The sequence below is a fragment of the Oncorhynchus clarkii genome, chromosome 26 (genome assembly GCF_045791955.1).
Source record: "Oncorhynchus clarkii lewisi isolate Uvic-CL-2024 chromosome 26, UVic_Ocla_1.0, whole genome shotgun sequence".
In the NCBI taxonomy this organism is placed as follows: domain Eukaryota; kingdom Metazoa; phylum Chordata; class Actinopteri; order Salmoniformes; family Salmonidae; genus Oncorhynchus; species Oncorhynchus clarkii.
Window position 1 is genome coordinate 34503223 of NC_092172.1, and position 144179 is coordinate 34647401.

General features: G+C 43.1%; 5 protein-coding genes across 10 annotated transcripts in view; 3 read left to right on the forward strand and 2 right to left on the reverse strand.

The window, feature by feature from the left end:
- The window catches only part of LOC139384888 (major histocompatibility complex class I-related gene protein-like), a 1761-nt gene extending 1069 nt beyond the window's left edge, over positions 1-692 (forward strand). The window contains exon 2 of the mRNA XM_071129788.1: positions 1-692. This exon is cut by the window's left edge and continues 769 nt beyond it. Coding sequence (XP_070985889.1) covers positions 1-217 — 217 coding nt within the window. The 3' untranslated portion in view covers positions 218-692.
- A 12234-nt stretch (positions 693-12926) lies between these two features.
- On the forward strand, positions 12927-14707 carry LOC139384535 (major histocompatibility complex class I-related gene protein-like). Its single transcript, XM_071129370.1, has 2 exons — positions 12927-13089; positions 13190-14707. The coding sequence occupies exons 1-2, from the start codon at positions 13032-13034 to the stop codon at positions 14209-14211; spliced, it is 1080 nt and encodes a 359-aa protein (XP_070985471.1). The 5' UTR covers positions 12927-13031; the 3' UTR covers positions 14212-14707.
- Positions 14708-14909: 202 nt separating this feature from the next.
- LOC139384534 (fumarylacetoacetase-like) lies at positions 14910-43229 on the reverse strand. The gene is made up of 14 exons (XM_071129369.1): positions 43038-43229; positions 42686-42796; positions 41570-41691; positions 40510-40559; positions 39924-40014; positions 35393-35490; positions 35175-35227; positions 34739-34838; positions 32670-32800; positions 29507-29582; positions 27576-27622; positions 22637-22738; positions 18877-18994; positions 14910-17376 (listed from the first exon to the last, which is right to left on the reverse strand). Exons 1-14 carry the CDS (start codon positions 43200-43202, stop codon positions 17306-17308), a joined length of 1335 nt encoding a protein of 444 aa, XP_070985470.1. The 5' UTR covers positions 43203-43229; the 3' UTR covers positions 14910-17305.
- Positions 43230-43319: 90 nt separating this feature from the next.
- LOC139384426 (AN1-type zinc finger protein 6-like) lies at positions 43320-58304 on the reverse strand. 6 transcript variants are annotated; one of them, XM_071129190.1, is made up of 6 exons: positions 58094-58302; positions 52096-52253; positions 50202-50316; positions 48835-48938; positions 44749-44880; positions 43320-44594 (listed from the first exon to the last, which is right to left on the reverse strand). In XM_071129190.1, exons 2-6 carry the CDS (start codon positions 52244-52246, stop codon positions 44446-44448), a joined length of 651 nt encoding a protein of 216 aa, XP_070985291.1. In that variant the 5' UTR covers positions 52247-52253; positions 58094-58302; the 3' UTR covers positions 43320-44445. The 6 variants fall into 6 exon arrangements, 4 of the variants coding, with proteins under 4 accessions (XP_070985291.1, XP_070985292.1, XP_070985290.1 ...); XM_071129191.1 differs by having other exon boundaries at positions 43332-44594; positions 57245-58300; XM_071129189.1 differs by having other exon boundaries at positions 43692-44594; positions 50193-50316; positions 58094-58285.
- Positions 58274-71337, forward strand: LOC139384427 (5-formyltetrahydrofolate cyclo-ligase-like). Its single transcript, XM_071129193.1, has 3 exons — positions 58274-58683; positions 62899-63169; positions 70837-71337. The coding sequence occupies exons 1-3, from the start codon at positions 58573-58575 to the stop codon at positions 71061-71063; spliced, it is 609 nt and encodes a 202-aa protein (XP_070985294.1). The 5' UTR covers positions 58274-58572; the 3' UTR covers positions 71064-71337.
- The last annotated feature ends 72842 nt before the right edge of the window (positions 71338-144179 follow it).

A 144179-nucleotide genomic window follows, 5' to 3' on the forward strand; every position in this document is an offset into this window, starting at 1 on the left:
ACACAACTACACCTGTACTGCCTTTCACCTCAGTCTGGACAACAAGCTGGATGTCAGTTGGGAGTCTGGGGCAGAGAGAGTTCACCTATCCACCCTCTCAGTTCTACTGGTGATGATGCTGATTCTTATTCTATTGGGCATTTTCATTTGTGTCAAAAGGAGGTGGAGGTGCACTGCCTCCCATCTGAAACTTGTCAACATTGATGCAAAAGCGTGAGAGGAAATGAACCTTTCTTCAGATTCTGAGACCTAATAAAATGTTGGGACACTGATGTAGCTTTGTCAGTTCAGCTCAATTCACAATCAAAATATGACTGCCAGTGCACCTATGAGGGCAAGTGTGAATTATTCTGCTATTGTCAGTCAGTCTTCCCTTCCCCTCAACAAAGGACTGTAAAGGATCAGTTTGGGGAGACTGTTGACAAAAACAAATATTGGGGCATTAATTTAATATGGTAGTTAATTCATTATGTCATTTGTCATTTCTAATCATGACTATTCATTAATTTCACAATGCACTCTATATAAGTTCTGTATTAGCTGATATCCAGTATCTTAACCAGAAGGAGAATCATGTGATCATGTGTATGAGGTCTGTTTATTATTGGAAAAACTTTACAGTGTCTCTTTGTGGTATTGTATGTAGTGTATGTTACCCCCAGGCTGTACAATAATACCTTTATTACAGACAATAACATGTTGAATCATTTATTACTGCATTGATTCATGTTAACTATGTCATTAATTCATGTTAATTATATACCTTAACTTCTCTCAGGAACTTGTTTATCACTCTGGAAGGAAGAAATCTGACCCTCTATTTCACTCCAGTTTAAGACTGGCATGAGGATTAATCTAAGGTGAATGTTGTATGCATCATAAACAATTAAACTGTTTTATGTTAGGGAGAGGTTACACCTATCCACCCTCTCAGCTCTACTGGTGATGGTGCTGATTGTTATGCTATTTGGCATTTTCCTTTGTGTCAAAAGGAGGTGGAGATGCACTGCCTCGTCACAATTTGCCAACTTTGAAGCAAAAGTGTCAGAAGAAATGAACAAGTCTTCAGATTCTCAGACCAATAAAATGACTGCCCACACTAATATTATTATTGTTATTGCAGTATTACAGATGAAGGATCTTAATTTGAGCCAGTTTGCTACAGCAGGAAAACAATGCTGCAGCAACAGCAAATGATACTTATTATGTGGATTACTTTTGAAGGGGTTGATACAGTTTTCGTCAAGGAAGTCTGAAATTTCAAAGTGGAAAATACAACTTTTAGAATACTTTTTAACCTCAATCCTTCACCTGAAACAGGGTGATCAAATGAAGATCCTACATCTGTATTGCTGACACAAAATGTGCAAAAGATTTTGTTATTGTCGGTCGATTTCCCTGCCCCTCAACAAATTACTATAAAGGTTCAGTTTGTGGAGACTGTTGACAACTATAAATATCTGGGCATTCGTCCAAATCTGCATTTATATAAATCAGCAAAAAAATAAACGTCCTCTCACTGTCAACTGCGTTTATTTTCAGCAAACTTAACATGCGTACATTATTGTATGAACATAAGATTCAACAACTGAAACATAAACTGAAAAAGTTCCACAGACATGTGACCAACATAAATGGAATAAAATGTCCCTGAACAAGGGGGGGGTCAAAATCAAAAGTAACAGTCAGTATCTGGTGTGGCCACCAGCTGCATTAAGTACTGCAGTGCATCTCCTCCTCATGGACTGCACCAGATTTGCCAGTTCTTGCTGTGAGATGTTACCCCACTCTTCCACCAAGGCACCTGCAAGTTCCAGGACATTTCTGAGGGGAATGGCCCTAGCCCTCACTCTCTGATCCAACAGGTCCCAGATGTGCTCAATGGGATTGAGATCCGGGCTCTTCGCTGGCCATGGCAGAACACTGACATTCCTGTCTTGCAGGATATCACGCACAGAATGAGCAGTATGGCTGGTGGCATTGTCATGCTGGAGGGTCATGTCAGGATGAGCCTACAGGAAGGGTACCACATGAGGGAGGAGGATGTCTTCCCTGTAACGCACAGCGTTGAGATTGCCTGCAATGACAACAAGCTCAGTCCGATGATGCTGTGATACACCGCCCCAGACCATGACGGACCCTCCACCTCCAAATCAATCCCGCTCCAGAGTACAGGCCTCGTCGTAACGCTCATTCTTTCGATGATAAACGCGAATCCGACCATCACCCCTGATGAGACAAAACCGCGACTAGTCAGTGAAGAGCACTTTCTGCCAGTCCTGTCTGGTCCAGCGACGGTGGGATTGTGCCCATAGGCAACGTTGTTGCCAGTGATGTCTGGTGAGGACCTGCCTTACAACAGGCCTACAAGCCTCCAGTCCAGCCTATCTCAGCCTATTGCGACAGTCTGAGCACTGATGGAGGGATTGTGCGTTCCTGGTGTAACTCGGGCAGTTGTTGTTGCCATCCTGTACCTGTCCCGCAGGTGTGATGTTCTGATGTACCGATCCTGTGCAGGTGTTGTTACACGTGTGCCACTGCGAGGACGATCAGCTGTCCATCCTGTCTCCATGTAGCGCTGTCTTTGGCATCTCACAGTACGGACATTGCAATTTATTGCCCTGTCTACATCTGCAGTCCTCATGCCTCCTTGCAACATGCCTAAGGCACGTTCCCTCAGAGGAGCAGGGATCCTGGGCATCTTTCTTTGGGTGGTTTTCAGAGTCAGTAGAAATGCCTCCTTAGCGTCCTAAGTTCATAACTGTGATCTTAATTGCCTACCGTCTGTAAGCTGTTAGTGTCTTAACGACCGTTCCACAGGTGCTTGTTCATTAATTGTTTATGGTACATTGAACAAGCATGGGAAACTGTTTAAACCCTTTACAATGAAGATCTGTGAAGTTATTTGGATTTTACGAATTATCTTTGAAAGACAGGGTCCTGAAAAAGGGACGTTTCTTTTTTTGCTAAGTTTATTATACATGCTGGTTTGGCATCCTGAGCATTAACAAAGGTAATCTGGTGCCTTACTCTAAATGGATTAAATACATTTTTTTCCTCATTCATCTACACACAATACTCGATAATGACAAAGCAAAAACAGGTTTTTAGACATTTGTGCAACTGGATAAAAAAATTAAAAAAACAGAAATACCTTATTTACATATGTATTCAGACCCTTTGCTATGAGACTCAAAATTGAGGCCAGGTGCATCCTGTTTCCATTGATCATCCTTGAGATGTTTCCACAACTTGGTTGGAGTCCACCTGTGGTAAATTCAATTGATTAGAGATGATTTGGAAAGGCACACACCTGTCTCTATAAGGTCCCTCAGTTGACAGTACATGTCAGAGCAAAAACCAAGCCATGAGGTCTGTCCCCCTCATCTGAAGTCGCTACAGCCGATCTGCCAACTTCTGTCTGTAGCGTCCAAACCGTTTGGACTACACACTAATATGTACATGTCTGTTGTTTGGCTCAAGGACGCCCACAGGCCTCACAAGATTTGTCTGTAGGTTCCCCGGTACCAGTTGAACAAATTAATGGAAGTATATAAGGAGAAGTCTCTCCCTTCTCTGGTGTATTTGGGTTTTACAAGATACCGTGTGAGAGCCTTCATGCCTAAACCTGTGCAGTGTAATAAATGCAAATGATTTGGCCATGTGTCAAGTGTATGTAGATGGGAGGAGTACCGTATGCCAGCTGAGTCTAAATGCTGCAATTGTGGTGGTGAACATGAGCCTGAATTCCTGAAGTGTCCTGATAGGATGAAGGAGACGGAGGTGGCAAGAATAAGGGCTGTCCAGCATGTCTCCTGTCCTGAGGTGGTGAGAATGAGGGCTGTCCAGCATGTCTCCTGTCCTGAGGTGGTGAGAATAAGGGCTGTCCAGCATGTCTCCTGTCCTGAGGTGGTGAGAATAAGGGCTGTCCAGCATGTCTCCTGTCCTGAGGTGGTGAGAATAAGGGCTGTCCAGCATGTCTCCTATCCTGAGGTGGTGAGAATGAGGGCTGTCCAGCATGTCTCCTGTCCTGAGGTGGGGAGAATAAGGGCTGTCCAGCATATCTCCTATCCTGAGGTGGTGAGAATAAGGGCTGTCCAGCATGTCTCCTATCCTGAGGTGGTGAGAATAAGGGCTGTCCAGCATGTCTCCTGTCCTGAGGTGGTGAGAATAAGGGCTGTCCAGCATGTCTCCTGTCCTGAGGTGGGGAGAATAAGGGCTGTCCAGCATGTCTCTTATCCTGAGGTGGTGAGAATAAGGGCTGTCCAGCATGTCTCCTGTCCTGAGGTGGTGAGAATAAGGGCTGTCCAGCATGTCTCCTATCCTGAGGTGGTGAAAATGAGGGCTGTCCAGCATGTCTCCTGTCCTGAGGTGGTGAGAATAAGGGCTGTCCAGCATGTCTCCTGTCCTGAGGTGGGGAGAATAAGGGCTGTCCAGCATGTCTCCTATCCTGAGGTGGTGAGAATAAGGGCTGTCCATCATGTCTCCTGTCCTGAGGTGGTGAGAATAAGGGCTGTCCAGCATGTCTCCTATCCTGAAGTGGTGAGAATAAGGGTTGTCCAGCATGTCTCCTATCCTGAGGTGGTGAGAATAAGGGCTGTCCAGCATGTCTCCTGTCCTGAGGTGGTGAGAATAAGGGCTGTCCAGCATGTCTCCTATACTGAGGTGGTGAGAAGAGTGGAAGAAAGGAGTGAAGTTGAAGAAGTAATGGTAGTAGGAGAAGAGACACCAGAGAATGTTTCTTGTCAACAGAGGGGTCCTGACCTGTTGCATGTAAAGAAGGTGGACATGGTAGTGTTTATTGCATTGGTTATCAACTGCACAGCGCAAACAGAGAGGGAATCTGAGAAAATAGGCACCGTTGTGTGCGGCTGAAAGTTTTTTGGGACTCATGGACTTTCCACAGAGGCACTACAAGGAATCCTGTCGATGAAGGCCCCCGAGCCGGTGTAGGGATGTGATTTGAATTGTGACTGAAGTGGGATGTTTTTATTTTTAATTTTATTTTGTATGATGTCTGTGTTTTCCCCTAACTTTCCCACAATGGAACATGTTTGTTTCCCCACCCCGTACAGTAGGTGTCGGCAATAGAGCAGTAGGTTGTAGTCTGCCATAAAACCTCAAAGAAGAAGATTCACTTCTAACGTTTGTTTGCAGACAGCCATAATACCATAGAAGAAGAAGAAAGTTTTCTCAGCACCAAATATGGTAGTGAGAGCAAGTCCAGCTGTGGGTCGGAGACCGGAAGGACGCGCTATGACAAGAAAGGGAAAGAATGGTACCGTTAAGATCAGAGATTCATCTCCTGCCTCTTGATTTACATACCTTCGTCTTTGTTACGGATACAAGTATCCTGTGTGTGTATCCTGTGTGTGTGTTTCTTTCCTCTCCTTCTCCCCTCACAGGTGAAAATCATCACTCCCCAATCAGTCACCAATACAATCATCTATCAGAAGATACACCTCCTCCTGTTTCCTACCCTATCACAGTTCCTTTCCCTTGGTTTAAAAACTCTGTCAGTTGTTTGCTCTAGAGCTCAATCTCTCTGTAAATGCCATGTCTGTAGGTCTCTCTGTTTCACTCTCTCTTTGTTTATTGACCTCTCTGTTGTTTGAGCACCTCCATAGCACTTTGTCATCACCTGTGAGTATTGTTTTTGGTTATGGTGTTTGTTTGTTTGCTGGTGGGAAAAGGGGGAACCAAGACAAGTCGCCCATGGGCATACACTACCCGTAGGTAGACTTTGTTAAATACACTAGTTAGAACTGGGCGGACCACCCACTGTATTTTTGGTTAGTTAGTTAGCTGTTGTTAAAGTAGGCTAGTCTAGCTTAGGGGTGTTTTTGAATACTTATTGTTTCTTTCCTTGGGTCCAGCTCAGCCCCTTTTCCTGCTCCCCCCATTACCGTGTGTTTATTAATAAACCCTGAGTTTGACGGTAGATTTCAGTTGTCCTGGTTATTTCGTTCACACTTTTACTTTGTCACAATTAGAATTTGCATGAGTTATGTTACCGGTCTCATTACCATCCCCCCTAGACTGTCGGGCCAAAAGGGATTCGTAACAGTCTTCCTAATACACACCAACAAATATGACTTATTGGTCTTCATGCTCTCCTTGAGCCAGCCCAGGATCAAGGGGACCTACCTGCGGCGGCAGGTGTATTGGAGAGTTCCAACGTTTGTCCTGAGAATTCTACCAGAGATGATTTTGGACCGGTAGGAGTAATACTTTTGGCCGACCCATACGTTGCGTCGCGCTGGTTAAAGGACAAACTGGGAATGGTCGATTCAGTGAAAGTTTTGAGAAGTGGGGCTGAGCTTTGACACAGCGTTTTTACCTTATAAGGTCAGGTTAGGTTATATTTTCTATTCTGTGAGGACCTATGTTTATAATCCACTGATGTTTTTCGTGTCAAGGACGTGTTGCAGCAGTGTGTAGAAGGGAGATCACCACGCTGTGAGAAATGTCCAGGAGGGCAGAGGCAGAGGGAGTGTACAGTTGCGAAAGAGAACAATCTGTGTGTCAACTGTGGGGGTGCTCATGCAGCTGAGGACCTGAAGTGAGAGAGACAGGTTGAGATTGCCAGAGTTTGAGTGGGACAGAATGTGTCCTATACTGAGGCAGTGAAGAGAGCAGAGGATAGACCAAGGGTGAGTGAGTTGACTGGGTGATTCCCTGTGAGTAGGCCTGAAGAGAGAGATTCTGAGAGAATGAGTTTCAGTAAGATTGGATTTCTTGAGTTTATAGCTATAGGGATCATCTGCACTGTAATGATGGAGTGGAAGTCACAGCAGATAGATGTGGTAGTTACAGCAGCAGAGAAGTATTTGGATGTGAGAGATATCAGTGCAGAGATCTACAGGAAGTTGAGAGAATGGGTTACATCATAACAGGCCGATGGCCTGGTGTAGGATCGTTTAGGGCCAAAGTTGTGGGATGGGGTGGTGTTTTGGGGACACTGTATAACTGCAGGTTAGATGGTGGTGCAATTCAATATTTTTCTATTTCCCTTTTCCTTGTATTTTTTATTTCTTTTTTGTGACCAAAATGTGCAATCCACACCAAAACCTGTGAAAGGCAGCAATATGCAACACAGCGTCTAGCCTGTCAGAAAGTTACATAAAAAATAAGAAAGTTGCAGGTAGTGAGAGAGGATGGAACTAGGTGAAACTGGGCTGACATTCTGCACATTTCCTCATCAATAAAACATCTGATCTCAATAAATTTGTATGTTCCCCAAACTAGAATATGTTACAAACACAGTGCATTAAATTTTATAGACTTGACGCTTTGACAAAGTTTCAGAAAAATGTGTTTAGGAGTGCAAGGTCGAATTGAGCTTGTGCACATGCGCACTTCACGGAGGAGACCTTCCCTCACGGAAATATGCAAACACATGCTACAACGTGCCAATAGGATCTCGCTAGCTCGTGCTTGGCTTTGCTTGTTCTGCCCAGTATGCTCCATTTGCTCCCACTGTAAACAACACAGATGAACGATCGGAGGAGGAAAGATGGGGGAAGTGGATGTAGAGTATGATTTAGGCAACGTGTGGAGTAAATTTGGTGAAGAGGAATGTTCTGAATGGACTACAGTAGTATCGAAAACTGGAGCAAAAAGAAAATGGTCTAAAATTGTAGTGGAGGATGTGTGTGTAAATTATAATGAATCGCTTGTTGGGATGCGTTTATTGAGCAAGGATTCATATGTGGGAAACCCATTAGAGGTGTCAAAAATGGTGAAGTATGCGCTTGGAAATGTGGAGTCTGTCAGAGTGACCAGGAGTGGTCTTATTTTGTTAAATTGTATTTCTGATGAGCAGAGGAAGATTGCAGTGGGTCTCAAAAGAATCCAGACAACAGAAGTTTTGTTTTGAACTTGGGAATAGAGCACCCGTCAAAGGAGTCATCTCAGCGGTGACGACGGATGTTCAGGTTGAATACATGAAGAGAATTCCTGGTGTGGTTGGTGCCCGGCGTCTGACCCGCTGGGTGAATGGAGAAGAAGAGAAAAGTCTATCGGTACTGTTGTTTGTTGATAAACAGCACATCCCTACCCATGTGAAGCTTGGTTATGTAAGATACACCGTAAGAGCTTTCCTCCCCAAACCACTGCAGTGTAAGGACTTTAAAGGATTTTGCCGTGTTTCAAGTGTGTGTAGATGAACAGAGTATATAGAAGAACGGTGTGTAGAAGGACGACGGTGTTGCTATTGTGGTGGGGATCATGATCCTGAGTTCCTGGAGTGCCCTGTAAAGGTGAAGGAGGTAGGGGTGGCAAAAGTTTGGTCAACCAAATCTCCTGTGTTGAGATTCACTGTCAGATGCTAGTGAAGATGTGGTATTGGATAGAATACAGCCTGTAGTAAATGTTTGCTGTCAGACAAAAGATACTCTTTGTGTTAAAAGGTGGACTTTGTGGCGTTCATTGCCACAGTTATATACTGTACAGCACAAGTCTCAAAGAAGTTGAAGAAAATTGACATTATTGTTGCTGAGGCAGAAAAGTTTTTGGCACTTACAAGGGGTACTGGAGCCGGAAGACCCGCCCTCCCAGGTACCCCTTGAGCCTGTGTAGGGATCAGATCTGTTTCATATAGTTATATTAACAGAAAAGTTGTTTAGTTTATTTATTTTTGGGTAGTTTTTTGGTAGTTCAGTTTTTTGGGGAATCCTGTTTTCATCCTGTATTGTAGGTGGCAGAATGCACATTCAATTGTGATCATCAATATACCATAGAAGAAGAAGACACAAATGAACAATCATGGGTTAGTTATAAATATCTTTGACAACAAGCATGCAAGCTCTATACAAAAAATATGCTACTCAGTTGGCTAAGTGAAAGGGAAAGTCTTTCAGACTCACTTCTTGCTATGCAGTTGGCAGTGGCGATTTTAGCATGTAAATCTTGATGGGGCAAAACTAATAATAAGTGGGATGCATGCCAGCAATGCCACTACACAACACAACACTTAACAATACATGAATTAATCTATAACGGTGACAAACGGTGCCCACAAACAGTTAGGGCCTCCATGAAGCTGTCTCAACATCTTACCATTGCTACACCTGGCCATCAGCGGAGCCTTATCCGGCAGCAAAGCAGTTCATTCAGCCTCATTTACTGGATTTTAAAAAACATGGCTGATACGGCTGACTTGTTTAAACAAATATGGTTTCTAATGACAATTGAGATGTACAAACTATGGCATAAGGGGACGACAAGCGGATAAGAGGCAATCCGTAATAGTGATTAAGACATTAATGAGCGAGCTATGACGAACGTAATCAATATAACTATTTGTTCAGCAATTTTGAAATGTACAGCGACAGAATTCAGAACATGGGCGGTTCTTACAGTGTTTTCCCTCTACACCAAGTCAGAACCGTATGATAAATAAGCAGACAATGAAAGCTTTTACAATATTCAATGATTACATTTCTCTAAAACAGGTTATAGGCTAGATGTGCACCACCAAGTCAGAACAGTAGCCAAAATTAAGAGGGATAAATAGACCAAATGATTAGGGTGAAGCACATGGCCTACTAACATCTTACTACACAACATACACTTAGTATTACTTTCTTAGCGACAGTATACATATATCCCTGCCATATTACATCATTTATGCAGCACCATAAAATGCATTTTTGGACTCCCCTTGTTTTGCTGTTCTCACTTGAACAGGAAGGTGGCGCGGCGGCCCTTCGTGGGCAAATGTTGTCATCAAAGTCCGACATTCTCTGGATTGATGATGCTTTCAAGACAACTGGGAACTCTGAAAAAAACTACGTTGAATCATGATGACGTCATTGATCTTCAGGTCGTAGCTCTAGAAAGAGGCCGGATTTACATTCCGAGTTGGATGACCGTTCAAAACGTATTTTCACAGTCTTAGCTCATTTATTCCTGACTTCCCAGTTGTCTTGAACTCACTGAAGTCAGGTTTTCGCTGTTCCAAGTTAACAGTTGTTTTGACAGCATGGCCAATGTTGAATGTTTATCATTTTAAAATTGGGAAAGAACTTAATCCCAGATTTGGGACCACACATCCACTGTCACTGATTTCTTCCAAACCACTCATGGTTGAATTAGCGATTTCAAACTTGTGTAATGTTTATGTGCAATGGCCGATGAGCACCGATACGCTTTATCTATAATTTCTCTTCATTAATTCTCTTCATATGACAAGGATTAAAAAGGATTTGCCAGTAGATTGTCGACTTGATTCATGATGATGACTACTAGCTAAGATTTTTAAAGTATAATGTTGACATGATCAGTCCAATCAAAGCTACTGTAGATATAACGTGATTTGACGTAATTTTATCTGTGGCCAATGACCTTGAGCCTTCTTGGATGGGCACATCTAATGTAACTCTATGGTAGCATCCAAGGGGCTAAAGTTTTCGAGGTCTACCCTTAAGACTTTTCGGTGACGTAGTATCCCCATGAGTGACAGAACACTGAGCCAATCACGGCGCGATGTACCCTAGTGGTTAGAACGTTGGACTAGTAACTGAAAGGTTGCAAGATCGAATTTACCTGACAAGGTAAAAATCTGTCGTTCTGCCACTGAACAAGGCAGTTAACCCACTGTTCCTAGGCCGTCATTGAAAATAATAATAATAATATTTTTATGTATATTTATACAGGCAAGCCTATATTTAAAATATATATATTTTTTACATTGTTTGCAAACTGATATGTGACACTGATATGGGACATTAATGCCAAAAGAACATGCAAAACAGGAAAGCCTATTGCTCTGCCCCACCTGCCCTGAATGACGGGTCGCCATTGGCAGTTGGCTAAGTGAAAGAGAAAGTCTGACAGACTCAATTCTTGCTACGCAATCGGCTAAGTGGAAAGGAAAATCTGACAGACTCACTTTTTGCTATGCGAGGCTACACTATCAAAATCATGGGCAAACTGTCTGTCTTTTTGTTTGTTTTTTCATTTTACACCATTGTCAACGCAGGTAAGGATTTAACTTTGTCGCTTACTCATTTAATGATTTATTATGTCAGACAATGTAAAATGTCCATAACTGTTTACAGGGTTGGGGAGTAGTGTGCCGACTATACTGATATCATTTATAATTGATATCTAGGCTAAATGGCACATTGATGATGCGAATCACACTGCTGCTCTCTATATCTTCTTGGCTGCATTCCAAACACTTGAAAGACACGGCCTATCCCCTGTGCCCTCAAATTAAGTGGACACTTCTGATGACGTATCATGACTTCTGACGGGTATACACTTGCAGGGCAAGGGGCAATCATCGCGGGATGAACGAGTGACGAATTTCGGGGCAAGTCCATTTAAAGATCATTCCCTCCCTTGCTCGGAAATTCGTCACTCGTTCATCCCACGTTGTGTTTTGAGCCACATGTAGCTTGTGGGTGCTTTATATGCACTACAGTCAATTATGATTTTAGTACTTAAATTTACTATATAATTATTAATTATATAATTATTATTATGCCTAATGTATGATCGCTATCAAATTAATTAGCTAACTAACGTTATTTCTCCAATTTCCAAAAGCTGACCGAACAAAAACATCATTACTTTTACGAGATGTTTGTGCCGTCATGTGCATTAGTAGCACAATTTCTGACTTATTTACATTTGTTTTTACTTACATTTGTATGTTGACTCCATATTGACATTGAGGTTTTATGTTTTTGCTGACTTTTCTTAGCAGATGTACAAACATTGTGAATTGAATTATGGGGTTTATAAAGGCTTCAAAGTGAACATAATTGTACACTCGCAAACTCCATTAAAAACGAGGGCTGAGGGGCTTATATGTTGCAAACGTCCCTTGCTTGGCTAATTGTTTGGACCGACAACAAATATGGCTGCGGGGATTCCCCCAAGGGCATAAGGCAAGTGGACGAGGGTGTCTTTTATGAGTTTGAAACGCTGCCCTAGTCAGTTGCACAACTGAATGCAGTCAACTGAAATGTGAGAATATGCCCCAGTAGACAGCCAGTGAAAATGCGCTCCAACAACAGCTGCGGATCCCAACCTTTGGAATGAACGTTTGAGTTCCTCCCTTCTAAACTCCCCTGTGGTATTATGCTCCAAACGTCATAAACTAGTTTAATTTAAGAAGACCACCAGTGGGGCTTTTATTTTCTTAATGGAAAATTACCATCTCGTTTTTCTTTCTCAACGAGAAGCAATGAGCCCAATCAGTCCTCCATGACAACAAAATAAAAAATAACAGATTAGGCTAATTAGTGGGTTATGCTCAGGTAAAACAATTTGGCCAATCTATGTTTCCATTTTCTTATAAAATGTCAAATGTCCACAATTGTGTATAATTTCACTTCTCTCCCAGGTTCAGGATCACATTCTCTGTGGGCACTTGCAACCTACATCACCGGAGAGACGCCTTTCCCTGAGTTTACGGTTGTGGTGATGTTGGACGATGTTCAAGTGGCTTACTATGACTCCAATGACAAACAGTCTGTCAACAGGGGACAACATATCACAGAAAAAAACAAGGACGATGAAGCTCAGGACGGAGCTCATGTATTTATATACCAGAGCATGAAAGACAGATCATTTGAACTAAAGCACTTTTTTCCTATAATCTCGCAAATCTCCATTTTGGACGAGACTGACTTTATGACCAAAGTTATCCTATTTACACTTTGTAGTCAATGTTGACACTAGAATAAATGTTTCTGTCTCATATCGATGCCACACAGGACATTTTCTAAACGAGAAGTGATATTTCAGGGGCTTTCAGGGGCTATTTCAGTAGTGCTTTAATAAAAGGGAGCATAGAAATATCAGAAATAGAACGGATATACCGCTTCTCAGACTTGCTTTCATTGAGAATGACATATCTATAACGTACATTTCTACGTGAATTTGGTATTGTCTCCCAAAAAGTTACATAACCAACTGTGTAGCACATTGTTATTCATAGCTAAAAGAAAGGGGAAGTCTGTCAGACACTCTTGAGAGCTTAGAAACTTGCTACGCGAGGCTACATTTTCTAAATCATGGGCAAACTGTCTGTCTTTTTGTTTGCTCTTTCCTTTTGCACCATTGTCAACTCAGGTAATATGGACTATTTACTTTATCTCAACTCATTAAATGATTTGTTATGTTATAAAATATAAAATGTTCATAACTCATTTTAATACAACTGCTCTCCCAGGTTCAGGATCACATTCTCTGTGGGCACTTGCAACATATATAAGTGGAGAGACGCCTTTCCCTGAGTTTACGGTTGTGGTGATGTTGGATGACATTCAAGTGACTTACTATGACTCCAACATGAAACACTTCATCTACAAGGGACATAACACCTCAGACAAAATACATGATGATGAAGCTAAGAACGGAGATTTTGTATTTGGAGTTATGTACCACCACATGAAGGAGAGATACTTTGACCTAAAGCACCACTTGAATCTCACGGAAGGTGTTCAAGTTCAGCAAAAATTAACTGGCTGTGAGATGTTTGACAATGGTGAACCAGCCTTGGTCATGTTTAAGGATGCGTTCAATGCCATTTATACAGATCGAACATTATATTACAACATGACACATTTTACGTACGATGCTGGGAAACTACTACTAGGATGGGATGGGATGAGGCAAGCATATGAAAGAACACTTTATGAGAATGTTTACCTTCCTATTTGTATAAAATCACTGAAAAAAATCCTGAAGAGAGAGAAGAACGTTGTGATGCGTAAAGTTCCTCCCAGACTCAGGTTGATAAAGAAAGAGGTTTCTGGAGGGTTCCAGGTGAGCTGCCTGGCGTTTGGTTTCTACCCTCGCCACATCAACCTGACCCTGCTGAGAGACGGCCAGCCAGTGGCAGAACAGGATCTGACAGGGGGGGAGGTTCTGCCTAGTGGAGACAGGACCTACCAGCTGAGGAAGAGTCTGGAGGTCAGTACTGAGGAGCTAAAGAAGAGACACAACTACACCTGTACTGCCTTTCACCTCAGTCTGGACAACAAGCTGGATGTCAGTTGGGAGTCTGGGGCAGAGAGAGTTCACCTATCCACCCTCTCAGCTCTACTGGTGATGCTGCTGGTTGTTATTCTATTCAGCATTTTCATTTGTGTCAAAAGGAGGTGGAGTAACACTGCCTCACAGTCTAAACTTGCCAACGTTGATGCAACAGTGTCAGAGGAAATTAACCTTTCTTCAGATTCTGAGACCTGATACATTTTTGGGACACTGATGCAGCTTTGTCAATTCAGCTCAATTCACAATGAAAATATGACTGCCAGAGCACATTTGAGGGCAGAAACAAAACGTGTGAATGATTATGGTCAGTCAATATTTCCTTCCCCTCAACAAAGGATCAGTTTGTGGAGACTGTTGACAAGAACAAATACCTGGCCATTATTAGTCTAGATCTGCATTTATACTTTTTATAGGCTGGTTTGGCATGCTGCTCATTAACAAACATAATCTGGTAGTTATATGTGTTATGTAATCTGTAATTTCTAATCATGACTATTCATTAATTTCAGAATGTTCTCTATATCTGTGCTGTATCAGCTGATATCCAGTATCTTAACCAGAAGGAGAATCATGTGATCATGTGTATGAGGTCTGTTTATTATTGGAATGTCTTTACAGTGTCTGTGTTTTGTATTGTATGTAGTGTTTGTTCATCATTACTGCACAATAATACCTTTATTACAGACAGTAACATGTAGCCTAATCAATTCATGGATTGATTCATGTTAACTACGACATTCATTTAAACAATGTCAAGTATACCGTAACTTCTCTCAGGAACTTGTTTATCAAGGTGGAAGGGAGAGATATCTGACACAATTTCTCTCCAGTTTAAGACTGGCATGAGTATTAAACTAAGGTGAATGTTGTATGCATTTTAAACAATGAAACAGTTTTTTGATAGAACAGCTTTATTGGGGAATGAATCTGTTTGATCATGTTCAGGGCCATGAAAAGTCTTCTTTTTTTTACAATATGCACACCGCTCGTTCTAAACATTTTTTTAGTGCTACTTTTCCCCAGTCAAATATACAAGCCTACATTTCCACTTCAAGCTTGGGCCACAACGTAAAACATAGCTTCTGAATATAAGATCAAGTTGAATTAACTGTTATTTTGTATTGAACACCCAATGATACATCAAAAGACTGCAAAGCCTATGTCTCCATTACACATTTTGAAATAAAATCCGGTCTTGCTATTTTACATATAAACAAACGTCAATATCGTATACCTACAAAGGGAAAGTGCACAAAGGTTGTGCTCCAAATAGCACCCTATTCCCTACATAGTGCACTACTTTTAACCAGAGTCCATAGCGCACTATGTAGGGAATAGGGTGCCAATTAAATTCCCCAGGTCTGCACACTCCAGTGTCTTATCAATTATTGTATGCTTTATTTAAAGAGTTAAGTCAGTAAAGAACAAATTCTTATTTACACTGACGGCCTACTCCGGCCAAACACAAACAACACTGGGCCAATTATGCACCGCCCTATAGGACTCCCAATCAGGGTTGAATGTGATAGAGCCTGGATTCTAACCAGGTACTATAGTGACACCTCTTGCACTGAGATGCAGTTCCTTAGACAGCTGCGCCACTCGGGAGCCAACCATTAAATATCCTAAAGGAAGAAAAAAGGCAGAATTGTATTTGTCTTGGAGACTAATGACTAATAAAAAGTAAATGCCATTTATCATTCTGAAATGATTCACAATTAGTGCTGCCTACCCTTTTCCAAATAAAGTATTGTTCATTGTGAAACTTGCCTGGTGTTGTAAAATGCACTGCGGCACAAAATATCCAGAAATGTCCATATCTGACACAAACAGGGACGGACAGACTTGGAGGTCGGGGGCCCCTAGTCTCTGCACCATGGCAAAATGTGTTGAAATGTAGGAAGTTAGCTGATTCCTCTCCCCTCTATCTTTTGCCAATTATTTGGATCTCAATCCTGAAACAATTCGGCTCCACATGTGACCTCAGTCTGGAAGCTCAAATATCAGATTTGTTTTGCTCTGAAGTATTTGTACATGACCTGCCATTACCATGACAACCACAGTCAAAATGTGAAGGAACAGTGACAGGAAATGAGCATTGCATCTGTGTGCTACTACAAAGGTTACATCCTGAACGTGCAAATCTGATATATTGGTCAGATGTAAAACGGAGTGTGAACAGTCAGAAAAAAAAGATTGGATATGGAGAGAACAGAAGTGGGTTCTTCAGGTGGTTGTGTAAACATAGCCATGGAGAATTCAATAAATCAGAGTTTTGTTAAATATAAAGGCTTGCTAAAGTGCTAACATTCAGCATTTTGACATGTCCCTCCGTCAACCATGTGTCACTTCTAGGAAGATTTCAACCCTTTAACCCCAAAATGTCTCCCAATTTTTATCATCATTGTAAAGCCCTAGCTATTTTTGAAAAGTCAAAGGAACAAAACAAGCTTCCATTCACCCCTGTCAACAAAACAAGCTTCCATTCCCCATGTCAACAAAAACAAGCTTCCATTCCTCCCGTCAACAAAACAAGCTTCCATTCCCCCCGTCAACAAAATAAGCTTTCATTCCAAATAAATTAATTCATAAACACATGACAGCTTTATTGATTAGATATGCCAACAACATAGTAAAATAATATTAATTACAGATATTACCTAAAAGAGAACACCAGGCCTGACTCGTGAGGTAAGGGGTACTAGACAGGGGGCAATATTTTCATGGTGCAACACTATTCAAATCTGTGCAAAAGAATCTGTGTTTTAAAATGCCACTTCAGCAAAGTGCAAAATAAAAAGACCACTATTTATGAATCGCTCTGTTTATTAAACTCTAGTTAAATCATCCCCTTTTCATAACGCACATTGTTCAAGAAAAGTGTCAAATTAAATGATACTTTCAGATTGTAATGCCTTTCATGGTAATTTTGTACAGATTTTACCTACAGTATTTTACACCATAAAGATTTCACTCAGTAAGTCAATAGGATGAAAACACAAAGTCACAGGAGGGTTTAAACATTTATAGTTTTTTAGATGTCAGGTCCCAAACCACATAGTTACAACATTATGGAATATAACACTGCTTCTGGCAACAATACGTTGGAATGATAAACAAGAATCCTCAATTAAAATGTAAATTTAAAGGGTCAATCCTGGATTGGTACGTACATTCATCCAACTGATTTGTTGTATTTAAATCCCGGATTTTCCCTTTTAAAGGACTTCAGTAACAACATTACTCCCCCCAGGATGGAAGAGACATTGAGGGTGGATGATTCTCAGGGTTAAAGGGCTGGTAGAATGGTCCCCGCACACGGTCCGAAACCCACCCTATACCCACTCCCCTCACAGTAACCTAGAGAGAGAGGGGGGGGGGGAGAGAGAGAGACGAGTGAGAGAGGGAAAAATAAATGAAGGACAACACAGACCAACAGGAGACCAACAGGAGCGTCGGAACGCGTGTGTGTGTCTGTGTGAACGGTGGCTAATAGAAGCTGTGGTCACTAACACATAGGTGACAGACCGAGGTTCAAATAGGAGTGAAGTTCCTGATGGGAGGGGTTTGCACTCCTGAGAATATCCCATTGGTTCCATTAAGACATGTCAGATCAATCAAGTTGAAGAATTGATTTAAAATACTAATATTAGAAGGAAGAAAAACTACCACCATATTCCACCTGCCTTCCCAAACACTTCCTCTTTTCTGACTAGGACTGATGTAGCTGATGGCTGCTTTATAGAGGGATGTTCTACTTACAGTGATATGTGATTGTCTAACCTAGCTAACGTAAGTTCATATAATAATGAATGCCATTTAGCAGACACTTTTATGCAAAGCCACTTACAGTCATGTGTGCATATACAGTATTTTATATATGGGTGGTCCCGGGAATCAAACCCTGAATCCTGGCAATAGAAGTGCCATGCTCTACCAACTGAGCAATACAGTTTAATCGTTGAATGCACTGACTGTCAGCTAAATGACCAAAATGTACATCTAAACAACAGAGTTGTATCATGGTTTCTGTAGTGGTTCTGTCTGTAACAGTGTAGTGAGCTCAGTAAGGTTGTATCATGGTTTCTGTAGTGGTTCTGTCTGTAACAGTGTTTGTAGAGAGCTCAGTAAGGTTGTATCATGGTTTCTGTAGAGGTTCTGTCTGTAACAGTGTTTGTAGTGAGCTCAGTAAGGTTGTATCATGGTTTCTGTAGAGGTTCTGTCTGTAACAGTGTTTGTAGAGAGCTCAGTAAGGTTGTATCATGGTTTATGTAGAGGTTCTGTCTGTTACAGTGTTTGTGGAGAGCTCAGTAATGTTGTCTCTTGATTTCTGTAGTAGTTCTGTCTGTAACAGTGTAGAGAGCTCAGTAAGGTTGTATCATGGTTTCTGTAGTGGTTCTGTCTGTATCAGTGTTTGTAGAGAGCTCAGTAAGGTTGTATCATGGTATCTGTAGTGGTTCTGTCTGTAACAGTGTTTATAGAGAGCTCAGTAAGGTTGTATCATGGTATCTGTAGTGGTTCTGTCTGTAACAGTGTTTATAGAGAGCTCAGTAAGGTTGTATCATGGTTTCTGTAGAGGTTCTGTCTGTATCAGTGTTTGTAGAGAGCTCAGTAAGGTTGTATCATGGTTTCTGTAGAGGTTATGTCTGTAACAGTGTTTGTAGTGAGCTCAGTAAGGTTGTATCATGGTTTCTGTAGTGGTTCTGTCTAACAGTGTTTGTAGAGAGCTCAGTAATGTTGTATCATGGTATCTGTAGTGGTTCTGTCTGTAACAGTGTTTGTAGTGAGCTCAGTAAGGTTGTATCATGGTGTCTGTAGAGGTTCTGTCTGTATCAGTGTGTATAATAGGGTTCCATCCACCTGTAAGAGTGACCTCGTCTCCATCCTTTAGGAAGGTTCTTGTCTCTCCTCCTCCCAGGTCCACGGTCTTAGAACCCTTCCACGACAACTCCAACATAGAACCAAAACTGTCTGGATCCTACACACAGAGACAGAGAGAGACAGGCAGAGAGAGAGAGAGACAGACAGGCAGACAGAGACAGGCAGGCAGAGACAGGTAGGCAAAGAGAGACAGACAGACAGAGCGAGAGAGAGACAGAGACAAAGAGAGAGAGAGTGAGTGGGTCAGGAGAGAGAGACAGTCAATACTGAATAAACTCATCAGAACATACACAGTAAAATGTGAACACATGTAAACACTAATTCAGATAGAAAATGCTCACAGACACACACAGAATAACACATACACTACCGTTCAATAGTTTGGGGTCACTTAGAAATGTCTTTGTTTTTGAAAAAAAATATATATAAAATGTCCATTAAAATAACATCACATTGATCAGAAATACAGTGTAGACATTGTGAATGTGGTAAATTACTATTGTAGCTGGAAACAGCAGTTTTTTTTATGGAATATCAAAATCAAATCAAAATCAAATCAAATTTTATTTGTCACATACACATGGTTAGCAGATGTTAATGCGAGTGTAGCGAAATGCTTGTGCTTCTAGTTCCGACAATGCAGTAATAACAAGTAATCTAACTAACAATTCCAAAACTACTGTCTTGTACACAGTGTAAGGGGATAAAGAATATGTACATAAGGATATATGAATGAGTGATGGTACAGAGCAGCATAGGCAAGATACAGTAGATGGTATCGAGTACAGTATGTACAAATGAGATGAGTATGTAAACAAAGTGGCATAGTTTAAAGTGGCTAGTGATACATGTATTACATAAGGATACAGTCGATGATATAGAGTACAGTATATACGTATGCATATGAGATGAATAATGTAGGGTAAGTAACATTATATAAGGTAGCATTGTTTAAAGTGGCTAGTGATATATTTACATCATTTCCCATCAATTTTCCATTATTAAAGTGGCTGGAGTTGAGTCAGTGTCAGTGTGTTGGCAGCAGCCACTCAGTGTTAGTGGTGGCTGTTTAACAGTCTGATGGCCTTGAGATAGAAGCTGTTTTTCAGTCTCTCGGTCCCAGCTTTGATGCACCTGTACTGACCTCGCCTTCTGGATGATAGCGGGGTGAACAGGCAGTGGCTCGGGTGGTTGATGTCCTTGATGATCTTTATGGCCTTCCTGTGACATCGGGTGGTGTAGGTGTCCTGGAGGGCAGGTAGTTTGCCCCCGGTGATGCGTTGTGCAGACCTCACTACCCTCTGGAGAGCCTTACGGTTGAGGGCGGTGCAGTTGCCATACCAGGCGGTGATACAGCCCGCCAGGATGCTCTCGATTGTGCATCTGTAGAAGTTTGTGAGTGCTTTTGGTGACAAGCCGAATTTCTTCAGCCTCCTGAGGTTGAAGAGGCGCTGCTGCGCCTTCTTCACAACGCTGTCTGTGTGGGTGGACCAATTCAGTTTGTCTGTGATGTGTACGCCGAGGAACTTAAAACTTGCTACCCTCTCCACTACTGTTCCATCGATGTGGATAGGGGGGTGTTCCCTCTGCTGTTTCCTGAAGTCCACAATCATCTCCTTAGTTTTGTTGACGTTGAGTGTGAGGTTATTTTCCTGACACCACACTCCGAGGGCCCTCACCTCCTCCCTGTAGGCCGTCTCGTCATTGTTGGTAATCAAGCCTACCACTGTTGTGTCGTCCGCAAACTTGATGATTGAGTTGGAGGCGTGCGTGGCCACGCAGTCGTGGGTGAACAGGGAGTACAGGAGAGGGCTCAGAACGCACCCTTGTGGGGCCCCAGTGTTGAGGATCAGCGGGGAGGAGATGTTGTTGCCTACCCTCACAACCTGGGGGCGGCCCGTCAGGAAGTCCAGTACCCAGTTGCACAGGGCGGGGTCGAGACCCAGGGTCTCGAGCTTGATGACGAGCTTGGAGGGTACTATGGTGTTGAATGCCGAGCTGTAGTCGATGAACAGCATTCTCACATAGGTATTCGTCTTGTCCAGATGGGTTAGGGCAGTGTGCAGTGTGGTTGAGATTGCATCGTCTGTGGACCTATTTGGGCGGTAAGCAAATTGGAGTGGGTCTAGGGTGTCAGGTAGGGTGGAGGTGATATGGTCCTTGACTAGTCTCTCAAAGCACTTCATGATGACGGATGTGAGTGCTACGGGGCGGTAGTCGTTTAGCTCAGTTACCTTAGCTTTCTTGGGAACAGGAACAATGGTGGCCCTCTTGAAGCATGTGGGAACAGCAGACTGGTATAGGGATTGATTGAATATGTCCGTAAACACACCGGCCAGCTGGTCTGCGCATGCTCTGAGGGCGCGGCTGGGGATGCCGTCTGGGCCTGCAGCCTTGCGAGGGTTAACACGTTTAAATGTCTTACTCACCTCGGCTGCAGTGAAGGAGAGACCGCATGTTTTCGTTGCAGGCCGTGTCAGTGGCACTGTATTGTCAACATATATTGTCAACAATATCAACATAGGCGTACAGAGGCCCATTATCAGCAACCATCACTCCTGTGTTCCAATGGCACGTTGTGTTAGCTAATCCAAGTTTATCATTTTAGAAGGTAATTGATCATTAGAAAACCCTTTTGCAGCATCAGCATTTGTGGGTTCGATTACAGGATCAAAATGGCCAGAAACAAAGACGTTTCTTCTGAAACTCGTCAGTCTATTCTTGTTCTGAGAAATGAAGGCTATTCCATGTGAGAAATTATCAAGAAACTGAAGATCTCGTACAACGCTGTGTACTACTCCCTTCACAGAACCAGTCTCAATGTCAACAGTGAAGAGGCGACTCCGGGATGCTGGCCTTCTAGGCAGTGTTGCAAATAAAAAGCCATATCTCAGACTGGCCAATAAAAAGAAAAGATTAAGATCGGCAACACAGACCCTGGACAGACGAATCTAAGTTTGAGGTGTTCAGATCACAAAGAAGAACATTCATGAGACGCAGAAACAATGAGAAGATGCTGGAGGAGTGCTTGATGCTATCTGTCAAGGATGGTGGAGGCAATGTGATGGTCTGGGGGGCTTTGGCGGTGGTAAAGTGGGAGATTTGTACAGGGTAAAAGGGATCTTGAAGGAGGAATGGTATCATTCCATTTTGCAACTCCATGCCATACCCTGTGGACGGCGCTTCATTGGAGCCAATTTTTATTTTTTTTAACCTTTATTTAACTAGGCAAGTCAGTTAAGAACACATTCTTATTTTCAATGGAACATGTGCCTGTTCAGGGGCAGAACAACAGATTTGTACCTTATCAGCTCGGGGATTCGAACTTGCAACCTTTCGGTTACTAGTCCAATGCTCTAACCACTAGGCTACCCTGCCGCCCCAATTACAACAGGACAATGACCCAAAGCACAGCTCCAAATGATGCAATAACTATTTAGGGAAGAAGCAGTCAGCTGGTATTGTGTCTATAATGGAGTGGCCAGCACAGTCACCAGATCTCAACCCTATTGAGCTGTTGTTGGAGCAGCTTGACTGTATGGTACGTAAGAAGTGACCATCAAGCCAATCCAATTTGTGGGAGGTGCTTCAGGAAGCATGGGGTGAAATCTCTTCAGATTACCTCAACAAATTGACAACTAGAATGCCAACTCATTTCATGTATGCTTTCATGGAAAACAAGGACAAGTGACCTCAAACTTTTGAACGGTAGTGTATATGCATGCACACACACACTCACCGGTCCACTGATGGTTCCTGAGGCCAGCAGGTCTCCAGGTCTGACGTTACAGCCGTTGACTGTGTGATGGGCTAACTGTTGCTTCATAGTCCAGTACATATACTGGAGAGACAAAGAGAGAGATGGAGAGAAGTGAGAGGGAAAGAGAGAAGTGAGTGACACACACCAACACACACACACCATGTGAATACAATGCTGCACAATTTAAACACTTGCTCCCCAATCCACCCTTGCCCAGAACACATGTCAATACTGGACTATAAATTGTGCCTTCCTGTATTATACTGATGTTAAAATGTTTATTCTATTCTACTGAGCCATTTACTTTATGTTTGTAGTCTTATATTTTATTATTGGTTATTGTTGTTGCATTGTCGAGAAGCAACCTGAAAGTAAGCATTTCATTGGACGGTGTATACCATGTGTATCCTGTACATACTACTAATACAACATAACTGTAACACACACAGAAAGACAGGTAAAAAAGAGACAGTGAGTCAGTCAGAAAGACATCCTGTACCTCATCAGTCAAAGCCATTGGACTAAGAGACGTTCTCATCAGAGAAGCTGATGGACTTCACTCACCTCACCAATATATTGGTTACATCCCAAATGGCACTCTATTCTCTTCATAGTGCACTACTGTTGAACAGGTCCCGTAGGGCTCCACCGATGGTCAAAAGTAGTGCACTATGTAGGGATTTGGGTGCCATTTGGGACATAACCATAGTCTATGTGTGAGTACTGAGTACTTGCCTACAACAGCAGATATGACAGCTGCCATAAGGAGGCTAGAGAGAGAGAGGGCTAATGAGATTTAAATCATACAGGATTTATTCCTATCATCTTCTGGTTAAAGTGGTAGTCCACCCAATTTTTTATAAATCATCATATTTAGTAGTATATGATCATAATATTACCGTTATGTTTTGTAATGTGTATCTTACCTTAGAAGTGGTCTAGAGACCAGTAGTGTGACAGTATCTACGCTAAGTCTTTCATTTCATGGGCATTTACATTGGAGGATGCTGCGTTGAAACATTGAAACTCAATAGTCAATGCTAACCGTTAGCCTGTGGAGCCTCTGGCAAAGACATGTAAGGGTCATCGTAGATGCTGTCTCTCCTGCACTCTTAACTGCCTCTGACATGACAAATATTAACAACTTAAGAAAATAGAGTGACCTATCCCTTTAATGCAGTAAACACTAATGTATCTCAATGAAGGAAGCAATCAATCATCTATTGCTGATTACAAATGATCTATAGGGATAGGTCACTATTTTCTTAAGTTGTAATTGTCATGTCAGAGGCATCACAGTATTGACCGTGATGTATCGCTCGCTAATGTATCTCATCTACAGCTCGTCAAAACCCCTGGGCCAGTCCTGCATTCCATAAGAGCTGCATTCCAATTCAGAAAGTAAACCATATTCCAAATGTTCCTCATTGAAAATAATTGGAATTTTCGTGTACTTACTGAATTGACTGGAATTGAAATGGAATTGCCCCAAGCAAGTCTGGAGTAGAACAGTTCATCTCTGCATTCTAAGTGCATGTTGAGTCAAGTTTGTTCAAGTCAAGTAAAATGTATATATGTATATGTATATATATATATACACACATACACACACACATTGACTTGTTCAACTACAATATTTTGTCTATTGATTGAGGCTACCAGACAGCCCTTTTCATTATTTTATCAAACTAAATATTTTTATTAAGTAAAAATTCATTTTAATATGGTTCAAAGCGTGCGACCCTCCCGCACGCTGCGCAAATGTAGCCTGTCATTACAGCCATAAACAGCGATTCATTTTTCAAAGTGCAAGACACCGAAATAAACTGCGTTTTACACCTGCATTTTTAGATGAAAGTCATTCATGTTAGCAGCCAATATCAACTTGGGATATCTTCTAACTCCTCTGGTGTCCAGAGACACCAGGATAATAGGCCTGTACGCAGCGGAGGCACCTTGCCTGTCACTCTGGAGGGCCGCCTGCCTGCACCTTGCCTGTCACTCTGAAGGGCCGCCTGTCTGCACCTTGCCTGTCACTCTGGAGGGCCGCCTGCCTGCACCTTGCCTGTCACTCTGGAGGGCCGCCTGCCTGCACCTTGCCTGTCACTCTGGAGGGCCGCCTGTCTGCACCTTGCCTGTCACTCTGGAGGGCCGCCTGCCTGCACCTTGCCTGTCACTCTGGAGGGCCGCCTGCCTGCACCTTGCCTGTCACTCTGAAGGGCCGCCTGTCTGCACCTTGCCTGTCACTCTGGAGGGCCGCCTGCCTGCACCTTGCCTGTCACTCTGGAGGGCCGCCTGCCTGCACCTTGCCTGTCACTCTGGAGGGCCGCCTGTCTGCACCTTGCCTGTCACTCTGGAGGGCCGCCTGTCTGCACCTTGCCTGTCACTCTGGAGGGCCGCCTGTCTGCACCTTGCCTGTCACTCTGGAGGGCCGCCTGTCTGCACCTTGCCTGTCACTCTGGAGGGCCGCCTGCCTGCACCTTGCCTGTCACTCTGGAGGGCCGCCTGTCTGCACCTTGTCTGTCACTCTGGAGGGCCGCCTGCCTGCACCTTGCCTGTCACTCTGGAGGGCCGCCTGTCTGCACCTTGCCTGTCACTCTGGAGGGCCGCCTGTCTGCACCTTGCCTGTCACTCGGGAGGGCCGCCTGTCTGCACCTTGCCTGTCACTCTGGAGGGCCGCCTTTCTGCACCTTGCCTGTCACTCTGGAGGGCCGCCTGTCTGCACCTTGCCTGTCACTCTGGAGGGCCGCCTGTCTGCACCTTGCCTGTCACTCGGGAGGGCCGCCTGTCTGCACCTTGCCTGTCACTCTGGAGGGCCGCCTTTCTGCACCTTGCCTGTCACTCGGGAGGGCCGCCTGCCTGCAGCTCATTGCCAACTGGGAAGACCCTTTCTTCCTCACACATATGCTAATAAATTCACCAGAATATGTTAGTTCTACTTCTCCATCCCATAATATTCAAGGCTGTGTGATGTTACAGCTATCTTCAGACATATAGCCAGTTACCACCCAAACTAGGATTATCTGAAATTTGAAAATGATTCATGAAATCGCCACGTAGCCTAGCGTTATTGTTCTGGAAAAGATGTGTCCGTAGTAGATGGCTAAACTGTAGATACGTGGTTCACTTTATATGGATAATATAAATGTAGTCTTACTCTGTTTTGACCAGGCAAAACCGGAGAAAATGAAACGCTTTCTGAAGACTAATCTGGATATGAGCCTTTGTGAGCTAATGCAGATCACTGTTCATTGGTCAACAGTCAAGACGTGCAACTTGATGGTTCTGAAGCACAGATGAGATGTTTTTTAGACAATCATTTGGTGTAATACCGTGGGCCTATGCCTGAAACCAGATCAAATAGACAACGGTATAAATATAAAATGTATGTAGCCAATTAAAATCAGTTTTAAAAATTCAGTTTCATACTCACAACAAACATTCCCTCTAAACTTTCGGGGGTGTGCAGTAGTGTGTGAATGCAGTGCAGCTCACAGAAGAAATATCAGACACGAGATTCCCTCCACTTTCTAGACTTTTCCCTGTTAGTTAACACTATCAACGTTTCCCTTTCCTGTGGCGATTGTGATGGAATCAACACATTAGCCACTGTCAATGCAACATACTGAAACAAAACTAACCATGCTAGAGATGATGTTGTAGGCAGAACGCATCACAGTAGGATTCTATAGCCCTACTCTACACAGACCGGCAGCATAACCAATCAGAGCTGCAGTAGGCCTGTATGCAAAATGACCATTGCCACATATGGATCAATGCCATTAACTTTGAACTGGACTGTGTTTACAGCTGTGGTCATGAGTAGATGTGGTTGTTTTGAGATCAAAGCAAGAGCTTCATGTAGTCACGTGTTCATATTCTTTGCTATTTAGTGAGCTATTAGCCCAGTTCTAGATCATCTGTCATCAGCAATAGATGATTGATTGCTTCCTACAAGAACACAAAACATGTACATTTCTAGACATCTTTGAAAAGCAAGACAGATTAACATATATATATTTTGTCGTAAAAGGGCAGTGTTGTATTTTGAGACAGGCTTAAATAAACTAAGTAACCAATAGGCAGAGGGTAGCATCATTTGCCTGATTCTCTGTAATAATGGTATGGGAATAATAATTAATTTGATTTTGTAAAGCGGTTTCTTGCATCAAACACAACAACATTTTCAGTCACGTCCTTGTCTGAAGGACAAGTGGATAAACACGTTAATGTCAAGCCCTGCATTTTTTTATGGACTACAATGAACCCCACACATTGGCTGTTACTGTAGGCTGAATGATAGAACAGCTACTTACATGTTAAAATGTTATGGGATGCATTTTCTCCACTCTGGTAGGCCTCCATTATGATCAAATAGCCAGTGTAGCCTACTTGGTCACTGTTAAAAATATCTTAAAGCAGATACAGCCTCAGTGTTCACAGTAAACATGCACTGGAAGTTGCACAGAATTTTCACAACGTTCAAGTTTGTGCTCATCAGAACTTAAATTATCTCAGTGCCAGAAAAATGTAGGGAACATTGCTCACGACCCCACAAATAAACACTGCTCTACCTCACCAGACCTGTATTATTTGACCGTTTTCTGGTCCAATCAGAGGGCCAAGTGTGTGTTTCACTAGCCAATCTGTTGCTCTCTGGCTACGTGGAGAGTAATGTGCCACAAAATGAGTGACAAATTATTTCAAGTCATCAATCTCAAGTCAAACTTGGGTCCCAAGTCTTGAGGCTCCAAGTCGAAGTCAAGCCTAAAGTTAATTTATTTTCTGTCGAATCTGAAGTCATCAAATATGTGACTCGAGTCAGACTCGAGACCAAGTCATGTGACTCGAGTCCACAACTCTGCACATTGATGCAACTGTAGTAAACTATCCAAAGTCTACTTCACCAACTGCTTACCTTGAAGTTGGACTTGCATATAGTGGCTGCTTCCTTCATTGCCTCTCCTGAAAAAAAACAACACACAACAGTTGATTGAGACAGGATATCAACACCTGATATACCCCCTCAATAATACCTCAGAATACATAGGAAGAGCAGTGGAGAGAGTCAGTGGAGAGTCATGAGAGGGAGTCAGGACGGAGATAGACAGGAGAGAGAGTCAGGACAGAGAGTCACTGGAGAGTCATGAGAGAGTAGGGACAGAGGTCACTGGAGAGAGAGTCAGGACAGAGAATCAGGACAGAGAGTCAGTGGAGAGTCAGAAGAGATAGTCAAGCCAGCGAGTCAGTGGAGAGTCAAGACAGAGAGTCAGGACAGAGTCAGTAGAGTGTCAAGACAGAGAGTCTGTGGAGAGTCAGGAGAGAGTCTGTGGAGAGTCAGGAGAGAGAGTCTGTGGAGAGTCATGAGAGAGAGTCTGTGAAGAGTCAGGAGAGAGAGTCTGTGGAGTCAGGAGAGAGAGTCTGTGGAGAGTCAGGAGAGAGAGTCTGTGGAGAGTCAGGAGAGAGAGTCTGTGGAGAGTCAGGAGAGAGAGTCTGTGGAGAGTCAGGAGAGAGAGTCTGTGGAGAGTCAGGAGAGAGAGTCTGTGGAGAGTCAGGAGAGAGAGTCTGTGGAGAGTCAGGAGAGAGAGTCTGTGGAGAGTCAGGAGAGAGAATCTGTGGAGAGTCAGGAGAGAGAGTCAGTGGAGAGTCGGGAGAGAGTCAGTGGAGAGTCGGGAGAGAGTCAGTGGAGAGTCGGGAGAGAGTCAGTGGAGAGTCAGGAGAGATAGTCAAGCCAGCGAGTCAGTGGAGAGTCAAGACAGAGAGTCAGGACAGAGTCAGTGGAGAGTCAGGAGAGATAGTCAAGCCAGCGAGTCAGTGGAGAGTCAAGACAGAGAGTCAGGACAGAGTCAGTGGACAGTCAGGACAGAGAGTCAGTGGAGAGAAAGTTAGTGGAGAGAGAGAGTAAGTGGAGAGAGCAAGTCAGAGAATCAGTGGAGAGAGCGAGTCAGTGAAGAGTCAGGAGAGAGAGTCTGTGGAGAGTCAGGAGAGAGAGTCTGTGGAGAGTCAGGAGAGAGAGTCAGTGGAGAGTCATGAGAGAGAGTCTGTGAAGAGTCAGGAGAGAGAGTCTGTGGAGAGTCAGGAGAGAGAGTCTGTGGAGAGTCAGGAGAGAGAGTCTGGAGAGTCAGGAGAGAGAGTCTGTGGAGAGTCAGGAGAGAGAGTCTGTGGAGAGTCAGGAGAGAGAGTCTGTGGAGAGTCAGGGGAAAGAGAGTCTGTGGAGAGTCAGGGGAAAGAGAGTCTGTGGAGAGTCAGGAGAGACAGACAGGACAGAGAGTCAGGACAGAGAACCAGGAGAGAGTCAGTGGAGAGTCGGGAGAGAGAGTCAGTGGAGAGTCAGGAGAGATAGTCAAGCCAGCGAGTCAGTGGAGAGTCAAGACAGAGAGTCAGGACAGAGTCAGTAGAGTGTCAGGAGAGTCAGGAGAGAGTCAGTGGACAGTCAGGACAGAGAGTCAGTGGAGATTCAGGAGAGATAGTAAGGACAGAGAGTCAGTGGAGAGAAAGTTAGTGGAGAGAAAGAGTAAGTGGAGCGAGTGAGTCAGTGGAGAGAGCAAGTTAGTGGAGTGAGCGAGTCAGTGGAGAGAGAGTCAAGAGAGAGAGAGTCAAGAGAGAGAGAGTCAAGAGAGAGAGGGTCAGGAGAGAGAAAGTCAGGAGAGAGAGAGAAAGTCAGAACAGAGAGAATGAACAGTCTTGGTCGTAAAGAATACAAAGCTCTTAATGGTAAATCATTACCTCCCTTGTGTGTGTGTGTGCTTAATAACCAAGGCAAGGCACTCATTCACTAACAATTCCTTTTTACTGTGTGTCTGTGCACGTACGTGTGTGTTGTGTGTGTTTGTGTAAAACCCAACATACCTTTCACTGACACAAATAAGTTAATGTTGAAGGTGAAGGCATCGTCATGGCATAGATAAGGGAGGGGCTTTGGATCCTGAAACAGAAAGTGGAAATAGAAGAGCATGAAGAGCCACAACACTCTTAGAAAAAAGGGTTATTCAGCTGTCCCCATAGGAGAACCCTTTTTGGTTCCATGTTGAACCTTTTTTGGTTTCAGGTTGAACCCTTTTGGGTTCCATGTAGAAAATTGAGCCCAAAAGGGTTCTACCTGGAACCAAACAGGTTCTTCAAAGGGTTCTCCTATGGGGACAGCTGAATAACCCTTTTAGATTCTAGATGGCACCTTTTTTTCTAACACAGTGTGGATACTGGCTCTCATTACTAAAAGCTTACCTGAATGGTGAAAATGTAAGTGTTAATGTAATGTAAAATACATCCTGACCATCCACAGTATAATGTAATGTAAAATACATCCTGACCACCCGCAGTATAATGTAAAATACATCCAGACCACCCGCAGTATAATGTAAAATACACCCAGACCACCCATAATGTAATGTAAAATACACCCAGACCACCCATAATGTAATGTAAAATACATCCTGACCATCCACAGTATAATGTAAAATACATCCAGACCACCCATAATGTAATGTAAAATACACCCAGACCACCCATAATGTAATGTAAAATACATCCAGACCACCCACAGTATAATGTAATGTAAAATACATCCAGACCACCCACAGTATAATGTAATGTAAAATACATCCAGACCACCCGCAGTATAATGTAATGTAAAATACATCCTGACCATCCACAGTATAATGTAAAATACATCCAGACCACCCACAGTATAATGTAAAATACATCCAGACCACCCGCAGTATAATGTAAAATACATCCAGACCACCCACAGTATAATGTAAAATACATCCAGACCATCCACAGTATAATGTAATGTAAAATACATCCTGACCATCCACAGTAGAATGTAAAATACATCCAGACCACCATAATGTAATGTAAAATACACCCAGACCACCCATAATGTAATGTAAAATACATCCAGACCACCCACAGTATAATGTAAAATACATCCAGACCACCATAATGTAATGTAAAATACACCCAGACCACCCATAATGTAATGTAAAATACATCCTGACCATCCACAGTATAATGTAATGTAAAATACATCCTGACCATCCACAGTATAATGTAATGTAAAATACATCCAGACCACCCACAGTATAATGTAATGTAAAATACATCCAGACCACCCACAGTATAATGTAATGTAAAATACATCCAGACCACCCGCAGTATAATGTAAAATACATCCAGACCACCCATAATGTAATGTAAAATACATCCAAACCACCCATAATGTAATGTAAAATACATCCAGACCACCCACAGTATAATGTAAAATACATCCAGACCATCCACAGTATAATGTAATGTAAAATACATCCTGACCATCCACAGTATAATGTAATGTAAAATACATCCAGACCACCCACAGTATAATGTAATGTAAAATACATCCAGACCACCCACAGTATAATGTAATGTAAAATACATCCAGACCACCCGCAGTATAATGTAAAATACATCCAGACCACCCATAATGTAATGTAAAATACATCCAAACCACCCATAATGTAATGTAAAATACATCCAGACCACCCACAGTATAATGTAAAATACATCCAGACCATCCACAGTATAATGTAATGTAAAATACATCCTGACCATCCACAGTATAATGTAATGTAAAATACATCCAGACCACCCACAGTATAATGTCAAATACATCCAGACCACCCATAATGTAATGTAAAATACATCCAGACCACCCATAATGTAATGTAAAATACATCCAGACCACCCACAGTATAATGTAATGTAAAATACATCCAGACCACCCGCAGTATAATGTAATGTAAAATACATCCTGACCATCCACAGTATAATGTAAAATACATCCAGACCACCCACAGTATAATGTAAAATACATCCAGACCACCCGCAGTATAATGTAAAATACATCCAGACCACCCACAGTATAATGTAAAATACATCCAGACCATCCACAGTATAATGTAATGTAAAATACATCCTGACCATCCACAGTAGAATGTAAAATACATCCAGACCACCATAATGTAATGTAAAATACACCCAGACCACCCATAATGTAATGTAAAATACATCCAGACCACCCACAGTATAATGTAAAATACATCCAGACCACCATAATGTAATGTAAAATACACCCAGACCACCCATAATGTAATGTAAAATACATCCTGACCATCCACAGTATAATGTAATGTAAAATACATCCTGACCATCCACAGTATAATGTAAAATACATCCTGACCATCCACAGTATAATGTAATGTAAAATACATCCAGACCACCCACAGTATAATGTAATGTAAAATACATCCAGACCACCCACAGTATAATGTAATGTAAAATACATCCAGACCACCCGCAGTATAATGTAAAATACATCCAGACCACCCATAATGTAATGTAAAATACATCCAAACCACCCATAATGTAATGTAAAATACATCCAGACCACCCACAGTATAATGTAAAATACATCCAGACCATCCACAGTATAATGTAATGTAAAATACATCCTGACCATCCACAGTATAATGTAATGTAAAATACATCCAGACCACCCACAGTATAATGTAATGTAAAATACATCCAGACCACCCACAGTATAATGTAATGTAAAATACATCCAGACCACCCGCAGTATAATGTAAAATACATCCAGACCACCCATAATGTAATGTAAAATACATCCAAACCACCCATAATGTAATGTAAAATACATCCAGACCACCCACAGTATAATGTAAAATACATCCAGACCATCCACAGTATAATGTAATGTAAAATACATCCTGACCATCCACAGTATAATGTAATGTAAAATACATCCAGACCACCCACAGTATAATGTCAAATACATCCAGACCACCCATAATGTAATGTAAAATACATCCAGACCACCCATAATGTAATGTAAAATACATCCAAACCACCCATAATGTAATGTAAAATACATCCAGACCACCCGCATACTATAGGGCAGCAGGACCACCAGGTCTATACTATATTACACTACTATACTGTTTGTGTTCTTCACCTGGACAGTGTTGGGCTCAGCGAAGGGCAGCAGGGCCTCCATAGGAACCACCCAGGGTGAGATGGTTGTCCCAAAGTTCTTCCCCAGAAACGGACCCAGAGGAACGTACTCCCACGCCTGGATATCCCTGGCTGGAACACACACAGGAAGAAGAGTGGTTACCCTTTATTTTACCCATAGATGTTGAACTGGTATTTACTGAATATTCCTCAGTGGACACACAGATCACAGGTAGGTTTAAATACTATGTAACCTGCCCAGTGATGAGTCCATCCTATGTTGATTGGATGATCGTAGACCAACACAGCTAAAGTACCTGTACTAACAGTACCTGTGCATAGCTTCAAAACCTTGGTATTGTGTAGGTGAAGTTGTGGGATGTTCAACTGAACTACTGGTCTTTTTGACTATTGACAATCCAGGAACTATTATATGAAATATTGTGTTGAGGGGTGTGATAAATGATCATGTACTGTAGTCAGCAGGAAAATCTATTTCAACTATCAATACCCCTCTACTCTACATATTAACCCAGGTGGAACCTGGCTCAGACTCCCTTACATCTGGGAGTCTGAGCCGCAGGGGTGGAAAATACACCCCAAATGGCACCCTATTCCCTATATAGTGCATTCCCTTTGACCAAAGCCCTTAGAGTTCTATACACTGAGTGGACAAAACATTAGGAACACCTGCCTTTTCCATGACAGACTGACCAGGTGAAAGATATGATCCCTTATTGATGTCACTTATTAAATCCACTTCAATCAGTGTAGATGAAGGTGGAGGATACAGGTTAAATAAGGATTGTTAAGTCTTGAGACATGGATTGTGTATGTGTGCCATTCAGAGGGTGAATGGGAAAGACAAAAGATTTAAGTGCATTTGAACAGGGTATGGTAGTAGGTGCCAGGTCGCACCGGTTTGTGACAAGAACTGCAACGCTGCTCGGTTTTTCACACTTAACAGTTTCCTGTGTGTATCAAGAATAGTTCACCACCCAAAGGACATCCAACCAACTTGACACGACTGTGGGAAGCATTGGAGTCGATATGGGATCTGGCAAACTAACAATAAGGTGAAGCCTAGTAGGCTGCGTTCCAAATAGCACTCTATTCCGTACAGTGGTGGTAAAAGTACCCAATTGCCATACTTAAGTAAAGATACCTTAATAGAAAATTAAAAGTGAAAGTCACCCAGCATTATACTACTTGAGTAAAAGACTAAAAGTATTTGGTTTTAAATATCCTTAAGTATAAAAAGTCAAAATAATTTCAAATTCCTTATATTTAGCAATAAGACGGCACACTTGTTTTTTAAATTTACGGATAGCCAGGGGCACACTCCACCACTCAGGCATCATTTACAAACAAAGCATTTGTGTTTATTGAGTCTGCCAGATCAGAGGCAGTAGGGATGACCAGGGATGTTCTCTTGAGAGAGAAAGAGAGATAGAGAGACAGATCGCGACAGAAAGAGAGAGATGGAGAGAAGATGATCTTGAAATCTCAAGGCTACAGTCAAAACCACTCCTCCTCCTGAGATCCTTCTGCCTCATCAATAATCAATAACCTGTCATGTTTTCCTGAGTAACTTACCCTGATCCCAGTGACTAAATATGAAATGTTTACATCAACATGTATAATGAGGAACTAAATTAAGGAACTTAAGTTAGTGTTATTATGGAAAGTGGATGTTTTTCAATTAGTGTTATTGACGCTAGGATTTTTCATTTACTGATATATCATTTTTGGCTAATGATTCTACTATTGGCTGTTATAGTCGATAGATACATTCTTTTGAAAATAAAGAAATACGGTATGGTGCTTATTAATTTATGTCTTAAAGTGAGGTGGGCTGTGTAGGTGTGTGTGCATGCACATATGAGTGTGTAAATAAGTGAGTAAGTGTGTGTGTGTTATCGTGACTTGTGAGTGTTCTCATGAGTGAGTAAGCGTGTGAGTGTGTGTGTGTGTGTGTAGTTGTTAGTGACTGTGTGTGTACTCATGTGTGTGTGTGCGTGTGCATGAGTCTGCGAGTGAGTGTGTGTATAAGTGTGTGTGAGGCCTTACCACTCCAGTCATTCATTAGCACCATGCCAAAGATGTGTTGGTGGGCTCTCTCTATGGGAATGGGCTCACCAAGACGATTACCTCCACCTACAAAGAATGCCTGAGAGAGAAAAAAAGAGCCAGCGAGAGAGAGAGACATAGAGAAAGAGAACCAGCGAGAGAGAGAGAGACATAGAGAGAGAAAGAGAGCCAGCGAGAGAGAGAGACAGAGAGCCAGTGAGAGAGAGACATAGAGAGAGAAAGAGAGCCAGCGAGAGAGAGACAGAGAAAGAGAGGCAGCGAGAGAGAGAGAGAGAGAGAGACAGCGAGAGAGAGAGAAATGAGATAAAAGGCAGAGAAAGAGAGTGAGAGAGACAGATCATTGTTTTGTGATACCATTGATATGAACCATCTCCTTGGTTGTAATAAAGTGTAGCTATATAAAGTGTATACTGACCATCTCCAGCTCAATGTCCAGCTGCTTGGACTGGCCAAACACAGGAGGCTTAGCTAAGAGAGAACACAATGGAAGAGGAAGACCGTTAGTGAGGGACACAAAAACAAAGTGACACTGGTCTGAGAGGTTTTGTGTGTGTGTGTGTGTGTGTGTGTGTGTATTTCCTTTTGAATTCAGAGTCTGCTTTGATTTTCAGACTAGGCGTTGTGTTTCATTACATTGGTCGGGTCTCATCTGTCCAGAGGGTCTGCGTATGGGGGTCCCAGACACCACTATGGAAGAAGCCCTGCCATGATACCCCACGGGCAGCCTCAACCTGAGGGACACAATCAGTCAGTCAAACAAACATAATAATCATTTGGGAGGAGGGGGGGGGGGGGGGGGGGGGTTATATTTGTCCTGTCTCACATAAGTGTTTCTTGCATATCCCAACTCCCCCTAAGACAGCCACAGGGAGTGTGATCACCATTGTCAAGAGCCCCTAGAGACATTGGGGTTAAGTGCCTTGCTCAAGGGCACAGGGACCATTTTTTTTCACATTATCAGCTCCGGGATTGGAACCAGCAACCTTTTGGTTACTGGACCAACACTCTAACCTTGAGGCTACCAATCAATTATTCAGCCAGCCAGCCCAATAAACAGGCAATTAGTCAGTCAGCCAGCCAGTCAGTCAGTTAGCCAGCCAGTCAATGCGTCAGTCAGCCAGCCAGTCAAACAAACAGCTAGTCAATCAGTCAGGCAATCGTTCAGTTAATCAACCAATCAATCAGTTTGTTTAAAACATTGTACAAATACAGAAATACGGATCCAGAGAGAGTAAGAAATGAAGAAAAATGGAAAGAGAGACAGAAAGAAGAGAGGTTCTACATAGAGGTTCCCAAACATGACAAAGACAACAGCCATATGAACAGCAGCTGTGGTGTCTGAAGGATGGTGCAGTGTTGGACTACAGACTCACTGACTGACTGGAAGGATGGTGAAGTGTTGGACTACAGACTCACTGACTGACTGGAAGGATGGTGCAGAGTTGGACTACAGACTCACTGACTGACTGGAAGGATGGTGCAGAGTTGGACTACAGACTCACTGACTGACTGGAAGGATGGTGGAGTGTTGGACTACAGACTCACTGACTGACTGGAAGGATGGTGCAAAGTTGGACTGCAGACTCACTGACTGACTGACTGGAAGGATGGTGCAGAGTTGTACTGCAGACTCACTGACTGGAAGGATGGTGCAGAGTTGGACTGCAGACTCACTGACTGGAAGGATGGTGCAGTGTTGGACTGCAGACTCACTGACTGACTGACTGGAAGGATGGTGCAGTGTTGGACTGCAGACTCACTGACTGACTGACTGGAAGGATGGTGCAGTGTTGGACTGCCGACTCAATGACTGACTGACTGGAAGGATGGTGCAGTGTTGGACTGCAGACTCACTGACTGACTGACTGGAAGGATGGTGCAGTGTTGGACTGCAGACTCACTGACTGGAAGGATGGTTCAGTGTTGGACTGCCGACTCACTGACTGACTGACTGGAAGGATGGTGCAGTGTTGGACTGCCGACTCACTGACTGACTGACTGGAAGGATGGTGCAGTGTTGGACTGCCGACTCACTGACTGACTGACTGGAAGGATGGTCCAGTGTTGTACTGCAGACTCACTGACTGACTGACTGGAAGGATGGTGCAGTGTTGTACTGCAGACTCACTGACTGACTGACTGGAAGGATGGTGCAGTGTTGGACTGCAGACTCACTGACTGACTGGAAGGATGGTGCAGTGTTGGACTGCCGACTCACTGACTGACTGACTGGAAGGATGGTGCAGTGTTGGACTGCAGACTCACTGACTGGAAGGATGGTGCAGTGTTGGACTGCAGACTCACTGACTGGAAGGATGGTGCAGTGTTGGACTGCCGACTCACTGACTGACTGACTGGAAGGATGGTGCAGTGTTGGACTGCAGACTCACTGACTGGAAGGATGGTGCAGTGTTGGACTGCAGACTCACTGACTGGAAGGATGGTGCAGTGTTGGACTGCCGACTCACTGACTGACTGACTGGAAGGATGGTGCAGTGTTGGACTGCAGACTCACTGACTGACTGGAAGGATGGTGCAGTTTGTGAAAGAACTGAAACCGCCCGAGCGCTCCAGTCAATTAGAGAAAACTAATTGTCATAGGTCACAGTACAGCACCAGGCCTTAGCACGTTTCTCTCTCTTTCTCCCTCTCTATCTTGTTCTCTCACTTTTAATTCTTATTTCATCCTTTCTCTTTTCTTATTTTTCCCTCTCCCTCGTATTCTCTCCTCTTCTATCTCTCTTTTTATTTATCATTTATTTTTCTCACCGTGTCTCTCTCCAAAAACTACCAGGAGAGATAAAAACAACTCAAACAAGAGTGGTTTTCAGAGAACTTGACCAATATGATTAGTTAGAGAGTTACTCTGTCTACATCTAATAATATGGTTAGTTAGTGAGTTACTCTGTCTACATCTAATAATATGGTTAGTTAGTGAGTTACTCTGTCTACATCTAATAATATGGTTAGTTAGTGAGTTACTCTGTCTACATCTAATAATATGGTTAGTTAGTGAGTTACTCTGTCTACATCTAATAATATGGTTAGTTAGTGAGTTACTCTGTCTACATCTAATAATATGGTTAGTTAGTTACTCTGTCTACATCTAATAATATGGTTAGTTAGTTACTCTGTCTACATCTAATAATATGGTTAGTTAGTGAGTTACTCTGTCTACATCTAATAATATGGTTAGTTAGTTACTCTGTCTACATCTAATAATATGGTTAGTTAGTGAGTTACTCTGTCTACATCTAATAATATGGTTAGTTAGTTACTCTGTCTACATCTAATAATATGGTTAGTTAGTTACTCTGTCTACATCTAATAATATGGTTAGTTAGTGAGTTACTCTGTCTACATCTAATAATATGGTTAGTTAGTGAGTTACTCTGTCTACATCTAATAATATGGTTAGTTAGTGAGTTACTCTGTCTACATCTAATAATATGGTTAGTGAGTTACTCTGTCTACATCTAATAATATGGTTAGTGAGTTACTCTGTCTACATCTAATAATATGGTTAGTTAGTGAGTTACTCTGTCTACATCTAATAATATGGTTAGTTAGTGAGTTACTCTGTCTACATCTAATAATATGGTTAGTTAGTGAGTTACTCTGTCTACATCTAATAATATGATTAGTTAGTGAGTTACTCTGTCTACATCTAATAATATGATTAGTTAGTGAGTTACTCTGTCTACATCTAATAATATGGTTAGTTAGTGAGTTACTCTGTCTACATCTAATAATATGATTAGTTAGTTACTCTGTCTACATCTAATAATATGGTTAGTTAGTGAGTTACTCTGTCTACATCTAATAATATGGTTAGTTAGTTACTCTGTCTACATCTAATAATATGATTAGTTAGTGAGTTACTCTGTCTACATCTAATAATATGATTAGTTAGTGAGTTACTCTGTCTACATCTAATAATATGGTTAGTTAGTGAGTTACTCTGTCTACATCTAATAATATGATTAGTTAGTGAGTTACTCTGTCTACATCTAATAATATGATTAGTTAGTGAGTTACTCTGTCTACATCTAATAATATGGTTAGTTAGTGAGTTACTCTGTCTACATCTAATAATATGGTTAGTGAGTTACTCTGTCTACATCTAATAATATGGTTAGTTAGTTACTCTGTCTACATCTAATAATATGGTTAGTGAGTTACTCTGTCTACATCTAATAATATGGTTAGTTAGTGAGTTACTCTGTCTACATCTAATAATATGGTTAGTTAGTATGTGGGGAATGAAAACAGAGATATACACTGAGTGAACAAAACATTAAGAACACCTTTCTAATACTGAGTTGCATCCCCCCTCCTCAATTCGTCGGAGCATGGACTACAAGATGTCAGAAGCGTTCCACAGGGATGCTGTCCCATGTTGACTCCAATGCTTCCCACAGTCGTGTCAAGTTGGCTGGATGTCCTTTGTGTGGTGGACCATTCTTGACACACACAGGAAACTGTTGAGTGTGTAAAACCCAGCAGCGTTGCAGTTCACGACAAAAACCGGTACGCCTGGAACCTACTACCATACCCCGTTCAAATGCACTTCAATCTTTTGTCTTGCCCATTCACCCTCTGCACACATACACTATCTATGTTTCAATTGTCTTAATGATTCAATTATTATTTAACCTGTCTCCTCCCCTTCATCTACACTGATTGAAGTGGATTTAACAAGTGACATCAATAAGGGATCATATCTTTCACCTGGATAGTCTATGTCACAGAAAGAGCAGATGTTCTTAATGTTTTGTCCACTCAGTGTAGTTGTGGAACAGGGAACCCTACAGGGAACCCTACAGGGAACCCTATTCCCTTTGTAGTTTACTACTTAGACAAGAGCTTTTTGGGCCGAGTGGCGCAGCAGTTTAAGGCACTGCATCTCAGTGCTAGAGGCATCACTACAGACCCTGGTTCGATTCCAGGCTGCTTCACAACCGGCCGTGATTGGGAGTCCCATAGGGCGGCGCACAATTGTCACAGCGTCGTTAGGGTTTGGTAGTACGTCATCGTAAATAACAATTTGTTCTTAACTGACTTGCCTAGTTAAGTAAAGGTTAAAAATAAAAATAATTGTGCACTATAAAGGGAATAGGAGGCCATTTGGGACACAGATGAAGTGTTGGTTGTCATATCATACCAGTTGGGCATCAGGGCATTCTCCTTCCCTCGGAACATAATGCCAACATTGGTGGCATGGTCCCTGGATGAGTAGAAGTCAGTGTAGTCACCTGTGTGTGGTTATATATAGATGCATGTTTGTGTGTGTGATGGAGAGAGAGAAAGAGGGCAATTAAGTGACACTGTTAAATATGTACAGTGAACCAATGATCAGCCTTCAGAACCTTTAGATAGCAAACATTTAGATAGCAAACAAATCTCACATTCACTAGTAAAGTTATATTGGTTAACAGCGCCCCCTCTTGTTCAATTATACAAACACCTCAATTGCATTGTCTAGACTCCTCATGTCCTATCTCCTTGCTTCCTTCTCAAACACATTGGATGATCCTCTCATCTGATACAGGGTCAGATTTTGTTTAATACCACAGAGTTAAAGTTAGCAATGGCAGAGCCATAAATCTGATCCTAGGTCTATGCTTAGGGACAACTGTAGGACACATCAAGCTCAGTGAAGAGACAGGAGGAGTGAAATATTGGGTGCATGTCAATAGTCTAAAGTGGCTTCCTCTCCTTGCCTCTTGTCCTACTGTTAAACAACTCACCTATCTCAGCAGGCAGATGCATCGTGGCTGAACTCTTATGGAAGAACGCTCTGAGACATAAACACACACACATTACAGAAAAGTAAACACACACACATTACAGAAAAGTAAACATGCTATAAACCATGATAGAAAATTAAAGGATAAGGGAATACAAGAACATAATATGATTTTGATTGCGGCCAAAAACCATATCATAAACAATTAATATAATAATTCAATATATTTGACATGAACTGTTGAAGTGTTATAGAAGTACTATAGAAGTGATATAGAAGTGTTATTGAATATAGAAGTGCTATAGAATATAGAAGTGTTATAGAATATAGAAGTGTTATAGAATATAGAAGTGTTATAGAATATAGAAGTGTTATAGAATATAGAAATGTTATAGAATATAGAAATGTTATAGAATATAGAAGTGTTATAGAATATAGAAGTGTTATAGAATATATAAGTGTTATAGAGTATAGAAGTGTTATAGAATATAGAAGTGTTATAGAATATAGAAGTGTTATAGAATATAGAAGTGTTATAGAATATAGAAATGTTATAGAATATAGAAATGTTATAGAATATAGAAATGTTATAGAATATAGAAATGTTATAGAATATAGAAGTGTTATAGAATATAGAAATGTTATAGAATATAGAAGTGTTATAGAATATAGAAGTGTTATAGAAAATAGAAGTGTTATAGAATATAGAAGTGTTATAGAATATAGAAGTGTTATAGAATATAGAAGTGTTATAGAGTTTAGCAGTGTTATAGAATATAGAAGTGTTATAGAATATAGAAGTGTTATAGAATATAGAAATGTTATAGAATATAGAAGTGTTATAGAATATAGAAGTGTTATAGAATATAGAAGTGTTATAGAATATAGAAATGTTATAGAATATAGAAGTGTTATAGAATATAGAAGTGTTATAGAATATAGAAGTGTTATAGAATATAGAAATGTTATAGAATATAGAAGTGCTATTGAAGTGCTTCTTACATATGGCAAAATCCAATAAATAATTGTAAAAAAGTGCTACAGAAGTGCTGGAGGCTGACCTGCTCCTGAGGCTGACGTCGTCTCTGAGCGTGGTCTCGTTGGCAGACAGCAGCTGCTGTAGACTCCTCCTGGCCTCCCTCCATGCCTCGTACCCCAGACCCATGAACGCATTCAGGGTCGGCTAGTCGAGAGGTTGGAACATATGATGGAGGAAACGCATTAAAATCTAAAGTTTTATTTGATTTTATACTGTACATAGCCCTCATAACAAGTAACCCAGGCTGGACCCCCAAGGAGCAAGTAACAGCACAGTGGCAAGGAAAAACAACCTAAAAGGAAGAAACTTCAAGAGAAAATAGGCATGTTTGCAAGTTGAATGCAAGTCCAATTTGTTTTGACGTTGGTGTGGGGGCGGCTCTCACTCATGCAAGCAGGTCTCTTCATTGACGCCCCCAGGGGTGGAAATGGGGGGAACCGGGTTCCAGGAGGGAAAATATCCTCGGGGGAAACTGTGCATTTAAGATTGAATTCAAGGAGTGAAATCATGATAGAAAATATTCTTCTTCTTTCATTTCCTGTTGATAGCCTCATCATGCTGTTGAAATCACATGAGGTTTCTCTCCTTGTCTCATTCCCCTATCAGCACTAATGTGACAGAACTGGACAGGCGAAAGACAATTCCCAGTAGGAATTCACCATTGTGCTTTAACGGATCCTGTTATGTCAGAGCAGCACCCAGCTGACGGGGGAGACAGTTGGGAGGCAGCAGCACACAAGGCCTGTAGACAATAGTGGTATTAGGGACCCATTCACAGGCAGAGGGCGAGAGGAGACACTCCAAACCAATTCACACTACTCGCTTGTAGATTTAATGTACTGTACAGTCCACAATATATGAAGCCTACATCCTAATTGATGACTCGGGTATGGATTTTCTCAAGGAAGAAAAGCAGTGCATCGTGGCCATTGGATAGACCTACCCTCCTAGCATACTGCACTATTGGCTACATAAGGTAGGCCCATGTAGCTGTAAGTAAACTAGTGGAGATACATAGTAAACGTGCCATGTTACATTACCAGGGAAATGCATAATGTATATTGCCATCAGTGCCGATAAGAAATATCAACCATCAATACGAGACATTGAGGAGCATTATACATGTTGATGGCCTTACCTGGTCAAACACATCCTGGTGATTGGAGAGCACAGGGCCTCTGAAGAGTGATTTTATAACACTCAAATCCAAAATCTGATCTCCAATCGCAACCCCAATCCGGTGCCTGGGCTAAGTGACACGAGACATTTGTGAAAACAGTAAACAGGAATGAAATACCAAAATGGAACGATATTGGAGAAGCTACTTTGTAAACTACAATGTTTCATCCAAGAGAACCTCACGTTTCCACAGTGGTTTGTAACATTTTATCCCAAGAAAATCAATTTACATGCCCTAGTTTTATGGCACAGGAGACTGTGTAGGAAAACCGATTCAACTAAAAGTACAACACATTTAGCGTCATACTCACATTTTCCGGTGTCGAGAACACGCCATATGGTAAATTGTGATAGGAGAAGTCGGACTTTTCGTCAATTTTTACAAAAGACATTTTGAAATTGCAGTTGTACTCCGGTATACTTTCCAAGGTAAGCAACAGCGTGAGTAACTTCTTCCAGATGTTGACCGCAGCCATAGAACAGCCCGCCTCCCACAGAATGAACCAACGACCAATAGGAAACGCTCTCTTATATCCACCCTTTTTCAAGAACTGTGATGAACCCAAAAAGGTTTGAAAATGACTCAGCAAAAATGATGCGGTCTAGAACCGATTACCCTTTATTGATTGGGGTGTGATAAATATTACCCTATTCAAAAAGTTAAAAGTTAAGAGTGACGTTATTTTGTGATATCAATGAAGTAGACTGTTAAACTGCGTTTACACAGGCAGCACAATCCTGATTTTTTCCCCCCACAAATTGGTATTTTGATCAATCACAAAATCTTTTCAGTCATATTTTTCCAGAGATGATCTGACTGGTCAAAATGCAAATGAGTAATACAAAATATCAGAATTGGTCTGCCTGTGTAAACAGAATTGGGCTGCATTACATGACAGTACTCATTAACATCCAAAACCACTTTTTGGACCTTACTTCATTTGTTTTCTGAGAAAATTGTACCAAATGCATAACGTTTCAAATTTTCAAAAATGTGTTAGAGCTTTATTCAGATCAAAGTTAAGACAGTGAATAAACTAACATAAATACAGAACAATAGATTCAGGTCATACTCCTGTGCACCCATAAATGAACTTTATAATCCTCAAACGCACAACCGGAAACATGCATACAGGCTATTCAGAATAATATGATAAACAAACTCTTTTACACAGCAGATCACACACAGTCTTTAAAATGACTCAATTATACAAAAAGGTCTGGGAGCAACGGCACAATCCTGGTTTCTGCTCTCTCGCTGATAATGTAAAACACAATCTGTTCTGTCGTCTTTGTCAGGCTACATACAGTTCAAAAGGAGGAAAGATCCTTCATGCTTTTTAACATGCTTGTTTTTTGGATTTTTTTTAACACCAGAAAAACACAGCCTTTCCAGTAGTAGCCAACAAAGTAATTAAAGCCCAATTAATCAATGTAAATATTGTAACGGTTTAAATCTTCAGATTTTTCATAAACCACAACATTTAAGGGGTAAAATAATTAAAACTACAAAAGGAAACAGGTTAAGTGACAATACATTTACAAAGACATCGTTTTTGCAGCTGACATGCATGATTTTAAAGTGTCCGATGGGAATGGAGCGTTGCTCACATAAACAACTTCAAATGAAAAGAGGAAACGGAGAAAGGAAGAGGTGGTTGATGGGTCATCTAAAAGCGCAGGCTTCCGGGTGGACATCGATTCACAGCAAACCTGTTTTCAGATCTTCTGTATCTTCTCCCCGACGCAGACAGGGTTGGCTTTCCTTATCTTCTCCGCTGCGTCGGCCTTGTAGTTGAAAGTGCAGTTGTGAACGTCTGAGTACCGGTGCATGCTGCAGAACACGTTGCCACATCGGCAGTCGAAGCCTGGGAACACAGACGGAAGAGTTTGAAGGTAAAAGAAAATGGCTGACCGCCAAATGTATCTCCAGGATATAAAGTACATACAGAGACAGAGCGAGAACATGGGAACTCTTAAGTCACTGCACTAAGCCAACAGGAGAATGTGTCAGAACCTTACCCGTGAGGCCAACTTTCTTGCGGCAGGAGAAGCAGCGATTCTTCTTGGCGGCTTTGGGTTGGTCTGAGTCCGAGGGTTTGTCCTGTCCGTCTACCGAGGCCTGGTCCGTGTCCTCGGACACCGATACAGACACTGGATGGATCACACAGAACAACAACTTTACAGTCTCACCTTCTCAGCAATACTGCTGCAGCTTTAAAGGGATTCCCAATACCCATGCTTTTCAGGAGATGGCACTACAATTCACTGTGCTACAGACTAACGCTTCCATCACACAGACAGCGTCATTGCATTTTGGTACACCAGAAGTACATTCATTTCCAATGAAAACGCTGCGTTTGCCTTGCAGCATTGCAGAGCGTTCAGTGTGGTGCATACGGTGGATTCATCGATGTGTCAAACTGTCTGCGTAGACGACATGACAGAAATGGTAGCAGAAGGTGAATGTTGAACATTCGGAACATACATATCCAGATGTTGCGTACTATTTTGCACAAGGACACGGTCAGTGTGATCGAAGCGGAAGCCTACTATGCTTGTTGCCACAACATATTTTCAGTAGGAAATAAAAAACAGCTGAAAAACAGACATTTGCTTTTCTTTGTTTAGATTCATTTTGAACATAATGGGTAGAAAAGCTCATCTTATCTGGCACAAAGCCAGCGCCCTTTCCCTGTCATGGAGAAGAGAAGTCACAACACAACAGAAGTGACGGGGTTATTGCATGGTGCCAGTACTTGCCTTTGGGTAAACGTATCACACAGTAAGCATTCAACTGTAAGAATGAAGTGTTAAAGTACTAACCAGTTCCTTTATTGTTTGTTTCTTGATATTTTTTCCTCCTATTAACAAAGTAAACATTTTTATATACACGTGTCCTTTTTAAGTTTATACAAAACCCATATTGTACAGTCTTGACCATATGGATATGAAGGGATGATTTTTAGAAGGGGCCTGAAGATTCCAGTCCTCTCAAAGAGCTTCCTTTCTTCATTACCTTTGAATAGTAGTGGATGTGGTTTCTACAATACCCTTTCACCCATGGTGACATGGAAGATCAGTGGTTGTGGGGGAAAGGAGATAAGGAAAGGTGGCCATTGGGATTAAGTAGAAACCAAACGGAAGGAAATGTACCGAATCAGGGAGTACCTGAACTTGTCCAATAAGAAACGCTTGTTTTCATTTTTCATTGCAAAACATTTTGCTACGGTGTGCACTTATGAATACGACCCAGGTTTTGGCCACCCTTGGTACAGGGGAAGCAGCTAGCAGCTGTTCTCAGACTCTCACTGCTCTCTAGAACTCACTCAATCCACTCTCTAAAAGCTTATAAGCCATTATAACAACCATTGACAGCCGTCTGTTCTGTCTACGCGCGTCCCAAAAGGCACCCTATTCCCTATATACACAGTAGTGCACAACTTTAGACCAGATCCCCATAGGCCATGGTCAGAAATAGTGCACTACACATTGGGAATAGGGTGCCATTTGTCGCGATTGTCCTCACTCACCCTTCTCTCCATGTGGCTCCTCTAGCTTCCTCTTGCGAGAGCTGTCCTCTGGGGCAGGCCTTCTGACTGACTTCCTGTCCTGGCTATCCTGGCTTCTCACTGGCTGACTGTCCTGTCTATCAGGGCAAGTCCCTGAGCTACCTGCTGTGCTGGGCTCCCGCTGTTCACTTTCTACAGCTGCTCTACATGGTGCTCGCTCTGCACACAGACACACACACACACACATACACGTATGTAGGCACACAGACAAACTTTAGCGACTAGTTTGTAATTCAAGACTAAAAGCTTAACACTTTGGGGTATTTTCTACCCTTCTAACACGGTTCCTCTTTAATAAAATGTTGAATTGGGTATATGTACTGTAACTGTTCTAGAAGACAGTTCTCTAGTGTTTCTATAGGTTATGACTGTAACCCCGGTTCTCTGATAGTATGAGTGAGGTTTTTCACTATGGGATACGCCCCCAGTGTATTCATCAGAAGCCTTACTACACTACGCCAGCCATGATTGGTTGGACGTCGAGACGTGCGAGTCGGGAAAGGGTGTCCCTCCTACCCTATAAAAGAGCCCAACGCAACATCTGAGTCATTCAAGAATAAGCCACACCTCTTCCCCACTCATGCAAGGAGGGTGTTCTAGTGAAATACCTCACTCATACTATCAGAGAACCGGGGTTACAGTTGTAATCTATAGTTCTCTTAAGTATTAGTTTCAGTATTTCACTATGGGATATACTGACTCTCGTATTGTCAGACAAGCTTATCCTGACGACCGACTGCCCTGTGCTATATATCAAACGCTGGGGGCGTATCCCATAGTGAAATACATAAACTAATACTTGAACTGTTCTAGAAGAGGGTAGACAGAAACACTAGAGAACCAGTGTAACAGGAAGCTCCCGCGCTCAGGTCTGTTCAACGCTGGTTCGACCAATCGGATTCCACGCTTCAAGATTGTGTCGATCACGTGGACTGGGATATGTTCCGCATTGCGGCGAACAACATTGATGTATATGCTGATTCGGTGAGCGGGTTCATCAGAAGGTACAACATCACCGATGCACTCACAGCGTCTGTTAAAACATTCCCAAACCAGAAACTGTGGATTGATGGCAGCATTCGAGCAAAACTGAAAGCGCGAACCACTGCTTTTAAATCAGGGCAAGGTGACCAGAAACATGACCGAATACAAACAGTGTAGCTATTCCCTCCGCAAGGCAATCAAACAAGCTAAGCGTCAGTATAGAGACAAAGTAGAGTCGCAATTCAACGGCTCAGACACGAGAGGTATGTGGCAGGGTCTACAGTCAATCACGGACTATAAGACTATAAGCAAGACATCCTGGTTCCCGTCTGCTGTTCCCACATGCTTCAAGAGGGCCAACATTGTTCCTGTTCCCAAGAAAGCTAAGGTAATCGAGACAGAAACACTAGAGAACCAGTGTAACCGTTCTAGAAGAGGGTAGACAGAAACACTAGAGAACCAGTGTAACCGTTCTAGAAGAGGGTAGACATAAACACTAGAGAACCAGTGTAACCGTTCTAGAAGAGGGTAGACAGAAATACTAGAGAACCAGTGTAACCGTTCTAGAAGAGGGTAGACAGAAACACTAGAGAACCAGTGTAACCGTTCTAGAAGAGGGTAGACAGAAACACTAGAGAACCAGTGTAACCATTCTAGAAGAGGGTAGACAGAAACACTAGAGAACCAGTGTAACCGTTCTAGAAGAGGGTAGACAGAAATACTAGAGAACCAGTGTAACCGTTCTAGAAGAGGGTAGACAGAAACACTAGAGAACCAGTGTAACCGTTCTAGAAGAGGGTAGACAGAAACACTAGAGAACCAGTGTAACCATTCTAGAAGAGGGTAGACAGAAACACTAGAGAACCAGTGTAACCGTTCTAGAAGAGGGTAGACAGAAACACTAGAGAACCAGTGTAACCGTTCTAGAAGAGGGTAGACAGAAACACTAGAGAACCAGTGTAACCGTTCTAGAAGAGGGTAGACAGAAACACTAGAGAACCAGTGTAACTGTTCTAGAAGAGGGTAGACAGAAACACTAGAGAACCAGTGCAACTGTTCTAGAAGAGGGTAGACAGAAACACTAGAGAACCAGTGTAACTGTAATCCAGCAGGAGAGGAGTGTTATTGAAATCCTTCCTGAAATCCTTAGGCTGAACTTTGGGCTTTCTCTACTACCGATCTCTAAGCAAATAGAGATGGGACAATGTGCGTCTGTGTGTAAAACCACACCACGGACTGAGATTGACTGCAAGAGGGTATGAGGTGAAGGGTTCCCATGGTAGTGAGCCCGCATTTGGTGTGTGAGACCTCAGGCTATTCACAGGAACATGAGAGGGTAGCAAAGCAACAGCACTATTGTCTGAATCCTAACTTGAGAGTCGCCTGCATAACTCAAGTCTTATGTACACCATGCATTGATGTCAATGAGAACATGTCAATTCATGTCAATGACATCTAGCACAGAAATGTGAGTTACACACGCAGATCTCAAATGAGGATTGACTCGTCCCTGTGAGAAAAGGTTTGTGTGAAACGCGCTGGTAATACACACCTTGTATCTCTTCTGTTTTCAGGTCTTCTTCAGACTTGGCTGTCCTCTCCTCTTCTGAATGAGTAGCTGGTGCTGTCGTTAAGAGTGACTGGTTAGATACAACCCTGGGGGGGAATATAAGTGTTCAATTAGCCTAAAACATGATCCATCAGTTGGTAGTCTAGATTAGAAGACTAGCTATATACAGTATTATGAAAATGGTACACTTGAAGACTTCAATTTAATCCTATTCAGGAGGTTTCTGAAAATGCACTGAAGGAAGAAGACTGACTAAAATCCAATGACATGCGACTCATTGTCATCAACTATGGCAATCATACTACAAAGCATTTCACCACTAATGCCCACCTCACTGTCAGACAGTCAGAATGATTGGCATTCACATGAGGCATTTAGCAGACGCTCTTATCCAGAAAGACTTAGTGGCAGCTGTCCACTCTGGCTTCATAATAGGGTCTCTGTGGTTCTATAGATAGAGCTACAAGCTTTCAATGTTGAAGCAATAAAAAGTGTATTAAAAATGGATAAAACCGTAACGACCGTAGAGAAATGAGCAGAACTCAATTCTATACAGTGATTTTTTTTACATTTCAAATAATTTTCTGTGGGTTTGAGAAAACAGTGTCCCTGTAGATTTGGGCAGGGCTAGGTACGGTACAGATTGACAAAGACAGAGCTCATTAGATAACCACAGAAGGTCTCGTGTCTTTAACACACACACACTGAGTGGGGAAACAGACATGGCAAGTGGAATCTGTCTCATAGAAGAGACAGAAGCATCCGGGGAGATGACATCACACTATTCAGACAGAACTATAGATGATTGCCTTCCTTGTACTGTACTGGGGTACAGGAAGACCATGGTGCAAAAATAACCTTCACTTCCGGTGAGAAACCACTTAATGATTGACACACTAATTTAAAATGACACAACATCTTTGAATTATGTAACAGGAAATAAATTATCCAGGTTTAAAATAATAATTAAAGCCTGGGAATCCACCGTCATACTAGCCTTGACCATACGTAGTAAGCAATGCAAGAACTACAAATAGCGACGCAAAATGATTCTACTTAGTTGCGCAGCAAAAATACTCAGACGTGGGCAGCCCCACAGCTATAAACTGGTGTGCAAGTCTGCAGGATTGCCATGCGTTTTTTTTGGCATCGCGTACGTACAGTAATAACTATGTATATCTAGTGTACCTACGTTTCACAGGCTACTTTATTACATTCATTTCCACATGGCCTGTGTATCCTATACTGTATGTTGCATGGCTGGCTTGGCAGCTACACCGTAGACATGGTGGAGGTGTGATCATGCTTATAGTGTGTTTCAGAGAAGAGTAGCTCTATACCTACTGTACCTGTTCATCCTGGTGTCTGTGTGGGTCGTGGCTGACGGCACGTCTACAGTACTGCTCTCTGAGCACTGGGCTAGGAGGGACTCCCCCAGGCTGCTAACCGCCGCTGAGGACGACACTGCAATGACAACACACGTTTCAATCAGAGCAGTCCCAAAACAGAGAGGAAGAGGCAAACGAGAGGGACGACTGGGCCCAAAATCTGTCTTCTCCAGCAGGTGCCGGTTTGATTTGATTTGTCACTCACCAAACAAGGAGGTTTTGTATGTCGGTCAATGAGTGTAGAATCTGATAGAATCTTACCCTGATGAAGACAGCTTGTCTGTCGAAACATTGGATATTAGGTTAAATTATTGGATCCTCCTAGAGTGTGGGCTCTCCTTTAAATGTTTCAAGTGTTCTATCCGCTAACCAGCACCTCGCCTAAATAGGTGTGTGTTTCAAGTGTTCTACTCCGCTAGCCAGCACCTCGCCTAAATAGGTGTGTTTCAAGTGTTCTACTCCGCTAGCCAGCACCTCGCCTAAATAGCTGTGTGTTTCAAGTGTTCTACTCCGCTAACCAGCACCTCGCCTAAATAGGTGTGTGTTTCAAGTGTTCTACTCCGCTAGCCAGCACCTCGCCTAAATAGCTGTGTGTTTCAAGTGTTCTACTCCGCTAACCAGCACCTCGCCTAAATAGCTGTGTGTTTCAAGTGTTCTACTCCGCTAGCCAGCACCTCGCCTAAATAGCTGTGTGTTTCAAGTGTTCTACTCCGCTAGCCAGCACCTCGCCTAAATAGGTGTGTGTTTCAAGTGTTCTACTCCGCTAACCAGCACCTCGCCTAAATAGGTGTGTGTTTCAAGTGTTCTACTCCGCTAGCCAGCACCTCGCCTAAATAGCTGTGTGTTTCAAGTGTTCTACTCCGCTAACCAGCACCTCGCCTAAATAGCTGTGTGTTTCAAGTGTTCTACTCCGCTAGCCAGCACCTCGCCTAAATAGGTGTGTGTTTCAAGTGTTCTACTCCGCTAGCCAGCACCTCGCCTAAATAGGTGTGTGTTTCAAGTGTTCTACTCCGCTAGCCAGCACCTCGCCTAAATAGGTGTGTGTTTCAAGTGTTCTACTCCGCTAGCCAGCACCTCGCCTAAATAGCTGTGTGTTTCAAGTGTTCTACTCCGCTAGCCAGCACCTCGCCTAAATAGGTGTGTGTTTCAAGTGTTCTACTCCGCTAGCCAGCACCTCGCCTAAATAGGTGTGTGTTTCAAGTGTTCTACTCCGCTAGCCAGCACCTCACCTAAATAGGTGTGTGTTTCAAGTGTTCTACTCCGCTAGCCAGCACCTCGCCTAAATAGGTGTGTGTTTCTTTCACCACTTGTAGCATTTGATTAACATAAAATGCAATGGCTTATTTGATAGAATATATATTTTATAATGCTTAGGTTGTTACGAGTGTACTGATATAAGTAGGATACATGACATCCTGGAAACTTAGAGAAAAAATACGTTATATTGGAGTTGTGCCTGTTGTTCATACAGGCATCTGCCCTCTCATTGGCTAGAATGGGCCAACTTGATCTTGCCTTCCATTTTTAAGACATTTCTTTTAATTGGGTATCTGCTCAATATAATGGATAATCTGTGGCAAATGTCACTCACTCAAACGAGACACTGTCTAAAGTTACAGTCACTGTCTGGTGTTACTGTCGCTATCATTAGACTTTCAAACAAACTTCAGTTGTTTTTTTGTAAACTGACTTCATTGTGAAATAGTAAGTCCCAAACACCAGCAATTGTGCTCACTCAGTCAAAAGTCAAAGAGTCCGTGTCAATATTTTGGTCTAACAGGTCTTTTTTGATTGATAAACTAAATGATCATCAATAAGATACTGGAAAGCTCTGTGGAATCTCTTTCCTACTCACCTGTTGGACTGACTCGTCCATTGTTGTTTTGTCTCTGGAGGAAGTCCTTGTAGCACATGGAACACATGCCATTGTTTCGCGGGTTGCTGTAGAAACCGCAGCCAGTGGTGCAGAGCAGCGGCCCTTGGTTCTGGTTGGTCTCCTGGGCCATGTCCCTCCTGTGGAGGTTAAGAGGGGAGAGATCAAAGCCATATTGACCTATCACGCCATTTCAGGATTGGCTGCTGCCTAGGTCTAAAACATGCTTAGGTATTGGTGAAAGCCAAAGGCTAGTTTCTTGAAAAGGGAGCGGAGATGGCCAGTGTGCTGTTGCAAAAGGCTATACCACTTAGCACACACTTTTATCCAAGGTGACTTTTAGAATAAGTACGTGATCCTTGTGGTAATTGAACACACACCTGTGGTGTTGCTAGTGCCATACTCTTACCAACTGAGACACACAGAACCGGAAGGAAGATTGTCTTCTAATCTCTAGCCAGCTGTAGCATTGAAAGTTGTGTAAACCAAAACAAGTTGGTCACAATTCCCTAGACTTGGACTCACAAGTTCTAGAAGTTGTTTGTTGCATCACGATGCCTGAGCCTTCTATGGCAACACAATGACCTAAGCACTGAAAACATATAATCACTGGTACTTAGGCGATCTGATATTAACACATAGGAGAGCTATGTAGGTTAATTGCTGAAAGTGGAAGATAACAGTAGCTACAACTAATCTGTGTCTTTGGTCACGCCCAATCGCTGACCGACCGACTGCTGAGTGTGTATGGTGTAACTCTCACTTCTGTTTCTCTGGGCCAGCCTGCCCTTGTAAGGCAGTCAAAACAACATATAGCCTAAGCACAGAGTTAAAATGTGCTGTATTAAAAATCAGAGGAGAAACCCAAGCCTCACACTCACTCTCCTGTATAACAAGTGACAGGCTGACACAGACTTGAGAGAAGAGGGTAAGAAGAGGGGCAGGGAATGAGGCTGCTTATGTCACCAGTACAACTGGATATGGGTGACCTAGAGACAGAGACTAGAGAGCAGAGAGACTAACTACAGGTCAAATACAGCCTAGAGACAGAGAGACTAGATACAGAGATTCTAACTACAGGTCAAATACAGCCTAGAGACAGAGACTAACTACAGGTCAAATACAGCCTAGAGACAGAGACTAACTACAGGTCAAATAGCCTGGAGACAGAGCGACTAGAGAGCAGAGAGACTAACTACAGGTCAAATACAGCCTAGAGACAGAGAGACTAACTACAGGTCAAATACAGCCTAGAGACAGAGACTAACTACAGGTCAAATAGCCTGGAGACAGAGCGACTAGAGAGCAGAGAGACTAACTACAGGTCAAATACAGCCTAGAGACAGAGAGACTAACTACAGGTCAAATACAGCCTAGAGAGCAGAGAGACTAGAGAGCAGAGAGACTAACTACAGGTCAAATACAGCCTTGGCGTAGGCTAACAACTTGATTTACAGCTCACCTTTTTTGTTATACACTAAGTCAGGGTTCCCCAACTGGCAGCCCGCAGTTCAATTTATTTGCCTGCCCCAAGTTTTCTGAGCAAGAAAAAGGGGCATAAGACTAGAAACACCAGCAAAATCAGCTCTAAATTAACTGATTATACACAAATGTAAGCAAGGTTTGAAATGACTATTTTAGTCAAATGATATCTGTTTGGGCTTCTTGCAGTCAATTTGCACATTTACAGTAATTATGTTCTGGCCCCCTGACCATCTGCCTGCTGCTGAATCTAGTTGATGATCCCTGCACTAGGCTATATAATTGGGCCTAATACATTCTGTGCGGCCTCATTTTCTGTGCGGGGAACAGCATTAGGCCTAATTCGATACAGGCTACTGCTCCATAGCCAAGTTGATAGCCTACACTCTTTGTAACACTTAGGCTACGATGTCAAAACATCAAAGAAGCCACAGAAATGAAAACTGCTAATGTGGCATAAGCTGCATAAGGATGCATCCCAAATGACATTATATTAGGCCCTGCTCAAAAGTAGTGCACTAAATGTTTATACATTTAACCTTTATTTAACTAGGCAAGTCAGTTAAAAATAAATTATTATTTACAATGACGGCCTACACCGACCAAACCGGGACAACGCTGGACCAATTGTGCGTCGCCCTATGGGACTCCCAATAACAGGCGGTTGTGATACAACCTGGAATCAAATCAGAGTGTCGGTAGTGACGCCTCTAGCACCGAGTTCAGTGCCTTGGACCGCTGCACCACTCGGGAGCCCAAATATAGGGAATAGGGTGCCATTTGGGACGTAGTCTAAACTAAGCCTGGATATGGTAACACTGATCTGGGTAGTAGTGATGTAATGGTGTATCTGCTGGGTTGGACATCTGGTGTATGGTTTAGTACACTGCCATTTCCTCCATGGGAGACAGGATAGGGAGGGCTGCTCCACTACCCTGAGAATGCAGAGGAAAATATACAGAACGCATAACAAGTTTAAGAGCGTGTGGACGTGTGACACCAAAGTGTCGTCAGCATCGTACTGGGCTCTTAAGGTAATACGGAGAGGACATCATTTGACTTCATCATCCTAATTCTATCTTTTATATAAACTGAGTGATTTGACAGAGAGAGAGGGAGAGAGAATAATCCAGTGGTAATCTCAGGGACTGTCTTTAATCAGGGTGGATAGCAACCACTCACAGAGGGGCTGAAATACCAAGATTACCATGGTGAAAAGAAAGCGAGCCATACAACAGCAGGTTAACTCAATGAAGATCATGCTAACAGTGAGCTGAGATTCACGCTCTTTCTATTGCTACAGCCTGAAACCATAGACCGCCTATAGGCTCAGGTCTTGTGCCACGTTCAGAATTTGTGCCGTGCCTGTGTGATTTTTCTCCTTTGATCTGAAACAGCCTACTGGTGGAAGAGACATGCAGAGGTCCTAAGTAAGCATTTCGTTGGACGGTGTATACCATGTGTATCCTGTACATACGACTAATACAAATTATCCAGAGCCCGTATTTATGAAGTGTATGATCTAGGATCAGATCCTGCCTGTCCATAATAATTTGATTCATTATGATCTGAAAGGCTAAACTGATCCTAGATCAACACTCCTACTTTGAGACACTTGATAAATACAGGCTCAGATCTCAGGTTCCGAAGATCAGCGACATTCCATTCTGTCCTTCTCAATATTACTGTAATTAAAGTCCCCCCTCGCTCCCCTTCCTTACACCAATCATTGCCCCAATTCTCTACCCCTGCCCCCCTGATGCCAATCTCCAGATGAATGAGTGAGATTTCATGATGGCCTCCTCTAGTCTAGATTATGTTATGCAATCTGCCATTTAAAATCTACAATAGTAACAATCCCACACAAACACACGTGAGAGAGAAACACACACACACACACACACACACACACACACACACACACACACACACACACACACACACACACACACACACACACACACACACACACACACACACACACACACACACACACACACACACACACACACACACACACACACACACACACACACACACACACACACACACACACACACACACACACACACACACACACACACACACACACACACACACACCATCAATGCATATAGACCGAAATCAGATCAAGCTTGAGTAGGCTACGTGGAAGCGATAAGTGGTGACTTCACACACAGCAGGCTACTTTCTCAGGTTGAACATAGAAACGATGTGGACTGTCTTTACAGCAGGCCAATGAGATGCTCCAGTCCAAAACAATGGCACCATAGTATTCCCTACATAGCCCTACGGGCCCTGGTCAAAAGTAGTGCACTATATAGTAAATAGGGTGCCATTTAGGACCCACACCTGGTGAGAGGTGAATCATTCAGAGAACACAACAACCATTAGGCCTACCTGGAGCTGAAACTATGTCTGGCATGCCATCGTTACGCAGTAATGTAACGGATCTTTAACGAACATGGTGAGGAATCCAATATGTAGACTAGCCTGAACATCTTCCCTAATCATACATCTTAGCTAACAGGTAAGAGACATAAGGCCCATCTAAATGCCAAAACATGTGTAGATCTACACATTCAGTTTAGCTGAAATCTGGAAAACAAACGTGTGAACTCCAGCTGAAGCCGTGTTGCACACATCACAGCAGAGGCTAAGGACAGTGTTATGTCATTGGCCTAGTTGTGCAACCACAGTGAACCAGTTCAACAAAGACTGACACACAGTCACTCATGACTATAGGCTACATGCTGACTCTCACACAGATAGGCCGATATATTCACCTTGGCTGTGGAAAGAACTCTCTCCTCTACTAGCAAGGATGTCATCTGAGGGTATCGGCCAGGGACTTGTCATCTGATTCCATTTATCTAAAGTGGCGTAATGTGGTTTGGGGGAACCTATATAACTAAATAACTGTTCTTATAGGCTGGGGTAATAGTCTACTAGTGTTGTTTGAATAGGCCAACACTGTCCAAGTCACAGGAACCCATAGCCATAGGCTAGTCTACATCCACATGACATCACAGGTGTTAGCCTACATTATGATTTGCCATTGGCTTTGTTTATTTAGCAAGTAAGCTATCATTTTAACTGAACAGCTGTCTTACAGCAACACTGGGCCTCTAGTAGTAGATGGACCTAGCAGCAACAGAGGAAGTATGGGTCCTCCATTGGGACTCAAAATAGTCCAATATAAGCTCTGAGATGCAACAAATCGAAGGGCATTGTACGATAACATAAAAGCTATTTGATTGTTCTAGTCCCAAGCACATTAGCTACAAAAACAAACTGGGGAAAGAAATGCTGCCATCAACTAGACAACATTATCCGAACATATAAATCAAACAATGAAAACTTGCAACAATGAACCTAGTCAGTAGCTCTTACAGTAGCTTGCAGTGAGCGCAGTAAATTGCGATTAAAATCACACGGAACTGTGTGAAAAATGTTGTTAGAAATCCCCAGCCTAGCCTGTATTATCGTTTCACTGCCTGTCTCAACAGTGCCCAGTATTGTTCGGATAAGTGCATCATTGTAACAGGCAACTTAGGCAGAGACAAATAACGTTGGTTGAGAATAAACCTGAAATGGGTGTCCATCACAATCATGTAACTTTGTATTGGACCAACCTCAAGAAACGTACCAATTTCCCCCTCTCTCCTACTCCTCTCTTTCTTCGTCTCTACACCAGCAGATTACATCCGACATCATACGCAGAATGATCCCACAACGTAATTTACTCAACTGACTACACATAATCCATTGTCATTGGCTGTTTGTTTAGAAAACCACGCCCATATATATTATCGTCTTGCACAAATTAAACGTCAATCATTTACAGCCTTTTAAAAACACAGCTGGTTGGACAGGGTATGTGAAAGTATACACCCCGAATACAACAGTGACAGAAAACAAGTATAATAACAAATTGTCACCAGCCATAACGTAAATGTAACGTTAGCGACCTCTTAATTAGCTGCCATTTATCATTGTAACGTTAAGCAAACGTTATCTACTGTACGTCCAAGAAGTTGTTGACATCAACATGATTATGATGAAGTTAACTGCCTATGCATCTCGTCTCTACTGACCTATTATAGTTAAAATCCAACTTTAAAACAGGGAATGTAACATTAAAAACAAAAAGTATCTAGCTAACGTTAGCTAACATCAAGTGTTAAAGTTTTGTGCAGGCTAGCCGTCCTTGGATAAGTGGACACTAACCTAGTTTTCAAGGACCGAGGTCATACACTGTATGATACAGTTACAGTAGCTAACTAGCTAACGTAGTAGCACTGGCAGGATAGTATATCGTGTATATATAGTCACACTAACGTTAGTTAGATAACTTAGCTGTACCAGAACATTAGATGCTGTAGCTAAAAAAAGATCCAAAGCATCGTTAAAAGTTAGCTAGCTGGCTAGCCAGTAGATCTCGCACTACACAGACCTATCAGTAGCTAGCTAGTTTGAACTGACGTTGCCTCCTTACCTTCTGTTTAACGTTATGTTTCTACTCGTAAGTAGCTAGCCCACGATAACTTTCTTGGACTTCGGAAAAGACTAGCTAGGTAAGAAAAACGAACGACCACGATTGTAGGCTTGCTAACTCTACGCGGTGTTGTTGGGTCTGTCTTTTCTCGCCTCTCCCCTACCCCCGACCAGACACTGTCTATTTGTTACTTTTTACACTTCAACTCCGACTGTTAAACTGGCGGTGACGTCACAGACAATCCGTCACACGTCACTGGGCTGTCAAATAATGCCAGTGGGGTAGTGTGATAGCCATACAGATAGATAGATGGTAATTATGTTATTGCAGTCTGTTTAATGATTGATTGGCGTGGCTAGCTGAGTCCAATCCAAATGTAGAATTTGTTCATTTCAAGGCCAGCCTAACTTGCTGCCTTCCCTGAACTCACACACATTGCAAAATTTTTATCTTTGGACACGAGTTTTACATTAGCCAGCATGGCCGCCTTGCGTGCAGCCAAACAAGCTATGAGGAGAGAAATAAAGAAACGAGTAGCTGCGTTGGACGATCAAGAGAAACTTCGCCAGTCTCGAGTCATTTCGCAAAAGGTAACTGCAATCATGTAACAAACAACTGGGTATCACATTTACAGTGTGCTAGTGTATTTTTTTTACAACGCTACAAACTCATTTTGTGTATGCATGTGTCCTGTCGTCATCGTCGCGTGGCCAATAGAGCTCACCAGTTTGTAGTCCTAAAAACCGGAAATCTGTTTCGTTCAGCCATTCCAATGGGAAATTGAATGCGGAAAAAATGGGGTTCTGGGATAAATGTCGAAAATTCGATCTGAGATTAACACAGGTTTATGGTGCTTTCAAAACAAATGGGAACTTGGAAAAAAGAGATCAAATCACGACGTCAGTGATCTTCATTTCGGAAATTCGGTGCTCTAGAAGTTTGGACTTGGAATTCCCAGTTGACCTTTCCAAAAAAAAAAAATCCAGTCAGAGTTCGTTTTTTTTCCACTCAGAAATCTGAGATTTCCGAGTTCCCAGTTCATTTGAATGTTGCATTAGGATATCTGGTATGTTTTGCTCTATGAGATAATATCACATGACCTTTATGAATTAGGAAGCCTTTTATGCGCCTTTTCAGATAATTTATTTGAAAATCACAAAATAATGTTAGTTGATGGAGATGATCTCATAGAACAAACATTTAAGATCTCCTAAGCCTGTGTTTACCGCATACCTACTTTTCGGGCGTTTATCCCAAAATAAACGACCAGTGGCGTCCCCTTGTGGTGGATCCCAGGTGGGGGGTGATGGCCCCCCTAGGGCACATATGTCAGAGTCAAGGCCCGCGGGCCACATCCGGCCCGCAAGAAGGTTTTTTACGGCCCCTGGGATGATCTTGATTTATTATTAGAACCGGCCCGCAGCAAGCCGGCAGCCCGCAGATCTTTTACACGCACCAATACTACATTTCCCACAATGCAAAGGTGACGCACCGAGCAGTAGGCTGCTTCATTTCAATATTTATTGGCACAGCAGTCGTCAGCATCACAGTAAAATTAACTTTCAGATACCCATCAAAAATGGCAAAACGGAAGGTGGATACTGAGAACCGGGGGTTTCAAACAAGGTGGGAGTCGGAGTATATGTTCACGAAGGTAGCTGGAAAACCTGTGTGTCTTCTGTGTGGAGAAAGTGTGGCGGTACTGAAAGAGTATAATCTGAGACGACATTATGAAACGAAACACGCGGACAAAAACAAGAATATGGACATGGAACAAAGGCTACAAAAGGCAGAGGAATTAAAACGAGGCCTCAAATCTCGACAGGCTCTGTTCAAAAAAGCCAAATCACAAGGCCAGGCTGCTGTCAAGGCCAGTTTTATTTTGGCAGAAGAGATCGCTAAATCAGCCCGGCCATTTACGGAGGGGGATTTCATCAAAAACTGCATGATTAAAGTTTGTGACGAAGTTTGCCCAGAAAAAAGGCAACTCTTTTTAAATGTGAGTCTGAGCAGAAACACCATTGCCGAGAGAGTAGACCAGTTGTCCATCAATCTAAAAGAGCAGCTTGTGAAAAAGGGAAAAGATTTTATTGCATATTCCTTGGCTGTGGATGAGAGCACCGACATTTCTGACATTGCCCAGTTGTCAATTTTCATCCGCGGAGTGGACTCCAACCTAAGCGTGACAGAGGAGTTTTTGGCTTTACGTCCTATGCATGGCACAACTACGGGGCATGATTTGTATGAAGAGGTGTCAAGATGTGTAAATGAGATGGAGCTGCCTTGGGAAAAACTCGTGGGTTTGACAACCGACGGAGCACCTGCGATGTGTGGACACAGGAGCGGACTGGTGGCGAAGATACGGGAAAAGATGCAAGAGGAAAACGCGACAGGTGAGCTGACAGCTTATCATTGTATCATACACCAGGAAGCGTTGTGCGGTAAAGCCTTGAAAATGGAGCATGTAATGAGCATCATCACGCGCACAGTTAACTTTATCAGAGCCAAAGGTTTGAATCACCGCCAGTTCAAGGCATTTCTGACGGAGTTAGAAACGGAGCATGGTGATTTGCCTTATCACACAGAGGTGCGATGGCTAAGCCAGGGAAAGGTGCTTCAAAGATGTTTCGAGCTTCGTGAGGAGATTTGTCTGTTCTTGGACAGCAAAGGGAAAGACACAACACAACTCCGAGACGAAATGTTTCTGTGTGAAATGGCTTTTCTGTGTGACATTACGAGTCATCTGAATGCAATAAACTTGCAGCTGCAGGGTCGGGATCGTGTCATCTCTGATATGTACAGTACAGTGAAGGCATTTAAAACCAAACTGACTCTGTGGGAGACGCAGATGCGGAAAGAAAATTTGAGCCACTTTCCCAGCTGCCAGACCATGAAAGAGAAGCTCTCTACCAGTGCGTTCCCGAGCACACAGTTGGCTGATAAAATAGGTATGCTTGCCGCTGACTTTCGACGCCGATTTGCTGACTTTGAAGCACAAAAAAGCAGGTTGGAACTGCTCGGTAACCCATTTGCTGTTGACGTGGAAAGCTCACCACCAAACCTCCAAATGGAGTTGATTGACCTCCAATGCAATGATGCACTGAGGGCAAAATATGCGGCAGTGGGTGCTGCGGAGTTCGCCCGTTTCCTCCCCGGCACAATGCCCCAGCTGCGCATCCAGGCTGCTCAAACGTTGTCTATGTTTGGCAGCACATACCTGTGTGAACAACTGTTTTCTTTGATGAACCTGAACAAAACATCACACAGAAGTCGACTTACTGCTGAACACCTCCACTCAATTCTGAGGATTTCTTCAGCTCAGAGCCTTACCCCGAACATTGATGAACTTGTGGAAAAGATGGGACACCACCAAGTATCACCCTCAACCTCAAACAAGTGAACATTACTGTGCAATCACATATTTAGAGTTTTTACTCAGTTCAAGTTTAAAAGTTAAAATTTAATATTTGTTTTCACTGCATGTTACTTCTCCTTAAACAAAGTGTTGTTTTTGATTAATAGATTTTTGCACTTTATTTTTTTGTATTTCAATCCAATTATATTTTAAAAATATTTCAGTTGAGTGGATGATAGAAAATTGCTATTATTGTTTTTTCTTTGAAGTAAATTTAGCCCACTTTTGCTAAAATAGAAAATATAGTCTACTGATGGTGCCTTGAATACCGGTTTCTTTCATTTAATGTTCATGTTATGGGGATATTTATATAAAGGAAATTTGTCTTTTGTGTCTGTTGAAAATTAAAGATTACTGACAGAGCCATAAGAAAATATTGCTTTATTTATCTGATCATATTGTAATATATTTGTTAGGTTTTCAGTAGGTTCAATTAGGTTCACTAGACTATATGCGTCATTTAAAATTTTTTCAATGAACATTCGAACAGTCCGGCCCTCGTCTTGTAGCTGATTTTTTTATTTGGCCCTCCGTCCATTTGACTTTGACACCCCTGCCCTAGGGGGTCTTACCCAACCCGGCCATGGATCCCCAGCCCACTATCGAGGACCTGTGCGTGGCTAGACAGCCTGTGGAGCCAAAGCCTGATTTAGTGTGAACCAGGGTAGAGTTGGTGCCTCCAAAAACATGCCATTACTATTGTTCTCTATAGCTCTACTTTTGTGTTTAGTATTGTAAAGAAGACAGAAGACACCTAGCCATGAATGCTTTCAATTATATGTAACTTCTCTTTTACTAACAGATAGACGATATTGCTTTTAAAATAATCAAATAACTCAAACAATTTGTTTGTCAGATGTCTCCAGTTGGTGACCTCCTAGAGTGTTAAACTCAAATCAAATCAAATTTTATTTGTCACATACACATGGTTAGCAGATGTTAATGCGAGTGTAGCGAAATGCTTGTGCTTCTAGTTCCGACAATGCAGTAATAACCAACGAGTAATCTAGCTAACAATTCCCAAAACTACAACCTTATACACACAAGTGTAAAGGGATAAAGAATAGGTATATAAAAATATATGAATGAGTGATGGTACAGAACGGCATAGGCAAGATGCAGTAGATGGTATCGAGTACAGTAAATACATATGAGATGAGTAATGTAAACAGAGTGGCATAGTTTAAAGTGGCTAAACTGGCAGTACCTTAATGCTGTAATCATATAATTACCAGTCTAACACCTCATACCTAATTACTTTCATAAAACCTAACGGCACATTTTGAATGGTTAATTTACATGCATTATTTGATGTAATTTGCTCCGTAAATAACAGGGAAGTAGAAAAACTATGCCTACACTAACCCGTTTATACTCTCCTCTCAACCAGCTCTTCAAGCACCCCAAGTATGCCAGGTGTGAGCGCATCGCTGTGTTCCTCAGCATGCACGACGAGGTGAGAACAGAGGAGATCATTCAGGACTTGTTTAAGCACGGTAAGACCTGCTTTATGCCCAAGTACTTGACCCAGGACACCAGTAACCACATGGACATGGTGAAGCTCACCAGCATGGAGGATATGATGTCACTGCCTCTGACTTCTTGGAACATCAGACAGCCTTCCGCCGACGACAACACCAGAGAGGAGGCCTTGGAGACAGGTTAGTGTTAGTCTACACGCACACGCACACACACACACACACACACACACACACACACACACACACACACACACACACACAAGCTTTTTGCCCTGCTGCTGCAAGAAAGAAAAAAAGAAAAAATCACAAAGAAGAAGATATTGGAGTCCGTCCACTTTGTGTGAGAACCTATTCTGTTTTTCTGTGATCTCTTTCTTGGTTTTACACAACAACCAAATATCCTTTATATCCTACCGAGTCAGGTAAGCGTGATGGCACCTTCTTTCAGTACGCACATAGGGCCACACGCATGCACAGCGCTTAGTTTTCCTGATTCATTTTTTACTTTTTGGGGAGTAAAAATGTATTCTCAATCAAAATCCTATTTTCCTTAACCCATAACCTTTAACCTAACTCAAACCCAAATGCCTAACTCCTAAACCTAACTCCTAAACCTAACTCCTAAACCTAACTCCTAAACCTAACTCCTAAACCTAACTCCTAAACCTAACTCCTAAACCTAACTCCTAAACCTAACTCCTAAACCTAACTCTTAAGCGTAAAATAAAATGTTAACAAATTCAGGACTTCTGTTTTCCTGACTGTTTTCCTACCTTGTCAGGACATTCCGGTGACTTGTCAGGACATTATGGACCTGATAAGGTTGAAAACACACACACACACACACACACACACACACACACACACACACACACACACAGGGTCTTTCTTCCCTTATACACAGTTAATCTTTGTTCCCCTATGGGCCCTGTTCAGAAGTAGTGCACTATTTAGGGGAAAGGGTGCTATTTGGGATGCGTGCACAGTCTCCAACGAGGAACACCATATCAGCGTCAGATCAAAGTTCCTGTTTTGGTTTCCTCCACAAGATGGTGGTATAGCATCATCATCAAGACTGATCAAAATGGTCGTCTCCTGCAATAACAATCTTACGTCTGGACACACACCTGTCATGTGACACTTAATCAAAATACTATGCAAGGGGATGGATGGAATTGCCCCACCACTGATCCAAGGTCATTTACCCCCTAAAGGTTAATCATTGGGTAGGGGGAGGATAAACTGATCCTAGATCTGGTAACATCTACCCTGAGCACCAAATAAGCACTGTGAATCATTGGGGAAGTTGCATAATTCTATTGTAATCAACTCTGCTGCTGCTGTGAAAGATCATATTGATAACAGTTATTAGCATTGTAATCTCTTGGATGGTGAATACCTATTTTTTCCTCTGTCAACCTCAGCTATTTTAATCCAGACCGTCACAGCTTTAATCATTATATAGGATATGAAATACCGATGCCTGGGGAGGAAATGTGTTTGTTGTGCATTCTCTGAGTCTATTTGAGCTGTGCAAATAATGTCATCATTGCTTCTGGAACCAAACTGGTCATAACCCCGCTCCTTCATTGTGTCTGTGTAACAATATTGCTTCCGTCCCTCTCCTCACCCCTACCTGGGCTCGAACCAGGGACCCTCTGCACACATCGACAACAGCCTCCCTCAAAGCATCGTTACCCATCGCTACACAAAAGCTGCTTGCAGAGCAAGGGGAACAACTACTTCAAGGTCTCGGAGAGAGTGACATCAGCAATTGAAACGCTATTAGCGCGCACCCCGCTATAACTAGCTAGCCATTTCACACCGGTTACATATGTATGAATTCACTCCTGTCTGGCAATAACCTGTGTCAATTCTAATTATCGCTCTCACTCACCTCACCAGCTCAAGTAACCCGGTTCACTTTTAACCAGGTTCACTTTTAACCAGGTTCACTTGTAACCAGGTTCACTTTTAACCAGGTTCACTTGTAACCAGGTTCACTTGTAACCAGGTTCACTTGTAACCCGGTTCACTTGTAACCCGGTTGACTTGTAACCCGGTTCACTTGTAACCCGGTTGACTTGTAACCCGTTCACTTGTAACCCGGTTGACTTGTAACCAGGTTGACTTGTAACCAGGTTGACTTGTAACCAGGTTGACTTGTAACCAGGTTCACTTGTAACCAGGTTCACTTGTAACCAGGTTTACTTGTAACCAGGTTCACTTGTAACCAGGTTTACTTGTAACCAGGTTTACTTGTAACCAGGTTCACTTGTAACCAGGTTCACTTGTAACCAGGTTGACTTGTAACCAGGTTCACTTGTAACCAGGTTCACTTGTAACCAGGTTCACTTGTAACCAGGTTCACTTGTAACCAGGTTCACTTGTAACCAGGTTCACTCTTGGTGTTGGTGACTATAGAAAGTCTACACTCCCTTTAACTTTTTCCACATTTTGTTGCCTTCCAAAGTGGGATAAAAATTAATTTCATTTTTATTTTTTGTCAACGATCTTCACAAAATACTCATGTCGAAGTGGAAGAAAAAATTCAATAAAAAAAAAGAATGAAAAATAAAACCCTAATATACCTTGATTAGATAAGTATTCACCCCTCTGTGTCAATACATGTCAGAAACACATTTGGCAGCGGTCAGTCTTCTGGGGTAAGTCTCTAAGAGCTTTGCACACCTGTATTGTGTGCAATATTAGCCCATTATTCTTTAGAAAATTCTTCAAGATCTGTCAAGGTGTTGGGGATCATGGCTAGACAGCAATTTTCACATCTTGCCATATATTTTCAAGCAGATTTCAGTCAAAATTGTAACTTGGCCACAGGAACATTCACTGTGTTCTTGGTAAGCAACTCCAGTAGATTTGGCTTTGTGTTGTAGGTTATTGTCCTAATGAAAGGTGAATTCCTCTCCCAGTGTCTGGTGAAAAGCAGACTGAAGCAGATTTTCCTCTAGGATTTTACCTGCGCATAGCTCCATCCCGTTTCTATTCATCCTGAAAAACTCCCCAGTCTTTGCCGATGTCAAGCATACCCATACCATGATGCAGCCACCACCATGCTTGAAAATAAGGAGGCAGTTACTCAGTGATGTGTTGTGTTGGATTTGGCATAAGGCTTTGCATTTCTTTGCCTTGTTTTTATTGCAGTATTACTTTAGTGCCTTGTTGCATAGATATACATGTATTCTGTACATTTGTATTCTTCTTTTCACTCTGTCATTTAGGTCATTATTGTGGAGTCACTACAATGTTGTTGATCCATCCTCAGTTTACTCCCATCACAGCCATTGAACTCTAGCTGTTTTAAAGTCCCCAATGGCCTCATGGTGACGTCCCTAAGCAGTTTCCTTCCTGTCCTGCAGCTCAGTTCAGAAACACGACTGCATCTTTGATGTGTCTGGTTGGTTTAATACATCATCCACAGCATCATTATTACCTTGACCATGCTTAAAGATATATTCAATGTCTAATTTGTTATTGTTACCCATCTACCAATCACTGCCCTCCTTTATGCGGCTTTCGATAAAGCTCCCTGGTCTTTGTAGTTGAATCTGTGCTAAAAATGTCATATTTGACAGAGGGACCTTACATATGTTGTATGTATGGGGGACAGAGGAAAGTATAGTCATTAAAAAATCATGTCAACCCTTGTTATTTCACACAGAGGGAGTCCTTATTTGATTTGTTAAGCCAAATAACTCATTTAGGTTTGCCTAAACAAAGAGGGTGAATACTTTTGCAATGACTATTTTAGTTGTTTATTTTTTATTCATTTGTAAAAATATATATTTATATTGACTTAAAAAAACAACAGTTAAATCTATTTCAATCCCACTTAAAAATGCAAGAAAACCCACTTAAAAATGAAAAAAGTTAAAGGGGGTGGAGCCTTTCTATAGTCTCTGTATACCAACCAATCACGTCTTCAGTTTAGGGCTCCCTCTGACAGTGAACAGCTGGTTTGATTAATTTCCCTCTACTCTGACTCAGTCCTGCAGCCTTGAATACCTCTCATGAACCTATCATGGCTGTTGTCAAGGAAACTACAGATAGACCATAATGCAAAGCAAATTTAAATACATGAGAAGAGATGGAGGAAAAAAAGGTCTGTCTTGCCGTGCCACCAAATTTGCTTTGATTATTGTCATGGTTTTCACATAGCAACAAGAAGGGCACCTTATTCCAAGTACCTTGAATATTCCCAGCAGCTGACAGAAGGTTTTAGACCATATTATTTCCCCCTCTTTTCATAACAGAAGTTCCATCCTCATAACGAATGTCTCTTTGTCCTGGGGTGCATAGAAAGCAAAGGTCTGGAGGTGTGGTGTGTGTGTGTGTGTGTGTGTGTGTGTGTGTGTGTGTGTGTGTGGACAACACAACACAAATTGCTACCTGCCAGGATTGACATCCTGCTGAGCATCTGAAACTTGTTTCAAAGCATTTTCCTCTTGTTCAGATACTTACTTACATGTGGAGAGAGAGCGAGAACACGACAGAGAGAGAGAGAGAACACGACAGAGAGAGAGAGAACACGACAGAGAGAGACCACGGCAGAGAGAGACCACGGCAGAGAGGGAGAGAGAGAACACGGCAGAGAGAGAGAGAGAACACAGCAGAGAGCGAGAGAGAGAACAAGGCAGAGAGAAAGAGAACACGGCAGAGAGAAAGAGAACACGACAGAGAGAGAGAGAACATGACAGAGAGAGAGACCACGGCAGAGAGAGACCACGGCAGAGAGGGAGAGAGAGAACACGGCAGAGAGAGAGAGAGAACACAGCAGAGAGCGAGAGAGAGAACAAGGCAGAGAGAGAAACACAGCATAGAGAGAGAACACAGCAGAGAGAAAGAACACACAGCAGAGAGAGAGAGAGAACACACAGCAGAGAGAGAGAGAGAACACACAGCAGAGAGAGAGAGAGAACACAGCAGAGAGAGAGAGAGAACACACAGCAGAGAGAGAGAGAGAACACACAGCAGAGAGAGAGAGAGAACACACAGCAGAGAGAGAGAGAGAACACACAGCAGAGAGAGAGAGCGAACACAGCAGAGAGAGAGAGCGAACACAGCAGAGCGAGAGAGCGAACACAGCAGAGCGAGAGAGCGAACACAGCAGAGCGAGAGAGCGAACACAGCAGAGCGAGAGAGCGAACACAGCAGAGCGAGAGAGAGAACACAACAGAGCGAGAGAGCGAACACAGCAGAGCGAGAGAGCGAACACAACAGAGCGAGAGAGCGAACACAGCAGAGCGAGAGAGCGAACACAGCAGAGCGAGAGAGCGAACACAGCAGAGCGAGAGAGCGAACACAGCAGAGCGAGAGAGCGAACACAGCAGAGCGAGAGAGCGAACACAGCAGAGCGAGAGAGCGAACACTGCAGAGCGAGAGAGCGAACACAGCAGAGCGAGAGAGCGAACACTGCAGAGAGAGCGAGAGAGCGAACACTGCAGAGAGAGCGAGAGAGCGAACACTGCAGAGAGAGCGAGAGAGCGAACACAGCAGAGAGAGCGAGAGAGAGAACACAGCAGAAGGAGCGAGAGAGAGAACACAGCAGAGAGAGCGAGAGAGAGAACACAGCAGAGAGCGAGAGAGAGAACACAGCAGAGAGAGAGAGAGTGAGCAGAGCGAGAGAGCGAGCGAACACAGCAGAGCGAGAGAGCGAACACAGCAGAGAGAGAGGGAACACAGCAGAGAGAGCGAGCGAACACAGCAGAGCGAGAGAGAGAGAGAACACAGCAGAGATAGAGAGAGTGAACACAGCAGATAGAGAGAGTGAACACAGCAGAGAGAGAGTGAACACAGCAGAGCGAGAGAGAGAACACAGCAGAGAGAGAGAGAGCGAACACAGCAGAGCGAGAACACAGCAGAGAGAGAGAGCGAGAGAACACAGCAGAGAGAGAGAGAGAGAGAACACAGCAGAGAGAGAGAGAGAATACAGCAGAGAGAGAGAGAGAATACAGCAGAGATAACACAGCAGAGAGAGGGAGAGAACACAGCAGAGAGAGGGAGAGAACACAGCAGAGCGATAAAAGGGGCAATGGCATTTTGGCACAGCAGGAGTAGATGTCCTTCAGAAAGTGAATGATTTAACATTCATCTGAGATCTTTGTTATTGGCTAGGAATAGAAGAGACTGGAGTCGATAAAAACAGCCTTTGATTGGGCTCTGTGTTATTTACACATTGGGAGGGTGTGTGTGTGTGTGAGCGTGTCAATAACTATCAGGGTTCGATTGTTAGCATTACATCCTTACTGCCATTTAAAGTGGATGATGTGATGCCAGATGAGTCATGTGAACAACAGTAGGCTATATGCATCAATAATAGATGGATGTTACCCTGCAGTCTGGAGGGCCGGAGAAGAGACCACAGCAGTATGGCATCCCCAACCTGCTGCTGTTGTGAGGAACGTGAATGCATAATGTCCCTGCTTAATCTGCATAAATGATTCATGAACGTCATGGTTGCGTGACAACAGGAAGAGATTTTGATATTGGAGTCTCAGGCTACACCGAGCAGAATGGAGTGAGAGGTTCACATCATCACCAGAAGCCTGGTGCCTCATTCATAAAGTCTAGGATCAGGTCCACTCTTTCCATGTAATCTTGTTCATTTTAACCGTAAAAGCAAAACTGATTCTAGATCAGCACTCCTACCCTGAGATGATTGATACATACGGGCCCTGATATCAGATGTTTTAAGAAACATTCTGTGAATCATCTCCTCTGTTATTTCTTTGGGTTGTCAGCGAGCACTTGATGCTATGGTTACACCAGGATGTTGTGAAATATTGATCCAACACCATCCATCTTTTGACCCACAGAGAATCTGTAGCTTGTTGGGTCTGATGGAATTATAAAGATATTTTATTTTTTTAATTTTTTTTAAATTTTTGTTGAACTTTACCCCTTTTTCTTCCCAATTTCGTTGTATCCAATTGTTGTAGTAGCTACTATCTTGTCTCATCGCTACAACTCCCGTACGGGCTCGGGAGAGACGAAGGCTGAATGTCATGCGTCCTCCGATACACAACCCAACCAGCCGTACTGCTTCTTAACACAGCGCGCATCCAACCCGGAAGCCAGCCGCACCAATGCGCCGGAGGAAACACCGTGCACCTGGCAACCTTGGCTAGCGCGCACTGCGCCCGGCCCGCCACAGGAGTCGCTGGTGCGCGATGAGACAAGGAGATCCCTACCGACCAATCCCTCCCTAACCCAGACGACGCTAGGCCAATTGTGCGTCGCCCCACGGACCTCCCGGTCGCGGCCGGTTACGACAGAGCCTGGGCGCGAACCCAGGGACTCTGATGGCACAGCTGGCGCTGCAGTACAGCGCCAAATTAAAAATAATTGATCATGCTGGAGACTGTAGAACTGGCAGTGCATGTTTTAGTTCTGGCATTTATTGAGGCAGGCCTGCAGTTCACTGCTACGAAGCAACAATAGCATTTTTAGCCACATTTATTTTGTAGGGTGAAGTGTATTTCTGTGTTAAATAGGATGAACAGCGTTGTTTTATAGCTTTGAGAAACTCCTTTTCATGTTCTTGAACCAACCAATCCTTTCATAGTGTTGAACTTGGATCACCATACAGGGAGGGGTAAGGCAACGGTTTAACAAGATGTATTGTAACTGAGGTTGAAGATCAGACATACTATTTTAAAGATGCATAGAGATGGCTAACTATAGACCTATATCACCTCTGCTGTAAAACCTCTGACCCAGATAACAGGTTTACATTGTGAGATGGCATCAGCTCTCTGAAAAATGGTTCATACGGTATTCTAGTAAGCCTCCTCCTCATTCATGTATTTCCATGTGTTCCTCCCATGCAGGAGGTCTTGACCTGATCTTGATGCCAGGCCTGGGATTTGACAGGAAGGGGAATCGGCTGGGCCGAGGGAAGGGCTTCTATGACTCATACCTGGAACGCTGTATGAAGCACCCCAAGGGGAAGCCGTACACCATCGCTCTGGCCTTCAGGGAGCAGCTGTGTCAGGACATACCTGTGGGCGACAACGACGTGCTGATAGACGAGGTCCTGTGTGATGTCCTGGACTAGTTAAAAGGCACATTTTCATATTTCTGAAGTAAATCTCTTTGTGATGTAAATGAAATGTCCTAGAAGGGTTCAGACACCTTTTTTGTGCTTTGTCTTGTTTTTGAGAAACTTACCCCAGCCGTGACACACTTCGTTGCTCGTTGTGCAGTAATCGGGCAACGCAAATGACATGAACAAAACCCACCCAAATATGTTGTTTTAGAAACAGACTTTCAGTATAGTGATGTTGGTCTTTAGATGTTGTACACATTAAATTGTGTCATTCCAAACTTGATCCACAACGTTATGTTCCATTTTGTGCGACTGGAGCCGTTTGTTCTAGCAGCTGTGCAGCGCGGGCTGTGTCCCTGTACTAAAGGGGCTCAACCTGCACGGCTGTGCTGCGCGGGCTGTGTCCCTGTACTAAAGGGGCTCAACCTGCACGGTTGTGTCCCTGTACTAAAGGGGCTCAACCTGCACGGCTGTCCTGCGCGGGCTGTGTCCCTGTACTAAAGGGGCTCAACCTGCACGGCTGTGCTGCGCGGGCTGTGTCCCTGTACTAAAGGGGCTCAACCTGCACGGCTGTGTCCCTGTACTAAAGGGGCTCAACCTGCACGGCTGTGTCCGTGTACTAAAGGGGCTCAACCTGCACGGCTGTGTCCGTGTACTAAAGGGGCTCAACCTGCACGGCTGTGCTGCGCGGGCTGTGTCCCTGTACTAAAGGGGCTCAACCTGCATGGCTGTGCTGCGCGGGCTGTGTCCCTGTACTAAAGGGGCTCAACCTGCACGGCTGTGCTGCGCGGGCTGTGTCCCTGTACTAAAGGGGCTCAACCTGCACGGCTGTGCTGCGCGGGCTGTGTCCCTGTACTAAAGGGGCTCAACCTGCACGGCTGTGCTGCGCGGGCTGTGTCCCTGTACTAAAGGGGCTCAACCTGCACGGCTGTGCTGCGCGGGCTGTGTCCCTGTACTAAAGGGGCTCAACCTGTACGGCTGTGCTGCGCGGGCTGTGTCCCTGTACTAAAGGGGCTCAACCTGCACGGCTGTGCTGCGCGGGCTGTGTGGATTTAAATGTGATCCCAGCTAACAGATATTGGTTCCCAGAACACTGTGGAAGTTATTTCAAACAACCAAAAGAGAACCTTTAGGGAACGTTCTGTGCTAGCCGTGATGATATTGTTTGGTATGATGATATGACATTCTCATAAGACATGAAGCTGTGAACTAGTCAACAAGACAGTGGTGGAGCTGAGTCTGGTGGCCCCATTCCAAACAGATCATTAGCCCTTACTCCAAGGTTTTTGTTTAAATACTGATCCAATCCATTTAAATATTCTAGTGGGAGCATCAACAAGGGCCTAAGTAAGGGGCCAGGGTTCAGTTTGGACTTGGGACCTCTTAAGTGCTTGCTAAAGACCCCTAGTAATCATAATTGTCAAACGAGTTGTCTTAGAATGTGCCTGAATTGGTGAGGAATAAACTGTTCTCTACAGATGACACTTCTACCAGATGACACTACCTTGTTTCCATTTCAAGATTCCTGTGATTTCAGTTATTAGATTTTTTTAGACTGTCAAACGTCCTGGTCTTCTGTAATGAGATGATTATGCTGCCATTAGGGGACAAAGGAAGTTCAGTTAGGAATAAAGACGGCTGAATGAACACACGCTTGTTTATTGCTCACCAAAGCTAGCTAGCATAGTTTGGTGTCAGAAGTGGGATCCAAAACCCTCGGTTGTCTTAACAAAATAATAAGAGTATTATTACTAGAGACTGAGAGCATGCTGAGAATGAGTGTTTGACTGGCAGAATGTTAATGAACTGCCTAGTGACTGCCTCGCTAGTTTGCCTAATTGCTGTGATGCCCTTGGGAATGAATCCATCATTTTCTTTTTATGTTTTGCTTATCAAAGTGTTGCCTGTTTTAAACTGAGACTGAATGACATGACATTGCTAAGTGCAGTGGACCGGCTCACCGTAGATCCAAGAGGAAAACACTAAGATTCTCTCTCTTCTTGTGTGACCGCACTTCAACATACATTGCTGGTCCTCCGTTTCTTGTATTTATTGAAGACCATGATTATTTAGATCAGGAAATGTTTGTTCCTGGGCTTTAACAAAAGGCTGTACACACCTACAGTAGACCTTCAGAACCACAGTCATCCATCCATGATCTTAACAAGACCTTCAGAACCACAGTCATCCATCCATGATCTAAACAAGACCTTCAGAACCACAGTTATCCATCCATGATCTAAACAAGACCTTCAGAACCACAGTTATCCATCCATGATCTAAACAAGACCTTCAGAACCACAGTTATCCATCCATGATCTAAACAAGACCTTCAGAACCACAGTTATCCATCCATGATCTAAACAAGACCTTCAGAACCACAGTCGTCCATCCATGATCTAAACAAGACCTTCAGAACCACAGTCATCCATCCACGATATAAACAAGACCTTCAGAACCACAGTTATCCATCCATGATCTAAACAAGACCTTCAGAACCACAGTCATCCATCCATGATCTTAACAAGACCGTCAGAACCACAGTCATCCATCCATGATCTTAACAAGACCTTCAGAACCACAGTTATCCATCCATGATCTAAACAAGACCTTCAGAACCACAGTTATCCATCCATGATCTTAACAAGACCTTCAGAACCACAGTCATCCATCCATGATCTAAACAAGACCTTCAGAACCACAGTCATCCATCCATGATCTAAACAAGACCTTCAGAACCACAGTTATCCATCCATGATCTTAACAAGACCTTCAGAACCACAGTCATCCATCCATGATCTTAACAAGACCTTCAGAACCATAGTCATTCATCCATGATCTAAACTTGACAGAAAAAGGCACCTGTCAGAAAGAATACGTGACCTGTGTGATCCAGTGATTATAGTGCCACTGACCCACGTCTACCAGAGTCAACATGGGTTCAAATCCAATCCTCCGAATCTCCTCCAGTCTCTCCTGACTTCTCTCTACTGTCCTCTGTTCAATGCAAACCATTAAAACATATGAAAGGAGGGAGGGGGGGGCAAAAGAGAGATTACAAAAGACCTTGTCTCAATCTTAATATTTTAGACTGTGGCTGTACTTCCACCACGACCTGCCCACTCATTAAATCCCCATGGTGATTTATAGTTTGTTCATCTGCTGAAATCACAAAAGTGGTTTTACATAAACGTTATTCTGTTCCTTTATGTGTTTAAGATTGGTTTCAGTTGTAAAGCCCCGGTTACCTAACAGTCCCATCTTTCAAAGGCTGTGTCTGTCTGTCTGTCTGCTCAGCAGTTGATTTATTACCATAGCGGGAAGGAAGTCTTACACACACACACACACACACAGACTTTTTCACCTACCACTGCCTTCTCTCCATTCTCTCTTTCTCTGCTTGCTCAATCTCTCCCAGAGAGTTACAGCTGCCTGCTTCATCAGAACCAGTGTGATGATGGTTTATTAAAGAAATGAGACCTACGTGTGTGTGTGTGTGTGTGTGTGTGTGTGCGCGTGCGCTCAGCATAGCTGCTCATTACAGAGAGGTAACACGACTAGATAGGACAGGCACATTTTTAAATTAATTTTTATTTAACTAGGCAAGTTGATTAAGAACAAATACTTATTTACAATTACGGCCTACCACATATAGGACTGTCAGTGTCAGGTGACACAGCCACCAGGTGACAGGTCTGGCTATGATGACGCAGGTAGCTCTGATGTCACAGCCATTCTGCATGATCAGGGACCAAGCATCTCAGAGCAGGAGTGCTGATTTAGGATCAGTTTATCCTTTTAGATCACAATGAATAAAAGACATGGACGGGGGGGACCTGATCCTAGATCAGCACTCCTACGTTAAGACGCTTGATACTGTACTGTACGGCCCCTGGGGTGCGTCTCATACGGCCCCTGGTGTGCGTCTCATACGGCCCCTGGTGTGCGTCTCATACGGCCCCTGGTGTGCGTCTCATACGGCCCCTGGGGTGTGTCTCATACGGCCCCTGGGGTGCGTCTCATACGGCCCCTGGGGTGCGTCTCATACGGCCCCTGGGGTGCGTCTCATACGGCCCCTGGGGTGCGTCTCATACGGCCCCTGGGGTGCGTCTCATACGGCCCCTGGGGTGCGTCTCATACGGCCCCTGGGGTGCGTCTCATACGGCCCCTGGGGTGCGTCTCATACGGCCCCTGGGGTGCGTCTCATACGGCCCCTGGGGTGCGTCTCATACGGCCCCTGGGGTGCGTCTCATACGGCCCCTGGGGTGCGTCTCATACGGCCCCTGGGGTGCGTCTCATACGGCCCCTGGGGTGCGTCTCATAAGGCCCCTGGGGTGCGTCTCATACGGCCCCTGGGGTGCGTCTCATACGGCCCCTGGGGTGCGTCTCATACGGCCCCTGGGGTGCGTCTCAACAGTCTAGAAAACTCAGGAAATCATTACAACAAATTACATATCTATTTTTATTCATAAATATAAGTAAGCCTCCCCATAAATACTGTTATATTTATGAACAGTATAAAACATTTAGTCTGAATGTCATCATATATAAATCATGAACAACAGGCCTTATACATGTTCTAACAAACTGGAAACATGTTAAATAAAAGCAGATCCATAAATAAAGTGTTAGGATCTGCTCCAAATAGCACCCTATTCCCTTTATAGTGCACTATTTTGGACTGGGACTCATAGGACTCTGGTTAAAAGTAGTGTACTATATAGAGAATAGGGTTGCTCTCTGCCACAGTCATTTGGCCGCCTCCTTGTGTTTAACCTGTTTGTAAATCGCCTGTGTGTGTTTTCTCTCTCCCCTATCCATGTGTGTGTGTGTGTGTTTTCTCTCTCCTCTATCCGTGTGTGTGTGTGTGTGTTTTCTCTCTCCCCTATCCGTGTGTGTGGGTGTGTGTTTTCTCTCTCCCCTATCCATGTGTGTGTGTGTGTTTTCTCTTTCCCCTATCCATGTGTGTGTGTGTGTGTGTGTGTTTGTGTGTGTGTGTGTGTGTGTGTTTTCTCTCTCCCCTATCCATGTGTGTGTGTGGATTTCTTCCCCAATGAACCACAAGAATGAGGACTCTTCAATATTTCATGAGAACGGGAAGAGTGTTTATGCTCTAGGGACTGCACCGAAAATGAGCATGAGTTCAGATTTCACACCCCAAGTACACCCCAGGTGAACACACACACACACACACACACCCCCCTGTAGGTCTCATTTCTTTGATTAACCATCTTCAGAATGACACTGGTTCTGATGAGATTATCTCAGAGAGCCAACACATGTCTGCAGGTTACTCATCACAGTTCACTAACTCAACTTGCTTAGGTAAATCCATTGAATAAATGATATGGTAGATATTAAACCAGATATGTTTTCCACAGTTACTTGCAGTTGAATAATCAACTGAATGAGGCTTGATTAGAAATAGAAACATCATGAACTAGATTCTCAGTTTACAGAGATTGGCCTACTAAAGTATTTTTAATGTTTGATTCTGTTTTGGGGTGATTCCCGAGGCAATTACTTTATGGCATCTATGCTGGAGCCTTATGCTGTGTTCCTAACCAAGAGGGAAGTGGGAATTTACCACACACCGGGAGAAATCCACTTGAACAGCCCTCTAACTGGTAATTACTAGCAGGAAATCTTCCCTGATCTCCGACTTCTACCATATGCTGATCTCTGACATCACCTACTAGGAAAAGGACATCGATAACAGCATTTTCAACAGTTAAAAAAACATTAATTATAAGAAGTAATCGATTAATATAATTGTTTTACTCTATAATTTGTTTACAAGCATGATAGTTGTACTTTTAGTGTATGTTTGACACAGCTTTTGGTCATTAGCCAATAAGCTACCCAGGTAAGGGCTGAAAATAGCCCATATTAATATATGTAGCCTTAGAAATAAGGTTCATGAAATCAATAACTTGCTAACATTAGATAACATTCATATATTAGTCATTTCTGAGACTTACTTAGTTCATTTGATGATACAGCAGTAGCAATACAAGGCTATAACATATATAGAAGAGACAGGAATGCTTATGGGGGAGGTGTGACTGTATATATTCAGAGCCATATCCCTGCAATGCTTAGAGAAGATCTTATGTCAAGTGTTATTGAAGTGTTGTGGTTGCAGGCACATCTAAAGCCTTTTCTTTTGGGGTGTTGCTATGGGTCACCAAGTGCTGACAGTCAGTATCTAAATAATATGTGTAAAATACTTGATAGTGTATTTTATGTAAACAGAGAGGTCTACTTTCTCAGGGACCTGAATATTGACTGGTTTTCATCAAGCTGTCCGCTCAAGACGAAGCTTCTCACTGTAACCAGTGCCTGTTATCTGGTTCAGGTTATTAGTCAACCTACCAGGGTGTTTACAAACACTACAAGAAAAGATCATCCACAAGTATTGATCAGATGTTTGTATCCATACCCATTGGATCCAGTGATCACAATATAGTGGCTATATCCAGGAAAGCCAAAGTTCCAACAGCTGGGCCTAAAATAGTGTAGAAGAGATCATACAAAATATTTATCTGTGACTCTTATGTGGATGATGTTCAAAAATATGTTGGTCTGATGTGATTAATGAGGAGCATCCAGACGCTGCATTTGATGAGTTTATTGATAAACCTATTAAGAAACGGACTGTTAGAACTGTTTAGGCTCCATGGATTGATAAGGAGTTGAAAACCTATATGGCTGAAAGAGAGGGGGCAAAAGGAGTGGCTAATGAGTCTGGCTACACAGTTTTACTGGCTGACTTTTCAAATGGAGAAATGATGTGACTAAACTCAACAAGAAGAAGAAGAAACTGTATTATGATGCCAAGATCAATGATATAAAGAACGATGGGCAGAAAGACATTCAACTCCATCTTTCATCGAATCAGATGGCTTCATCACAAAACCATTTTAAGTTGGTAATTATTTTGATTACTTAATTGATAAAGTGGACAAACTTAGGCAGGAAATGCCAACAATGAACAGTGAGCCATCGTAATCATGTATAAAAAAAAACTAATGAAAGAAAAGCATTGCAACTTGGAATTTTGTAAAGTTAGTGTGGGAGAGGTGGTGAAATGACCTGGGGCGGCAGGTAGCCTAGTGGTTAGAGCGTTGGGCCAGTAACCAAAAGGTTGCTAGATCAAATTCCTGAGAATCGGTCGTTCTGCCCTGAACAAGTCAGTTAACCCACTGTCCCTAGGCCGTCATTGTAAATAAGAATTTGTTCTTAACTGACTTGCCTAGTTAAATAAAGGTCAAATAAATACACAAATGGTAATGACAAACCTCCTGGCCTTGACAACTTATGTAGATGGAAAGCTACTGAGGATGGTAGCTGACTATAGCCACGCATATCTGTCATATCTTTCATCTGAGCATAGAGGAAAGTCTTTGTCCTCAGGCCAGAGGGGAAGCCAAAGTCATTCCACTACCCAGAGTGGCAAATCGGCCTTTACAGGTTCTAACAGCAGACCTTTCAGCTTGCTGCCAGATCTTAGCAAACTTTTGGAAAAAATGGTGTTTGACCAAATAAAATGCTATTTCTCTGTAAAACAAATGAACAGCAGACTTTCAGCATGCTTATAGAGAAGGGCACTCAACATGTACTGCACTGACACAAATGATGATTGGTTGAAATAAATTGATAAGAAGATTGTGGGAGCTGTACTGTTATATTTCAGTGCAGCCTTTGATATTATTGACCTGTTGTTGAGAAAACGTGTGTTATGGCTTTTCAACTTCTTACATATTGTGGATTCAGAGCTATCAATCAAATCTAACTCAGAGGGTATTCTTTAATAGAAGCTTCTCGAATGTCAAACATGTAAAGTGTGGTGTACCGCAGGGCACAGCTCTCTAGGCCCTCTACTCTTCTCTATTTTTACCAATGACCTGCCACTGGCATTAAACACAGCATGTGTCCATGTACAGTGCCTTGCGAAAGTATTCGGCCCCCTTGAACTTTGCGACCTTTTGCCGCATTTCAGGCTTCAAACATAAAGATATAAAACTGTATTTTTTTGTGAAGAATCAACAACAAGTGGGACACAATCATGAAGTGGAACGACATTTATTGGATATTTCAAACTTTTTTAACAAATCAAAAACTGAAAAATTGGGCGTGCAAAATTATTCAGCCCCTTTACTTTCAGTGCAGCAAACTCTCTCCAGAAGTTCAGTGAGGATCTCTGAATGATCCAATGTTGACCTAAATGACTAATGATGATAAATACAATCCACCTGTGTGTAATCAAGTCTCCGCATAAATGCACCTGCACTGTGATAGTCTCAGAGGTCCGTTAAAAGCGCAGAGAGCATCATGAAGAACAAGGAACACACCAGGCAGGTCCGAGATACTGTTGTGAAGAAGTTTAAAGCCGGATTTGGATACAAAAAGATTTCCCAAGCTTTAAACATCCCAAGGAGCACTGTGCAAGCAATAATATTGAAATGGAAGGAGTATCAGACCACTGCAAATCTACCAAGACCTGGCCGTCCCTCTAAACTTTCAGCTCATACAAGGAGAAGACTGATCAGAGATGCAGCCAAGAGGCCCATGATCACTCTGGATGAACTGCAGAGATCTACAGCTGAGGTGGGAGACTCTGTCCATAGGACAACAATCAGTCGTATATTGCACAAATCTGGCCTTTATGGAAGAGTGGCAAGAAGAAAGCCATTTCTTAAAGATATCCATAAAAAGTGTTGTTTAAAGTTTGCCACAAGCCACCTTGGAGACACACCAAACATGTGGAAGAAGGTGCTCTGGTCAGATGAAACCAAAATTGAACTTTTTGGCAACAATGCAAGACGTTATGTTTGGCGTAAAAGCAACACAGCTCATCACCCTGAACACACCATCCCCACTGTCAAACATGGTGGTGGCAGCATCATGGTTTGGGCCTGCTTTTCTTCAGCAGGGACAGGGAAGATGGTTAAAATTGATGGGAAGATGGATGGAGCCAAATACAGGACCATTCTGGAAGAAAACCTGATGGAGTCTGCAAAAGACCTGAGACTGGGACGGATATTTGTCTTCCAACAAGACAATGATCCAAAACATAAAGCAAAATCTACAATGGAATGGTTCAAAAATAAACATATCCAGGTGTTAGAATGGCCAAGTCAAAGTCCAGACCTGAATCCAATCGAGAATCTGTGGAAAGAACTGAAAACTGCTGTTCACAAATGCTCTCCATCCAACCTCACTGAGCTCGAGCTGTTTTGCAAGGAGGAATGGGACAAAATTTCAGTCTCTCGATGTGCAAAACTGATAGAGACATACCCCAAGTGACTTACAGCTGTAATCGCAGCAAAAGGTGGCGCTACAAAGTATTAACTTAAGGGGGCTGAATAATTTTGCACGCCCAATTTTTCAGTTTTTGATTTGTTAAAAAAGTTTGAAATTTCCAATAAATGTCGTTCCACTTCATGATTGTGTCCCACTTGTTGTTGATTCTTCACAAAAAAATACAGTTTTATATCTTTATGTTTGAAGCCTGAAATGTGGCAAAAGGTCGCAAAGTTCAAGGGGGCCGAATACTTTCGCAAGGCACTGTATGCTGATGATTCAACCAAATACATCAGCTACCACAGCTAATGATGTCACTGAAACCCTTAACAAAGACTTGCAGTCTGTTTTGGAATGGGTGGCCAGGTAGTCTTGAACATCTCTAAAACTAAGAGCATTGTATTTGGTACAAATCATTCCCTAAGTTCTAGACCTCAGCTGAATCTAGTAATTTAATGGTGTGGTTGTTGAACAGGTTGAGGAGACTAAATTACTTGGCGTTACCTTAGATTGTAAACTGTCATGGTCAAGAAGGACCTAGTTAAGCTGCAGCTGGTCCAGAACAGAGCGTCACGTCTTGCTCTTCATTGTAATCAGAGGGCTAATATTAATACTGTGTTTGACAGTCTGTCTTGGCTAAGAGTTGAGGAAAGACTGAATGCATCACTTCTTGTTTTTATAAGAAACATTAATTTGGAAATTCCAAATTGTTTGCATAGTCAACTTACACACAGCATGGACACACACAGCGCGGACACACACAGCACGGACACACACAGCACAGACACACACAGCACAGACACATACAGCACGGACACACACAGCACGGACACACACAGCACGGACACACACAGCACGGACACACACAGCACGGACACACACAGCACGGACACATACAGCACGGACACACACAGCACGGACACACACAGCACGGACACACACAGCACGGACACACACAGCACGGACACACACAGCACGGACACACACAGCACGGACACACACAGCACGGACACACAGCACGGACACACACAGCACGGACACACAGCACGGACACACACAGCACGGACACACACAGCACGGACACACACAGCACGGACACACACAGCACGGACACATACAGCATGGACACACACAGCATGGACACACACATTTGCCCCACCAGACATGCCACCAGGGGTATTTTCGCAGCACCCAGGTCCAGAACAAATTTAAGTAAACGTACAGTATTATACAGAGCCATGAGTGAATGGAACTCCAATCTTATATAGCACAAGTGAACAGCAAACCTGTTTTTTTTATAAAATTAAGAAAGCAACACCTCACAGCACAACGCCTCACCCCCATGTGACCTACTTGTTGTGTTTATGTACTGACATGTATGTGGAACTGATAGATGCAAACACACACACACTAAATGTTCATGTTTTTAAATGTATTTTAATTGTAAAGTATTTTGTCTGTAATGTCTTTTTAGGTGCATGTCGGACCCCAGTAAGACTAGCTGTCACCATTGGCGTAGGCTAATGGGGATCCTAATATCTCAAATCAAATTCTCAACAAGTTCAAAGCATGTGAATGCATCCAACTAGTATTTACGACTTCACAAATGGTAAATTCCCACCTCCCACATGGTTACGAACGCAGCATTAAACACAGGCTCCAGCATAGAAATGGAAAGATAGCACACATTCTATCCTTGCAAATGAGGTCTTCTGTGACAGCATGGGCAGCTATCTCCCCTATAACAGCTATCTCCCCTTTAACAGCTATCTCCCCTTTAACAGCTATCTCCCCTTTAACAGCTATCTCCCCTTTAACAGCTATATCCCCTTTAACAGCTATCTCCCCTTTAAAAGCTATCTCCCCTTTAACAGATATATCCCCTTTAACAGCTATCTCCCCTTTAACAGCTATCTCCCCTTTAACAGCTATCTCCCCTTTAACAGCTATCTCCCCTTTAACAGCTATCTCCCCTTTAACAGCTATCTCCCCTTTAACAGATATATCCCCTTTAAAGTAATACATTTCCTCTACTTCTATGAGTCTTTTGGTCATTTGTAAATAAACTGAACAGGTGTGTACCACCACGGACTGTGCTGGACTGTGTATAGTCTGAAAGGTATACAGCCACGTTGGTGATTTACTGCTACCTGCAGTTCTGGAATGTTTTTGTCCAATAATAATCCAATAACCAGGTTTCCAAGTTGTGTTGTGCTTGTAGAGCTGACTAATGATAATGGACTGATGGTGACACACACACACACACACACACACACACACACACACACACACAGAGTGTCTGTAGAGCTGAGTAATGACAAGCGGCTGATGTAGCACACACAGACCTACAGAACTGCAGAACTTTCAGAGGCGTTCCACACACAGACCTACAGAACTGCAGAGCTTTCAGAGGCGTTCCACACACAGACCTACAGAACTGCAGAGCTTTCAGAGGCGTTCCACACACAGACCTACAGAACTGTAGAGCTTTCAGAGGCGTTCCACACACAGACCTACAGAACTGTAGAGCTTTCAGAGGCGTTCCACACACAGACCTACAGAACTGCAGAGTTTTCAGAGGCGTTTCACACACAGACCTACAGAACTGCAGAGCTTTCAGAGGCGTTCCACACACAGACCTACAGAACTGTAGAGCTTTCAGAGGCGTTCCACACACAGACCTACAGAACTGTAGAGCTTTCAGAGGCGTTCCACACACAGACCTACAGAACTGTAGAGCTTTCAGAGGCGTTCCACACACAGACCTACAGAACCGTAGAGCTTTCAGAGGCGTTCCACACAGACCTACAGAACTGTAGAGTTTTCAGAGGCGTTCCACACACAGACCTACAGAACTGCAGAGCTTTCAGAGGCGTTCCACACACAGACCTACAGAACTGTAGAGCTTTCAGAGGCGTTCCACACACAGACCTACAGAACTGTAGAGCTTTCAGAGGCGTTCCACACACAGACCTACAGAACTGTAGAGCTTTCAGAGGCGTTCCACACACAGACCTACAGACAGACCTACAGACAGACACATTTGTTCTGAGGGCTTACATATGAGCAGACTACCATTCTCTCTGGTTGCTTCCCAAATGACATTGACCATGGCCATTGTGAATAGGGTAGCATTTGGGAAACACCCTCTGCCATGAGCAGCAGAGAAACATGGCTGAAGAGATTTAACGGTCTGAGCAGCAGTTCTAATATTCTGTAATCCATCATCGGTACAGGCCTGCACCCACCTGGAATCTGAGGCAGAGGACAGGACAGTGAATGGATTAATGAATGAATGGGCATATGTATGTCTGTATGGATGGATGGATGGATGGATGGATGGATGGCATGTAGGTATGAATGTGTATGAGAAAGTGAATGAATGAAGGAATGAATGAACAAATGAATGAATATTTAACACGAGGTGATAGCCACTTTCCTCCCGTGTTAAATGTGTTATTTTAATATGCGATTGCACCCTGGACTCAAGGCGGGTGTTCCCACATCCAGTCAACCTGTCAGTGATGACTGTACTGACTTCATCAGTTTCTAACTGTGGACACTAATGTTGTAGTGTACAGTACATACCAGTGGCTTGACAGTGTAAGCACCCTCAAGTCCCAATGAACAGCTGATAGGGAATATTCTGGAATAAGTTACCCTCTGATTTGAGGTTTGTGTGTGTGTGGACCTTCAACTCTGTACAATGTAACTGTAAGGCAGATAGATGTGCACTGAACATGAAATCTGTCAGTGCACTTCTGCCTCTATTGTTTAATTGTCATGCTCTTACTAACAATAATAAGAAACTATGGAAATAATTATACCCTTAGCTGAAAAGCAAAAGCAATTGTATTTAAAAATGTATACCATTACAACGACACAACACGCTTACAGAACTAAGAGGGAAACAAAGGACAGGGTGCGTGGGGGAGGGGGGCTGAGGGCCATGTTATGGAAGGCCCTCCTACATCCCTCACCAGTGATTGGCCTTCTGATGTTATGGAAGGCCCTCCTTCTTCCCGCCCCAGTGATTGGCCTTCTGCGTTTGAACAGCATTTCTTTCTCTTCTTTCCCAATGCTCTCCTCCCCTCCTATCTGGGCCCAGCTAATCTCCAGAACAGGGAGGAATCCAACTTGATTGAACTTCCGCACAAAGATTATTATTATTACTCCAATGCAATTATTTGCACTAAAGGGTGAGTTACTCTGTTATGCCTGAAGTTGATTGGCTCTCATGGGTAGGTCATTTATTGTAGAGCACGTTGACTGTGACGGTTGTCCTGATTAGTAAGTGGTTGGCTTGCCTTTTAGCCTGACAAATATTGCTGCAGGTATTGGGACAATTCAGCTAGCATTCAATTCAACTTTTTTCTCATACTTGTGGTCAAAAATCACTGCTTTTGCTGTGGCAATTCTGACATTTATTTGACTGGTTTATGTGGAAATAGTGCCGTGATTGGTCAATTAGCAAGCCCTCGTATAATATGGAGGGTATTGTTGATTCAATCGCAGAATCCTGGAGGGACTGCTTTATCCTTATTCTTTAACTCACTCTCTTTCTCTCTCTCCCTCTCACACACACACACATATGCAACCATACACACACACACTCACACACACTCCCTGTGTGCCCATACATGTAATCAGAGCCTGGCAGTGGCCCATGGAAATCTCATCAGCAGGTGGGATGCGACAGTGTGTGTGAGACTTTTGATGGTGGTGAAGGCCTGTGAGGCGTGAAGGGGGCGGATGTGTTTGGGGCAGAGGGTCAAGGACAGGTTGGGGTGGTGGAGGTGGCTCTTTGAGCCATGTGGATGGAGGAGGGATGACTTACAAGCAATCTGGGGTGCGGGTGGCATTTACACACAAAAACACAGACACACACCCTCTGTCTGAGACAGAACGTGCCTCGACTCCGGATGACAGGATGAAAGCCAGGTCAGACAAGGTTTAGATAGGGAAAGAGGTAAAGATGTGTGATTAAAAAAGACAGTGTTCTCTCAACCATTGTGTCAGTATACAACCTGAATCTCTGAGATGAATATACCAGCGATGCACAGCCTGTCAGTACAGAAAATAATACCATTTTAAATTACAGTCAGAGCCTTTTAAAGGTGAGATCCAAGCACAATAGCACTGCATACAAAACAGGTTCTCTCTTGTGCTGTTAGCAAAAGACACCGACTTCCATTGAAATTCAGAAGCAGCTCTGAGTCTATACATTTTGACATGTACCTGTACTGCTACTGTCTTGAATGCTTGTGTGTGGGTGGGCAGGGCCGGATCCAGGGATAAGGGGCCTGAGTTGTTGGTTAGGGTCCCCGGCTGCTAGTTTTCTTTTTAGGAACTCAGTCTGGGTCTCAACTTACTACTGAGAGTAAGAATAGTAGAATACACCAGGTGCAATTTGAAATTTGGTTGTGTCAGCAATGTTTTCTCTTGTTATGTCTGTCACTGACAGTCGCTCAATTAGCCATGTCAGCAAATTTTTGATTGGTAGTTAGTCTAGCCAGATATCTAAACTTGTAGTAATCATGGCTGAATACTGGCCGGGCACGCAGGGCATATGCCCAGGGGCCCTGACCTCCAGGGGGCCTCTTTGATTTTGTTAATCATTCTCATTCAGATATTCTATTTACATGGAATAAGTCATTACAAAATGTGTAGAATTGCTGGAAATTAACTTTCAAACTGCAGAAATTTCTCTCCACCCCATGGGAAAATGAGTAGAATTGCATGACGATTTTATAAAATTGCAAAGTTTTCTTGCTTTAATACTGTAACATTTTCCAAATAGCTCTCACAGTTTCACGTCAGAATGAGACGTTCATCCATGTTTCTCAAACGTCAAATTTCTAAGTTGTTGCAAATGTTACATTTGGAAATGTTGAAGATGAAGGTTAGACATAAACCTTAAGGTTAGGGATTAACTGAATGGTTAAGGTCAGGTTTGGGATAGGCTTAAAACAAAGATCTCAAAAACAACTCTATCGCTGGATTCAAACTGGCAACCTTTGGAATCAGAGGCAGATGTGTAGGCACTCTCTCTCCCCCCTCCCTCTCTTTCCCACTCACTCTCTCCCTCCCTCTCTCTCCTCTCTCTCCCTCCCGTCTCCTTCCATCTCTACTTCTCCCCATCCCTTCCTCCCTCTGTATCTACCTCTCTCCTCCCCGTCCCTACCTCTCTCCTCCCCGTCCCTACCTCTCTCCTCCCCGTCCCTACCTCTCTCCTCCCCATCCCTTCCTCTCTCCTCCCCATCCCTTCCTCTCTCCTCCCCATCCCTTCCTCTCTCCTCCCCATCCCTTCCTCTCTCCTCCCCATCCCTACCTCTCCTCCCCATCCCTTCCTATCTCCTTCCATCCCTGCCTCTCTCCTTCCATCTCTACCTCTCCCCATCGTAACTCCCTCCGTCTCTCCCTCTCTTCATCTATCCCTCCCTTCTTCCCTCCCACCGTCTATCTTTTTCAATCCCTCCCTCCCTCCGTATCTACCTCTTTCTCTCTCCCTTCCTTCGTCCATCCCCATCCCTCCTACCTCCTTCCATCTCAACCACTCTCCATGTCTCCCCATCCCTCCCTCCTTCCTTTCATCTCTCCTTCTCCTCATCCCTCCCTACCCCCTTTCCTCCCTCCATCCTTCCATCTCTACATATTTCCATCTCTCCCTCCTACCTGTGTGGTAAAATCCTGCTGTTGCAGAGGCTGTCCTTCCCACCTTCCTTCCTCCCTCCTTCCCTCCCTCCCTCCCTCTGCCTCATACCCCGTCATCCATACTTCTCCTTCCTTCCTCCTCTTCCCAGCTCACCAGTAGCTCCAGCTCTGCAGATGGTCCCTCTGTTGGCAGTCCGGTATCACAGCAGCTCAGTCACCTCTCTCGCGCACACACGCACACACACACACGCACGCACACGCACGCACACACACGCACACACACACACACACACACACACACACACACACACACACACACACACACACACACACACACACACACACACACACACACACACACACACACACACACACACACACACACACACACACACACACACACACACACACACACACACACACACACACACACACACACACACACACACACACACACACCACACTAGCAGCCAGCCTCTTGGCAGTGCAGTATTCATGCAGGGAGGTTTGATGGCTGTGTCCATATGTGTCCATAAAGCCACTGATAGGGATACAGAGGCCACAACATGGCTGTGTGTGTGTGGCGTGCATACACACATGTGTATGTGTGTATGTGTGTGTGCCAGAGAAAGAGAGATGGTCATAAAAGTGTTATTGTCCTAAATCACCCGGCTGTGTTCACAGCACTACCATAGAGTCTAGTTCACATCAAATCAAAATCAAATCAAATTTTAAAAATGTACATGCGCCTAACAGTGAAATGCTTACTTAGAAGCCCTTAACCAACAATGCAGTTGTAAGAAAAATAAGTGTTAAAGTATTTACAAAAATAAACTGAAGTAATAAAAAATAATAATCTCTGTTATTGTCCTAAATCACCAGTCTGTGTTCACAGCATTAACATAGATGTTCACACCAAGTGTCAATTATTTCATCTCAACAGATGTGAAGGTGATTCACAGCAATTGGGTTCACTACCGAAGCAATCTCACTAAGAGGCGCTCTTTCTTGCAGTGCTGAGAGTACTGATATCAAGTGGAATACGTGTGTGTGTGTGTGTGTGTGTGTGTGTGTGTGTGTGTGTGTGTGTGTGTGTGTGTAGGCATGAACACACACACACACAGTTTTCTATCCAGCAGAGTACCAGCCAGGGAGGGCTGCTGGGGGAAGAATAGAACAGCCTAGTTTCTCGAATCCTTTTGATAACACATCTCATCTGTACCAGATGACACATACTTTAACACACAGTCAGACAGGAAATCTGAGGAAACATGATCAACATCTCAAATGGTTGTGTCAGATTTCCTCTCTGACTGGTGTTACAGTATGTGTCATTCCAATATAGTGCACTACGACCAGGTCAGATCCCTATAGAACGGGTTGGCTGACAACGTCACCAGAACGATGCTCAGGCTTCAATGGGGCAGAAGGCCGTGTGGTCTTGTGATTCTGGGTGGCCAGATAGATAGCAACAATGACATAGAAGCTGCCATGTGAGGAATCGTAGGTAATATGGCAAAACTTTGCTAGTTAGCTAACCAACAAATGTAACACTGTATTTGAGAGACAACAAGTGCTCATTGTGCAAATATATTTATATTTTCAATAAATATTGGAGACTAAATATAGTTTCTATGTTGTCAACAATCTAAACCAACCCAGTCTGTTTTGCCCTATAGTTGACATGTTGCCAACAATGATCCCTTATTGATGTCACTTGTTAAATCCACTTCAATCAGTGTAGATGAAGGGGAGGAGACAGGTTAAAGAAGGATTTTTAAGCCTTTAGACAGTTGAGACATGGATAGTGTATGTGTGTTATTCAGAGGGTGACTGGACAAGACAAAAGATTGAAGTGCCTTTGAACAGGGTATGGTAGTAGGTGCCTGGCACACTGGTTTATGTCAATAATTGCTTTTTCACGCTCAACACTTTCCTGTGTGTATCAGGAATGGTCCACCACCCAAAGGACATCCAGCCAACTTGACACAACTGTGGACCAGCATCCCTGTGGAACGACAACTTGTAGAGTTCATGTCCTAAACAAATTGAGGCTGTTCTGAGGGCAAAATGAGGGGGTGCAATTCAATATTAGGAAGGTGTTCCTAATGTTTGGTATACTCAAGGTATGTTGATCCCTAATCCCTATCTAGTGCACTACCTTTGGCCAGATACATATGGAGCCACATGAGGCTCTGGACAAAAATAGTGCACTAATGACTAGGGTGTCATTAGATTTGACCAACGGCCATCATCTCATCTGTCACCAACTTCATCACAGAAACCTAGAAGTCAGAAGAAGCCAGAAGCCTGGCAAACTGTGCTGTGTCCCAAATGGAACCCTATTCCTTATGCTATGCACTACTCTTGACCATTAGGCTGTGGTGAAAGGCAGTGGACTATATAGATGATAGGGGTACCATTTAGGACACAAGCCTGTGCCTCATTGAAACATGTATGCATATCCCATCAGATGCTGGACATGTAATCTGTGCATATTTTACACCAATATCTCCTCTAAACCCACAGGGAGAGAGATGAGGCGGCCCTATTGAATTATTCAGAGCTTCTCCATTTCAATATCTGGAATGCTGTTTATTTCTATTCCTCAGGCTGAACAGGATTCGCCGGCAGAGGTTGGCGACTTTCCACGAGGTGAATCTTTTTAAAACTGTCCTCATCAGGGTTAAAACCTAGCTGAGGTGAAATGTCACACACACACCCACACACACACACAAAAGCAGAGCCTCAGCATGTTCTCTGTCTATCTGTCTGATGTACTGAAGAGAGCAGAGACATCAAATGTTCTCCGTCTCAGAGATATGCTCTCTCTTTTTGAAAGAACTCTGTTCTGATCTAGATGTGAAGTTCATATGGGCCCAGACAGTGTTAAATAGTGCAGAATACTGCATAAATAGTGCAGAATACTGCATAAATAGTGCAGACTGTATAAGGCCTCACAGCTCAGCTCACTCTCTTCCACTTTCTATCTTCTGCCCCTCTCTCTCCTACCTATCTCCTACCTATCTCTGTCTATCTCCTACCTATCTCTGTCTATCTCCTACCCATCTCTGTCTATCATCTCTTTCTTCCTCTCTTGTTCTATCTTTTCTGCCCTTCTCTCTTCCAGTCTACACCCTGCTACTCTTTCTCTTCCCCCTATATCTTCTCTCTTTCTCTCTCTCTCTAATGAGCTCATCCACGCTAACTTCATTATGGCCTCATCTTATCGTAATCTCACTTCAGGCATCAGAGTCAATTAATTTCCCCATCCACATGAATGGCATATGTAGCCTAGTAAAGCCATGGATAAGATGGAAGATGTTTTGTCAGTATTTCTCCCACCTGATATTATGTTGTGTGTTGAGGTGTTAATGATGCTCCATCACACAGACAAATCAAATCAAATCAAATGTATTTATATAGCCCTTCGTACATCAGCTGATATCTCAAAGTGCTGTACAGAAACCCAGCCTAAAACCCCAAACAGCAAGCAATGCAGGTGTAGAAGCACGGTGGCTAGGAAAAACTCCCTAGAAAGGCCAAAACCTAGGAAGAAACCTAGAGAGGAACCAGGCTATGTGGGGTGGCCAGTCCTCTTCTGGCTGTGCCGGGTGGAGATTATAACAAAACATGGTCAAGATGTTCAAATGTTCATAAATGACCAGCATGGTCGAATTATAATAAGGCAGAATAGTTGAAACTGGAGCAGCAGCACAGTCAGGTGGACTGGGGACAGCAAGGAGTCATCATGTCAGGTATTCCTGGGGCATGGTCCTATGGCTCAGGTCAGTTGAAACTGGAGCAGCAGCACAGCCAGGTGGACTGGGGACAGCAAGGAGTCATCATGTCAGGTAGTCCTGGGGCATGGTCCTAGGGCTCAGGTCCTCCGAGAGAGAGAAAGAGAGAAGGAGAGAATTAGAGAACGCACACTTAGATTCACACAGGACACCGAATAGGACAGGAGAAGTACTCCAGATATAACAAACTGACCCTAGCCCCCCGACACATAAACTACTGCAGCATAAATACTGGAGGCTGAGACAGGAGGGGTCAGGAGACACTGTGGACCCATCCGAGGACACCCCCGGACAGGGCCAAACAGGAAGGATATAACCCCACCCACTTTGCCAAAGCACAGCCCCCACAACACTAGAGGGATATCTTCAACCACCAACTTACCATCCTGAGACAAGGCTGAGTATAGCCCACAAAGACCTCCGCCACGGCACAACCCAAGGGGGGGGGGGGGCGCCAACCCAGACAGGATGACCACATCAGTGACTCAACCCACTCAGGTGACGCACCCCCTCCAGGGACGGCATGAGAGAGCCCCAGTAAAGCCAGTGACTCAGCCCCTGTAATGGGGTTAGAGGCAGAGAATCCCAGTGGAAAGAGGGGAACCGGCCAGGCAGAGACAGCAAGGGCAGTTCGTTGCTCCAGAGCCTTTCCGTTCACCCTCCCACTCCTGGGCCAGACTACACTCAATCATATGACCCACTGAAGAGATGAGTCTTCAGTAGAGACTTAAAGGTTGAGACCGAGTTTGCGTCTCTGACATGGGTAGGCAGACCGTTCCATAAAAATGGAGCTCTATAGGAGAAAGCCCTGCCTCCAGCTGTTTGCTTAAAAATTCTAGGGACAATTAGGAGGCCTGCGTCTTGTGACCGTAGCGTACGTGTAGGTATGTACGGCAGGACCAAATCAGAGAGATAGGTAGGAGCAAGCCCATGTAATGCTTTGTAGGTTAGCAGTAAAACCTTGAAATCAGCCCTTGCTTTGACAGGAAGCCAGTGTAGAGAGGCTAGCACTGGAGTAATATGATCAATTTTTTTGGTTCTAGTCAGGATTCTAGCAGCCGTATTTAGCACTAACTGAAGTTTATTTAGTGCTTTATCCGGGTAGCCGGAAAGTAGAGCATTGCAGTAGTCTAACCTGGAAGTGACAAAAGCATGGATTAATTTTTCTGCATCATTTTTGGACAGAAAGTTTCTGATTTTTGCAATGTTACGTAGATGGAAAAAAGCTGTCCTTGAAATGGTCTTGATATGTTCTTCAAAAGAGAGATCAGGGTCCAGAGTAACGCCGAGGTCCTTCACAGTTTTATTTGAGACGACTGTACAACCATTAAGATTAATTGTCAGATTCAACAGAAGATCTCTTTGTTTCTTGGGACCTAGAACAAGCATCTCTGTTTTGTCCGAGTTTAAAAGTAGAAAGTTTGCAGCCATCCACTTCCTTATGTCTGAAACACATTCTTCTAGCAAGGGCAATTTTGGGGCTTCACCATGTTTAATTGAAATGTACAGCTGTGTGTCATCCGCATAGCAGTGAAAGTTAACATTATGTTTTCGAATGACATCCCCAAGAGGTAAAATATATAGTGAAAACAATAGTGGTCCTAAAACGGAACCTTGAGGAACACCGAAATTTACAGTTGATTTGTCAGAGGACAAACCATTCACAGAGACAAACTGATATCTTTCCGACAGATAAGATCTAAACCAGGCCAGAACTTGTCCGTGTAGACCAATTTGGGTTTCCAATCTCTCCAAAAGAATGTGGTGATCGATGGTATCAAAAGCAGCACTAAGGTCTAGGAGCACGAGGACAGATGCAGAGCCTCGGTCCGATGCCATTAAAATGTAATTTACCACCTTCACAAGTGCCGTCTCAGTGCTATGATGGGGTCTAAAACCAGACTGAAGCATTTTGTATACATTGTTTGTCTTCAGGAAGGCAGTGAGTTGTTGCGCAACAGCCTTTTCTAAAATTTTTGAGAGGAATGGAAGATTCGATATAGGCCGATAGTTTTTTATATTTTCTGGGTCAAGGTTTGGCTTTATTACTGCCACTTTTAGTGAGTTTGGTACACATCCGGTGGATAGAGAGCCGTTTATTATGTTCAACATAGGAGGGCCAAGCACAGGAAGCAGCTCTTTCAGTAGTTTAGTTGGAATAGGGTCCAGTATGCAGCTTGAAGGTTTAGAGGCCATGATTATTTTCATCATTGTGTCAAGAGATATAGTACTAAAACACTTGAGCGTCTCTCTTGATCCTAGGTCCTGGCAGAGTTGTGCAGACTCAGGACAACTGAGCTTTGAAGGAATACGCAGATTTAAGGAGGAGTCCGTAATTTGCTTTCTAATAATCAAAATCTTTTCCTCAAAGAAGTTCATGAATTTATCACTGCTAAAGTGAAAGTCATCCTCTCTTGGGGAATGCTGTTTTTTAGTTAGCTTTGCGACAGTATCAAAAAGGAATTTCGGATTGTTCTTATTTTCCTCAATTAAGTTAGAAAAATAGGATGATCGAGCAGCAGTAAGGGCTCTTCGGTACTGCACAGTACTGTCTTTCCAAGCTAGTCGGAAGACTTCCAGTTTGGTGTGGCGCCATTTCCGTTCCAATTTTCTGGAAGCTTGCTTCAGAGCTCGGGTATTTTCTGTGTACCAGGGAGCTAGTTTCTTATGAGAAATGTTTTTAGTTTTTAGGGGTGCAACTGCATCAAGGGTATTGCGCAAGGTTAAGTTGAGTTCCTCAGTTAGGTGGTTAACTGATTTTTGTCCTCTGGCGTCCTTGGGTAGACAGAGGGAATCTGGAAGGACATCAAGGAATCTTTGTGTTGTCTGTGAATTTATAGCACGACTTTTGATGATCCTTGGTTGGGGTCTGAGCAGATTATTTGTTGCAATTGCAAACGTAATAAAATGGTGGTCCGATAGTCCAGGATTATGAGGAAAAACATTAAGATCCACAACATTTATTCCATGGGACAAAACTAGGTCCAGCGTATGACTGTGACAGTGAGTGGGTCCAGAGACATGTTGGACAAAACCCACTGAGTCGATGATGGCTCCGAAAGCCTTTTGGAGTGGGTCTGTGGACTTTTCCATGTGAATATTAAAGTCACCAAAGATTAGAATATTATCCGCTATGACTACAAGGTCCGATAGGAATTCAGGGAACTCAGTGAGGAACGCTGTATATGGCCCAGGAGGCCTGTAAACAGTAGCTATAAAAAGTGATTGAGTAGGCTGCATAGATTTCATGACTAGAAGCTCAAAAGACGAAAACGTCATTTTTTTTTTGTAAATTGAAATTTGCTATCGTAAATGTTAGCAACACCTCCGCCTTTGCGGGATGCACGGGGGATATGGTCACTAGTGTAGCCAGGAGGTGAGGCCTCATTTAACACAGTAAATTCATCAGGCTTAAGCCATGTTTCAGTCAGGCCAATCACATCAAGATTATGATCAGTGATTAGTTCATTGACTATAATTGCCTTTGAAGTAAGGGATCTAACATTAAGTAGCCCTATTTTGAGATGTGAGGTATCATGATCTCTTTCAATAATGACAGGAATGGAGGTGGTCTTTATCCTAGTGAGATTGCTAAGGCGAACACCGCCATGTTTAGTTTTGCCCAACCCAGGTCGAGGCACAGACACGGTCTCAATGGTGATAGCTGAGCTGACTACACTGACTGTGCTAGTGGCAGACTCCACTATGCTGGCAGGCTGGCTAACAGCCTGCTGCCTGGCCTGCACCCTATTTCATTGTGGAGCTAGAGGAGTTAGAGCCCTGTCTATGTTGGTAGATAAAATGAGAGCACCCCTCCAGCTAGGATGGAGTCCGTCACTCCTCAGCAGGTCAGGCTTGGTCCTGTTTGTGGGTGAGTCCCAGAAAGAGGGCCAATTATCTACAAATTCTATCTTTTGGGAGGGGCAGAAAACAGTTTTCAACCAGACATCACACACACACCTCAAACACCGGAGTTGGTCCTAAAGCTCACCCTCAATTCTTACCTAAAATAAATCCACGAGTGTTGACACTTTCTGGGGCGGTTTCCCAAACACAGATGGCATTTTAGTCATTTAGCAGACGCTCTTATCCAAAGTAACTAGGGTTAAGTGCCTTGTTCAAGGGCACATCGACAGATTTTTCAACAAGTCAATTCGGTGATTCAAAATAGCGACCTCTGGGTTACCGGCCCAAAACTCTTAACTGCTAGGCTATCTGCAGCCTAGAATGATCCTAGACAAAATGCATTTTCTATTGAGATTGCTTTTTAGGCCAGCGCCTAATTTGTGTCCGGGAAATCTTTGTCAAAGGAGAGAGACGTTTTCTCATTTTAATGGATGTTTGAAGCATAGCTACCCAACATGTCATTGTATCACTCTCTATGTATAGCTCTCTATCACAGCAACCTGTTGGACAAAACATGACTCTCCTCACCTCACAGTACCATCCTAGGGCCCAATGATCACTATATTCCTATAGGGGCCCTTGGGAGTAAAGACCCCTAGACCTCTTGGGAGTATAAACCAGCACACAAGGGATTATGGGTTCTAGCATTGAGACACACAATCTCTCTCTCTCTCTCTCTCTCTCATATTCAATGTTCTTTATTGGCATGACGTAACATGACATTTTGCCAAAGCTTACTATGGAGATGAAGTGATATATTTACAATATTAACATACACTACCGTTCACTTTCCTTGTTTTTGAAAGAAAATACATTTTTTTCCCCATAAAAATAACTTCAAATTGATCAGAAATACAGTGTAGACATTGTTAATGTTGTAAATGACTTTTGTAGCTGGAAACTGCTGATTTTTTTTATTTTAATGTTTTTATCTACATAGGTGTACAGAGGCCCATTATCAGCAACCATCACTCCTGTGTTCCAATGGCTCTTTGTGTTAGCTAATCCAAGTTTATAATTTTAAAAGGCTAATTGATCATTAGAAAACCCTTTTGCAATTATGTTAGCACAGTTGAAAACTGTTGTCCTGATTTAAGAAGCAATAAAACGGGCCTTCTTTAGACTAGTTGAGTATCTGGAGCATCAACATTTGTGGGTTCGATTACAGGCTCAAAATGGCCCGAAACAAATAACTTTTTTCTGAAACGTGTCAGTCTATTCTTGTTCTGAGAAATTAAGGCTATTCCATGCGAGAAATTGCCAAGAAACTGAAGATTTTGTACCACGCAGTGTACTACTCCCTTCACAGAACAGCGCAAACTGTCTCTAACCAGAATAGAAAGAGGAGTGGGAGTCCCCGGTGCACAACTGAGCAAGAGGACAAGTACATTAGAGTGTCTAGTTTGAGATACAGATGCCTCACAAGTCCTCAACTGGCAGCTTCATTAAATATTTCCCGCAAAACGCCAGTCTCAACGTCAACAGTGAAGAGGTGACTCCGTGACGCTGGCCTTCTAGGCAGAGTTGCAAAGAAAAAGCCATATCTCAGACTGGCCAATAAAAATAAAAGATTAAGATGGGCAAAATAACACAGACACTAGACAGAAATTTGACCAACTGGGGACCTTTTGTTAGTCCCCACGAGGCCAAATGGTATTTCTAGGTGGTTTAGGGTTAAGGTTAGGATTAGTGTTAGTGTTAGAATTATGTTAAGGTTTATTTTTGTTATTTAATCTTTATTTAACTAGGCAAGTCTAGGCAAGTCTGTTAATGAAGGTCTACCGAAAGGCAAAAGGCCTCATGTGGGGATGGAGGATTAAAAATTAAAAATAAATAATATAGGACAAAACACACATCACAACAAGAGAGACAACACAACGCTACATAAAGAGAGACCTAAGACAACAACATAGCAAGGCAGCAACACATGACAATATAGCATGGCAGCAACACATGACAACATAGCAAGGCAGCAACACATGACAGCATGGCAGCAACACATGACAACATAGCAAGGCAGCAACATATGACAACATAGCAAGGCAGCAACACATGACAACATAGCAAGGCAGCAACACATGACAACATAGCAAGGCAGCAACACATGACAACATAGCAAGGTAGCAACACATGACAACATAGCAAGGCAGCAACACATGACAACATAGCAAGGCAGCAACACATGACAACATAGCATGGCAGCAACACATGACAACATAGCATGGTAGCAACACATGACAGCATGGCAGCAACACATGACAACATAGCAAGGCAGCAACACATGACAACATAGCAAGGCAGCAACACATAACAACATAGCATGGCAGCAACACATGACAACATAGCATGGTAGCAACACATGACAACATAGCATGGTAGCAACACATGACAACATAGCATGGTAGAAACACAGCATAACCACAACATGGTAGCAACACAAAGCATGGTACAAACATTCGGCACAGACAACAGCACAAAGGGCAAGAAGGTAGAGACAACAATACATCACACAAAGCAGCCACAACTGTCAGTAAAAGTGTCCATGATTGTATCTTTGAATGAAGAGATGGAGATAAAACTGTCCAGTTTAAGTGTTTGTTGCAGTCGCTAGCTGCAGCAAAGTGAAAAGAGGAGCGACCCAGGGATGTGTGTGGTTTGGGGACCTTGAACAGAATGTGACTGGCAGAATGGGTGTTGTATGTGGAGGTTGAGGGCTGCAGTAGATATCTCAGATAGGGGGGAGTGAGGCCTAAGAGGGTTTTATAATTAAGCATCAACCAGTGGGTCTTGCGACGAATTTACAGAGATTACCAGTTTACAGAGGAGTATTGAGTGCAGTGATGTGTCCTATAAGGAGCATTGGTGGCAAATCTGATGGCCGAATGGTAAAGAACATCTAGCCGCTCGAGAGCACCTTTACCTGCCAATCTCCGTAATTTAGCATGGATAGGATGGTCATCTGAATCAGGGTTAGTTTGGCAGCTGGGGTGAAAGAGGAGCGATTACGATAGAGGAAACCAAGTCTAGATTTAACCTTATCCTGCAGCTTTGATATGTGCTGAGAGAAGGACAGTGTACTGTCTAGCCATACTCCCAAGTACGTGTATGAGGTGACTACCTCAAGCTCTAAACCCTCAGAGGTAGCAATCACACCAGTGGGGAGAGGGGCATTCTTCTTACCAAACCACATGACCTTTGTTTTGGAGGTGTTCAGAACAAGGTTAAGGGCAGAGAAAGCTTGTTGGACACTAAGAAAGCTTTGTTGTAGAGCATTTTACACAAAATCCGGGGAGGGGCCAGCTGAGTATAAGACTGTATCATCTGCATATAAATGGATGAGAGAGCTTCTTACTGCCTGAGCTATGTTGTTGATCCAGAACTTCTTTTTTTATTTTTTACCTTCATTTAACTAGGCAAGTCAGTTAAGAACAAATTCTTATTTTTAATGATGGCCTAGGCGGTTAACTGCCTTGTTCATGGGCAGAACGACAAATGTTTACCATGTCAGCTCGGGGATTCGATCTTGTGGTTAGAGCGTTACTAGTCCAACGCTCTAACCACTAGGCTACTGCCTAGTGGTTAGACCCACAGAGAGAGAACTGCTCCTTAAAGTAACTAACTTTGGCCTTCTGGATAGCCTGAGTGCACTTATTTCTCATTTGCCTGAACTATAGCCAGTCAGTCTGAGTATGTGTGTGCCGAGCCTTTCACCAAATTCAATTCTTCAGGTGGAGTAACTCTGCAAGATCACGGTCGAACCAGGGGCTGAACCTGTTTTTAATTCTCTTTATGGGGGGCGTGTTTGTTAACAATACCTCTAAAAATATCAAAAAAGAAGGTCCAAACGTCTTCGACAGAGGGGATCAAGCTGATTCTATACCATTTCACAGAGACCAGGAAGGCTTGCTCATTAAAGTTTTTTTGCAAACATCTATGACAGGTCGTTTCACTGAGCAGCCATTACGAACACAGGCTGTAAAACAGGGATCACTAAGGTCATTACAGAAAACACTGATACCTATCAGGATTATTTGTGAGGATAACATGGAGTCATACCTTGTGGGATTGGTAATAATCTGAAAAAGATTTAAAGAGTCATTGTTTTAGGACTTGGTCAGCTGGTTTAAGCATGTCCCAGTTTAGGTCACCTAGCAGGACAAATTCAGACTTAGTGTAAGGGGCCAGGAGAGAGTTTAGGGCAGGTAGGGTACAGGCCGGTGCTGATGGAGGACGATAGCTCTTTGGTGACTTTTGCTGGGTGCTATTTGAAAGATTCATGTTTAAAACCAGCAAATCAAATTGTTTGGGGACAGACTTGGTGGAGACAACCCAGCAGTGAAGGTGATCCTTGGTAAAGATTTCCACTCCCCCACTTTTGGAAGATCTGTCTTGACAAAAAAATTATATAACCAGAAAGGTTAACATCAGTATTCAAAACACTCTTCCTTAACTACGTCTCAGTAATGACCAACACATCTGGATTGGAGCTGTGAACCCACACTTTCAATTGATCCATTTTAGGTACTGTAATAAGCTTCTAGTGTTAACATGCAGAAAACCCAGGCTTTTACAAGAGCAGAAATCAGTGAAGCAGATATCAGAGCACGAGTCAGAATTGGGGCTGGCAACAGTAGATGGGCCAGGGTGTACATGCATCAACAGTAATACAATCAAGGCACGGCATAGGACAGGGAGAGCTCTGCAGTGCTGATTTATGACATCTGAATGTGCATCAGATGGCAACAAGATCATATTGTACAGCAATTTCATCAGGTAACATGAATACAAAGCCAGCGAGAGGTGGTTAGAATGGGATGGGAGGCCAACAGTCTGTGTAACCAATAGAGAGAGTCCAGAGTCTGGGAACAAACAGTCTGTCCCATGGTTGGGTAAAGAACGTTTATAGACAACAAAGTATGCAGGAGTCATGAGGCAAATAGCAAAATGCACAAGAAAAAATGTATACATATAATGACTTGAGGCTAGCCATTGTAAGTGGTGTATCTGTACCAGACAGGGGGAGACAGGCCAGGGCAGACGGAGAACAGAGAGGGGTGAGTGTGGTGGAGGTACCTGTACCACACAGGGGGAGACAGGCCAGGGCAGACGGAGAACAGAGAGGGGTGAGTGTGGTGGAGGTACCTGTACCACACAGGGGGAGACAGACCAGGGCAGACGGTGAACAGAGAGGGGTGAGTGTGGTGGAGGTACCTGTACCAGACAGGGGGAGACAGACCAGGGCAGACGGTGAACGGAGAGGGGTGAGTGTGGTGGTGTACCTGTACCAGACAGGGGGAGACAGACCAGGGCAGACGGTGAACAGAGAGGGGTGAGTGTGGTGGTGTACCTGTACCAGACAGGGGGAGACAGACCAGGGCAGACGGTGAACAGAGAGGGGTGAGTGTGGTGGAGGTACCTGTACCAGAAAGGGGGAGACAGACCAGGGCAGACGGTGAACAGAGAGTGGGGAGTGTGGTGGAGGTACCTGTACCAGACAGGGGGAGACAGACCAGGGCAGACGGTGAACAGAGAGGGGTGAGTGTGGTGGTGTACCTGTACCAGACAGGGGGAGACAGACCAGGGCAGACGGTGAACAGATCGCCAGGTGGAATCCAAGCAGCAGTGCAGCAGGCAACAGGAGCAGGTGTCACACCCACTGGGGAGATGCTTTTGTTTCTGGAGGCAGATTTCTTGTAGAAAATACCAGTGAATGGTCTTTGAACAGGAGGAGGGGGCTTCAGAGGATGCTTCAAAGACTCCTGACACTTGATGGGCCCAAAGGCCTCGACACCTTTTACTTCACACCTTAGTGCTGATTGAATTTGTATCTGGTCTGTCCTTGCAAGCCTGGGAGCCTTAACTCAGCATTCAGTCCCCATAAAGTCAAATATATCACTGTGATGTACTTTCTTTTTTTATTTTTCTTCTTGGCTTTCAAAACAGCATCAGACCAAACACTACTCACTCAGTTCCAGGTTGGATGGTGTCCTCAGGTCTCTGCTGTTTGTTTGCTAGAGCACCCTCTGTATAGCTTGGACAAATAAAACCTTGGAAGCAGTAATCTCTCTGGTTAATTTTGATAAAAATTAGGTTGTAGGTTTGGAGTTTTGATCTGGAGTGAAGGCCATGCTGTGGAGGGTAGCATCCTGTATATGTACCTGCTGAAAAATCAAAGTTTATCTAATTCCAAATCTATCCTTTTGTAAAAAAAATATGTTGAAAAATGTGAGATGCCACATGCAGCTGTGTCTCTCTTAGTAGCTAGGAGCTAGGAGCTAGGAGCTAAGAGCTAAGAGCTAAGAGCTAGGAGCTAAGAGCTAAGAGCTAAGAGCTAAGAGCTAAGAGCTAGTTTTAGGGTTAGGAGCTAGGGTTAGGAGCTAGGGTTAGTTTTAGGGTTAGTTTTAGGGTTAGGAGCTAGGGTTAGTTTTAGGGTTAGTTTTAGGGTTAGGAGCTAGGGTTAGTTTTAGGGTTAGTTTTAGGGTTAGGAGCTAGGGTTAGTTTTAGAGTTAGGAGCTAGGGTTAGTTTTAGGGTTAGGAGCTAGGGCCAGGTTTAGGGTAAGGGTTAAGGTTAGGTTTTTGGGTAAAGGTTATGGTTAGGGTAAGAGTAGTTCCGACTGCATTGTCGGAACTAGAAGCACAAGCATTTCGCTACACTCGCATTAACATCTGCTAACCATGTGTATGTGACAAATAAATTCGATTTTGATTTGGTTAGAGTTATGTTTAGCATTAGGGATTAGGGAAAATAGGATTTGGAATGTGACTGAATGTTGTGTCCCCTCAAGGTTGTGTGTGTGTGTGTGTGTGTGTGTGCACATGTGAGTGCCTATATTCTCCTGAGCGCATAAACTAGATCATTGACAAGCTGAATACCGTAGGTATAACCTGAAATAGGTATCAACTAAAATAGGCTTATGTTAATCTGATTCAGATCAAATGTCCTTCATCACGTCTATTTAGAGGTGGCTTTACTTTAGTACTGACCAGCCAACCTCTTTTCCAACCTGAAACTGTGCCACTATATACAGTACTTTACAACTCATCAGAGCTTCTCCCTCCAAAATACATCTTACACCCAAAGTCCCCAAACCAACTCTGAGAGTTGGGCGTTTGAGACCAAACTGGGTCAAGAATCCTCCAGAAAACAGAAAGAGGTAATTTGGGTCTTAGAAATTTCTGTGCTCACACAAGCATAAGCACATTTTCAATTATGCACAGACACACAGACACACACAGACACACACAGACACACACAGACACACACAGACACACACAGGTCCCCTGTAGGGCTAGATTAATAGTATATGATTACATCAAAGGAGTTGCAGCGTTTCCTGTTCTGTGTTCAAGTGGGGCTTCACACATCCAGATAAAGAGAGGAGAGAGAGGGGGGAGAGAGAGAGAGAGAGAGAGAGAGGGAGAGAGAGAGAGAGTGAGGGAGAGAGAGAGAGAGAGAGTGAGGGAGAGAGAGAGTGAGAGAGAGAGAGAGAGAGAGAGGGAGAGAGAGAGAGAGTGAGGGAGAGAGAGAGAGAGAGAGTGAGGGAGAGAGAGAGTGAGAGAGAGAGGGTGAGAAAGAGAGAAGAGGAAGAGAGAGGAGAGAAGAGAGGAGAGAGAGGGAGAGAGAGAGAGAGAGAGAGAGAGCGAGAGAGAAAGAGAGTGAGAAAGAGAGAAGAGAGAGAAAGAGAGAAGAGAGGGAGAGAGAGAGAGTGAGAAAGAGAGAAGAGAGAGAAAGAGAGAAGAGAGAGGGAGAGAGTGAGAAAGTGGAGAGAGGAGAGAGAGAAGAGAAGAGAAGAGAGAGAGGAGAGAAGAGAGAGAGAGGAGAGAAGAGAGAGTGAGAAAGAGAGGAGAAAGAGAGTGAGAAAGAGAGGAGGAAGAGAGAGAGAGAGAGAAGAGAGGGTGAGAAAGAGAGAATAGAGGGAGAGAGAGAGGGGAGAGAGAAGAGAGGAAGAGAGAGAGAGGAAAGGAGAGGAGAGAGAGAGAGAGAGAAAGAGAGGAAGAGAGAGAAGAGAGGAAGAGAGGGAAGAGAGAGGGAAGAGAGAGGGAAGAGAGAGGGAAGAGAGAGGGAAGAGAGAGGGAAGAGAGAGAGAAAGAGAGAGAGAGTGAGAGAGGAGAGAGAGAGAGAGATGTTTGCCAGGACGTGACACTTGGTAGACAAACACCCCATGCCTCACTTGACATAGGACAGATGACCACCCACTGCAACACCAAGGAGACCCAGTCCCAGACCCAGCGCACCCCACTGGTCCCACCCACCACCAGAGCATCACTACCTTCATTGGCGCAGCCAGACTGGACAGGGCTAGCCTACTACCCCACAGCCCCCCGGCCCAGACCTGACCCCCCTCCCCTCCACTGCAGGACCAGTGCAGCTACGCAGAGGCCCTCAGAGGATAGGACAACTCTGTAGGATTGAGTGAGATTAAACAGCTCCTCCAATACAACTGCACTAAATGCGCACACACACACACTTCCTTCCTCCTAACTTCCTGTGTGTGTGTGTGTGTAAGAGAGGTGAAGTTAGGTGTGTGTGTCCACAGGGAGTCATTCAGACTGTTTCAGGAGGCTAAGGGTAATCAATAACATTTTACTAAGCCCTGACAGGAGTCGTGCCATGTTGCAATGGTGATGATTGAACAGTATGGGAGGCCATGACTCAAAAATATTTTTTTGTGTTCCAGAATGGTCTTTTTACAGTGCACTATATGCAAGATTCTTTCAGACACTATCACGTATACTGTAGACACAGCACAGGAACCTGCTGCCTTGCCTTGGGTGTGATCACATCTTATCTAGCCTACGGGCGCGCGTGTGTGTGTGCGTGTGCGAGCAAGTGAAAAAATGTATGATTTTCACATAAAAATGCAGGTTTCTAGTTTCACATCAATATTTGAATATCTTATTACATTTGTGTTCAAAAAGCAGTACATTAGGAAATGTACATAATGTAATATACTACAAAATCTGAACGATTATTTGCGTGTAAAAAATAACTACAAGGGAAACTCTGTTTAATTGAACCCCTTTTGTTATTCACCCAATGTTTGGGGGTCTGATGGACCCACAACATTATTGGGTTTTTAAAACAATACAGCCATAACAGTTGACATAAAAATACTTAATACTTAGATGTTGACTCATATCAATTGCAAGCAATATAGACACCATTCATGGTTAATATTTGCCATTTACCTTATCACATTGGCAGCCATGCTCATTCCTTGGGCAAGAAGACCATTCAATTTCACTATTATCTGACATCCATATTTCTCCTCCTACAGGCTGCTGACTCGCTGGTCCTGGGGCTGGCTGAGGGCCAATCTCATCCTCTTCTACCAACTCACTGTCAGACTCTGAATTAACAGAGGCATGATCCTTATATTCGGGAAAATTCTTCATCTTCCAAAGTGGAAGACGTTCCTTCCACACCAGCCTCTGAGCAGAGATGATTTTTGCCATGCTGACTGATTGTGGTAAGGAGCCACACATACAAAGCTATTTATTTGTTGTGTCCCTCCCCCAATTTGCACCTGGCTGGGGTAGAGTGAGGGAAAATATTTTTTTTACAATGTATCTAAATAATGTATTGTAATAACATTGTGCAGGTTCCCGCAAGACATTGTGTAGTTTCACACACTACAAAGGGTAAAGAGTGAGAGAAAAGCGGGAGACAGGCAGGGAGACAGACAGGATATTGGTGGTATGTTGAAACAGCAGGCCCAGGGAGGAGGAAGACAGACAGGCAGGGAGACAGACAGGATATTGGTGCTGTGTTGAAACAGCAGGCCCAGGGAGGAGGAAGACAGACAGGCAGGGAGACAGACAGGATATTGGTGGTATGTTGAAACAGCAGGCCCAGGGAGGAGGAAGACAGACAGGCAGGGAGACAGACAGGATATTGGTGGTATGTTGAAACAGCAGGCCCAGGGAGGAGGAAGACAGACAGGCAGGGAGACAGACAGGATATTGGTGGTATGTTGAAACAGCAGGCCCAGGGAGGAGGAAGACAGACAGGCAGGGAGACAGACAGGATATTGGTGGTATGTTGAAACAGCAGGCCCAGGGAGGAGGAAGACAGACAGGCAGGGAGACAGACAGGATATTGGTGGTATGTTGAAACAGCAGGCCCAGGGAGGAGGAAGACAGACAGGCAGGGAGACAGACAGGATATTGGTGGTATGTTGAAACAGCAGGCCCAGGGAGGAGGAAGACAGACAGACAGGGAGACAGACAGAATATTGGTGGTATGTTGAAACAGCAGGCCCAGGGAGGAGGAAGACAAAGTGAAGGCACACAGCAAACCTTTTTGCTCAATTTGGACTTGTTTTCACGTACACACACACTTTTCCACACGTTTATTACCCTCGGGGCCTGTGGACCCGAACACCACATATGTAATATAAATATGTAGGGAGGTGTACAGTGGACCTGAACACCACATATGTAATATAAATATGTAGGGAGGTGCACAGTGGACCTGAACACCACATATGTGATATAAATATGTAGGGAGGTGCACAGTGGACCTGAACACCACATATGTAATATAAATATGTAGGGAGGTGCACAGTGGACCTGAACACCACATATGTAATATAAATATGTAGGGAGGTGCACAGTGGACCTGAACACCACATATGTAATATAAATATGTAGGGAGGTGCACAGTGGACCTGAACACCACATATGTAATATAAATATGTAGGGAGGTGCACAGTGGACCTGAACACCACATATGTAATATAAATATGTAGGGAGGTGCACAGTGTGCCTGAACACCACATATGTAATATAAATATGTAGGGAGGTGCACAGTGGACCTGAACACCACATATGTAATATAAATATGTAGGGAGGTGCACAGTGTGCCTGAACACCACATATGTAATATAAATATGTAGGGAGGTGCACAGTGTGCCTGAACACCACATATGTAATATAAATATGTAGGGAGGTGCACAGTGGACCTGAACACCACATATGTAATATAAATATGTAGGGAGGTGCACAGTGTGCCTGAACACCACATATGTAATATAAATATGTAGGGAGGTGCACAGTGGACCTGAACACCACATATGTGATATAAATATGTAGGGAGGTGCACAGTGGACCTGAACACCACATATGTAATATAAATATGTAGGGAGGTGCACAGTGGACCTGAACACCACATATGTAATATAAATATGTAGGGAGGTGCACAGTGGACCTGAACACCACATATGTAATATAAATATGTAGGGAGGTGCACAGTGGACCTGAACACCACATATGTAATATAAATATGTAGGGAGGTGCACAGTGGACCTGAACACCACATATGTAATATAAATATGTAGGGAGGTGCACAGTGTGCCTGAACACCACATATGTAATATAAATATGTAGGGAGGTGCACAGTGGACCTGAACACCACATATGTAATATAAATATGTAGGGAGGTGCACAGTGTGCCTGAACACCACATATGTAATATAAATATGTAGGGAGGTGCACAGTGTGCCTGAACACCACATATGTAATATAAATATGTAGGGAGGTGCACAGTGGACCTGAACACCACATATGTAATATAAATATGTAGGGAGGTGCACAGTGTGCCTGAACACCACATATGTAATATAAATATGTAGGGAGGTGCACAGTGGACCCCAACACCACAAATGTAATATAAATATGTAGGGAGGTGCACAGTGGACCCCAACACCACATATGTAATATAAATATGTAGGGAGGTGCACAGTGGACCCCAACACCACATATGTAATATAAATATGTAGGGAGGTGCACAGTGGACCTGAACACCACATATGTAATATAAATATGTAGGGAGGTGCACAGTGGACCTGAACACCACATATGTAATATAAATATGTAGGGAGGTGCACAGTGTGCCTGAACACCACATATGTAATATAAATATGTAGGGAGGTGCACAGTGTGCCTGAACACCACATATGTAATATAAATATGTAGGGAGGTGCACAGTGGACCTGAACACCACATATGTAATATAAATATGTAGGGAGGTGCACAGTGGACCTGAACACCACATATGTAATATAAATATGTAGGGAGGTGCACAGTGGACCCGAACACCACATATGTAATATAAATATGTAGGGAGGTGCACAGTGTGCCTGAACACCACATATGTAATATAAATATGTAGGGAGGTGCACAGTGTGCCTGAACACCACATATGTAATATAAATATGTAGGGAGGTGCACAGTGTGCCTGAACACCACATATGTAATATAAATATGTAGGGAGGTGCACAGTGGACCCCAACACCACATATGTAATATAAATATGTAGGGAGGTGCACAGTGTGCCTGAACACCACATATGTAATATAAATATGTAGGGAAGTGCACAGTGGACCTGAACACCACATATGTAATATAAATATGTAGGGAGGTGCACAGTGTGCCTGAACACCACATATGTAATATAAATATGTAGGGAGGTGCACAGTGGACCTGAACACCACATATGTAATATAAATATGTAGGGAGGTGTACAGTGGACCTGAACACCACATATGTAATATAAATATGTAGGGAGGTGCACAGTGTGCCTGAACACCACATATGTAATATAAATATGTAGGGAGGTGCACAGTGTGCCTGAACACCACATATGTAATATAAATATGTAGGGAGGTGCACAGTGGACCTGAACACCACATATGTAATATAAATATGTAGGGAGGTGTACAGTGGACCTGAACACCACATATGTAATATAAATATGTAGGGAGGTGCACAGTGGACCCCAACACCACAAATGTAATATAAATATGTAGGGAGGTGCACAGTGGACCTGAACACCACATATGTAATATAAATATGTAGGGAGGTGCACAGTGTGCCTGAACACCACATATGTAATATAAATATGTAGGGAGTTGCACAGTGTGCCTGAACACCACATATGTAATATAAATATGTAGGGAGGTGCACAGTGGACCCCAACACCACATATGTAATATAAATATGTAGGGAGGTGCACAGTGTGCCTGAACACCACATATGTAATATAAATATGTAGGGAGTTGCACAGTGTGCCTGAACACCACATATGTAATATAAATATGTAGGGAGGTGCACAGTGGACCCCAACACCACATATGTAATATAAATATGTAGGGAGGTGCACAGTGTGCCTGAACACCACATATGTAATATAAATATGTAGGGAGGTGCACAGTGTGCCTGAACACCACATATGTAATATAAATATGTAGGGAGGTGCACAGTGGACCCCAACACCACATATGTAATATAAATATGTAGGGAGGTGCACAGTGTGCCTGAACACCACATATGTAATATAAATATGTAGGGAGGTGCACAGTGGACCTGAACACCACATATGTAATATAAATATGTAGGGAGGTGCACAGTGTGCCTGAACACCACATATGTAATATAAATATGTAGGGAGGTGCACAGTGGACCTGAACACCACATATGTAATATAAATATGTAGGGAGGTGTACAGTGGACCTGAACACCACATATGTAATATAAATATGTAGGGAGGTGCACAGTGTGCCTGAACACCACATATGTAATATAAATATGTAGGGAGGTGCACAGTGTGCCTGAACACCACATATGTAATATAAATATGTAGGGAGGTGCACAGTGGACCTGAACACCACATATGTAATATAAATATGTAGGGAGGTGTACAGTGGACCTGAACACCACATATGTAATATAAATATGTAGGGAGGTGCACAGTGGACCCCAACACCACAAATGTAATATAAATATGTAGGGAGGTGCACAGTGGACCTGAACACCACATATGTAATATAAATATGTAGGGAGGTGCACAGTGTGCCTGAACACCACATATGTAATATAAATATGTAGGGAGTTGCACAGTGTGCCTGAACACCACATATGTAATATAAATATGTAGGGAGGTGCACAGTGGACCCCAACACCACATATGTAATATAAATATGTAGGGAGGTGCACAGTGTGCCTGAACACCACATATGTAATATAAATATGTAGGGAGTTGCACAGTGTGCCTGAACACCACATATGTAATATAAATATGTAGGGAGGTGCACAGTGGACCCCAACACCACATATGTAATATAAATATGTAGGGAGGTGCACAGTGTGCCTGAACACCACATATGTAATATAAATATGTAGGGAGTTGCACAGTGTGCCTGAACACCACATATGTAATATAAATATTTAGGGAGGTGCACAGTGGACCCCAACACCACATATGTAATATAAATATGTAGGGAGGTGCACAGTGTGCCTGAACACCACATATGTAATATAAATATGTAGGGAGGTGCACAGTGTGCCTGAACACCACATATGTAATATAAATATGTAGGGAGGTGCACAGTGGACCTGAACACCACATATGTAATATAAATATGTAGGGAGGTGCACAGTGGACCTGAACACCACATATGTAATATAAATATGTAGGGAGGTGCACAGTGGACCTGAACACCACATATGTAATATAAATATGTAGGGAGGTGCACAGTGTGCCTGAACACCACATATGTAATATAAATATGTAGGGAGGTGCACAGTGGACCTGAACACCACATATGTAATATAAATATGTAGGGAGGTGCACAGTGTGCCTGAACACCACATATGTAATATAAATATGTAGGGAGGTGCACAGTGTGCCTGAACACCACATATGTAATATAAATATGTAGGGAGGTGCACAGTGGACCTGAACACCACATATGTAATATAAATATGTAGGGAGGTGCACAGTGTGCCTGAACACCACATATGTAATATAAATATGTAGGGAGGTGCACAGTGGACCCCAACACCACATATGTAATATAAATATGTAGGGAGGTGCACAGTGGACCCCAACACCACATATGTAATATAAATATGTAGGGAGGTGCACAGTGGACCCCAACACCACATATGTAATATAAATATGTAGGGAGGTGCACAGTGGACCTGAACACCACATATGTAATATAAATATGTAGGGAGGTGCACAGTGGACCTGAACACCACATATGTAATATAAATATGTAGGGAGGTGCACAGTGTGCCTGAACACCACATATGTAATATAAATATGTAGGGAGGTGCACAGTGTGCCTGAACACCACATATGTAATATAAATATGTAGGGAGGTGCACAGTGGACCTGAACACCACATATGTAATATAAATATGTAGGGAGGTGCACAGTGGACCTGAACACCACATATGTAATATAAATATGTAGGGAGGTGCACAGTGGACCTGAACACCACATATGTAATATAAATATGTAGGGAGGTGCACAGTGTGCCTGAACACCACATATGTAATATAAATATGTAGGGAGGTGCACAGTGTGCCTGAACACCACATATGTAATATAAATATGTAGGGAGGTGCACAGTGTGCCTGAACACCACATATGTAATATAAATATGTAGGGAGGTGCACAGTGGACCCCAACACCACATATGTAATATAAATATGTAGGGAGGTGCACAGTGTGCCTGAACACCACATATGTAATATAAATATGTAGGGAAGTGCACAGTGGACCTGAACACCACATATGTAATATAAATATGTAGGGAGGTGCACAGTGTGCCTGAACACCACATATGTAATATAAATATGTAGGGAGGTGCACAGTGGACCTGAACACCACATATGTAATATAAATATGTAGGGAGGTGTACAGTGGACCTGAACACCACATATGTAATATAAATATGTAGGGAGGTGCACAGTGTGCCTGAACACCACATATGTAATATAAATATGTAGGGAGGTGCACAGTGTGCCTGAACACCACATATGTAATATAAATATGTAGGGAGGTGCACAGTGGACCTGAACACCACATATGTAATATAAATATGTAGGGAGGTGTACAGTGGACCTGAACACCACATATGTAATATAAATATGTAGGGAGGTGCACAGTGGACCCCAACACCACAAATGTAATATAAATATGTAGGGAGGTGCACAGTGGACCTGAACACCACATATGTAATATAAATATGTAGGGAGGTGCACAGTGTGCCTGAACACCACATATGTAATATAAATATGTAGGGAGTTGCACAGTGTGCCTGAACACCACATATGTAATATAAATATGTAGGGAGGTGCACAGTGGACCCCAACACCACATATGTAATATAAATATGTAGGGAGGTGCACAGTGTGCCTGAACACCACATATGTAATATAAATATGTAGGGAGTTGCACAGTGTGCCTGAACACCACATATGTAATATAAATATGTAGGGAGGTGCACAGTGGACCCCAACACCACATATGTAATATAAATATGTAGGGAGGTGCACAGTGTGCCTGAACACCACATATGTAATATAAATATGTAGGGAGGTGCACAGTGTGCCTGAACACCACATATGTAATATAAATATGTAGGGAGGTGCACAGTGGACCCCAACACCACATATGTAATATAAATATGTAGGGAGGTGCACAGTGTGCCTGAACACCACATATGTAATATAAATATGTAGGGAGGTGCACAGTGGACCTGAACACCACATATGTAATATAAATATGTAGGGAGGTGCACAGTGTGCCTGAACACCACATATGTAATATAAATATGTAGGGAGGTGCACAGTGGACCTGAACACCACATATGTAATATAAATATGTAGGGAGGTGTACAGTGGACCTGAACACCACATATGTAATATAAATATGTAGGGAGGTGCACAGTGTGCCTGAACACCACATATGTAATATAAATATGTAGGGAGGTGCACAGTGTGCCTGAACACCACATATGTAATATAAATATGTAGGGAGGTGCACAGTGGACCTGAACACCACATATGTAATATAAATATGTAGGGAGGTGTACAGTGGACCTGAACACCACATATGTAATATAAATATGTAGGGAGGTGCACAGTGGACCCCAACACCACAAATGTAATATAAATATGTAGGGAGGTGCACAGTGGACCTGAACACCACATATGTAATATAAATATGTAGGGAGGTGCACAGTGTGCCTGAACACCACATATGTAATATAAATATGTAGGGAGTTGCACAGTGTGCCTGAACACCACATATGTAATATAAATATGTAGGGAGGTGCACAGTGGACCCCAACACCACATATGTAATATAAATATGTAGGGAGGTGCACAGTGTGCCTGAACACCACATATGTAATATAAATATGTAGGGAGTTGCACAGTGTGCCTGAACACCACATATGTAATATAAATATGTAGGGAGGTGCACAGTGGACCCCAACACCACATATGTAATATAAATATGTAGGGAGGTGCACAGTGTGCCTGAACACCACATATGTAATATAAATATGTAGGGAGTTGCACAGTGTGCCTGAACACCACATATGTAATATAAATATTTAGGGAGGTGCACAGTGGACCCCAACACCACATATGTAATATAAATATGTAGGGAGGTGCACAGTGTGCCTGAACACCACATATGTAATATAAATATGTAGGGAGGTGCACAGTGTGCCTGAACACCACATATGTAATATAAATATGTAGGGAGGTGTACAGTGGACCTGAACACCACATATGTAATATAAATATGTAGGGAGGTGCACAGTGTGCCTGAACACCACATATGTAATATAAATATGTAGGGAGGTGCACAGTGGACCTGAACACCACATATGTAATATAAATATGTAGGGGGGGTGAACAGTGGACCTGAACACCACATATGTAATATAAATATGTAGGGAGTTGCACAGTGGACCTGAACACCACATATGTAATATAAATATGTAGGGAGGTGCACAGTGTGCCTGAACACCACATATGTAATATAAATATGTAGGGAGGTGCACAGTGTGCCTGAACACCACATATGTAATATAAATATGTAGGGAGGTGTACAGTGGACCTGAACACCACATATGTAATATAAATATGTAGGGAGGTGCACAGTGTGCCTGAACACCACATATGTAATATAAATATGTAGGGAGGTGCACAGTGGACCTGAACACCACATATGTAATATAAATATGTAGGGAGGTGCACAGTGGACCTGAACACCACATATGTAATATAAATATGTAGGGGGGGTGAACAGTGGACCTGAACACCACATATGTAATATAAATATGTAGGGGGGTGAACAGTGGACCTGAACACCACATATGTAATATAAATATGTAGGGAGGTGCACAGTGTGCCTGAACACCACATATGTAATATAAATATGTAGGGAGGTGCACAGTGGACCTGAACACCACATATGTAATATAAATATGTAGGGAGGTGCACAGTGGACCTGAACACCACATATGTAATAATAATATGTAGGGAGGTGAACAGTGTGCCTGAACACCACATATGTAATATAAATATGTAGGGAGGTGCACAGTGGACCTGAACACCACATATGTAATATAAATATGTAGGGAGGTGCACAGTGGACCTGAACACCACATATGTAATAATAATATGTAGGGAGGTGAACAGTGTGCCTGAACACCACATATGTAATATAAATATGTAGGGAGGTGCACAGTGGACCTGAACACCACATATGTAATATAAATATGTAGGGAGGTGCACAGTGGACCTGAACACCACATATGTAATATAAATATGTAGGGAGGTGCACAGTGGACCTGAACACCACATATGTAATAATAATATGTAGGGAGGTGCACAGTGGACCTGAACACCACATATGTAATATAAATATGTAGGGAGGTGCACAGTGGACCTGAACACCACATATGTAATATAAATATGTAGGGAGGTGCACAGTGGACCTGAACACCACATATGTAATATAAATATGTAGGGAGGTGCACAGTGGACCTGAACACCACATATGTAATATAAATATGTAGGGAGGTGCACAGTGGACCTGAACACCACATATGTAATATAAATATGTAGGGAGGTGCACAGTGGACCTGAACACCACATATGTAATATAAATATGTAGGGAGGTGCACAGTGGACCTGAACACCACATATGTAATATAAATATGTAGGGAGGTGAACAGTGTGCCTGAACACCACATATGTAATATAAATATGTAGGGAGGTGCACAGTGGACCTGAACACCACATATGTAATATAAATATGTAGGGAGGTGAACAGTGTGCCTGAACACCACATATGTAATATAAATATGTAGGGAGGTGCACAGTGGACCTGAACACCACATATGTAATAATAATATGTAGGGAGGTGAACAGTGGACCTGAACACCACATATGTAATAATAATATGTAGGGAGGTGAACAGTGTGCCTGAACACCACATATGTAATATAAATATGTAGGGAGGTGAACAGTGGACCTGAACACCACATATGTAATAATAATATGTAGGGAGGTGAACAGTGGACCTGAACACCACATATGTAATATAAATATGTAGGGAGGTGCACAGTGTGCCTGAACACCACATATGTAATATAAATATGTAGGGAGGTGCACAGTGGACCTGAACACCACATATGTAATAATAATATGTAGGGAGGTGCACAGTGTGCCTGAACACCACATATGTAATATAAATATGTAGGGAGGTGCACAGTGGACCTGAACACCACATATGTAATAATAATATGTAGGGAGGTGCACAGTGTGCCTGAACACCACATATGTAATATAAATATGTAGGGAGGTGCACAGTGTGCCTGAACACCACATATGTAATATAAATATGTAGGGAGGTGCACAGTGTGCCTGAACACCACATATGTAATATAAATATGTAGGGAGGTGCACAGTGTGCCTGAACTCCACATATGTAATATAAATATGTAGGGAGGTGTACAGTGGACCTGAACACCACATATGTAATATAAATATGTAGGGAGGTGCACAGTGTGCCTGAACACCACATATGTAATATAAATATGTAGGGAGTTGCACAGTGTGCCTGAACACCACATATGTAATATAAATATGTAGGGAGGTGCACAGTGTGCCTGAACACCACATATGTAATATAAATATGTAGGGAGGTGCACAGTGTGCCTGAACACCACATATGTAATATAAATATGTAGGGAGGTGTACAGTGGACCTGAACACCACATATGTAATATAAATATGTAGGGAGGTGCACAGTGTGCCTGAACACCACATATGTAATATAAATATGTAGGGAGGTGAACAGTGTGCCTGAACACCACATATGTAATATAAATATGTAGGGAGGTGCACAGTGGACCTGAACACCACATATGTAATATAAATATGTAGGGAGGTGCACAGTGGACCTGAACACCACATATGTAATATAAATATGTAGGGAGGTGCACAGTGGACCTGAACACCACATATGTAATATAAATATGTAGGGAGGTGAACAGTGTGCCTGAACACCACATATGTAATATAAATATGTAGGGAGGTGAACAGTGTGCCTGAACACCACATATGTAATATAAATATGTAGGGGGGTGAATAGTGTGCCTGAACACCACATATGTAATATAAATATGTAGGGAGGTGCACAGTGGACCTGAACACCACATATGTAATATAAATATGTAGGGAGGTGCACAGTGGACCTGAACACCACATATGTAATATAAATATGTAGGGAGGTGCACAGTGGACCTGAACACCACATATGTAATATAAATATGTAGGGAGGTGAACAGTGTGCCTGAACACCACATATGTAATATAAATATGTAGGGAGGTGAACAGTGTGCCTGAACACCACATATGTAATATAAATATGTAGGGGGGTGAACAGTGTGCCTGAACACCACATATGTAATATAAATATGTAGGGAGGTGCACAGTGGACCTGAACACCACATATGTAATATAAATATGTAGGGAGGTGCACAGTGTGCCTGAACACCACATATGTAATATAAATATGTAGGGAGGTGCACAGTGTGCCTGAACACCACATATGTAATATAAATATGTAGGGAGGTGCACAGTGTGCCTGAACACCACATATGTAATATAAATATGTAGGGAGGTGCACAGTGTGCGCTCAATGACAATGTGTTATTTGACATGTTCTTCACAGAAAATGAGCCAAGGCCAATGAGTCTCAGGTTGAAATAATAATTCATTCTGTCATTTTTCTTTGAATAAACATTGAAAATGGGTCCCACAGACCCGAACACCACACAAGGGTTAAGAATTGTATGTTTTTGCAACAACTTGCCATGTGGCTCAGTTGTTAGAGGATTGTGGGTAATTCAACATTTTAAGATGTTATGATACCTTTACACAATGTTGTATGCATGTTTGAAGAAAGAAAGTACATTTCTATATTAGTATTAAGCAGTCTGTTGTGCTATGAGGTGTAATGGACCAGGATGAACGGATATCAGAACTGTCAGGCAAACTGACATTCTGATCTGACCAGCCATTCCCACCATCAGCTAGTCCGCATGCATCACCCTTAATATCAGAGGCAAATGCAGCATCCTACAAGGCTTGCAGCTCTACCTCCACTTACTGCAAGGGGAATGAGCACTGTGTTAGGCAATGCCTGCTAAAGTGGGTTAAAATGACTAATAATTAGAAACATAAAAGAATGGTAAACAAATGTAAAACTGAAAGTAAGATTAAAGTAGATCTGACGAATAACAGTTTGGGAATTGATCAAATGAAGTTGGACATAAGCCATTTTTTTATGCTGGACTTAATATATGAGTGTTTGTGAAACAGCATAAGTTAAGTAGGTATACCGTATACTATTCATAAGAATACCTCATGTTTGAAATACTCAAACTGATGCAAATAGTTGTTATATTTTAAAAGTAGAACTAGCACAATATTTTGTACAATGTATGTTTGTACATGTTTTTATGCAAAGTTGTGTGTACATTAGCGTGTGAGCTTGTGAGCTTGCATGTTCATGTGTACGAGTGTGTATATTTATTTGTGTATGTGTGTGTGTGTGTGTGTGTGTGTGAGGGGGGGGGGGGGCAGTAGGTTCATCCTGTAGGCTGTGAATGTTCATGACACATAGCACTCATGGGACGGGCTGTCAAGCATGACGGGACGGGCTGTCAAGCATGACAGCACAGACTAAGCACATTCTGCGAGTGTGTGCTTGATCTGTGTGTGTGTGATTTGAGCGTGTGTGTGTGTTCTGTGTATGCGTGAGTGTGTGTGTGTGTGTGTGTTCTTTGCATGCGTGAGTGTGTGTGTGTGAATATCAACCTGAGACCTCCACATCCATGACTTTACCACAGTGACTGGATAAAAGATGATGCCTTGATCATCATTGAACTGTCAAGGCTGCTTATTCAGTGGCGTTCAATCATATCAATGCAGATAGAAATGCAATATATAGAGTTGACACTGTTTTCTATTTTCCATCACAGAGAAGCATGTCTGGTCTACAAACAAACATCTCAATCTGAACTTACTCTCTCTCCTGTATACTCCTCTAATGAGGATGTTTTCAGCTGTACTTCTGTAACAGAATGTACTGACTGCTGATTCCTTACACTACTTTCTCATCTTTCTTTGTTTTCCAGAGAGAGGTAGGTTGCAACCCAAATGGCCCCCTATTCCAGAGGTCAAAAGTAACGCACTATTTTTTAAACCACATCTCTCTACCATCGCTCCATGGTGTATACAGAGAATGAGTAATAACAGTCTTTACTCAACAAAACAACAAAATATTCCACGCAGGGAAACTATACCAGCTCACAAATATAAGAGACCGCTTAACACAGAACAAACACGCACAAAACCATGGGGGGAACCAGAGGGTTAAATAAGGAACATCATTATGGGAATGGAAACCAGGTGTGTACAATGAAGACAAAACAAATGGAAAATGAAAAGTGGATCGGTGACGGCTAGAAAACCGGTGACGTCAACCGGCGAACGCCGAACAAGGAGAGGGACCAACTTCGGCGGAAGTTGTGACACCCACTCTTCATCTTTCTCCATCTCTCTGCATCTCTAAGAAACGATTACATTTGCACCATTCATGGTCGTATTCACACATAACAGTAAACACACATTATCTCTCACATACAGTTCAGCTACCTCTATTACTGCAGCTCACCTATTTATAGGCCCCAACTGGTAGAATGTACTGTATGTCTCAATCTCTCTCTGTTAGATGTAAGCTTATTAAGTTAGAGAACATTACTGCTAAAGACGAGATGGTCACATGGAGCCACTGCTGGGATTTCAACATAGGATCTCCTGTTTACTATTCTAAGCAGATGGTAATATATTCCACTAATGTCTTATCAGAATCATGTTAGATGAATAAATTATATCTTTCAATCGGACTTCAGGGCTGATTATGCTGCTTCTATAATCCCTTTCACATCCTCTTGTCCTCAACTCATCTTTTTCAACACATTCTTCACTTACAGAATCAAAGTTGACTAAAACCATCGCTCTGTATAGACTGAGTTGAGAAATCCCTCTTAACCTCTCGCTATGGGAGATGGATATATTGTCGTCACATCTCACATGGGCGGTATAGATCTGATATAATGCCTGCCTTGCCTGAAGCATATCTAATTTATACATTTCACATTATTACAGTAGAAATGGAGATTGGTTATCAGAGTAAAGCAATTTAAACATTTAGGACCACCATTAAAATTTGATGAGCTTTAATTGCTCAAGACAAATTCACAGTCAATTCCTCTTTTTCTAGAGGGAGAGTTAAAAGTGAAATATTTACATGACTTCTTTAACCAGTGCCTGTAAAAGACACAAAAAGGGAAGCTTAGTTCAGGCTACTTCATTCTTTGGAACTGTGTCCTACTGAGACTATCCTAATGTAACGTGGCATTACTGTGTCCTACTGAGACTATCCTAATGTAACGTGGCATTACTGTGTCCTACTGAGACTATCCTAATGTAATGTGGCATTACTGTGTCCTACTGAGACTATCCTAATGTAACGTGGCATTACTGTGTCCTACTGAGACTATCCTAATGTAACACGGTGTTACTGTGTCCTACTGAGACTATCCTAATGTAATGTGGCATTACTGTGTACCACTGAGACTATCCTAATGTAACGTGGCATTACTGTGTCCTACTGAGACTATCCTAATGTAACGTGGCATTACTGTGTCCTACTGAGACTATCCTAATGTAACGCAGAGTTACTGTGTCCTACTGAGACTATCCTAATGTAACGCAGAGTTACTGTGTCCTACTGAGACTATCCTAATGTAACGCAGAGTTACTGTGTCCTACTGAGACTATCCTAATGTAACGTGGCATTACTGTGTCCTACTGAGACTATCCTAATGTAACGCAGAGTTACTGTGTCCTACTGAGACTATCCTAATGTAACGTGGCATTACTGTGTCCTACTGAGACTATCCTAATGTAACGTGGCGGCATTACTGTGTCCTACTGAGACTATCCTAATGTAACGCAGAGTTACTGTGTCCTACTGAGACTATCCTAATGTAACGTGGCGTTACTGTGTCCTACTGAGACTATCCTAATGTAACGTGGCATTACTGTGTCCCACTGAGACTATCCTAATGTAACGTGGCATTACTGTGTCCTACTGAGACTATCCTAATGTAACGTGGCATTACTGTGTCCTACTGAGACTATCCTAATGTAACGTGGCATTACTGTGTCCTACTGAGACTATCCTAATGTAACGTGGCATTACTGTGTCCTACTGAGACTATCCTAATGTAACGCAGAGTTACTGTGTCCCACTGAGACGATCCTAATGTAACGTGGCATTACTGTGTCCCACTGAGACTATCCTAATGTAACGTGGCATTACTGTGTCCTACTGAGACTATCCTAATGTAACGTGGCATTACTGTGTCCTACTGAGACTATCCTAATGTAACGCAGAGTTACTGTGTCCCACTGAGACGATCCTAATGTAACGTGGCATTACTGTGTCCCACTGAGACTATCCTAATGTAACGTGGCATTACTGTGTCCTACTGAGACTATCCTAATGTAACGTGGCATTACTGTGTCCTACTGAGACTATCCTAATGTAACGTGGCATTACTGTGTCCTACTGAGACTATCCTAATGTAACGTGGCATTACTGTGTCCTACTGAGACTATCCTAATGTAACGTGGCATTACTGTGTCCTACTGAGACTATCCTAATGTAAAACGGTGTTACTGTGTCCTACTGAGACTATCCTAATGTAACGTGGCATTACTGTGTCCTACTGAGACTATCCTAATGTAAAACGGTGTTACTGTGTCCTACTGAGACTATCCTAATGTAACGTGGCATTACTGTGTCCCACTGAGACTATTCTAATGTAACACAGTGTTACTGTGTCCTACTGAGACTATCCTAATGTAACGTGGCATTACTGTGTCCTACTGAGACTATCCTAATGTAACGTGGCATTACTGTGTCCTACTGAGACTAACCTAATGTAACGTGGCATTACTGTGTCCTACTGAGACTATCCTAATGTAACGTGGCATTACTGTGTCCTACTGAGACTATCCTAATGTAACGTGGCATTACTGTGTCCTACTGAGACTATCCTAATGTAACGCAGAGTTACTGTGTCCTACTGAGACTATCCTAATGTAACGTGGCATTACTGTGTCCTACTGAGACTATCCTAATGTAACGTGGCATTACTGTGTCCTACTGAGACTATCCTAATGTAACGTGGCATTACTGTGTACCACTGAGACTATCCTAATGTAACGTGGCATTACTGTGTCCTACTGAGACTATCCTAATGTAACGTGGCATTACTGTGTCCTACTGAGACTATCCTAATGTAACGCAGAGTTACTGTGTCCCACTGAGACTATCCTAATGTAACGTGGCATTACTGTGTCCTACTGAGACTATCCTAATGTAACGTGGCATTACTGTGTCCTACTGAGACTATCCTAATGTAACACGGTGTTACTGTGTCCTACTGAGACTATCCTAATGTAACGCAGAGTTACTGTGTCCTACTGAGACTATCCTAATGTAACGTGGCATTACTGTGTCCTACTGAGACTATCCTAATGTAACGTGGCATTACTGTGTCCTACTGAGACTATCCTAATGTAACGTGGCATTACTGTGTCCTACTGAGACTATCCTAATGTAACGTGGCGTTACTGTGTCCCACTGAGACTATCCTAATGTAACGTGGCATTACTGTGTCCCACTGAGACTATTCTAATGTAACACAGTGTTACTGTGTCCTACTGAGACTATCCTAATGTAACGTGGCATTACTGTGTCCTACTGAGACTATCCTAATGTAACGTGGCATTACTGTGTCCTACTGAGACTATCCTAATGTAACACGGTGTTACTGTGTCCTACTGAGACTATCCTGATGTAACGCAGAGTTACTGTGTCCTACTGAGACTATCCTAATGTAACGTGGCATTACTGTGTCCTACTGAGACTATCCTAATGTAACGTGGCATTACTGTGTCCTACTGAGACTATCCTAATGTAACGTGGCATTACTGTGTCCTACTGAGACTATCCTAATGTAACGTGGCGTTACTGTGTCCCACTGAGACTATCCTAATGTAACGTGGCATTACTGTGTCCCACTGAGACTATTCTAATGTAACACGGTGTTACTGTGTCCTACTGAGACTATCCTAATGTAACGTGGCATTACTGTGTCCTACTGAGACTATCCTAATGTAACGTGGCATTACTGTGTCCTACTGAGACGATCCTAATGTAACGCAGAGTTACTGTGTCCTACTGAGACTATCCTAATGTAACGCAGAGTTACTGTGTCCTACTGAGACTATCCTAATGTAACGCAGAGTTACTGTGTCCTACTGAGACTATCCTAATGTAACGCAGAGTTACTGTGTCCTACTGAGACTATCCTAATGTAACGTGGCATTACTGTGTCCTACTGAGACTATCCTAATGTAACGTGGCATTACTGTGTCCCACTGAGACTATCCTAATGTAACGCAGAGTTACTGTGTCCTACTGAGACTATCCTAATGTAATGTGGCATTACTGTGTCCTACTGAGACTACCCTAATGTAACGTGGCATTACTGTGTCCTACTGAGACTATCCTAATGTAACGCAGAGTTACTGTGTCCTACTGAGACTATCCTAATGTAACGTGGCATTACTGTGTCCTACTGAGACTATCCTAATGTAACGTGGCATTACTGTGTCCTACTGAGACTATCCTAATGTAACGTGGCATTACTGTGTCCTACTGAGACTATCCTAATGTAACGCAGAGTTACTGTGTCCTACTGAGACTATCCTAATGTAACGTGGCATTACTGTGTCCTACTGAGACTATCCTAATGTAACGTGGCGTTACTGTGTCCCACTGAGACTATCCTAATGTAACGTGGCATTACTGTGTCCTACTGAGACTATCCTAATGTAACGTGGCATTACTGTGTCCTGCTGAGACTATCCTAATGTAACGTGGCATTACTGTGTACCACTGAGACTATCCTAATGTAACGTGGCATTACTGTGTACCACTGAGACTATCCTAATGTAACGTGGCATTACTGTGTCCTACTGAGACTATCCTAATGTAACGCAGAGTTACTGTGTCCTACTGAGACTATCCTAATGTAACGCAGAGTTACTGTGTCCTACTGAGACTATCCTAATGTAACGCAGAGATACTGTGTCCTACTGAGACTATCCTAATGTAACGTGGCGTTACTGTGTCCCACCGAGACTATCCTAATGTAACGTGGCATTACTGTGTCCCACTGAGACTATCCTAATGTAACGTGGCATTACTGTGTCCTACTGAGACTATCCTAATGTAACGTGGCATTACTGTGTCGTACTGAGACTATCCTAATGTAACGCAGAGTTACTGTGTCCTACTGAGACTATCCTAATGTAACGTGGCATTACTGTGTCCTACTGAGACTATCCTAATGTAACGCAGAGTTACTGTGTCCCACTGAGACGATCCTAATGTAACGTGGCGTTACTGTGTCCCACTGAGACTATCCTAATGTAACGTGGCATTACTGTGTCCTACTGAGCCTATCCTAATGTAACGTGGTATTACTGTGTCCTACTGAGACTATCCTAATGTAACGTGGCATTACTGTGTCCTACTGAGACTATCCTAATGTAACGTGGCATTACTATGTCCTACTGAGACTATCCTAATGTAACGCAGAGTTACTGTGTCCTACTGAGACTATCCTAATGTAACGTGGCGTTACTGTGTCCCACTGAGACTATCCTAATGTAACGTGGCATTACTGTGTCCTACTGAGACTATCCTAATGTAACGTGGCATTACTGTGTCCTACTGAGACTATCCTAATGTAACGCAGAGTTACTGTGTCCTACTGAGACTATCCTAATGTAATGTGGCATTACTGTGTCCTACTGAGACTATCCTAATGTAACGTGGCATTACTGTGTCCTACTGAGACTATCCTAATGTAACGCAGAGTTACTGTGTCCCACTGAGACGATCCTAATGTAACGTAGCGTTACTGTGTTCCACTGAGACTATCCTAATGTAACGTGGCATTACTGTGTCCTACTGAGACTATCCTAATGTAACGTGGCATTACTGTGTCCTACTGAGACTATCCTAATGTAACGTGGCATTACTGTGTCCTACTGAGACTATCCTAATGTAACGTGGCATTACTATGTCCTACTGAGACTATCCTAATGTAACGTGGCATTACTGTGTCCTACTGAGACTATCCTAATGTAACGTGGCATTACTGTGTCCCACTGAGACTATCCTAATGTAACGCAGAGTTACTGTGTCCTACTGAGACTATCCTAATGTAATGTGGCGTTACTGTGTCCTGCTGAGACTATCCTAATGTAACGCAGAGTTACTGTGTCCTACTGAGACTATCCTAATGTAACGTGGCATTACTGTGTCCTACTGAGACTATCCTAATGTAACGTGGCATTACTGTGTCCTACTGAGACTATCCTAATGTAACGTGGCATTACTGTGTCCTACTGAGACTATCCTAATGTAACGCAGAGTTACTGTGTCCTACTGAGACTATCCTAATGTAACGTGGCATTACTGTGTCCTACTGAGACTATCCTAATGTAACGTGGCATTACTGTGTCCTACTGAGACTATCCTAATGTAACGTGGCATTACTGTGTCCTACTGAGACTATCCTACTGTAACGTGGCATTACTGTGTCCTACTGAGACTATCCTAATGTAACGCAGAGTTACTGTGTCCTACTGAGACTATCCTAATGTAACGTGGCATTACTGTGTCCTACTGAGACTATCCTAATGTAACGTGGCATTACTGTGTCCTACTGAGACTATCCTAATGTAACGTGGCATTACTGTGTCCTACTGAGACTATCCTAATGTAACGTGGCATTACTGTGTCCTACTGAGACTATCCTAATGTAACGTGGCATTACTGTGTCCTACTGAGACTATCCTAATGTAACGTGGCATTACTATGTCCTACTGAGACTATCCTAATGTAACGCAGAGTTACTGTGTCCTACTGAGACTATCCTAATGTAACGTGGCGTTACTGTGTCCCACTGAGACTATCCTAATGTAACGTGGCATTACTGTGTCCTACTGAGACTATCCTAATGTAACGCAGAGTTACTGTGTCCTACTGAGACTATCCTAATGTAACGCAGAGTTACTGTGTCCTACTGAGACTATCCTAATGTAATGTGGCATTACTGTGTCCTACTGAGACTATCCTAATGTAACGTGGCATTACTGTGTCCTACTGAGACTATCCTAATGTAACGCAGAGTTACTCTGTCCCACTGAGACGATCCTAATGTAACGTAGCGTTACTGTGTTCCACTGAGACTATCCTAATGTAACGTGGCATTACTGTGTCCTACTGAGACTATCCTAATGTAACGTGGCATTACTGTGTCCTACTGAGACTATCCTAATGTAACGTGGCATTACTGTGTCCTACTGAGACTATCCTAATGTAACGTGGCATTACTATGTCCTACTGAGACTATCCTAATGTAACGTGGCATTACTGTGTCCTACTGAGACTATCCTAATGTAACGTGGCATTACTGTGTCCCACTGAGACTATCCTAATGTAACGCAGAGTTACTGTGTCCTACTGAGACTATCCTAATGTAATGTGGCGTTACTGTGTCCTGCTGAGACTATCCTAATGTAACGCAGAGTTACTGTGTCCTACTGAGACTATCCTAATGTAACGTGGCATTACTGTGTCCTACTGAGACTATCCTAATGTAACGTGGCATTACTGTGTCCTACTGAGACTATCCTAATGTAACGTGGCATTACTGTGTCCTACTGAGACTATCCTAATGTAACGCAGAGTTACTGTGTCCTACTGAGACTATCCTAATGTAACGTGGCAATACTGTGTCCTACTGAGACTATCCTAATGTAACGTGGCATTACTGTGTCCTACTGAGACTATCCTAATGTAACGTGGCATTACTGTGTCCTACTGAGACTATCCTAATGTAACGTGGCATTACTGTGTCCTACTGAGACTATCCTAATGTAACGCAGAGTTACTGTGTCCTACTGAGACTATCCTAATGTAACGTGGCATTACTGTGTCCTACTGAGACTATCCTAATGTAACGTGGCATTACTGTGTCCTACTGAGACTATCCTAATGTAACGTGGCATTACTGTGTCCTACTGAGACTATCCTAATGTAACGTGGCATTACTGTGTCCTACTGAGACTATCCTAATGTAACGTGGCATTACTGTGTCCTACTGAGACTATCCTAATGTAACGTGGCATTACTGTGTCCTACTGAGACTATCCTAATGTAACGTGGCATTACTGTGTCCTACTGAGACTATCCTAATGTAACGTCGCATTACTGTGTACCACTGAGACTATCCTAATGTAACGTGGCATTACTGTGTCCCACTGAGACTATCCTAATGTAACGTGGCATTACTGTGTCCTACCGAGACTATCCTAATGTAACGCAGAGTTACTGTGTCCTACTGAGACTATCCTAATGTAACGCAGAGTTACTGTGTCCTACTGAGACTATCCTAATGTAACGTGGCGTTACTGTGTCCCACTGAGACTATCCTAATGTAGCGTGGCATTACTGTGTCCTACTGAGACTATCCTAATGTAACGTGGCATTACTGTGTCCTACTGAGACTATCCTAATGTAACGCAGAGTTACTGTGTCCTACTGAGACTATCCTAATGTAACGTGGCGTTACTGTGTCCTACTGAGACTATCCTAATGTAACACGGCTTTACTGTGTCCCACTGAGACTATCCTAATGTAACGCAGAGTTACTGTGTCCCACTGAGACGATCCTAATGTAACTTGGCGTTACTGTGTCCCACTGAGACTATCCTAATGTAACGTGGCATTACTGTGTCCTACTGAGACTATCCTAATGTAACGTGGCATTACTGTGTCCCACTGAGACGATCCTAATGTAACGTGGCGTTACTGTGTCCTACTGAGACTATCCTAATGTAACGTGGCATTATTGTGTCCTACTGAGACTATCCTAATGTAACACGGCTTTACTGTTTCCCACTGAGACTATTCTAATGTAACGCAGAGTTACTGTGTCCTACTGAGACTATCCTAATGTAACGCAGAGTTACTGTGTCCTACTGAGACTATCCTAATGTAACGCAGAGTTACTGTGTCCTACTGAGACTATCCTAATGTAACGTGGCATTACTGTGTCCTACTGAGACTATCCTAATGTAACGCAGAGTTACTGTGTCCCACTGAGACGATCCTAATGTAACGTGGCGTTACTGTGTCCCACTGAGACTATCCTAATGTAACGTGGCATTACTGTGTCCTACTGAGCCTATCCTAATGTAACGTGGTATTACTGTGTCCTACTGAGACTATCCTAATGTAACGTGGCATTACTGTGTCCTACTGAGACTATCCTAATGTAACGTGGCATTACTATGTCCTACTGAGACTATCCTAATGTAACGCAGAGTTACTGTGTCCTACTGAGACTATCCTAATGTAACGTGGCGTTACTGTGTCCCACTGAGACTATCCTAATGTAACGTGGCATTACTGTGTCCTACTGAGACTATCCTAATGTAACGTGGCATTACTGTGTCCTACTGAGACTATCCTAATGTAACGCAGAGTTACTGTGTCCTACTGAGACTATCCTAATGTAACGTGGCATTACTGTGTCCTACTGAGACTATCCTAATGTAACGTGGCATTACTGTGTCCTACTGAGACTATCCTAATGTAACGTGGCATTACTGTGTCCTACTGAGACTATCCTAATGTAACGTGGCGTTACTGTGTCCTACTGAGACTATCCTAATGTAACACGGCTTTACTGTGTCCCACTGAGACTATCCTAATGTAACGCAGAGTTACTGTGTCCCACTGAGACGATCCTAATGTAACGTGGCGTTACTGTGTCCCACTGAGACTATCCTAATGTAACGTGGCATTACTGTGTCCTACTGAGACTATCCTAATGTAACGTGGCATTACTGTGTCCCACTGAGACGATCCTAATGTAACGTGGCGTTACTGTGTCCTACTGAGACTATCCTAATGTAACGTGGCGTTTGGAGGGTTCCCGAATGTGTAACATCTATCAGAAAGTTAACCAGACAGAGGCAGCATACACCAGCTCTACCCTGCTTACACCAGCTCTACCCTGCATACAAGCAGCATACACCAGAATACACCAGCTCTACCCTGCATACAGGCAGCATATGTCAGCTCTACCCAGCATACACCAGCTCTACCCAGCATACACCAGCTCTACCCTGCATACAGGCAGCATACGTCAGCTCTACCCAGCATACACCAGCTCTACCCTTCCATACACCAGCTCTACCCTGTATACAGGCAGCATACACCAGCTCTACCCAGCATACACCAGCTCTGCCCTGCATACAGGCAGCACACACCAGCATACAGGCAACACACATCAGCTCTACCCAGCATACACCAGCTCTGCCCTGCATGCAGGCAGCATACACCAGCTCTACCCTGCATACAGACAACATCCACCAGCTCTACACAGCATACACCAACTCTACCCTGCATACAGGCAGCATACGCCAACTCTACCCAGCATACACCAGCTCTACCCTGCATACAGGCAGCATACACCAGCTCTACCCAGCATACGCCAGCTCTGCCCTGCATACAGGCAGCACACACCAGCTCTACCCAGCATACGCCAGCTCTGCCCTGCATACAGGCAGCACACACCAGCATACAGGCAGCACACATCAGCTCTACCCAGCATACACCAGCTCTGCCTTGCATGCAGGCAGCATACACCAGTTCTACCCAGCATACACCAGCTCTACCCTGCATACAGACAACATACACCAGCTCTACACAGCATACACCAGCTCTATCCTGCATACAGGCAGCATACACAAGATCTACCCTGCATACAGACAACATACACCAGCTCTACACAGCATACACCAGCTCTACCCTGCATACAGGCAGCAAACGCCAGCTCTACCCAGCATACACCAGCTCTACCCTGCATACAAGCAGCATACAGCAGCTCTACCCAGCATACACCAGCTCTAGCCTGCATATAAGCAACATACACCTGCTCAACCCAGCATACACCAGCTCTACCCAGCATACACCAGCTCTAGCCTGCATATAAGCAACATACACCAGCTCTGCCCTGCATACAGGCAGCATACACCAGCTCTACCCAGCATACACCAGCTCTAGCCTGCATATAAGCAACATACACCAGCTCTACACGGCATACACCAACTCAACCCAGCATACATCAGCTCTACCCTGCACAAAGGCAGCATACACAAGCTCTACCCTGCATACAAGCAGCATACACCAGCTCTACCCAACATACACCAGCTCTACCCAGCATACACCAGCTCTAGCCTGCATTTAAGCAACATACACCAGCTCAACCCAGCATACACCAGCTCTGCCTTGCATACAGGCAGCACACACCAGCTCTACCCAACATACACAAGCTCTACCCTGCATACAAGCAGCATACACCAGCTCTACCCAGCATACACCAGCTCTACCCAACATACACCAGCTCTACCCTGCATACAGACAACATACACCATGGGACAAGGACAACCCGGCTGGCCAAACCCTCCCCTAACCCGGATGACGATGGGCTAATTGTGCGCCACCTCATGGGTATCCCAGTCGCGACCAGCTGCAACACAGCCTGGGATCGAGCCAGGATCTGTAGTGACACAGCTATCACTGCAATGCAGTGCCTTAGAATGCTGTGCCACTTGGGAGGCCGTTGAAGTTAAAGTTATTATGTTGAGAGAGTCCACTGCCTTTGGACAAATTTGTGCCTGATAAGCCAAAGTAGCTAGAAACAGGCGTTCACGTAGAAGACGGCGTTCACTGCTTGGAGAAGGGTTCTATGGGTACAGCAGTCGGACCTTAAACAAGACTCTTCTCATGCTAGCCAAGGGGCTAACATTTGTATTGATTTGAGCTCAAAATTAACAAGAGCTCTTTTTTCTCATAAAACCAGACAAAAATCTAACATTGTGATTCGCTCCCAAACGCTCCAATTCAAGAATTGAAAATCTAATTCCATCCTACTCCGAACATATTGTGACCAGAAAATATGAAAGCAACAACATTCCCAGTTCTATTTGTTTTGTTCTGCTGTTGTCAGCAGCTGTTTGCGGCTTGCTCTATTTAATGCATGGCTGAATACATTCTCCCAGACAGGGCAGTCTATAAAGTCGGTGACGGGAGGAGAGCCAATTGCAGGGCCGGCTGACAGCGCTATCAGTCACATGTCCAATACCAGAAACACAGACATGGGGAGAGAGAGACGAAGTTACACTTTGGCTGAAAACAGATTCCAATCCTCACATGACTCAAGGAACGTTTGGTGCAATTCCACAAACACAAGAAATACTGTGCCATAGTGCATTGTCCCTCATTTGTTGAACTGTTCACCTCTTGACTGACATGTGCAGAGATTTAGGAAAGCCTCAGAGCTTACGTGGAGCGTTACTTCTCTCCACTTCTCTCCACGAACATCCCAGCTGCACAAAGAGAAACAATTAAAAAATCTATACTTTGTACATGAAGGAAAGGCATTTGTGAAACAAAGCACTTAGCTGTTGTACGAGTTCCATGGCTTTGTCCTGGGTCATCCACTACACATCCATGTTAGATACACAGGTTTAGGGATGACCCAGGTTTTGTCCTGGGTCATCCACTACACATCCATGTTAGATACACAGGTTTAGGGATGACCCAGGTTTTGTCCTGGGTCATCCAGTAAACATCCATGTTAGATACACAGGTTTAGAGATGACCCAGGTTTTGTCCTGGGTCATCCAGTACACATCCATAAAGATACACAGGTTTAGGGATGACCCAGGTTTTGGCCTGGGTCATCCAGTAAACATCCATGTTCGATACACAGGTTTAGAGATGACCCAGGTTTTGTCCTGGGTCATCCAGTAAACATCCATGTTAGATACACAGGTTTAGAGATGACCCAGGTTTTGTCCTGGGTCATCCAGTAAACATCCATGTTAGATACACAGGTTTAGAGATGACCCAGGTTTTGGCCTGGGTCATCCAGTAAACATCCATGTTAGATACACAGGTTTAGAGATGACCCAGGTTTTGTCCTGGGTCATCCAGTAAACATCCATGTTAGATACACAGGTTTAGGGATGACCCAGGTTTTGTCCTGGGTCATCCAGTAAACATCCATGTTAGATACACAAGTTTAGGGATGACCCAGGTTTTGTCCTGGGTCATCCAGTAAACATCCATGTTAGATACACAGGTTTAGGGATGACCCAGGTTTTGTCCTGGGTCATCCAGTAAACATCCATGTTAGATACACAGGTTTAGAGATGACCCAGGTTTTGTCCTGGGTCATCCAGTAAACATCCATGTTAGATACACAGGTTTAGGGATGACCCAGGTTTTGTCCTGGGTCATCCAGTAAACATCCATGTTAGATACACAGGTTTAGGGATGACCCAGGTTTTGTCCTGGGTCATCCAGTAAACATCCATGTTAGATACACAGGTTTAGGGATGACCCAGGTTTTGTCCTGGGTCATCCAGTAAACATCCATGTTCGATACACAGGTTTAGAGATGACCCAGGTTTTGGCCTGGGTCATCCAGTAAACATCCATGTTCGATACACAGGTTTAGGGAAACCCAGGACATTATCGGAAACAAGTGTTTTCAATGACTCACTAGATAAAGCAAAAATAGTTCAAACAAAGAAATACAGTGCCTTGCGAAAGTATTCGGCCCCCTTGAACTTTGCGACCTTTTGCCACATTTCAGGCTTCAAACATAAAGATATAAAACTGTATTTTTTTGTGAAGAATCAACAACAAGTGGGACACAATCATGAAGTGGAACGACATTTATTGGATATTTCAAACTTTTTTAACAAATCAAAAACTGAAAAATTGGGCGTGCAAAATTATTCAGCCCCTTTACTTTCAGTGCAGCAAACTCTCTCCAGAAGTTCAGTGAGGATCTCTGAATGATCCAATGTTGACCTAAAGGACTAATGATGATAAATACAATCCACCTGTGTGTAATCAAGTCTCCGTATAAATGCACCTGCACTGTGATAGTCTCAGAGGTCCGTTAAAAGCGCAGAGAGCATCATGAAGAACAAGGAACACACCAGGCAGGTCCGAGATACTGCTACGAAGAAGTTTAAAGCCGGATTTGGATACAAAAAGATTTCCCAAGCTTTAAACATCCCAAGGAGCACTGTGCAAGCGATAATATTGAAATGGAAGGAGTATCAGACCACTGCAAATCTACCAAGACCTGGCCGTCCCTCTAAACTTTCAGCTCATACAAGGAGAAGACTGACCAGAGATGCAGCCAAGAGGCCCATGATCACTCTGGATGAACTGCAGAGATCTACAGCTGAGGTGGGAGACTCTGTCCATAGGACAACAATCAGTCGTATATTGCACAAATCTGGCCTTTATGGAAGAGTGGCAAGAAGAAAGCCATTTCTTAAAGATATCCATAAAAAGTGTTGTTTAAAGTTTGCCACAAGCCACCTGGGAGACACACCAAACATGTGGAAGAAGGTGCTCTGGTCAGATGAAACCAAAATTGAACTTTTTGGCAACAATGCAAGACGTTATGTTTGGCGTAAAAGCAACACAGCTCATCATCCTGAACACACCATCCCCACTGTCAAACATGGTGGTGGCAGCATCATGGTTTGGGCCTGCTTTTCTTCAGCAGGGACAGGGAAGATGGTTAAAATTGATGGGAAGATGGATGGAGCCAAATACAGGACCATTCTGGAAGAAAACCTGATGGAGTCTGCAAAAGACCTGAGACTGGGACGGATATTTGTCTTCCAACAAGACAATGATCCAAAACATAAAGCAAAATCTACAATGGAATGGTTCAAAAATAAACATATCCAGGTGTTAGAATGGCCAAGTCAAAGTCCAGACCTGAATCCAATCGAGAATCTGTGGAAAGAACTGAAAACTGCTGTTCACAAATGCTCTCCATCCAACATCACTGAGCTCGAGCTGTTTTGCAAGGAGGAATGGGACAAAATTTCAGTCTCTCGATGTACAAAACTGATAGAGACATACCCCAAGTGACTTACAGCTGTAATCGCAGCAAAAGGTGGCGCTACAAAGTATTAACTTAAGGGGGCTGAATAATTTTGCACGCCCAATTTTTCAGTTTTTGATTTGTTAAAAAAGTTTGAAATATCCAATAAATGTCGTTCCACTTCATGATTGTGTCCCACTTGTTGTTGATTCTTCACAAAAAAATACAGTTTTATATCTTTATGTTTGAAGCCTGAAATGTGGCAAAAGGTCGCAAAGTTCAAGGGGGCCGAATACTTTCGCAAGGCACTGTATAATTATTTAATATTTCTAACAAGGTAGATTTCGCGAACACGTTCTCTACTGTATGTCTCGAGTGACAGAACAGGAGAATGGCAGTGATGGGATTGTGATATGGTTGAATATAAATGTCACAATGTAATTTTCTTACAGTATACGCCTGACCGCACTCAGCACAGATAAAGCTGAATGTTGGTCGGGTTTCTGTTTAAATGGGGGCACAGAACCACAGTCGGCTTCAATATAACCTGCCATCAGCTCAATAATCAGGGGCTTGTCTCACATCTTGTCTCATATATTTCTTCGTGTCCTGCCTGATCACTTTCTCTGGTCAAGTTGACCTTGAAATAGAAATCTGTTTAATTCTTCGTATTATCATGACTCATATAGCTTGTTCAGGTTACATAATCATATCATGAGTCATTCATATAGCTTCTTCAGAGAACTGAAACACAGCCGTATTGACAGGGGTGATGAAGGGAAGGGTACAGTGTGTTGAACCAATGTGGAATCGATGCGAAGGAGACAGGGAAGCAGTGGCAACAGAGAGCAATGGCAGTACGGAGGGTAATGGCAGTAAGGAAGGCAATGACAGTAAGGAAGATAGTTAATGGCAGTACGGAGAGCAATGGCAGTACGAAGGAGAGCAATGGCAGTACGAAGGAGAGCAATGGCAGTACGAAGGAGAGCAATGGCAGTACGAAGGAGAGCAATGGCAGTACGAAGGAGAGCAATGGCAGTACGGAGGAGAGCAATGGCAGTACTGAGGGCAATGGCAGTACGAAGGAGAGCTAATGGCAGTACGAAGGAGAGCTAATGACAGTACTGAGGGCAATGGCAGTACGAAGGAGAGCTAATGGCAGCACGAAGGAGAGCTAATGGTAGTACGAAGGAGAGCTAATGGCAGTACGGAGAGCAATGGCAGTACGAAGGAGAGCTAATGACAGTACTGAGGGCAATGGCAGTACGAAGGAGAGCTAATGGCAGTACGAAGGAGAGCTAATGGCAGTGCTGAAGGCAATGGCAGTACGAAGGAGAGCCAATGGGCTCCCGAGTGGTGCAGCGGTCTAATGCACTGAATCATCTCAGTGCAAGAGGCGTCACTACAGTCCCTGGTTTGAATCAAGGCTGTATCACATCTGGCCATGATTGGGAGTCCCATAGGGCGGTGCACAATTGACCCAGTGTCGTCCGGGTTTGGCTGGGGAAGGCTATCATTGTACAGTTGAAGTAGGAGTCATTAAAACTTGTTTTTCAACCACTCCACAAATTTCTTGTTAACAAATTATAGTTTTAGCAAGTTGGTTAGGACATCTACTTTGTGCATGACACAAGTAATTTTTCCAACAATTGTTTACAGACAGATTATTTAACTTATAATTCACTGTATCAAAATTTCAGTGGGTCAAAAGTTTACAATCACTAAGTTGACTGTGCCTTTAAACAGCTTGGAAAATTCCAGAAAACGATGGCATGGCTTTAGAAGCTTCTGATAGGCTAATTGACATAATTTCAGTCAATTGGAGGTGTACCTGTGGATGTATTTCAAGGCCTACCTTCAAACTCAGTGCCTCTTTGCCTGACATCATGGGAAAATCAAAAGAAATCAGCCAAGACCTCAGAAAAAAAATTGTAGACCTCCACAAATCTGGTTCATCCTTGGGAGCAATTTCCAAACGTCTGAAGGTACCACTTTCATCTGTACAAACAATAGTACGCAAGTATAAACACCATGGGACACGCAGCCGTCGTATGGCACAGGTAGGAGACGCGTTCTGTCTCCTAGAGATGAATGTACTTTGGTGCGAAAAGTGCAAATCAGTCCCAGAACAACAGCAAAGGACCTTGTGAAGATGCTGGAGGAAACAGGTACAAAAGTATCTATATCCACAGTAAAACGAGTCCTATATTGACATAACCTGAAAGGCCGCTGAGCAAGGAAGAAGCCACTGCTCCAAAACCGCCATAAAGAAGCCAGGCTATGGTTTGCAACTGTACATGGGGACAAAGATTGTACTTTTTTGAGAAATGTGGCCAAACAGAAACTGTTTGGCCATAATGACCATTGTTGTGTTTGGAGGAAAAAGGGGGAGGCTTGCAAGCCGAAGAACACCATCCCAACTGTGAAGCATAGGGGTGGCAGCATCATGTTGTGGGGGTGCTTTGCTACAGGAGGGACTGGTGCACTTCACAAAATAGATGGCATCATGGGGAGGGGAATTATGTGGATATATTGAAGCAACATCTCAAGACATCAGTCAGGAAGTTAAAGCTTGGTCGCAAATGGGCCTTCAAATGGACAATGACCCAAGCATACATCCAAAGTTTTGGCAAAATGGCTTAAGGACAACAAAGTCAAGATATTGGAGTGGCCATCACAAAGCCCTGACCTCAATCCCATAGAAAATTTGTTGTCAGAACTGAAAAATCTTGTGCGAGCAAGGAGGCCTACAAACCTGACTCAGTTACACCAGCTCTGCCAGGAGGAATGGGCCAAAATTCACCCAACTTATTGTGGGAAGCTGGTGGAAGGCTACCCAAAACATTTGACCCAAGTTAAACAATTTAAAGGCAATGCTACCAAATACTGTTGAGTGTATGTAAACTTCTGACCCACTGGGAATGTGATGAAATAATTAAAATCTGAAATAAATCATTCTCTCTACTAATATTCTGACATTTCACATTCTTAAAATAAATTGGTAATCCTAACTGACCTAAAACAGGGAATTTTATTAGGATTAAATGTCAGGAATTGTGAAAAACTGAGTTTAAATGTATTTGGCTAAGGTGTATGTACATTTCAAACTTCAACTGTAAATAAGAATTGGTTCTTAACTGACTTGCCTAGTGAAATATAAAATACAAATATAATAAGGGCAGTACGGAGGGCAATGACAGTATGGAGGAGAGCTATGGCAGTATGGAGGAGAGCTATGGCAGTACGGAGGGCAATGACAGTATGGAGGAGAGCTATGGCAGTACGGAGGGCAATGACAGTATGGAGGAGAGCTATGGCAGTATGGAGGAGAGCTATGGCAGTACGGAGGGCAATGACAGCATGGAGGAGCGCTATGGCAGTATGGAGAGCAATGACAGTATGGAGGAGAGCTAATGGCAGTATGGAGGAGAGCTATGGCAGTACGGAGGGCAATAACAGTATGGAGGAGCGCTATGGCAGTATGGAGAGCAATGACAGTATGGAGGAGAGCTAATGGCAGTATGGAGGAGAGCTATGGCAGTACGGAGGGCAATGACAGTATGGAGGAGAGCTATGGCAGTATGGAGGGCAATGACAGTATGGAGGAGAGCTAATGACAGTATAGAGGAGAGCTATGGCAGTATGGAGGGCAATGACAGTATGGAGGAGAGCTATGGCAGTATGGAGGGCATATGGAGGAGAGCTAATGGCAGTATGGAGAGCAATGACAGTATGGAGGAGAGCTAATGGCAGTACGGAGGGCAATGACAGTATGTAGGAGAGCTATGGCAGTATGGAGGGCAATGACAGTATGGAGGAGAGCTATGGCAGTATGGAGAGCAATGACATTATGGAGGAGAGCTAATGGCAGTATGGAGAGCAATGACAGAATGGAGGAGAGCCATGGCAGTATGGAGGGCAATGACAGTATGGAGAACTATGGCAGTACGGAGGGCAATGACAGTATGGATGAGAACTATGGCAGTATGGAGGAGAGCTACTGGCAGTATGGAGGGCAATGACAGTATGGAGGAGAACTATGGCAGTACGGAGGGCAATGACAGTATGGAGGAGAACTATGGCAGTACGGAGGGCAATGACAGTATGGAGGAGAACTAATGGCAGTACGGAGGGCCATGGCAGTATGGAGGAGAGCTAATGGCTGAGTACCAAATGGTCCCCTAATTCCCTATATAGAGCACTACCTTTGACCAGAGTCCATAGAGCCCTAATGGTGATGGAATGGCTGTATGGCTTGTGAAGGCATTTTCAATCTGGGTTTTAACAACCGTCCAATCTCTGGTCTGTTCATTCATCCTCAAACACATGCACGGAACAATGTGTCACAGACACACGTGTGCAGTCACACACACACACACACACACACACACGCACGCACACACACACACACACACACACACATGCTACACACATCAGAACTGCTGCTCCCAGACTCTTATTATATTCCTGTTTATACACTGCCCCCCCATGCCCCCTTCCCAAATACACTTGTAAATATTGGACTGTAAATTGTGCCTTCCTGTATTATACTGATGTTAAAATGTTTATTATATTCTACTGTGCCATTTACTTTTACTTTTACTTAGCATTCTTATATTTTATTGTTTCTTATTGTTGTTGCATTGTGGAGAAGGAACCAGCAAGTAAGCATTCAGTTGAACGATGTATACCATGTGTATCCTGTACATACGACTAATAAAACGTGAAACACACTCACACACACTTTCCCACATTCCTCTTCTCTGGTCTGCGGGCCTCGTAAATCAGTGGACAGAGAACGTAGATAAATTGGATGCATTTATTTCAATTAGAGGTGAACACTGACCCAATAAAGTCACACAGCATGAGCACAACACCGATTAACGTGAATGGAAGAAATGGAGGACAAGGGGGGGGAATTAATACACACACACACAAATCCCTCCTTTCCTTTTGCTGGGAATAACAGCCTGATAATCTCATGTCAGAATACTTGGTGCATGCAGTACAGTAGGTAATTGTGTGCGTGGGGGAGGCATTATTGTATGGGGAAATAATTTTTACGTCCAGCTTTAAACAACTGAAGAGAGATAGACTCCCTACAAGGTTCATGAAGGTATTAGAAGATGGCCTCCAGAAAGACCCCAGGAAGAGTGTGGACCACAAGAAGACCCCCGAAGACCCCAGGAAGAGTACATGTGTAGGATCTTAATTTGAGACAGTTTTCTACAGCAGGAAATCAAAAGGAAATGTGAGTTATTATGTTGATTATAATTAATGTACATTTCTTTAGGGGTTGAAATTTCAAAGTGGAAATTACAAGCTTCTGAAGCATTTTATAAAGTAAAATACATTTTGTTGTGTAACTGCATGAATTTAAAATGGATTACATTTAGATGTTGTGTCACTGGCCGACACACAATACCCCATAACGTCAAAGTGGAAATGTTTACAAAAAATGTATTGAGTCAATAAAGTACTCAACCCCTTTGTTGTGACAAGCCTAAGTAAGTTCAGAAGTAAAGATTTGCTTAACAAGTCCCATAATAAGTTGCATAGACTGATTCTGTGTGCAATAATAATAATGTTTAACATCTCTGTACCCCACACATTCAATTATCTGCAAGGTCCCTCAGTCGAGCAGTGAATTTCGAGTGCAGATTCATCCACAAAGACCAGGAAGGTTTTCTAATGCCTCGCAAAGAAGAGCACATATTGGTAATTCAGTAAAAACATAAAAGGACATTGAATATCAATTTGAGCATGGTGAAGTTATTAAATAAACTTTGGCTGGTGTTTTAATACACCCAGCCACTACAAAGATACAGGCATCCTTCCTAACTCAGTTGCCGGAGAGGAAGGAAACCGCTCAGGGATTTCACCATGAGGCCAATGATGACTTTAGAAACAGTTACAGAGTTTAATGGCTGTGATAGAAAAGTGAGGATGGATCAACAACAGTGTAGGGCAGCAGATAGCCTAGTGGTTAAGAGCGTTGGACCTGCCTCCCGAGTGGCGCAGCAGTCTAAGGCACTGCATCGCAGTGCTATAGGCATCACTACAGACCCAGGTTCAATCCCAGGCTGTGTCGCAGCCGGCCGCGACCGGGAGACCAATGAGGCGGCTCACAATTGGCCCAGCTGGGTTAAGGGAGGGTTTTGCCATCCGGGATGTCCTTGTCCCATTGCGCTCTAGCAACTCCTTGTGGCGGTCAGGGTGTATGCATGCTGACTTCGGTCGCTAGTTGTACGATGTTTCCTCTGACACATTGGTGCAGCTGGCTTCCGGGTTAAGCGAGCAGTGTGTCAAGAAGCAGTGCAGCTTGGCAGGGTAGTGTTTCGTAGGATGCATGGTTCTCAACCTTTGCCTCTACCGAGTCCGTACAGGAGTTGTAGCGAGGGGACAAGACAATAACTACCAATTGGTAGAAAAAAGGGGGTAAAAAGTACAACAAAAAAAGAGAGTTTGGTCAATAACTGGAGGGTTGCTGGTTCAAATCCACGAGCAGACTAGGTGAAAAATCTGCCGAGGTGCCCTTGAGCAAGTCAATTAACCCTAAATGATAGAATGAAAAGAATGAAGCCTGTACATAATAAACATATTCCTGTTTGCAATAAGGCACTAAAGTAAAATTGCTCCTGTAAGTTGTTCTGGATAAGAACATCTGCTAAATGATGTACATGTAGTTACTCCACAATACTAACCTAAATGATAGAATGAAAAGAATGAAGCCTGTACATAGTAAACATATTCCTGTTTGCAATAAGGCACTAAAGTAAAATTGCAAAGAAATTAACTTCATGTCCTAAATACAAAGTGTTATGTTTGGGGCAAATCCACACATCACTGAGTACCACTCTTCATATTTTCAAACATGGTTGTGGGTGCATCATGTTATGGGTATGCTTGTCATCGGCAAAAACAAGGGAGTTTTTTAGAATCAAAATAATGGAATAGAGCTAAGCCCATGCAAAATCCTAGAGGAAAACCTGCTTCAGTCTGCTTTCCAACAGTCACTGGGAGATGAATTCACCTTTCAGCAGGACAATAACCTAAAACAGGCCAAATGTACACTAGAGTTGCTTACCAAGATAACATTGAATGTTCCTGCATGGCCTAGTTACAGTTTTGACTTAAACTGGCTTGAAAATCTATGGCAAAACTTGAAAATGGCTGTCTAGCAATGATCAACAACCAACTTTATTTTATTTAACCATTATTTAGCTAGGCAAGTCAGTTAAGAACAAATTCTTATTTACAATGACGGCCTAGGAACAGTGGGTTACTGCCTTGTTCAGGAGCAAAAAGGCAGACTTTTACCTAGTCAGCCTGGGGATTCATTCTAGCAACCTTTCGGTTACCGGCCCAACGCTCTAACCACTAGGCTACCTGCTGGTTACCGGCCCAACGCTCTAACCACTAGGCTACCTGCTGGTTACCGGCCCAACGTTCTAACCACTAGACTACCTGAGCTTGAAGAATTAAAAAAGAATAATGTGCAAATATTGTACAATCCAGGTGTGGAAAGCTCTTAGAGACTTACCCAGAAAGGCTCACAGCTGTAATCGCTGCCAAAGTTGATTCTAACATGTACTGACTCAGTGGTGTAAATACTTTTTTCTTCTCCATAAATTTAAAAAAACATGTTTTCACATGTCATTATGTGATATTGTGTGTAGATGGGTGAGAAAAAATGTATTTAATACATTTAGAATTCATGCTGTAACACAACAAAATGTGGAATAAGTCAAGGGGTATGAATACTTTCTGAAGGCACTGTATATGGATAGTTGTAAATAATTTAGTAGGGCTGCATCAGAGGCCTCCCAGAGAGAATGTGCTGGGACTCAATATGAGGTGGTAACCATGGCAATAACCAGGAAGTGAGAGAGGGGCTTGCATGAGTCACTTGACACTAAAGGTCAACTAAAGGGGGAGAAAATTGAAGGATGATGTCTCAATAATAAACTCAGCAAATAAAGAATCGTCCCTTTTTCAGGACCCTGTCTTTCAAAGATAATTGGTAAAAATCCAAATAACTTCACAGATCTTCATTGTAAAGGGTTTATACACTGTTTCCCATTCTTGTTCAATGAACCATAAACAATTAATGAACGTGCACCTGTGGAACGGTCATTAAGACACTAACAGCTTACAGACTGTAGGCAATTAAGGTCACAGTCATGAAAACTTAGGACACTAAAGAGGCCTTTCTACTGACTTTGAAAAATACCAAAATAAAGATGCCCATGGTCCCTGCTTATCTGCGTGAACGTGCCTTAGGCATGCTGCAAGGAGGCATGAGGACTGCAGATGTGGCCAGGGCAATAAATTGCAATGTCTGTACTGTGAGACGCAGTGGCAGACCACGTGTAACAACACCTGCACAGGATCGGCACATCCGAACATCGTTGCCTATGGGCACAAACCCACCGTCGCTGGACCAGACTGGACTGGCAAAAAGTGCTCTTCACTGATGAGTTGCGGTTTTGTCTCACCAGGGGTGATGCTCGTTTTCGCGTTTATCGTCTTAGGAATGAGCGTTACACCAAGGCCTGTACTTTGGAGCGGGATCGATTTGGAGGTGGATGGTCCGTCATGGTCTGGGGCGTTGTGTCACAGCATCATCGGACTGAGCTTGTTGTCATTGCAGGCAATCTCAACACTGTGAGTTACAGGGAAGGCATCCTCCTCCTTCATGTGGTATCCTTCCTGCAGGCTCATCCTGACATGGCCCTACAGCATGATGCCACCAGAACATACTGCTCGTTCTGTGCATAATTTCCTGCAAGACAGTAATGTCAGTGTTCTGCCATGGCCAGTGCGAAGAGCCCGGATCTCAATCCCATTGAGCATGTCTGGGACCTGTTGGATCGGAGGGGGAGGGCTAGGGCCATTCCCCCCAGAAATGTCCGGGAACATGCAGGTGGCTTGGTGGAAGTGTGGGGTAACATCTCACAGCAAGAACTGGCAAATCTGGTGCAGTCCATGAGGAGGAGATGCACTGCAGTACTTAATGTAGCAGGTGGCCACACCAGATACTGACTGTTACTTTTGATTTTGACCCCTCATTTGTTCAGGGACACAATATTCAATTTCTGTTAGTCACATGTCTGTGGAACTTGTTCAGTTTATGTCTCAGTTGTTGAATCTTGTTATGTCTATACAAATATTTACACATGTTAAGTTTTCTGAAAATAAACACAGTTGTCAGTGAGAGGACGTTTCTATTTTTGCTGAGTTTATGTTCTTTCTCTTCAAGTGTGCACTTGTTAACTAATTCCCACACATCTAGAAGCATTGGATTGGTGGAGGCATGTGTTACGACTTCCGCCGAAGTGGACTCCTCTCCTTGTTCGTTCGGCGATCTACATCACCGGCTCTCTAGCCATCGCCGCTCCATTTTTCATATCTCCATTTGTCTTGTCTTGTTTCCATACACACCTGGTTTTCATATATCCATTTGTCTGGTCTTGTTTCCATACACACCTGCTTTTCATATATCCATTTGTCTTGTCTTGTTTCTATACACACCTGCTTTTCATATCTCCATTTGTCTTGTCTTGTTTCCATACACACCTGCTTTTCATATCTCCATTTGTCTTGTCTTGTTTCCATACACACCTGCTTTTCATTTCCCCAATCAATCTACTTGTATTTAACCCTCTGGTTCCCATCATGTTTTGTGTGTAATTGTTTCATGTTATGTGGTGTTAGTTTAGGCGCTTTACTTTTATGTTTTGTTTTTTGAGCGAGTTTGATTTATGTAGTGCTCTCGTTTTTGGAACAATAATAAAAGTGCGCCCGTTCATTAGACTCTGCTCTCCTGCACCTGACTTCGCCTACAATACACCATTTGACAGCATGGTCTTGTTTCCACCATATATATTGACAGCATGGTCTTGTTTCCACCATATATATTGACAGCATGGTCTTATTTCCACCATATATATTGACAGCATGGTCTTATTTCCACCATATATATTGACAGCATGGTCTTATTTCCACCATATATATTGACAGCATGGTCTTATTTCCACCACATATATTGACAGCATGGTCTTGTTTCCACCATATATATTGACAGCATGGTCTTATTTCCACCATATATATTGACAGCATGGTCTTATTTCCACCATATATATTGACAGCATGGTCTTATTTCCACCATATATATTGACAGCATGGTCTTATTTCCACCACATATATTGACAGCATGGTCTTGTTTCCACCATATATATTGACAGCATGGTCTTATTTCCACCATATATATTGACAGCATGGTCTTATTTCCACCATATATATTGACAGCATGGTCTTATTTCCACCATATATATTGACAGCATGGTCTTATTTCCACCACATATATTGACAGCATGGTCTTGTTTCCACCACATATATTGACAGCATGGTCTTATTTCCACCATATATATTGACAGCATGGTCTTATTTCCACCATATATAATGACAGCATGGTCTTATTTCCACCATATATATTGACAGCATGGTCTTGTTTCCACCATATATATTGACAGCATGGTCTTATTTCCACCATATATATTGACAGCATGGTCTTATTTCCACCATATATATTGACAGCACGGTCTTGTTTCCACCATATATATTGACAGCACGGTCTTGTTTCCACCATATATATTGACAGCACGGTCTTGTTTCCACCATATATATTGACAGCATGGTCTTGTTTCCACCATATATATTGACAGCATGGTCTTGTTTCCACCATATATATTGACAGCATGGTCTTGTTTCCACCATATATATTGACAGCATGGTCTTGTTTCCACCATATATATTGACAGCATGGTCTTGTTTCCACCATATATATTGACAGCATGGTCTTGTTTCCACCATATATATTGAGAGCATGGTCTTGTTTCCACCATATATATTGAGAGCATGGTCTTGTTTCCACCATATATATTGACAGCATGGTCTTGTTTCCACCATATATATTGACAGCATGGTCTTGTTTCCACCATATATATTGACAGCATGGTCTTGTTTCCACCATATATATTGACAGCATGGTCTTGTTTCCACCATATATATTGACAGCATGGTCTTGTTTCCACCATATATATTGACAGCATGGTCTTATTTCCACCATATATATTGACAGCATGGTCTTATTTCCACCATATATATTGACAGCATGGTCTTATTTCCACCATATATATTGACAGCATGGTCTTGTTTCCACCATATATATTGACAGCATGGTCTTGTTTCCACCATATATATTGACAGCATGGTCTTGTTTCCACCATATATATTGACAGCATGGTCTTGTTTCCACCATATATATTGACAGCATGGTCTTGTTTCCACCATATATATTGAGAGCATGGTCTTGTTTCCACCATATATATTGACAGCATGGTCTTGTTTCCACCATATATATTGACAGCATGGTCTTGTTTCCACCATATATATTGACAGCATGGTCTTGTTTCCACCATATATATTGACAGCATGGTCTTGTTTCCACCATATATATTGAGAGCATGGTCTTGTTTCCACCATATATATTGACAGCATGGTCTTGTTTCCACCATATATATTGACAGCATGGTCTTGTTTCCACCATATATATTGACAGCATGGTCTTGTTTCCACCATATATATTGACAGCATGGTCTTGTTTCCACCATATATATTGACAGCATGGTCTTGTTTCCACCATATATATTGACAGCATGGTCTTGTTTCCACCATATATATTGACAGCATGGTCTTGTTTCCACCATATATATTGACAGCATGGTCTTGTTTCCACCATATATATTTTACCTGCCATCTCCATTAAAATCAGTGAAGAGAAATGAACAAGTGCACACTTCCGGAGGCAGGATGGGTAATTGGGACATACCCTCAGACACTGACCTGAGCTCAATTACTAATTTCCC

Excerpts from the sequence above, each read along its gene's own strand:
- LOC139384535 (XM_071129370.1), top strand. The coding sequence starts at position 13,032 with ATGGGCAAACTGTCTGTCTTTTTGTTTGCTCTTTCCTTTTGCACCATT. Across the intron at positions 13,090-13,189 it reads TTGCACCATTGTCAACTCAG|GTTCAGGATCACATTCTCTG; the intron begins GTAATATGGACT and ends CTGCTCTCCCAG.
- LOC139384534 (XM_071129369.1), bottom strand. The coding sequence starts at position 43,202 with ATGGCTGCGGTCAACATCTGGAAGAAGTTACTCACGCTGTTGCTTACC. Across the intron at positions 41,692-42,685 it reads ACCAGGATGTGTTTGACCAG|CCGACCCTGAATGCGTTCAT; the intron begins GTAAGGCCATCA and ends CCTCTCGACTAG. Across the intron at positions 34,839-35,174 it reads TGGACATTGAGCTGGAGATG|GCATTCTTTGTAGGTGGAGG; the intron begins GTCAGTATACAC and ends TTTCTCTCTCAG.
- LOC139384426 (XM_071129189.1), bottom strand. The coding sequence starts at position 52,246 with ATGGCCCAGGAGACCAACCAGAACCAAGGGCCGCTGCTCTGCACCACT. Across the intron at positions 48,939-50,192 it reads AGGATGAACAGGTACAGTAG|GGTTGTATCTAACCAGTCAC; the intron begins GTATAGAGCTAC and ends ATTCCCCCCCAG. Across the intron at positions 44,595-44,748 it reads CAAGAAAGTTGGCCTCACGG|GCTTCGACTGCCGATGTGGC; the intron begins GTAAGGTTCTGA and ends CTGTGTTCCCAG.
- LOC139384427 (XM_071129193.1), top strand. The coding sequence starts at position 58,573 with ATGGCCGCCTTGCGTGCAGCCAAACAAGCTATGAGGAGAGAAATAAAG. Across the intron at positions 58,684-62,898 it reads CTCGAGTCATTTCGCAAAAG|CTCTTCAAGCACCCCAAGTA; the intron begins GTAACTGCAATC and ends CCTCTCAACCAG. Across the intron at positions 63,170-70,836 it reads AGAGGAGGCCTTGGAGACAG|GAGGTCTTGACCTGATCTTG; the intron begins GTTAGTGTTAGT and ends CCTCCCATGCAG.